The 121,896-nt window shown below is 41.3% G+C and overlaps 3 protein-coding genes across 9 annotated transcripts; 1 reads left to right on the forward strand and 2 right to left on the reverse strand.

Moving 5' to 3' along the window:
* Positions 1-43,213: 43,213 nt before the first annotated feature.
* SPPL2A (signal peptide peptidase like 2A) lies at positions 43,214-85,414 on the reverse strand. Of its 3 annotated transcripts, XM_075207939.1 has the most exons (16): positions 85,184-85,409; positions 81,263-81,379; positions 73,269-73,451; positions 72,712-72,801; positions 60,475-60,608; positions 59,504-59,655; positions 58,437-58,533; positions 58,244-58,345; positions 57,893-57,974; positions 57,379-57,453; positions 54,342-54,398; positions 52,968-53,021; positions 50,126-50,225; positions 48,846-48,923; positions 48,264-48,424; positions 43,214-45,447 (listed from the first exon to the last, which is right to left on the reverse strand). In XM_075207939.1, exons 1-16 carry the CDS (start codon positions 85,232-85,234, stop codon positions 45,376-45,378), a joined length of 1,605 nt encoding a protein of 534 aa, XP_075064040.1. In that variant the 5' UTR covers positions 85,235-85,409; the 3' UTR covers positions 43,214-45,375. The 3 variants fall into 3 exon arrangements, with proteins under 3 accessions (XP_075064040.1, XP_075064041.1, XP_075064042.1); XM_075207940.1 differs by lacking the exon at positions 52,968-53,021; XM_075207941.1 differs by lacking the exons at positions 43,214-45,447; positions 48,264-48,424; positions 48,846-48,923; positions 50,126-50,225; positions 52,968-53,021 and adding an exon at positions 50,346-52,002 and having other exon boundaries at positions 85,184-85,414.
* A 42-nt stretch (positions 85,415-85,456) lies between these two features.
* Positions 85,457-96,714, forward strand: LOC142151874 (uncharacterized). 2 transcript variants are annotated; one of them, XM_075207942.1, is made up of 2 exons: positions 85,457-85,697; positions 93,877-96,714. In XM_075207942.1, exon 2 carries the CDS (start codon positions 94,247-94,249, stop codon positions 95,654-95,656), a length of 1,410 nt encoding a protein of 469 aa, XP_075064043.1. In that variant the 5' UTR covers positions 85,457-85,697; positions 93,877-94,246; the 3' UTR covers positions 95,657-96,714. The 2 variants fall into 2 exon arrangements, 1 of the variants encoding a protein (XP_075064043.1); XR_012691260.1 differs by lacking the exon at positions 93,877-96,714 and adding an exon at positions 87,150-88,286 and having other exon boundaries at positions 85,481-85,697.
* A 12,274-nt stretch (positions 96,715-108,988) lies between these two features.
* LOC142151876 (CDC42 small effector protein 2-C) lies at positions 108,989-121,583 on the reverse strand. 4 transcript variants are annotated; one of them, XM_075207945.1, is made up of 5 exons: positions 121,481-121,583; positions 116,869-116,946; positions 116,180-116,278; positions 113,292-113,368; positions 108,989-109,674 (listed from the first exon to the last, which is right to left on the reverse strand). In XM_075207945.1, the coding sequence occupies exons 2-4, from the start codon at positions 116,920-116,922 to the stop codon at positions 113,297-113,299; spliced, it is 225 nt and encodes a 74-aa protein (XP_075064046.1). In that variant the 5' UTR covers positions 116,923-116,946; positions 121,481-121,583; the 3' UTR covers positions 108,989-109,674; positions 113,292-113,296. The 4 variants fall into 4 exon arrangements, with proteins under 4 accessions (XP_075064046.1, XP_075064044.1, XP_075064048.1 ...); XM_075207943.1 differs by having other exon boundaries at positions 116,869-117,010; positions 121,481-121,580; XM_075207947.1 differs by lacking the exon at positions 121,481-121,583 and adding an exon at positions 121,366-121,469.
* Positions 121,584-121,896: the final 313 nt, after the last annotated feature.

Genomic DNA, 121,896 nt, shown 5'->3' on the forward strand with positions numbered 1-121,896 from the left:
CCACTATAAGTGCATGGTTCACCAGGGTACAGTTTCACTATTGTCAGTGTTACCAACATTTGTAAATATTTTTGCTGGCTACTTGATTAAAATGTACTTACAGTTAGTACCTATTCACCGTCGCTAGCTGATAGGTGGAACAGTCCTGATTTCAGGGCTCTAATTCAATGTAAATGTGATATTGTAGTATAGTAGTGTGGGGAAGATGTCAGAGTTTTGCTGACCTTTCCATTTTTCTTGCTGATGAAACTCTCACTAGGTTTTGTCTGCAGAGGGTTTGGCAGCCTGGGACTCCCCACAGATGCCCCTGCTCTGTTCTATTGAGAGCAGAGTTGGAGTCCCACGAAGCTGGAATGGCATCTCTAGGTCACCTTTGCAATAAACGGTTTGTGAAATTTCATCCCTGCTGAATATTCCACGGTCAACTGTAAGTGATATTATTAGAAAGTTGAATCATTTAGGAACAACAGCAACTCACCCACGAAGCGGATGACCACGTAAAATCACAGAGCGGGTTCAACTACTGCGAAGGCGCATGGTGCATAAAAGTCGCCAACGTCCTGCTGATTCCATAACTGAAGAGTTCTGAACTTCCACTGATATTAATGTAAGCACAAAAACTGTGCAGCAGGAGCTTAATGGAATAGGTTTCCATGGTCGAGCAGCTGCATGCAAGCCTCACATCACCAACACCAATGCCAGGCATCGGATGGAGTGGTGTAAAGCACAACGACACTGGACTGTGGAGCAGTGGAAACATGTTCTGTGGAGTGACGAATCACGCTTCTCTGTTTGACAGTCAGAAGGGCAAGTCTGGGTTTGGCGAATGCCAGGAGAATGTTACATGCCTGGCTGCATCATGCCAACTGTGAAGTTTGGTGGGGAGGGATAATGGTATGGGGCTGTTTTTCAGGGTTTAGGCTAGGCCCCTTATCTCTAGTGAAGTGTAATCTTAATGATTCAACATACCAAGTCATTTTGGACAACTTTATGGCAGCAGTTTGGGGAAGGCCCTTTTCTATGCCAACATGACTGTGACCCAGTGTACAAATCAAGGACTAAAAAGACATGATGGATGACAAGACATTTGATGAGTTTGGTGTGGAAGAACTTGACTGGCCTGCACAGAGCCCTGACCTCAACCCCATCAAACTCCTTTGGGATGAATTGGAATGGAGATTGCGAGCCAGGCCTTCTCGTCCAATATCAGTGCCCGACCTCATAAATGCTCTACAGAATGAATGGGCACACATTTGCACAGAAACACTCCAACATCTTGTGGAAAGCCTTCCAAGAAGAGTGGAAGTTATAGCTGCAAAAGGGGGACCAACTCCATATTAAAGTATATGTATTTAAATACAATGTTATTACAGTCCCTGTTGGTGTAATGGTCAAGTGTCTGAATACTTTTGTCCATATAGTGTAGATGTGCTTTAGAACTACGAATGGAAGTTGCAAATAATATGTACTCACTCCTGCCATACCTAGCCCAGTTGCCCATTTCTATCATACCACCTTCAATGGTTGTACCATGCAATAGAAGCAACCTGTCACGGTTTGGTATTTTGGACTGTGGATCTGTTCATAGATGTCGTGGGAACAGATCCTCGGGGAGTAAGAATATGGTAATACACTGGTAAGTGGTAATGATAGCCTGAGGTTCAAATAGATGCCAGATGCAGGATAAAAGTACAATCAGAGGTTTAATGATAACTGGATGAATATACAGGAAAGTATTGATATATGTATATATATATATATATACACACACACTAGGAGCGTAGTACAAGGTGGGCAGAGCCTCCAGCAATATCATATGCAATATGAACAATCAGCATATAATTAGATATGGTTTTGAATGCCCAGTCCAGCAATATGGTGGAAAGAATAAGGCAGCAGGTATATGGTATCACAGTTGAGCAGCCCACATCAGAGGAGAAATTAACTGTCCAGGTAGCAGTATATGCACAATAGATGCGGCAGCAATCAGGAACCAAATAATGCCTTAATGCTTTCAATAATACATGAACAGTTCAGCCAGAGAAAAGAACAACAAGCAGCTTGATGATACGACCTGTGGAGTGTCATACAGCAGAGATAGTTGCAGCATGAGCTGAATAGTCTGTGGAATAGTACACAGCAGAGACAGTTGCAGTTTGATCTGTATGGTCTTTAACAGCAACACAAGCAGCTTGATGATACGACCTGTGGAGTGTCATACAGCAGAGATAGTTGCAGCATGAGCTGAATAGTCTGTGGAGTAGTACACAGCAGAGACAGTTGCAGTTTGATCTGTATGGTCTTTAACAGCAACACAGCAAGGCACTGACGATCCAGGTGAGAGCTCACAGAGTAGGTAGGAACCTAATCAGACTGGTAACATGATCAACAGGCCCAGAGGAAAGGAAGGAAGTGCCTTTTCAAGTCTGGAGCCAACGCAGGAACCAATAGGAATCTTAATTAGAAGTAGACAGGTAATCAGTCTGCACCTGTGCAGATCAGAACTTGGAGGTTTGAAGTCTGTTAATAAGACACCTGTGAGTGTCTCAGTCTTTGTCTGTGGAAGCCAAATGAGCAGCGTGTGACACAACCTTACCACCAGCAGTATTTGTCCCAAGAAACTGATACCATTTCATGTGCATATACATAGAAATGATGACATGTTGATATTAGCACAATATTTACTTTTATATTTCATGGGCTTTTTTTTCTTTTTCAGCCATTAGCAATTTTTTCTGTAGTTATTTTTTTAAACATATATTGTTTCAGTAATGTAGATTGAAATCTTTAATATCACATGAATTGTCTTGAGTGCATATGAAGTGTTTTCTTCTGAACATTTCTTGCAAACACATATACGCTGCGCTGATCATAAATCTGTTAGGAATCGCATGTATGTAAAATCTTAGGGTTCAAATTTATAAAAAAATTACCTGACATTAATTATTATTGGTTAGATAGACTCACATTTAGAGAGTTTCTAATGTCTCCTTTCCCCTTCAACGTTACATATGGTTTCCAGAAAATGCCATTAAAATGGTGGAAGAAATAGTATTTGTGGTCCACGCCCTCCCAACTGTATCATTCTATGGACATCAGTGGAATCAAACACCCAACCTAGAAATCTATTTGTCACAACCCACCCACAGACCAATCCTGCTTAGGCCCGTTGACAGGACCACATGTCCCACAAACAGGCTGGCAGCGGTCATCTTCTAAATGGATTTTTGGACATATTTCAAACGTCTCTTTCGGGTAATGCAGATTATTCTGGGGTCAAATATTCTGATATTAGGGCGGCGATTGCACTAATGTCAGCACCTGGTCCAGTGTGTGTGGTCTGATATCTCTGGCTATTTCTTTCGTTTATATAAAAAGGTATTGGTTTAAATTAAGTATTCTAAAATAAATTTGTATTAATGATCATTTCCCTTTAAGCATGGTGACTGTCATGATCCTGATTTCATTTCTGACACAAGCAGGTGTGTTTTAATATTAGCATTGTCCTGGAACTATGACATCATCAAGCATATTTAATGGTGATGTAATCTTTTTAATGTGCCTATAAATAATAATGTTTGCTAAGCCTTTATCATTAAAGTTACAAACGGAAGCAGACTTTTAATCCAATCCATCAATATGTCACCTTTACGTCAGTATACTATTTTCCAGCTAAAGACTAGGGATGTCATTCCTTCCTGTATCAGAAAAACAGTACAACTGGGCCAATAGGAAAATGTCTACACTTAGTAGCAATTATCTTGCCACATGTGTTTTTAGGATGTGCTCTATTTCAACCTTTTGGCTTCCTGATCTGTGACCCTTTTTTCAAGGACAGTGAAATCCAGCAGGATGTAACAGATATTAAACTTGAAAGTGAGGAAGTTCCAGTGAATGGGAAATTAAATGTCATTTAATAAAACAGCACAGCTAAAAAGGAAGTTTGATCGGAAAATCTGTTGTTGGACCTTATTAATATAATATTATAATATAAACTTTTTTATTAGCTAATCTACAATAATTTCCTCAGTTGGCTTCACTAATAGAATTCAAACCTCTGAATATTGACCTCATTAATTATGCCAGAATATGTCACCATTATTATTTTTAAATACAGTTTTAGATAGTGATAAAAACAATAAGCAGCAAAAATCAGTACATGGAATATATATATAACTTGTTATGTGACCGGTGTTTGAAAAGTAAAGCTAGACACAAATATAAAAATATGACAATTAAAGGTATTTATTTACTCATTCATGTTAAAAGCAACAATGTCTATGAAAGTGGTAATACCTAGCAATTACATAATTTCCGTATATGATAAAATCCAGTCTGTAGAAAATTAAACAAATTCATGATTTCCTGTTCTGGAAATTGTTGTGCTGGGTTGGGTATCTATTGTTGACATTCAGAATTTCGACAGTGGAAATGTGCACACCAAAATGTCACAGTATTAATGTCTACACAGTTAAATTGTCCACAATCTATAATGTTTACCTGTTCATAAGGTCGACACAGTTAAAATGTCGACATGTACAATGTCTACAGGGTTGTAAAGTCACCAGTCAAAATTCACTAGAAATGTTAACAAAAAAAAAGTCATGCCCTGCTTAACCATCCCTAGTGCTGCCAGCCTGCAGCATGGTTGGGGCTCTTCCATAACCTTTTTTGGGATTTTCATGATGAAGCTCATATTTGAAAATACATTAACTAGCTAAAAGCCTTATAGCCAAAACTGGACAGCCCTCCTCAATGACAGCCCTTAAAAACCTGGTCTGACATATAGCCTCTATGGAAAAAATTACATACTAATTCCATTGTAGAGGACATGCCTTTGGACACAATGGATGACATGTGGACGCCATTCAGAACGAAGGACAATCCTCCCTCCACCCTATTTTACTATGTGTACTCAATTTTATTATCATATTTTCTGCCTTATATTGTGTACCAAAAAAAAAGTCATGGTTGTATAACAATTATTTACTATGTACCTTTATTTGTAAATCTGTTTTTTTCCCATTAGTTTAAATAAAGCTTTATCTGGTCCTCAGGGACAGCTGACAGTTCAAGTGTGATGAAACGAGTTTGATAACACCTTACCCAGCCTGTCCCTCATTTCTCACAAAATGTATATTATAGCATATACTTTTTATAGCCCTTGCTTTTGTTCCCCAGCTGAACAGAGTACAACTGCAGTGTTTAATTACATGTGGATAAGTGGATATTGTAACCATGCCTAGATAAGAGACTTCTTCATTCCATGTTACCCATTGTAAAAACGTGTTTGTTGTTAATTTAGTGATGCTGTTATGCATTGTTCTCAAATTGAAGCCAGGTGGGTTATGGGTAAAGGTCAGGTGGTGTCCATGATACAGGTGAGGGGGTTGGAGCTGAATTCATTCTAACCCCTTCTTTCTCTACAGGAAGCATGGAACAGCTGGGGACCCTGTGACATCACAAAGTAGTGTAAGGGGTTGATTTCAGGAGGGGTTAACTGTTATATGATATTTGGAGGTGGGGAAGGCCAATTAGTACCCATTGTCCTCCACAGGACTGCCTGAGACATTCTGTCTGGGAAACTGCAGGGGAGCCAATGTGGAATAACAGCTCTTCTCAACTCCTCCTCCAGCCCCCTAGTCCAGCACTCACCAATGTTTAAGAAGGAGAGACCCAGGGGTTTGCCCGGGGAGGAAAACACTGTGGATATTTGACCCTAGATATAAGCAGCCACTCCAGGGGGGAGATATTGTCTATTCTGTGATTTGATTCATAGAAGGTGCAAGATCTGATGTTGAATTGCCGTTCTCTATCAGTGAAGTACATCGGGAGAGCCATGGGTCATCAAGTTAGAAAAGCCAAGTGACTGTAACTCCTTAAGCTAGTAGTGTAAGGGACAGATAATGTGGTACCCCGCCTGGCATTTATTTACTGTGTGTATATAATATTTTAGTGATTGTTTGTATTTCAATAAATGTATTGTTTTACTTTCTAACTGCATTTGCCAGAGTGACTATACAAACCGTAGACGGTACTCGAGTAGGCTTCCCTGGCATAGTAAGGCACCCTTGGGTGGCCAGCCAGCATGAAGTGGGTAGAATTGGGTCAGAAAACCCGGTATCTTCACAGCATGTTTTCCAGGTTTTTCCTCAGAATAAGTTTAACTTCCCTACCACACACACACATACTAGGGTCCATTTTCTCAGAAGCCAATTAACCTACCAGTATGTTTTTAATGGTGGCAGAAAACCAGAGAACCTGGAGGAAACCCACAATAATACAGGGAGAACATATAAACTCCACACAAATAGGGTGCTCATGACATCTTTAGTACCACCTATAGATCAGTAATTAATACACCTATGCTCCAGCTAGGAGATATGGAAAATATGCACTGTTAACGGTGGTTAACGATTAATTATGGGATATCTCACAGATGGGTGTATTTATTTTAAAATCCGCTCTTTTAAGAGCTATATCTGAGCAATAAACATCACTACTGCTAAAGATTTTGCTCTGTTTCTGTGAGACGTCTATCCTTGTTGGATTCCTGTGACCTACAGATAAAAACAATCATCCTTCCCTTGAATGTCCTGTGTTAAGCCCAGCTTCCAGAGTTAATGTACTGCCTACTACCCAGTAGTCCTGATCCAAAGTAAGAGGCCAGCAGGATCCAGAGTAACCTGAAAAAAAGTGCTGCAACAGCCACACACATCACCCAGAAGCAAGCTGTTGGTGCCGTGAAGGAGCCTGGGGGCAACACAATAGCGCTCAGATGACTTCTACAATGGACTAATGACTTGTTTGGTTAAGCCGTGGTAGGTGTAGTCAGTAACATCACTTTACTGTTGGTAAGCGAAACCCTAACCAGGTGGCAAACTTAGCCCATCTTGTCACATTATGTAATCAATTATCTTATATTTGTATTTGGAATTAATTGAGAAAAAGCTGTACAATTTTATCTATTTAACATGTAGTAAATTGACTTAGGTGAGAAAATTAAATGTGCAAAAAATGGCACATGTGGTAAATACTTTTTATACCCACGTTATGTGTCTGAAAGTAGCACACAGAATTTAAATAATCTTAAAAGCTTTTAAGGTAACAAACTTCTTTATTTATTTTTAATTAATTATCTGAGATACTGACACATCTTACATATACAGAGTAAGTAATTTCCAGTTTAACCGGCTTGGTACAAGACTGGAAGTTAATTGAAAACAATGCATTTATTTCATATGAGAATTATAAAAACCCAGGAACAAATACGTCAATCACCAGGTTTGTGCTGCAACAAATAAAAGTGTTTCCTCATTCCTGAGAGGGATGTTGAAATGTAATTGCAATAAACAATAGAATTAGTGATTAGTTACAATTTGTTCAGCTCATTCAAAGATTATTTTGTGACTTTATGTCAAAGATTGAAAAGTGTCTGATATTTCTCATCTAGAGGAGAAAGGGCTATAACCTGGAACTAACTTGTATATGCAGTGTTTTATTAGTAGTAGTATTTGTAATAGTAGTAATATTCATAGTAGTAGTAGTAGAAGTCGTATTCGTAGTAGTAGTAGTAGTAGTAGTATTCATAGTAGTAGTGGTATTCATAGTAGTAGAAGTCGTATTCGTAGAATTAGTAGTAGTGTTTGTAGTAGTAGTAGTATTACTATTATTATTAATATTAATGTTTATTTAGAGGGTGAAACAACATTCCACAACACTGGCTAGAGAGGAAACCGAGCAAATGTAAAACATAACAGAACAAAATATGGAGTAGATGGGGTTGGAAATGGACGAGAACATGGAGGGAAAGATGGCCCTGCTAGTAAGAGGGAGATGTAACAGCACAGTACTGTGCTGAGACAGAAGAGGGATGTCACAGAGTGTGAGAGGGAAAGGAGGAGGCTGGGCCAAGCAGAGAAGCAATGTGATTGAGGTGGAAGCAGCAGGTCTGGGAGAGACTGAATGTGGTGATTGAAGAAGAGGGCACAGAGAAGTGTGGCACATAGGCAGCAGTGTGGTGTTGTTATCAGTCATGGAGATGTGAGGAGGGAACTGATCTCTGGATGAAGACGAGATGATGAGCTCAGTTTTTGACATCCATGAGAAGATGGCAGAGAGACAGTTGGATACAAGGGATAGTAGAGAATGGCAGAAGTCAGAGAAGGAGGGGAATGTTTGAGTGTCATCAGCGTAGAGGTGGTAGTGGTGGACAAAGGAGTGGATCAGTTTTCCAGAGGTATATTTATTATACGTAAATGCAATTCATTTATTGCAGAGGCTGTCTGGAGGGATGGAAATAGGTTTATTAAATGGGAACAAACAAACAAAAATACCTTGGTGCTAAAAATATGACAGTGAACTGTTGATACCAATGTATGAGGTCTGCAGCCTCAAAAATATATATAAAAGAACAAAAAAGTTAACAATGGTATCACAATCACAATGAACTGGTGAAACACTGTGGAATTTCAACAAATATAATTTACAAGTTAACCCGTGCATGATACTCATGCATTCTAGTCAAATCAAGCTACTTAAGGTGTTAAAAAGGTTCTTGTCATGCATTTGGGCCTAGCCCAGGCCTCCTCAGGGTAGGAGCGTTACTTCCCGACGCAAGCGCCCTTTTTTAACGTGGTTTTGTCCACATGTCACCACCTCATCATTTTTCTCCATCACCTCATCCTTCATCTTCATCGCCACATCCTTCATCAAGCTACTTAAGGTGTGAAAAACTCCCCACTGTCACTCCCGGCAACCACCAACCACTCCCAACTGTCACTTCTCCTTCAAGAAATATATAGGTCAGTGTATAACTCTGCCCAGCAGGTGGCGCTGCAGCTTTTTTTTTTTTCACACACGCCACTAGGCATTTATATAGTAGATTAGCATATGAATAAAAAAATATAAAACATAACCAGTGGTAGCGCCACTTAATATCAAACAAATTGACTACAATAGCTGTTGATTAAAACATCAAATATATAGGTGCACCTATAATAACATATGTAAATGTATATTGGCCAAGAGTCAATAATATAACGGCAAAATCAGAGAGTAATAATACTCAATCCATTTGGATAGGTGGATAGGCAGCAGTGGGACTAATGAGTATGTAAAGTGCCAATGACCAAGTGAAACCTTGGATAAAGCTGATGATTCCACGGAGTGCAGTGACCAAATGCTTATAGCAAGGTCAGTGAAACAATAAACGGGCTTCAACATCTAGAGAAACAATCTCTTACCAGATTCTTTAGTAGTGTGGCTGTCACTCACCGGACTGTTAGTGCCTCTAGGTTGGGACATGGGTCTCTCTCGCTCCTGCCGGCGCCTCTCCTGAGCCGCGGCCGTCCACCATCTTGACTAAGATTGCGCATGTGCAGAAACCCTGAACTGTTAATACCTCGCCTCTAGTCTCATTGGTTAATTAATCACCTCTCAGTACTTAAGGCACCTGTTGCCCTATTACCTTTGCCTGTTCTTTGTTCTCATTCCTTGAGACTCTGAGGTGTTTCCTGTTTCTGCTCGTGTTATCCGTTTGCTTCTGGACAAGTCTTCTCTCCACATCAGTAGTACAACTTGCTTATTGCAGACCACTCACTTTGCTCCGTTACATGCCTGCACCTGGACAAGTCTTCCCTTCACATCAGTGGTACAACTTGCCTATTGCAGACCACTCACGTTGCTCCGTTACATGCCTGCACCTGGACAAGTCTTCCCTTCACATCAGTGGTACAACTTGCCTATTGCAGACCACTCGCGTTACTCCGTTCCACGCCAGCACCTGGACAAGCCTTCCCTTCAAATCAGTGGTACAACTTGCCTATTGCAGACCACTTACGTTGCTCCGTTACATGCCTGCACCTGGACAAGTCTTCCCTTCACATCAGTGGTACAACTTGCCTATTGCAGACCACTCACGTTACTCCGTTCCACGCCTGCACCTGGAAAAGTCTTCCCTTCACATCAGTGGTACAACTTGCCAATTGCAGACCACTCACGTTACTCCGTTCCATGCCAGCACCTGGACAAGCCTTCCCTTCAAATCAGTGGTACAACTTGCTTATTACAGACCACTCACTTTGCTCCGTTACATGCCTGCACCTGGACAAGTCTACTTAAGGTGTGAAAAACTCCCCACTGTCACCCCCGGCAACCACCAACCACTCCCAACTGTCACTTCTCCTTCAAGAAATATATAGGTCAGTGTATAACTCTGCCCAGCAGGTGGCGCTGCAGCTTTTTTTTTTCACACACGCCACTAGGCATTTATATAGTAGATTAGCATATGAATAAAAAAATATAAAACATAACCAGTGGTAGCGCCACTTAATATCAAACAAATTGACTACAATAGCTGTTGATTAAAACATCAAATATATAGGTGCACCTATAATAACATATGTAAATGTATATTGGCCAAGAGTCAATAATATAACGGCAAAATCAGAGAGTAATAATACTCAATCCATTTGGATAGGTGGATAGGCAGCAGTGGGACTAATGAGTATGTAAAGTGCCAATGACCAAGTGAAACCTTGGATAAAGCTGATGATTCCACGGAGTGCAGTGACCAAATGCTTATAGCAAGGTCAGTGAAACAATAAACGGGCTTCAACATCTAGAGAAACAATCTCTTACCAGATTCTTTAGTAGTGTGGCTGTCACTCACCGGACTGTTAGTGCCTCTAGGTTGGGACATGGGTCTCTCTCGCTCCTGCCGGCGCCTCTCCTGAGCCGCGGCCGTCCACCATCTTGACTAAGATTGCGCATGTGCAGAAACCCTGAACTGTTAATACCTCGCCTCTAGTCTCATTGGTTAATTAATCACCTCTCAGTACTTAAGGCACCTGTTGCCCTATTACCTTTGCCTGTTCTTTGTTCTCATTCCTTGAGACTCTGAGGTGTTTCCTGTTTCTGCTCGTGTTATCCGTTTGCTTCTGGACAAGTCTTCTCTCCACATCAGTAGTACAACTTGCTTATTGCAGACCACTCACTTTGCTCCGTTACATGCCTGCACCTGGACAAGTCTTCCCTTCACATCAGTGGTACAACTTGCCTATTGCAGACCACTCACGTTGCTCCGTTACATGCCTGCACCTGGACAAGTCTTCCCTTCACATCAGTGGTACAACTTGCCTATTGCAGACCACTCGCGTTACTCCGTTCCACGCCAGCACCTGGACAAGCCTTCCCTTCAAATCAGTGGTACAACTTGCCTATTGCAGACCACTTACGTTGCTCCGTTACATGCCTGCACCTGGACAAGTCTTCCCTTCACATCAGTGGTACAACTTGCCTATTGCAGACCACTCACGTTACTCCGTTCCACGCCTGCACCTGGAAAAGTCTTCCCTTCACATCAGTGGTACAACTTGCCTATTGCAGACCACTTACATTGCTCCGTTACATGCCTGCACCTGGACAAGTCTTCCCTTCACATCAGTGGTACAACTTGCCTATTGCAGACCACTCACGTTGCTCCGTTACATGCCTGCACCTGGACAAGTCTTCCCTTCACATCAGTGGTACAACTTGCCTATTGCAGACCACCCACGTTACTCCGTTCCACGCCTGCACCTGGACAAGTCTTCCCGTCACATCAGTGGTACAACTTGCCAATTGCAGACCACTCACGCTATTCCGTTACACACCTGCGCTGGACAAGTCTTCTCTACATATCCATGGTGAAACTTACCAGCAGTAGACCATTCATGTTTCCTTGTGATATAGCTACTACTCTGTATGGTACCTATTAGCTGGACTAAAGTCTACAAGTGCCTCTGTATTGTAGCTGCAAGTCGCTGACTCTTCTACTATATTGTTGATTGGTCTTTGCCTAACGTTATCCAGTTATCCAAGTACTGGCCTGCTATATGCTACCTGCGTGCTAAGGCACTTGGACTCTTTCCTCATTTTATCCTGTTTACTAAACTGCTGTACCATCACAGTTCCACGGTGCCAAGACTCAGCATTTATACTATTGACATTCCTTTCCTCTATTCTACTGTATGGTTCCACTGATTCACCACACTACCCAGATGTCCGCACTTCTAGGAAGTGTAGCTACACCTGGTGAATTCTGGGTAAAACTCCTAGTGCCCGTGACAGTGGCTTACTGTTTAACAGCAAATGGTGTCCCGCAGTGATGAATGGTTCTAGCGGATCCCGCTTCTGGTTAGGTGACGAGTACTGTATTAGCCCAAAAGCTCTGTGCAAATACAAACGTTGCACCCGTTTTGGATGATTGGTGCAGCAACTCTCAGATATACCTTTAGGTGGATAGTGATGTTAAATCCTCCTTCTGACGGTGAGGCAGTTGCTAAAGATCTTTATAGCTTCCATCAGAAAGGCAGCGCCTCACCTGCCACAAATCCGTATTCATTTCACTGACCTTGCTATAAGCATTTGGCCACTGCACTCCGTGGAATCATCAGCTTTATCCAAGGTTTCACTTGGTCATTGGCACTTTACATACTCATTAGTCCCACTGCTGCCTATCCAAATGGATTGAGTATTATTACTCTCTGATTTTGCCGTTATATTATTGACTCTTGGCCAATATACAGTTATATATGTTATTATAGGTGCATCTATATATTTGATGTTTTAATCAACAGCTATTGTAGTCAATTTGTTTGATATTAAGTGGCGCTACCACTGGTTATGTTTTATATTTTTTATTCATATGCTAATAAATTATATTTGTTGAAATTCCGCAGTGTTTCACCAGTTCATTGTGATTGTGATACCATTGTTATCTTTTTTGTGCTTTTATTAAATGGGAATACTATTACTTTAATGTTGGGGCTGGAGGAAGGCCTAAGTATTAATTGTGGGTCCTATTGATTTAACGCCGGGGCTGGTTTGACTTTTCTAAATGTACCCATTATTTTTTCCAAATAGGACCCCAACATTCCAGGATCCAGACAAACTGCAACTAAAGAAACCAGCAGCCACAGGTGGTAAAAGTGAAAAGAACAGGTAGGACAGTCTGTCAAATGTTCTGAGTCTAGTGCAGGCTTGTCTAACCTGTGACACGCTGTGTTGTGAAACTACAAGTCCCAGCACATCCTTCTAGCAATAAGCTGCTATATATTGGCAAAGCATGCTGGGGCTTGTAGTTTCACAACACCTGGAGTGCCACAGGTTAGCCAAGCCTGGTCTAGTGGTACAATCCCGATTTTTGGTGACTGTTCTGCCCAATCTAAGGGGCAGGTCAAGACTGTGTACTCTTTATATACTGTCACACTTCTGGTATTACAAACGGAACCCAATAGCCAGGTAGTACTGTAGTAAACAGGATTTATTTTGATACAGAAATAAATCTTAAATGTCCAGCAAGCAAGTCCAAAGTATCAACAGGATAACTATCCTGTAGAGGTACCAAGTAATTGTATTCCAAATCACAAGGGAGCAAGGTTCTGTGGAGCATCTGGTTCAGACACAAACACAATACTTGAGCAAAGGCTGCATAACAGGAAGTGCCTTTTCTAGACCCAAACAGGAAATGAGATCCAAGATGGAATCTTCCTGAGACAGTTCTGGCCATCTTGGATAAGGGCTATTGTAAGGGCAAGTTCATATCAGAGATCCAAGATGGAAACTTCATGAGGCAATCACGGCCATCTTGAATGAGGGCAAATCTAAGGGCAAGAACATAACAGGATGCCCCCTTCTCAACGACGTCCTCCGGAAGACATAGGACCAGGCTTCCCAGGATGCTGTTGATGAAATGCTTTTACCAAAAGTGGGGCATGAACATCCTTTGCACATTGCCAAGAGTCATCTTCTGGCCCATATCCCTGCCAACGTAGCAGATACTGTAATTGATTTCGGAACATACGAGAGTCCAGGATCTTTTCGACTATAAATTCCTCATGCTCATCAACTTGAATTGGCTCAGGAGGAGGCAAAGAGCAACCAGGAAATGGATTCTTCACTGAAGGTTTTAGTAATGATACATGAAAAACAGGATGTACCTTCATGGAATCAGGAAGATCCAATCGAAAAGCCACTGAACTAATCTGTGCAATGATCTTTTATGGACCAATAAACTTACTTCCCAACTTAGCAGATGGTACCTTCATTCTTAAATGTCTAGTTGACAACCATACTTCATTACCAATACCAAAAGTTGGAGCAGCCCTTCGTGATCTGTCAGCATCACGTTTATATCTTTCTTGAGCAGTTTTCAATGTCTCTTTTAATAATTCAAGATTACTTTGCATAATAATCAGTCTATCTTCCACAGCAGGAATTGGAGAGTCACAAGGTAGATTGGGACAAATATTTGGATGATATCCTAGATTAGCATAGAAAGGGCTAAGTCTTGTAGATGAATGTTGAGAATTATTGTATGCAAACTCAGCCATGGGGAGGATATCAACCCAATCATCCTGTAGGTGACAAATATAACATCTGAGGTATTGCTCAAGTGTTTGGTTTGTTCGCTCCATTTGTCCATTTGACTGTGGATGAAATGCAGTGGACAAGTTCACCACTATGCCAAGGGATTTACAAAACTGTTTCCAAAATCGTGATGTGAATTGAACGCCTCGGTCTGACACCACATCATTAGGAACGCCATGCAAACGAAAAACTTCTTTTATAAGTAAGTCGGCTGTTTCTTTTGCTGTAGGAGTACCCTGGCAGAGTATGAAGTGAGCCATCTTTGTCAGTCTGTCAATTACCACAAAGATAGTGGTCATATTCTTAGATCTCTGAAGTTCTACAATAAAGTCCATGGAAATGGAATCCCATGGACGTGTAGGTATTGGCAAAGGTTGTAGTAGTCCAAAAGGAGAAGCACGAGGAGTCTTAAATCTGGCACATGTTGTACAAGAGGATACATATTTTGCTACATCTTCCTTATAGTTGGGCCACCAGAATGAATGGCTTAACAGTTCTTGAGTTTTCTGAAGTCCTTTATGGCCTGCTAATTTAAGGTCATGGAATAGTTGCATGACCTTTAACCGTGCTTTTTCTGGAACGTATAGTTGATGTGCCATATGCCAGACTCTGTTGTCATAAGATAATTTAACATTTTTTGGAGGATTCATGAGGGTAGAATCCATATCATATCCATTCTTGATCTCTGTTAAAAACTCAGTTGTACAAATAACCCCCAAAAAATTTGAATCAGGAATTATTGTTTGAACAGGCTTTACCTTTTAAGGATTCTCCGCATAGGCTCTTGAGAGGGCATCAGCTTTTCCATTCTTCGATCCAGGTCTATAGGAAATTAGGTAATCAAAACGGCTTAAAAAGAGAGCCCATCGAGCTTGTCGGGGAGATAATCTTTTTACTGATTTAAGGAATTCCAAATTCCGGTGATCGGTGAGGACTATCACTTGATGCTTTGCACCTTCTAAAAGATGTCTCCATTCTGAAAAAGCAGCTATAATGGCAAGAAGTTCTTTATTTCCCACATCATAGTTTCTTTCAGGAGCAGTCATTTGCCTTGAATAAAAAGCACAGGGGTGAAGTAACATTTTTTCTCCTACTCTTTGTGAAATTACTGCTCCTATAGCTGAATCCGATGCATCAGTTTCCAAAACAAATGGGAGTGTAGGATCAGGATGAATTAATATAGGAGCTGACGTGAACTTTGTTTTCAAAATGGAAAAAGCTTTATCAGCTGCTGGTGACCACTGAAAGGAGGAAACCTTTTTTGTGAGCTGAGTAATGGGGGCAGCAATTCCAGAAAAGTCCTTTATAAAACATCAATAGAAAGTAGCAAAGCCCATAAATCGTTGCACATCTTTGACGTTTTTAGGTATGGGCCAATCTACCACAACATGCACTTTACAGGGATCCATACACAGTCCTTGAGGGGATATAATGTAACCCAAAAATTTTATTTGAGTACGATGGAATTCGCATTTCTCCAACTTGATGTATAATTGGTTTATCCGTAGCCGTTGTAAAATAATTTGAACATGTTCTTGATGTTCTGGTAAAGAATTAGAAAAGATAAGAATATCAAGATATACAACAATGAACAGATCAGGCAAATCTCGAAATACATCATTTATAAAATGTTGGAAAGTAGCAGGGGAATTACATAACCCGTACGGCATCACGAGGTACTCATAATGTCCATATTTTGTTCGAAAAGCCGTTTTCCATTCATCACCTGGTCGAATGCGTATTAGGTTGTACGCTCCTCTTAAATCGAGCTTTGTGAAAATACTTGCTGTCTGCAGTCTTTCCAATAATTCTGGGATGAGAGGAAGTGGATGTCTGTTCTTTATAATAACTTTATTTAATGCTCTATAATCAATGCATGGCCGCAAAGATCCATCTTTATTTTTTACAAAAAAAATAGGAGCTCCTGCTGGAGATTTTGAAGAACGTCTAAAACCTTTAGTTTCATTTTCTTCCAGGCAAGTCTTTAGCGTCTTTAATTCAGGATCAGCTAATGAATAAATCCGACCAAAAGGAATAGCAGCCCCAGGTAATAGATCAATGGGACAATCATATGGTCGATGGGGTGGTAATTTGTCAGCATTTTGTTTGTTACAGATATCTGCAAAATCCCGATATTGAACAGGCAATTGTTCCACCCCAGAAGAGGGGGACACTGAGATCTGATTCTCTTCTTGTGCAAGCGGGACCACACTGATAGGATCTTGAAACGTTAGGGTTTGAGACTCCCAGTTAATGGCTGGGTTATTGTTAGTGAACCAAGGGAGACCCAAAATTCTGGGAAAATTTGGAGAAGAGATGAGAAAAAAAGTGAGTTCCTCCTTATGATTGGGTTCTATCATCAGGGACATAAGTTCTGTCTCATGTGTGATGGGACCAGAATTCAGAGGGGACCCATCAACTGTCTCCATCAATACAGGAGTCTTTCTTTCTTGAAATACTATATGATTTTGTTTAGCAAAATCTATATCCATGAAATTACCATTGGCTCCTGAATCCAGCATTGCCATGGTTGAAATAAGTTGAGAGTTTATCTCAAGTTGTATTGGTATTGAAAAATGATTCTTTATTCTTCTGTTCTCTCTCTCAAATGTAGACAGTGAAGAGATTTGAGGAATAATAGCATTCAGCTGATGTGAGCAGCATGAAATAATAGATTCCTGGTCAGAGTCTTTAGGTTCCATCAATGTAGCAACTGTCTTGCGAGGTCGTTGAGAACAATTAGATACATAATGTCCAGATTTACCACAATACAAACAGAGATTTTCTTGTCGTCGTTGATCTCTTCTTTCAATAGAAATCTGTTTGCGAATGGTATCTATTTGCATTGGCTCAGACTCCTCAATTTGTTGTGTTGCAGGAGTTCCAGAGTAATTTGATATTGCTGGTTCTTGATAATTAGGACAAGTCCACATGGAACCCCATCTATCTTGTTTCCTCTCCATTTGACGAGCATCAATACGAATACAATGTTTAACAAAGGCTTCAAATTCAGTGGGTGCGTCAGCTCTAGATAATTCATCTTTAATGAACTCAGATAACCCCTTTCGATAAACAGACAGCTTAGCTGCCGAATTCCAATCTGTGTCCAAGATCCATCTTCTGAAATCAGAGGTGTATTCAGCCACTGAACGTCTTCCCTGACACATCTTTAATAAAACTGACTCAGCAGTAGCACTTCGATTTGGATCATCAAATATTTGGTTCATTGCATCCATAAAATTAGAAAGATCTTGTAATATGGGACTTTTTGCTTCTATCAAAGGAGAAGCCCATGCCAAGGCATCATCTTTCAACAATAAAAGAATACAACATACTTTCTGTACATCAGTCAAAAAATAAGTAGGATGTAAATTAAAATGCATATTACATTGATTAATAAAACCTCTGTATTTTTTACGATCACCTGAGAATTGAGCCGGAGGTAGTGGGAGTGTGGGCTGATGTACTGCTGCTGAAGGTGCTACAGCATTAACTTCTTGAAGCCGCACCTGTAGTTCTGTAATAACTCCATTTTGTAGCGCTATTTGATCTTTGAGTTCATGAACATTTATTTGCAACATCACTAGAAGAAACATTGGTAACATTACCTGTGGATTGGTGAACATCTCAAGATCTGCGGTGTGAGGGACTGTAATTCAATAAGGCTGTCTTCAGACCATGCTCAATAGAGTGAAGTTGGAAATAAAAGACCCAATGGACTGGGATTCAATGTACACAGATAATGAGATGGACTGATCAGAACAGGGATGATTTTTGCCAGTAGACATAGTGCAGTAAATGAAAATAAAATTTGTGCTGTAAACACAGACGTGTCCTGCCAGCTCTCCATTGGAGCCCAGTCTGGAACCTCTCTAGGCCCCAAATCTCAACACGGAGATGCCTGCCTCTTCCACTGAGCGGTGCTGCTGATGGCTGGGGTACTTTGCCTCGCTGCCTCCGGGTACCTTCTACCTGCAGCCCGACCTCCAACCTGATGCCTGGCCCGCCTGCCGCCTTCACGCTGCCGTCTCCTGCCGCAGCCCGACCTCCAACCTGATGTCTGACCCGCCTGCCGCCTTCACGCTGCCGTCTCCTGCCGCTCCTCCTCCCGCTCCAGTCGCCTGTTCACAGCCTGCTTCCAGTGCTGCTTCCTGCCTCCACGTGGGCCAGCTTTGAAAGTGCTGGACGTGCCGAGCGATACACCGCCGCCGTCTGAGCCCCATGACTGCTACTTACCGCCTCCACGTCGCTGACCCAAGCTGCTGCTGCTGAATCCATGTGTCTCCTGTTCCTGGATCTCCTGATTCCCTCCAGCGGCACGCGCCCATGTGTCCCGCTGCTCCATCTCCGGTGATCTTCGTCCCGCTGCTCCATCTCCGGTGATCTTCGTCCCGCTGCTTCATCTCCGGTGATCTTCGTCAGCAACAAACGGTGAGCCTGCTCTCCCCTCCCCTGCATTCACCTGATCACAGGCCGCGGATTCGGCCTGCTCCACCGGACACCCCGCCTGCTGCGGACACTTAGTTAACCCCTTGTGTCCCTCTCCGCCGGCTGCCTCTGCACTTGGGTCCCTGCTCCCCTGAAGTCTCCGTGGCTCCTTTGGCCTCAACCTCCTCATTTCTAGGATCCTACCCCCACTCTGGGCTGCCTCTCATGCCCCTGCCCCAGCACTTGGTTGATTTTATATAAAAATAAATAAATAAATAAAATAAGAAAAAAAAATAAAAAATCAGGATCATCCACCATTAATTGGTCAATTAATCACCAACACAGGGCCTGTTTATATCCATTATCCTCCCACCCCGCCTCTCCTCAAGACCCCACCTGGTCCCACCGGGCTCCCCGTAACTCCTGACCCCTTGGACCCTCCGACTCTCGTACTTCTCCGGGTCTGAACTCTGCACTGAACTGGTTATCATGACCCTCCGGAACTCTGATCCATCCTGATCACTCAACCCCCCCAGGACTTTTCTGATCCTGCGCCTACCTCCTGATTGCTGGATCCCTGGACTACTCCGACTCCTGCAACCACCGGGATCCTCCGTGGACTCCCCCGTTCCTGAATTATCCCTCCAGCTTCCCTGTATGGGCTCTCGGTAGCCCTTTACTGCTGTTCTTGTGTTTATCTGTTCTAACCATCAATTTTTATCCTTATCTCTACCTTAATATGCTTATTTTAATTTTAATCAAATTAATTTGTTCCACCTTTATTTTATTGTTCTCTACCATACATTGTCTTCATCATTTAGGTTGTTTTGTTTAGATTGTTATTTATTCTCCTCCACTACACATTGTCCCATTGATTGTCCCATTGTCCCATTGATTTACCGCTGCTCTTCCCCACTTTGCTTTGTCTTCATTGTATTGCTACTGCCCTTCTGTTTCACTCCGCTCCTTAATCCTCTACTCTCCTACGGGCTGCCTTTCTTTGCCCCGTCAGTCTCTACTTGACCTAGCCTAATTCTCCTCCAGCCTCTGCTGCCCTTTTTACCTAGCTCAATTTTCTCCTCCGGCCTCTGCTGCCTCGTCTCTCTCACTCCCGTCCCCCATATCTCAATATGCCGCCCCGCTCCTTTCCTATACCTATCCTCTCCCCGGGCCACCGCCACCTGTCCCTCTCGCACAATCCCATCCCCCCCCCTCACTCCTTCAACCTCTCTCCCAGCCCCCTTTACCGGTCCGACTCACACCCATCCCCTCGCTCCAGCAACCCCGACAATCTTATCCACATCTCCCCTCATCCTTCCCTCCCTTTCTCCTGTGCCCTCTGGAACTCAAGGTCCATCCGTAACAAACTGACCTCCATCCACGACCTCTTCGTCTCCAACTCTCTTAACCTTCTCGCCATCACTGAAACCTGGCTCACTCCCTCTGACACCACCTCACCCGCCGCCCTCTCCTATGGTGGCCTCTCCTTCACCCACTCTACCAGACCGGACGAACGTCCTGGTGGCGGAGTAGGACTTCTCCTATCCCCCTGCTGTACTTTTCGGGTCATTCCCACTGTACCTTCCCTCTCTTTCTCCTCCTTTGAAGTTCACTCCATTCGTCTTTTCTCCCCCATCTATCTCCGGGTCTCCGTCATCTACCGCCCCCCTGGCCCTACCTCCCTGTTCCTAGATAACTTCGCCACCTGGCTCCCCCACTACCTTTCCTCTGACCTTCCCTCCGTCATATTCGGGGACTTCAACATCCCCATCGACAACTGCTCAGACCCTGCCACTATCAGACTTCTCTCCCTCTCCTCCTCCCTTGGTCTCACCCAGTGGACCTCCTCCCCCACCCACCATCTTGGTCACTCCCTCCACCTTGTCTTCTCGCATCTCTGCGATCTCTCAGACTTCTTCATCTCTCCCTACCCACTCTCCGACCACCATCTCCTCTCTTTCACTCTGTCCTCCTCCCCTGCTCCCCCCACGCCTAAAGCCACCCTCACCAGACGCAACCTTGATGCAATCGACCCCATCTCCTTCTCCTCCACTCTTGATTCTCTCCTCTCTCCCCTTCCCTCCCTGACATGCCCTGACCAGGCATCCTGTCTCTACAACCACTCCCTCACTACTGCCCTTGACGCTGTCGCCCCTGCCTCTCCCATCCGCCGACGCTGTCTCATCCCCCAACCATGGCACTCCAAACTCACCCGCTTCCTTAAAAAGTGCTCTCGCACTGCAGAACGCCTCTGGAGGAAATCTCGCTCCCTGGCTGACTTCCTTCACTTTAAATTTATCCTCTCCTCATTCTGCTCTGCCCTCTCCCTGGCTAAACAAACCTTCTTTAAATCCCTCATTTCCTTTCAGTCCTCTAATCCCCGTTGTCTCTTCGCCACTTTTAACTCCCTCCTTTCTCCCCCCCCCCCTCCGGTCCCTCTCTCCCTCTCAGCTGATGACTTTGCCACTTTTTTCTCCTCCAAAATTGAAGCCATCAGACTCAACATCTCCTCCTCCAACCCCTCTCCCGCTGCCATTACTGCTTCACCTCCCTCTAACAAACAACTCTGGAGCTCCTTCAGCCCCACAACAGGTGATGAAGTTCGCTCCCTCATTCTTTCCTCTCCTCCCTCCACTTGTCCTCTTGATCCTATCCCCTCTAACCTCCTTCGCTCTCTCTCTCCCACTGCCTGCTCCTACCTGGCACACCTCTTCAACCTATCACTCTCCTCTGGTGTTATACCCTCCTCATTCAAACACGCTCTCATCCCTCCTATCCTCAAAAAACCCAACCTCGACCCCTCCTTGCCAATTATCGTCCTATCTCTCTTCTCCCCTATGCCTCCAAACTTCTTGAGCGGTTAGTCTGCTGTCGTCTCACCAGATACCTCTCAGACAACTCCCTCCTCGACCCTCTCCAATCTGGTTACCGCCCCCTCCACTCCACTGAAACTGCCCTGGCTAAAGTCACCAATGACCTCCTATCAGCCAAATCCAGGGGTCATTTCTCCTTACTTATCCTCCTCGACCTCTCCGCAGCCTTTGACACCGTGGACCATCCCCTCCTTCTGCAAACTCTTCTCTCTCTAGGCCTCTCTGGTTCTGTGCATGCCTGGTTCTGCTCTTACCTTGCTAACCGCACCTTCTCTGTCTCCACGTCCGGCTCTTCCACCGCCCCCACGCCCCTCCCAGGGCTCTGTTCTCGGCCCCCTTATCTTTTCGCTCTACACTTCCTCCCTTGGTGCGCTCATCTCCTCCTTTGGTCTTCAGTATCACCTTTATGCTGACCACATTCAACTCTACATCTCCTCTCCTGATCTCTCGTCCACCCTCCTCTCTCGTGTATCTGACTGCCTCTCTGCCATCTCCTCCTGGATGTCCTCACGCTTTCTCAAAATTAACATCTCCAAAATGGAACTCATAGTCTTTCCTCCTTCCAGACTCCCCTCTCACCACAACCTCTCAATCGTTGTTAATAACACTACCATCTCATCTGTCACCCAACTCCGTTGCCTGGGTGTCCCTTGACTCCTCTCTCTCTTTTGCCCCCCACGCCCAATCCCTTGCTCAAGCCTGTCGCTTCCAACTGCGCAACATCGCCCGCATCCGACCCTTCCTCTCACAAGACGCCACCAAAACCATCATCCATGCACTCATCATCTCCATCCTGGACTACTGCAACCTCCTCCTCACTGGCCTCCCTCTCTCCCATCTCGCCCCGCTCCGATCTGTGCTCAATGCAGCTGCCAGACTTATCTTTCTCTCACGTCGCTCCTCCTCTGCCTCCCCTCTCTACCAGGCCTTACACTGGCTCCCTTTCTCTTACAGAATCCTCTTTAAACTCCTTACTACCACTTACAAAGCTCTCTCCCAGTCTACTGCCCCCTACATCTCTAACCTCCTTACCATTCATACTCCCGCTCGCTCCCTGCACTCAGCAAACGACCGTCGCCTCTCCTCCACTCTCATTACCTCTTCCCACTCCCGAGTCCAAGACTTTTCCCGAGCTGCCCCCCTGCACTGGAATGACCTCCCTCGCTCCATCCGTCTCGCTCCCAATCTGTGCTCCTTCAAACGGGCACTCAAAACTCACCTGTTCCTGAAAGCCTACCAACCATCCACTTAACCCCTCATCCACTCTGCTTGTTCTCCCTCCTCTCCCCTGGTCCCTTTTTCTCCATTGCATCACTGCCTCCCTTCGTGCCTGTTTTGTCCTCCCTCCCTTAGGATGTAAGCTCGTATGAGCAGGGCCCCTCTCCCCTCCTGTCCTCATACCGACTCTTCTGCTCCGCCCTCACTCCATATGTCTGCCCGGAGTTTCCGAAGCATTGGTACTTAGTGTTTATTGTTCTGTGATGTTTACCCTGTATGGTCTACTGTTCGTATTATGTAAGGCGCTGAGAAAACCCTGTGGCGCCCAACAAATAAATGATAATAATAATAATAATAATAACTCAGTTACGTGTTGATTTTGCAGTTGAAAATTATTTGTACACTGGGTCTCCAGTTCTTGAAATTTTGCATGAAATTCCTGTAGTTGTCTTGAAGCAGAATGCATGTGGAAACTCAGATCTGAAAGTCGCTGTAAAGCAGATGGTTCTGACCCGGCGGGCTCCGTCATTTTGGGCTCGAGTATCCTGTCACACTTCTGGTATTACAAACGGAACCCAATAGCCAGGTAGTACTGTAGTAAACAGGATTTATTTTGATACAGAAATAAATCTTAAACGTCCAGCAAGCAAGTCCAAAGTATCAACAGGATAACTATCCTGTAGAGGTACCAAGTAATTGTATTCCAAATCACAAGGGAGCAAGGTTCTGTGGAGCATCTGGTTCAGACACAAACACAATACTCGTGCAAAGGCTGCATAATAGGAAGTGCCTTTTCTAGGCCCAAACAGGAAATGAGATCCAAGATGGAATCTTCCTGAGACAGTTCTGGCCATCTTGGATAAGGGCTATTGTAAGGGCAAGTTCATATCAGAGATCCAAGATGGAAACTTCATGAGGCAATCACGGCCATCTTGAATGAGGGCAAATCTAAGGGCAAGAACATAACATATACACACTGTATTCTTTATATAATACACTATGGTGCTAGCTGTCCTTTGTGGCTGACCACTCCCACTCTAGTGTCTGGTCTCCCATTTATGATGGCTGGCCACACCTCCTCTGGTGGGCTCTTAGCATTGCAGTCACCTGGTGGGCCCTTCATACCCCAGTCCGACACTGACTGTATTATAGTTACATTATGTAAGGATTTATGTGTACTGTCAACCAATCACACATAAGAGACTGCTCCTAACCAAAGAAGGTTTTCTGGTCTTAGTTTGTTAATTCTCTTATGTAAGCAAATTTTTAAAGTTAAATAATTGGATGAAGGTGGTAATCAATAATTTCTGTACGCAAATATCGGTTGTGATGCGATCAATACACACCCAAATCATTATCTTAGCAACATGTAAATAAGTGTAATCTATTTCTTTCAGTTAATATAAAATATGATGTGGTGAAGAAGGTAACTAATATTTCCAACATGTTAATTACATCGAGTTTGTGTTTCTGTTCGCAATCGCATGAGAACATTTCCGGGAGTTTTTAATGAAGCGTTTGCACATTGTGAATGCTAGGCATAACTAATATTACTTCATACACCAAATAGCAACTCCAGAGTGTCACGAGTTTGCTTGGACTGAAGTCTACTTGTTGGCATTGATGCAGTTAAGCTAGGAGGCGCAGTGTCTAACGTGCCTCTGGTCTTCACCAGGGACCCCCGCAAGGGAGTGTGAAGTTTGCTGCAGGAGATGCGCAGGTCACGGCCCTCCAAGTTAGTAACCAGCGAAGCAGCGGGTGAAGAAACAAAGTCATACAATCCGAAGTCAAGGCAGAGTGGGATGCGAGGTACCAAAGAATGAAGCAAAGCATATTCAGAAAGCCAGAGGTTAAACCAAGAGATCCAAAACAGCCCAAATGAGAATCCAGGTGCAGGGTCGGGTAAAGCTGGGTCAAAAGCCAGGAGGTCAGTCAGAAGGCAGATACACAAACTGGAGCGCTGGAGCGTAAGGGGACCTTGATTCTCTTGCACCCTTATGGTGCCCGAGCCCCCCTTATATAGAGTGAAAAGGCACCTGATTGGTGGGCAGTGGAATTGGGAGTCAGGAATTGAGTGTCCTGTTGCCTAGCAATACAGATGCGGGTGTATAGTGCATGTGCCGACCAGACACTGAGCCAGAAGTGGAAGAAGCATCCCAGTGCTAGGCAACGGGACGGGGCTGTGCAGAGAGAGAAGGCGGCCATCCCTGGCGCCTAATGAAAGAAAAGAGACGACACCTGACAGAACCCCCCTCTTTCTCCCAGAAGAAGGATCTTTTGAGGATTGTCTCTCAAGGAAGCCGGCCAAGAGACGGGGAGCATGGAGATCTTCTTCATTTATCCACGGCCTCTCCTCGGGACCGAAGCCTTTCCAATGGACCACGTATTGAGAGCACCCATGAAGGCGGTGAATGTCCAGGATGTGGCTAATCTCATTCACTGCCGGGCCACAGTCAGAGTGGGAGATGGGTGGGAGGATATGGGAGAGAACTTATTGAGCACCAGAGGTTTAAGCAAAGATATGTGAAAAAGAAGGGCAGAGACGAAGCCTGTAAGTCACAGAATTGATGACTTGGATCACCGTAAAGGGCCCAATAAAGCGTGGAGCTACATTCATGGAAGGGAACCGGAGCCTGAGAATCTGCATGGAAAGCCATACCTTATACCCAGGATAGAGAATAGGAACTGCTTTTTGGTGACAGTCTGCAGAACGTTTGTACAGTTGAGAGGATTTCAATAATCTTTCCTTGATCAAGGTCAAAATGCGGACAAAATCGTGAACCAGAGAGTGAACAGCTGGAACAATAGGAGCAAGAGAATAAGAAAAGTCAGGCAAAGTGGGATGGGTACCAGAAAACGTAAAGAAGGGGGAGGTGCCAGAGGAGTCGTGGATATGGTTATTATGGACGAATTTGGCCCAAGAGACTAAATTGCTCCAGTCTGATTGATTACCAGAAGAAAAAACTGAATAATTCAAGATCTTGATTAATTTGTTCGTTTGACCGTTGGTCTAAGGGTGATAGCCAGAGGAGAATTTCAGACCAGTCCTCAACTCCTTACAGAAGGCTCTCCAGAACCAAGATGCAAATTGAACACAATGATCGGACATGATCTCTTATGGAAATCCATGGAGGCAAAAGATTTCCTTAATGAAGACTTGAGCAAGCTTGGAGCCAGAGGGAAGTCCCTTCAAGGGGACGAAATGGGCCATTTTGGAAATATGTGTCCAAGACCACCCAAACAGTATTAAAGCCTAGGGTATGGTCGGGATGACATCAGCGGATATGACTCGGCTGGTGAGACTCGTAACAGTACCCCCCCTTGAGTCGGTGTTTAAGGAACCCCAAAAACCTGGTTTCCCAGGAAACTTCCTAAAAATCTCCTTGATAAGCTTGTCAGCATGTAGGCATCTCCATGGAACCCAAGATCGTTTCTCTAGGCCGTAGCCTTCCAACGTACTAAGAAATGGGTTTAGCCTTGGAACTGCTTGGAATCAAGATCTCCTCCACAACAAATTTGTGGCGTCCCTTCACATTAACTGGCCTTGGTCTTTGTGGTCTAAGAGAATTGAATTTGTTGGGTGAAATAACCGGTTTTAGGAGAGAACAATGGAATGCATTTGGCAGTTTCATAACAGATGCAGATAAGTGGATAACAGAACCACCAAAGTAGATACAAAGTGACATGATAACACAATCAAATACATGTTATAATAGGAGAAGAAGGAAGAGAGAAAGGGAAGAAGAGAGAGAAAAAGGGGGGGCGGAACCACCTGGGCACCCGCAGAGAAAGGAGGAAAAGAGGATAAAAGAGCGGTAGGGAAGGGGGATGTTGTTTCCTGGTACAGATAGTGTACATAAACAGCTCAAGTCACAGCGAGGAGAGACGATGAGGGAGCTGGTTTGTTCAAATGAATAAACATTCCAGAGTCTTGGAATTTGAGCCATGGGCACCAAATGGAGTAATATTGAGTAAATTTATCAGCAGATGAGAGCTCATCCATAACTCTATAAAACTCCAATCTCTGGAACCACTCCCGGATGGTTGAGGGATTAGAAGATTTCCAATGGGTTGGAATCACTGCTTTTGCAGCCGAGACAAGATATCGTAAAATGGATTTTTAAAACTAGAAATTGGGACATCGATCTTGTTGAGGAGCCACAAGGCAGGACTATCAGGAGCCACATCTCCTAATATTTCAGCAGGGACCAGAAAGGTCGAAGTGCTGCACAGTTCCACCAGATATGTATAGGTGTGGTAGGGGCATTCTGGCATCTCCAGCAGGATCAGAAACACCCCGATAAAATTTTGCTAGTTGGGCTGGACACCTATACCATCATGATAGAACCTTGTAGTGGGTTTCTAACACAGAGACACTAGCGGAACAAGCATGGGTGGTTTTAAAAATGGCTGACCTGCTCTCCCAGATCTTGTTGCCAAGCAGTGGTAAATTTGGGTAAGGAGGTGAAAAGATTTTTCTATATGGAGTTTGTAGATATTGGAGATCAGGTGGGGAGGACAACCGTCAGCTAGACACAACGATTCAAATGCTGTGAGGGCTCAAGTTATGTCATTGCACGGTAAACCTGAGGTCAGGAGGTGCTTAATTTGGAGGTATCTCCATATTTCCAAACCCGGAAGTTTCCACTTAGCCTGGTTTTTTGCAAAGGAGGACACACCTCTGGAGTTTATCAGCTGGCCGACAAGTGTGATTCCAGCATGCACACATGTCTTGAAATGGCCAGTTTGTAAGCTCGGGGGGAAAATTGGATTATTAAATATGGGGGTCAGTGGTGAGATAATAGAGGAGAGGTTGAGAAGGATATGAAATCTGGACCAGATTAAGATGGTAGAGCCAATGATGGGGTGTCTAATGAGAGGTAGTTTTCTTAACCATGGAGTAGACAGAGGTGAGGAAGGTAGGTATGATCTCTCAATAACAATCCACTGCTTCTTACTAGTAGCGTTTGACCACTCCAGGATCCTTCCCAACATCACAGCATCATAGTATGAGGGGAAGTGCGGAAGTTGGAGTTCCCCAGAGTGTCTATGTCGAAACAAGACGTCATACCTCCTTCCCCCCCCCACACAAAGTCTCTCAGCAATTTCTGTAGGTCATGAAACCAATTATTTGGTATGTGGATTGGAAGTGTCTGGATAAGGTAAAGGACACGTGGTAGGATATTTATTTTGATAACATTGATACGTCCTATCCAGGAAAATGTCTTGTTCTGCCACTCTCTCAGATCCTTGCAGAGCTTAGCTATGAGAGGACCAAAATTAAGTCAAACAGTTGTGTCAGATCTTTACAGATAAGTACACCCAGGTATTTAATGTGAGTTGGATTCCATTGGAATGCAAATGCCCGCTGGAGCCCCTCAACCACATGAGGAGATAAAGATGAGTTCAAAGCCACCGATTTTGAATAATTGATTCTAAAATTGAATAGAGAGCCAAAGCGCTGGAATTCTTTAACCAGATTGGGAATTGAGATGATTGAGTTGGTAACCATGACTAGGAGGTCGTCTGCAAAAAGAGCTAATTTATACTTCGCCTTACCTACTACCACTCCTGAGATGTCAGAGTTGGCTCTAATGGCCCTGGCCAGGGCTTCCATACAAAGCACAAAGATTAATGGGGAGAGGAGGCACCCTTTTCTGGTGCCGTTTCCTATCAAGACTAGATCTGAGAGGGTCCCATTAATTTTTATACGAGCAGTAGGGGTACGGTAAAGGACTAAAATCCGATGAAAGGCAAGTGGCCCTAGACCCATATGGGATAACATGCAATGCAGAAATGACCATCCGTGATTAACAACATGGAGGGGTAATTAGAGCTCAATGTCGAATGGACCAGGTCGATAACCTTTGTTGTGTTATCCCTTGCCCTAATGACCTGGGATGAATCCAACTTGGTCAGAGTGGATTATTCCCAGCAAGATGAGTTTCAATCAGTTAGCTTTAAGTTTTGCATATAGTTTAATGTCCACATTAAGTAGGGATATCGTCCAGTAACTCTGGCACAGAGATGGATCCTTGCCATCTTTAGGTATTACTGCGATGTGGGCTTCTAGGGATTCCATGGAGAAAGGGGTGTCCTCTGAAACAGCATTGAAGGCTGGCACCATCAAGGGTAGTAGCTTATGTTTGAAAGTCTTGTACTAAGATATTGAGAAACTATCAGGGCCTGGGCTTTTACCCGAGGGGCTAAATTTGATTGCATCAGCCAATTCATCGTGGGTGAAGGGCTGTTCCAGTAAGGTTATATCAACTCCTGAGAGAGTGGGAAAAGCAACCTCATGTAAATAAGATCGAGGGACACCTATTGGGTAAGTCTGCCCATGGCGTCTTACCTGATATGTTGTAAAGTTGGGAGTAGTAGGAGTGGAAAGCTGCTGCTATGTCTGATGTAAGTTGGCATTCTTTGCCTTTGTCATTCTTAACCATAGCTATTAATGTTTTCATAGCTGAGTGCGTAAGACCCTTGCTAACATTGAGTCTGGTTTGTTAACCCATTGGAAATACCAATTGCAACATTTTTGGAAATCTATTTTTATTCTATCGTAAAGGAGTATTTTTAAGGCAGTCCTAGCTTCAGTCAATTCCTCAAGTACCTCGGTGGACAAAGCAGCTTTGTGTCTGGCCTCTAAAGTTATCATTTTTTGAGAAGCTGGTGGTCTTCCAAAGCTTCTTTTTGTTTTTTCATAGATGAGCCTAGTTGGATCATTTTACGACAAAGGACGCACTTATGCGCCTCCCAGACTGACACTGTCAAGTTCCCAAGGTATTATTGAATTCAGTGTAGTCGTCAAGGGCCTGTTCGATTTGTGCTTTACAGTAGGAGTCTTGCAGAATGAACTCGTTAAGTCTCCACGAACAACCCTTAACCCTAGGTTGAGCTAAGTGTGGGGGCTAAGAAGTAGGCGCGTGATTTGACCAAGTCGCCTGGCCTATAGTTGTTGAATGAACAAGGGAGAGATGTCTGTGTGAGAGAGAAACAAGTAGTTAATGCGGGAGTAGATTCCGTGTGGGTGGGAGAAAAAGGTATAGTCTCTAACCGATGGGTGCTGCAGCCTCCACGTGTCGACCAGCTGAGAACTACATAAAGCGCGCCTTACCTTCCCATGCAGGGATCCACGATACCTGGGCGCTTTATTGGATGTGTTGAGATCAGGATGCAGGGACCAGTTGAGATCGCCTTCCACCACCAAGACACCTTTTGCCAACTCAGCTACATTTCCCAAAACCTTTTCCAGGAACGCAGGTTGACCCTGGTTTGGAGCATATAAATTAACAAAGGTAGAAGTAGTATCTTGGAGTTTACATTTTATCATGAGGGGCCTCCCATCTACAAGTCTAATTTTCTGTAGGATCTTAAATGAGTGTCTTGTGGAAAATAGAATGGCCACGCCAAGAGTTTTACCTGCACTGTTGTTGCTGAAGTACGGATTAGATTAATAACGGTCCTGGAAGACCAGTGAGAACCCTTGTTTAAAATGTGTCTCCTGCACAAAAGCAACATCAGCGCCTTCATTATGAAACTCACGCAATTCGCGTGAATGTTTCTCTGGTACATTTAGGCCTTTGGCATTCACCGAGACTATTTTAAGGACATCAGTCATGGGCTAGAACTAGACTTAAGAAACACATTATTGAAGACATTATTGAAGGCTGGACCAAATGAGAGACAGCTCCAGGAAATAAAGGAAGGGAGTTGGGAGGGTAAAGAATAGAAAGGGAGAAAAGTTAGGAAAAAAGTAGGAAACGTATAGTGTAGAACTTACAAAAAGTAACCAAAGAACATTAAGAATACCGCTCCAGTAAGATAAGGGGAGAAAAACCACTCCCATCTTCTGGAATAAACTGTACTGTGGTGGGGGTCAATGGAGGATAGGAACCAATGTAACCACTAGTACTCCAAAAGTCGGTAAAATAACTAGGGAAGACTGGCTTCCGAACTTTAGAGGACTTTATAAAGATTTACAAAATATGATGACATAGACATAAAGAAATATATATATATATATATATGAGGGGGGCTACGGCACTGGGGACAGCTGTGGACACCTGGGAAGCAGAAAATAGGTGAGATGTTGGTTGCTAGTAATTCGGAATTTTTAAGAAAGTAGAAAGTTTAAGCCTAAATTCAACGGGATTGATTTTTTTTGATAATAGTAAAAGGTCCAAAGAACCTGTGTCCCAGTATCCAACAGGGCTGCCTAAGCTTGATGTTCCGGGTAGAGAGCCAAACTTCATCACTGACTTTAAAGAAGCAAGATCAGAGATGATGTCTTCAGGAAAAAAAAGTTATATTGGACGAAAAAGGAAGCCAGAGTTTGTGCACTAGGTAACTTAGGTAACGGTACAAAGTGAGCCATCTTACTGAAGTGATCCACTACCAGCCAGATTGTATTATGGCCAGTTGACCATGGTAGATCTATAATGAAATCCATCAAGAGTTCTGTGACCAACTTCACACGCTCATGGTATGCCTTTAGCATGTACACACGGTAGGTCTGCTGCCGCCTACCATCCCTATCAAATGACACAACCTAGGTGATGTCACTTAGGTGTTTTGAGACGTGTACAGTCCAGCCCAGGCAGCCTGGAACTTGTTCTGGCACGTGGGCATCAGGACAAGGACCTACTGCTCTTCCTCAAACGCTCTGGCGCGTACGCCCTTGTCATACCAAGTCTTCTGTTTGGTCTGCACTGGTCTATTGCTTGGTCTGCGCTTGGCTTCTAGGTAAGAGCCCATGAGATTCTCCAACCGATCTCCACCACAGAGACATCTTGGGTGGGTAGCTCCCCTTCCCAAGGCTCCCGGAACAGGTCAAGAGGTCCACGGACTCTACACCATATAGTAGTTCAAAGAGGGAGAAACGGGTAGGCTCCTGCGGAACTTCCCGATAAGCAAACAGGAGGTGTGACAAGTTCCCAGTCCTTGCCCTCCGAAGTTACAAATGCCCGTAGCATGTGCTTCAGTGTGCCATTGTACTGCTCGCTGTGTCCGTTTGTCTGGGGATGATAGAGGGCAGTACGGAGTTGCCTCACTCTTCACTTTGCCCAGAGACATTGGACCAGTTCACTCAGGAACTATGTCCCTTGATTGGTTAGGATCTCACAAGGGAACCCTACTCTACTAAATAATCCTAACAGTGCATCCACTACCTATTCCGAAGTGATGGCTGACAGAGCCACAACCTCTGGATACCGGGTAGCGTAGTCCACCATGATAAGGATGTACCTCTACCCCAATCTACTGGGCACAGGCAGGAGACCTACTATGTCCACAGCCAGTCGCTGGAAAGGTTCCCCAACTATTGGCAAGGACCTGAGGGGAGAACGAGCACTGGGGCGCCGAAGCCGCTGACACACATCACAGGACTTACAGTATGCCTGGACATCATCCGACATTCCAGGCCAGAAAAAGTTCTGTCAGGTGCTTCAGTGTTCAGTCTCTTCCCTGGTGTCCCGCCATAGGGATTTCTTGGATAACTGACATCAGTTGCACACGAAAACTTGTTTCCGGACTGGTCTATCTACCTTCCTAGCTACACAATACAACAACCCTTTACGCCAGGTCACACTCCCCACCTCCATTCCTGGAAGGCCACTGCCAGCCTGGCGCCTCATGCCTTCCAGTGAGGGATCAGAGAGCTGAGCTGCCCTGAACTCTTCCCTGCAGCCCTCACAATCGTCTAAGTCAGGACACTCTGCAGGGGGGTCTATGTTGGGGTTACTAGGGTCAGTAAAATTTGGGTCAGTCAAAGGAAGGTCACTGTGGTCAGCTATACTCACCACTGGAATTGGCATACTGCTAGGTACAGGAGCATCACCATTCATCCCCACAAGATCAGGATAGCAAGAGACATCATCTTCAGCATTGCTAGGGGACCTAGTCTTTCCAGAGGCAAAGGGCTGGCTGAAGCTGTGGTTGCTGGCGATGGATGTGGTCTAGCAGCTGTGGTCTTTTGCTCTGGGTTGTACAGGTGTAGATTCTGAAGACTGTAGTCTGGCAGCTTGGCTCTGGGTAATAGAGGTGAGAAATGCAGTCACAATTCCACCCCCAACATTGTTACCCAAGATCACATCATCATCACCATTTATTTATATAGCGCCACTAATTACGCAGCGCTGTACAGAGAACTCACTCACATCAGTCCCTGCCCCATTGGAGCTTACAAACTAAATTTCCTAGCACACACACACACACAGACTATGGTAAATTTTTTGCTAGCCAATTAACTTACCAGTATGTTTTTAGAGTGTGGGAGGAAACCGGAGCACCCGGAGGAGACCCACGCAAACACGGGGAGAACATACAAACTCCACACAGATAAAGCCATGGTCGGGAATTGAACTCATGACCCCAGTGCTGTGAGGCAGAAGTGCTAACCACTGAGCCACCGTGGGAGGTCATCAATAATGGCAGCATCTCGCAACTCCTGGCCACGTCCCCAGTCCAGATACAGCCTTGCTACAGGCACTTCCTTCTCCAGTCCATCTGTCACTGTAACTTTGGCAGTGCGACCCTGCAATACTACAGCAGGTTCATTAAGATCGGGACTCACAACAGTAATTGAGGCCCCTGAATCTCTCAGTCCTTCTCCCTGCAGGGGTCCCTCTTGGACCATCTAAAGGTTTCTTCACATGTTTTTGGGGGGTCTTTTGGACACGCAAGTGACTCTTTTTGACAAATCACATTCAATTACGCCACACTCCGTTGGGCTGGCAGTGGAGAAAACAGTCTCTAATTGCTCACCTTCACCAGTTAAGCAAGTCAGCTGGGCCCTAGGACTCGCATTAGGGACACGAGTCTGGGGTGGTGGGGCATTGGGACAGTCCATCCTTAGGTGACCGGTTTTCCCATAGCTGTAGCACTTCCTCTCTAGTCTGGGCTACGATGGTCTCTGATAACTCTTAGGGACAAGGTGGGGCAATGTATGGTGAGTGGTACCCGAAGGGTTCGGTACTTGCGTATGAGAGTGAGTAGACGAGTGGTGTTCCCTGATTGTACAGTTCTTTGAGGTTGGCTGTTAACCTGGTGCTTCTGCCAGTGTGGCCTGACAGACACATACTGATCCGCCAACTGGGGTGCTTTTTCCAGGGTTGCTGGGCTACTATCCAATACCCACTCCTTCGCCTCCAGTGCTAACTGGTGGTGAAACTGTTCTCTACAAATTATATCCACTAATTCTTCCCAGGACTTGGCGTCAGATTCATTAATCCATCTTATGGCCAACTGCCCCAACTGGTTGGCAAATTCCTCATGGCTGATGTGGGTGCTTTTAGCCAAGTCCCAAAACTTCTGCCGGTAGGTCTCCCAGGTAATAACATAGCGCTAAAGGTGGGCCCTTGTTACCACGTCGTAGTCTGCACAGTCCTCTGGGGCCACTGCGCAATAGACTTCCACTGCACGACCTTGTAGCATTGGTAACCAAATACTTTATGCACTCCTGTTTTGGCAAGTCATGGAGGCTACAGGACATTTCGAACACCTGCAAATGTCTATCAATTTCTACAATATTGTCATCGAATTTGGTAAAGTGGAGAGAGCCTAATCTGGGCGCAGCAGATGACTGTTCACGGGTCGCTGTAGAAAGTGGTGGCCACCGGTTGCCCCACAACTTGATAATAACCAACCGCTCCGCCTCAGTTATTTTGTCTCCCAGGGACCCCAGCTGCTGCATTAGTACAGAAAACTAACCCTCATCACGATGTTGAATTTGGTTCACACTGCGGAAACAGTTGTTGTGTTCTGGGATGTTACTGCAGGTAACTCTAGGTTTGGCGTTAACGTCTCCTCCTGGTCACTGTCGCAGTCAGTCTTCTCATCTGCTGACCTGTGCTGCTCACTCCAGGTCATCAGTGACCTTTTCCTTTCGCTACTTGTCACTGTATAAGGACAATACAGGTCCCAGCATGGCTTTGCAGCCATGGAATATGTTTGTGCTTTTAGTAATACTGCTACTTAATTAACTAATGGCTGCCTGACCATCCTGGAACCTGCAGTGCACCCGGGACAAATTACTTTCATGTATTATTAGTATTATAATTCTCCCACACACCGGTCAGGGAAGGCTATTGTGCTTTCATCAAAGGTGTGGGTACCCCTAGGGAATGCAGCCCAGTGCAGAGAACTCTGGGCTGTATTACCCAGGGGTACCCACCCCTTTAACAGCCTAGTGCTGTTAATATTGAATTTGTGGTCAACCCACATTGTTTGGCACAACATGTTTTGCTAAATCATTTCTAGGCTGCCAGCACTACAGTTGTTTAAGCTGTTCAGGGTAGAGGTGGAGGTTGTTTTTTTACTTTGTCTGTAAAAATGTAATGCTTTATGGCAATATTGTAATTGGATGACATATGATGTTAATGACCTAATGGTTTTGTGTCCAATGTGTGTGTACAGACGATTACCTCATTCATTACAGTCATAAGGCGATGATGTTAATGTTTTTGCATACCTGCTACCCTCATCACAAACTTGTAAGGCAGTTAATATCTAATAGTAAGGGAACAATATTAGTAAAATATTCATGTTCAAAATGTACCTTCATTATTATGAAATTTTATATGAAGACCATTTTTGTTTTAAAATTATAAGATACACACACATTGAACATTTTTTTTTAATAAACAAGCAAAAGATAAAACAAACATGACCATAAAAAAAATACTTATAATATTTGGCCAAAATGTCAAAAGTTTTTGCTTATATTTCTCCCAAAACATGAAACATAAATGTTTTGCCTCCACACAAAGATAATGAAAATATGCTGATCTGTTTGAAGGGGTGAGGGAGAAAATAAGAAAAAATATATATATGTAACATGGATAAGTGACAAGAGACACATAAGAAGCGTCTTACAAACAATAGTTTTAAAAACATAAAAAAAATTAAAATATAAAGAGATACACAGGTAACCCACAACCCCCCAGCCCCCCCCCCCCTCCAAAAAACCCCCAATGAAGCACATGAGAAGCTATTCAACAGGATCATTACATTGACAATAGAGAAGGATTGTTAGTGTGGCACATAAATTACAAAATACTGTTTAGACAACATAAACCCAACAAAGTTTGCAGTGCTTAAGACAAAAATTAAAGTACACTATAAAACACAAACTATAGACTACAACTAAACTCCACTAGGCTCCCACAATTAAAAGTGCGCCAGTCTTTTATAATGGTTTGTAATGAGAGAAGTGTATGCAGGTGTATGGTCCGCTGTATCATCAGACGACGAGAACATCAGCTGTGTCTAGGCAGCGCTGTCAACATTGGCTGGGACTTAGACATGACCCCGAGCTGGGACAAGTGTCACGCATGGTATTACTTATATTGCTGCATTCAGCAGAGTATGAATCATTCGTATCCTGATGTAAATGCCTACTTTGAGTAGTTCACATTGATGTTAGCCCATCGCACACCCCTTTTTACTGTAAGTGGTCTTTGCGCTCATTTTCTGAAGTTATCTGCCTTCCTATTCATCCATATCACAATGCTTTTCGTGCGTAGCTCCCGGTTCTGGACATGCGCAGTGTGGCTTTTCTAACAGTACGCGCAAAATCTGCCAATATGTCCGCTTATGAATCAGGCCCTCTCTCTTTACTCACTCAATGCTAGACAGACCCTGAATACAAGTTGTTCTTCATTTAGTCCGTCCAGTGGTCTAGTGAGCAAAGACAATGGGGCTGATGCAGAGTGGGATGTATCCCAGTTTGCATAGTGTATCTTGCGTCATACCACTCTGTGCATGCCTAGAAGGTGGGCGCACACATATGCGGTTATGCAGAATTGAGTAATTCTACTTACTCCACCTGCACCTGGTGAGACGGGAAAGGGGAAGAAGGGGCGTCTAACATTGGCTGAGCACAATAAGTGCAAGCAGATGCAGACATGAACGTAGATGCAGATACATCTTTTACAGCTGTGTTATATGCACCTTGGGGCTGGTGCAAATACATGCTGAGGATGATGACGATCGTCAGCACTACTTAACTGCTTCTTATTGGCAGATTGCAGTTTTACTTCTGAAGCTACTGGGTGCTCTCATCATTCATTGTGTATATTTTATAGGATTTTGTGTGTGTGGTTTATTTTCTTCTAAATGTTTCATTTGTATAAGGTAGGGAAGGTTGTATCTGCTGTATTATAGGAAGCCTAATAGCAAATGCATTTTTCCCTATGAAAACAAAGGTTTACAAAAATTTATTGCGCCTACTACCTGGTTGTGTGTATGTGTATGTGAGTGTAAATACGCTTGCTGTAAACCTTATGCATATGGCTAAAATAAGCTTTTTTTGAGTGCACATCTTTGGACTGTAAGTCACGTCTAAGTTGCGTTCAGCTCTCCATTAGGCCCACTGGGTCACCCATCTATGATCAATAAATCACTATTTTGACGTCCACGTAAATGTCGCCTCCTGGTGCGTGCGGTAATGGGCGCCTGAGTACAAGTGATCTCCAAGTTTCACTGGTTGACTGAGGTTATTTGTTGCTGGATGCTCTATAGCTGCAATAAAACACAAATGAGTTGGGGATTTGCTGATTGTCCATGAAAACCAGGAAGAGGCTTGAGGATACCTAAAGTAGTTACAGGTCCCTTTTAATACCAGCAACCTGAAAAGTATAAGAGGCAGGTGGAGGTTGTATTAGAAGATATGTTAATGAGGTTATGGAGAATTACATACTAAAATATTAGTAAAAGTGATGTCAGCCTTTTATATTCCACATCAAATTTAAAGACAGGACTCACAAAACTGGAAGAATTTTTATTTGCTGCTGTTTGAAATAAGATGTGCTCATCAAGTCCAAGTTCATAATTATTTTATATCACAATCAGCAAATAAGTTGGAATGGCTGGCATTTAGAACAATGTGACATTTATGCACTGGCAGTAGGATGGTATTAGCAAACAGTGCATTAAACAAATAGGAAGTTCCCAGTCTATTATATTATACATGGAATGAGTCAGGTAAGTAAACACAATGTAGCATTGTAGGCAATGCTGACTTACGTAAAAGGGAAGTAGATCTCCTATGCACATTGCACCAGGAGAAATAGTATGCAGGGCACAATTCCAGAGGAGTTGTGACCAGCCCATTGAAGGGTGTCGTCTTTCAGCAGTGGGCATGATTAGACCTTAACAAGCATTAATCTGTTTCCAGTTTTCTCCAATCTCCCTTGTAATGCCATGCCACTGCCACTGTTGTTAGGTGCAAATTAACCTTCATGCTGCTCTGCATTGCAGAACAACATCAATGGGGACATACCCCCGACTGTCCCCACAGTTGGGTAAAAGTCCTGACTACACACGACAAATGTCTAAGTCACAAACTCTCCTGCACTCTGTTCTTAATTTCTCCCCTTCAATTAAATGCAATGTATTTATCCCCCTTTCTCTGCCACCATGTAATTCATTATACCTTTCTCTCCCGGACAAGACATTCCAGCCTGAAGCAGAGAACTCGTAGAAGTGATTGCAGAGAGAGTGTCACAGACACATCATTGTGTTGGAAACACAAGAGAAAAGGGATCTGATTCAAATCCCTTGCTCTTAGGAAAATAATTTATAATTTACCTTGAACATCATTTACTTACAGAAAATAATACAGCTACATCATCATCCACCAGCTATGAGCAGTCACGGGACCACAACTTTTGCTTTTAGGATTTAAATGGCTGTGTAGGAAATAACCCACTCACAGTATGGTTATTACTTACTAAGGTGAATCCACCAAATGATTACAAAGAAATATATTCTTGCAATAGACTCCCAGCAGTTGTAGTATGGACTAAACTTCATACTGTAAATAATTCAAGAATACATGGGACAAACCTATAGCTAATGGATCTAAAATATCTAAACATAAATAAATTGACTAAGTGCATTATTTTATTCAAATGGAATCCTCTGTACCTTGTCATTGGAAATCAATGCTATATATTTTTTAACTTTATAAACTTCTTCTGTTATAAAGTACATATGCTATACATATTTTTTGTTTTGTTTAATACAATAAGTTGGGTATCACCATGTTTATGGTTTATGGTGTCTTGATTGCCACTGTAGCTCTCTAGATTTATTTTCTTTATCTTGAAATCAGGTGAATTATGCATTCCTGGGTGCCGATACAAGTTTCTACAGCTGTGGAGTAGTAGTTTTTTTAAAAAAAAAACATTTTTGTACTTACTTGTCCAGCAAGAGGTCTATTATTGCCCCTAAGGTAGTGATGGCCAACCCGGGCATGTATGGACCTTCAACTACCAAAAAGGCTGCACATTACCCTTAATTTTAACTTCTGCACCTCACCATCATTCATCCCAAAAAGCACCCACAAGCCCACCAACCCCAAAAGTCCACCACATGCCCCCAGATGCCATTCAGATACCACCCCCCTCAATGAGGAAGTCTGAGTGACATGTGCCCACAGAGTAAGGAGGGAGAGGATGCAGTCCAGAATGCACTGCATTAACTCCTCAGGATTTAAAATCCATTGTTGAAACTTGAATTAATCCACAAAGAGCTAGAATATAGGTATAATATTTGTGCTGATTTTTGTTAATTGCCTGGGATATATTGGGATTTTATTAATTGTGTATTTTTGAGGTTATTTACTCCGAAACAGATCTGTTTAGCTTGATTATTGGTTTTAATTTAATGTTTAACAAATATATAATCAATTATCTGTATACAGTCTCCTTTTTTGATTGGCTGTGCTGTGTGACCTTCTTGCAGTGTGGAGAGGTCACACGAAGAAGAAGCCAGCTGCTCCCATTCACTTTTATTCTCTGCTCGCATAGAATAGGTGAGATCGGGAGCATAGGATGGGGGGCATCTGTTGCCCACCACAGCCCTAAGGGGATCAAAAGGAGAAACAGATTGGACAGACTGACACCATTGCTTGATAAAGGTTCCAGTATTTATTGATTAAATTGGACATCCTGAATTTTTATTCAGTTGCAAGTATTCCATGATTCTAGCACGGATAGCTTCTGGGACATTTGCTTACATGATTTGCTGTTATCCGTTTCTATAGCTTCCCTTTTTTCATGCTATATTGACACCATTTGATAAAACCCACATTTACCTAGTAGGGTATTAGGGGCAAATTCAATCCTTAGTGATATGACGTGGAGTGCCTGTGAAATGGCTGCGAAGGCACTCCACGACGATGCGCTATAGAGGTGCGCAGGAAGATTCATGACGTTAAGGTACTGTAGTACCCAGAAACGTTTGCAGTCAGACATCACGGTGATGACCGGAGTCCATTGGTTAACAACTGAATTGGCCCCTTAATGCTAAACAATATCTATCCTTAAAAATTGGAGGGTCCTACTTCTAGTATTTTTCCTGTCTATATCCCATCCATCCCTCTGGTGCACTACTGTGGACGATTGCAGAGAAATGGGACTGAAGGTACAAATTCAACCATTTCACACCAAGTGCTTGTCGAAGTCAAATAATTGGATGGAGACGTTTAAATCATAAATAATCGGTTGTTATAGTTTCCTGTGTAATTGCGATAAGAACGCAACAGAGTACTATGATTAATTACGCAATTGCATAAGAAAATACAGTAAATACACTTATATTCACACTAAGGGGGGAATTCAATTGGCCGAGTAACGCGTCCGGCGCATTATTACCATTATTACGGTAGTGTAAACGTCGGGTTTTTGCTCGCAGCTCCGAGCAGAAATCTGGCTTAAAACTACCGTAATAACGGTAATAGTTTTAACGCCGCGCAAATTCGGGGGGAATTAAATTCCCCCCCATTACACTTGTAAATAGTTCACTTGAAATAAACTTTTCAACTGACTTTCTTTTATTAATAATATAAAGCGCTTAGGAGATTTATCATAATATGGTAAACATATATTAAAGATATTTAGGGGCGTATTCAATTGTGAGCGTTAACGCTGAAAAACGAGCGCTCGAAAAATATTACCGTTTATACGGTAATATTGCGCGCGAAAAGCGTTAATACGGTAGTTTACTCACGGAATTTCAGCTCGCAGCTCAGGGAGCAGCGAGCTGAAATTCCGCGAGTAATTACCGTATTAACGCTAAGATTTTTTGAGCGTTCGTTTGTTAGCGTTAGCGCTAACAATTGAATACACCCTATAGAGTTCAGGACATAAGAAATGTATTGTGTTTGGTCTTGTATTAATCCACAGTGCACCAGCAGGATCTGCGGAGAAGCGATCACATATTGCGATCGCTAGTTATGACTAGTAGGAGATTGATACTCAATAATACTCTGTGCAGCATATGTTAATAGGTTAGTTTAAGATGGATTTTCAGTGGTTCCGAGGTAAAGCACGTACTACAGCTGTTGGAGTGAGTTGCATCTTTGGAGAAGCATCATTTGAACTGACCTATGGCCTGCATTGTACTGAACTATCCTGAACCTTTAACCAATGAAGAATGATCTTAGTGTTATCTTTGTGTACCTTGTGACATCATAACTTTTTTTTCCAATTTAAAACTGTATAAAACAGGCAATTGGACACAGTATCTAGCTATCTTCAGAGGCTAATGACTGTTACTGGATTCAGTGCGCAGAGTATGTATCTGTTATATTTTGTTATATTGGTAATTAAATATCTCTGTGCTTTGGAACCACATTAATCGCAGTAGACAATCTTTTATTTAAAAAACTAAAATGATTCTACATGCTTACACATTTTTTTGTTTTTAGATCATCAAATGTGATTACTACATTCTGCATAAACCACCTCCACCTTGTTGCTTCTGCTTTCCACAAACTCGCCCACCTTTACATTCTCACTTCACTCTTGCCCTTGTCTGTTCACTGCTCTCCTGCCTCTAATACCCCCTCCCAGTATTTTCCCATTGCCTCTGTATTTACTGCTCTTAACTATACCAATGCATTGCATTTGTCTTTGTACTATTTTACCTAAACCTTGCTTTGCCATAGTGTTGCCTTGCCGTTGTTTTACCACAGATTACATGGCCCTTTTTATCTTCTGGATGTCTACACTACCTAGGCCCATACACCATCATGGCCTCAGTATCTTGCAGACCTTTGCACAATAGTTAACCCCACTTTGCTTATTGTTCCCATTTGCGACTTGTCTCTAATTTTCCCCTCCCTTTAGATTGTAAACTCTCACGGGCAGGACACTCTACCTCATGTCTGTACTCTGTCTTATGTCTGCCTGCTCTCAGTCCTCCTTGAAGTCTCACTTTTAGTCTTATGCTGATTTTTTGGGGTATGCCATGTGCTTTGATCTGTTAATTGCATCCATACATTTATTAATTGCTGCTTATATGTACACATTGTTCTTATCTGTATGTAATTTTATTATTTGTTCCAACGCCCTTTGTACGGCGCTGTGCAAACCTTGTGGCGCCTTATAAATAAAATAAATTTATATTTTAGAAAATAGAGCTGTATATATATCTGTTGTTTATTTGAAGGAGTAGTGTTCATTTTTGTTCACAGTGGTTTTCTTTTGACAATTCATAATCAAAATATATTCAGCACCAATGGAGGATATTTCAATCCAAAACCATAATGGTTTTACTGTCAAAATACTGTGCAGCTCCAAGTTGAAACTGTCATGGATAAAATGGTAGAATATTTTGTCATCAATATGACTTTTGAACTAAGCATATGTTATCACGATATAGTAATGAAGATCTAGTTTCACTTACTCAGACAAAACCTAACAAAAACATTTTAAACAAAGACATTTTTCCCATACAATAGGACTTCAACTAGCAAAGCAGTTGCTTTTAAAGGGGAAAAGCAGTCTCAAGGGAAGAGCCATCCAGCAGATTATCTAAATACCACTACTACCCTGAATGGGTGAATAGCTAGTGGTCTGTTGGATATCCTACCTTAAAGGGGCATATTCAATTGTGTCGTTTCCTCGCTGCGTAAAAACTACTACCGTTATTACAGTAGTAGTTAGCTGGATTTCAGCTCGCGGCTCAGGGAGCTGCGAGCTGAAATCCAGCGAGAAAATTACCGTAATAACGTTTTTTCCGCGCACTATTACCGTAATAATGGTAATAGTGCGCGGACCGCGGGATTTTCGGTGTTCCCGCCGACAATTGAATACCCCCCAAGTGTCCTAGTCTTCTTGTTGATTATTACAGAATGTTTTAATGGCATACGATTTATTGAGAAGCCGGCCTATGGATTATCATACTTTGTCTGCAATTACACTGAAAACCCACTTAGATTATGGTTTGATTCTCTACAAATACATACTTAAAATGCAATAATAGTGACACAAAACTATATGTAAATTATTTATTTATTAAATCACAAAAACATTTTTTAGTCCAAAACATTAAAAATTCCAGTAAAGTCTGGCTGGTTAGTGCTCAAAAAGTTAGAAACTTACAGTTGTAAAACTGAAAGCAATAAATCAGACCACATCTCAATAGTAACAAAATCGCTTTATAAATCCAATATCTGTACCAAAAGTTATAAAAGTGTACTACAAAATGGGTTCTTCACAGCCTGATGGAGTTTTGCATTTACACCATATAGTGCTAAGGCGAACATAACTGCAGAATAGATAGGATTGCAAATAAAATATTTTGTTAATACCAAATGATGCTCGATAATTAAAATAGTCTGTTGTACTCCTGCACTATACAACAGAGGATGGAAGATTGCTGAGCATTATATGCAAATATATAACTGCTTGTGCCAAAAATATTTTTATTTTCCTACAAAAAAAGTCACCTGTAATTCACCCTGTATTATCTCCCTACATACACCATTGTTTTATTTTTCTCCATACAGGTAGCAAACAGGGTCTTGGTAGCAATTCAGCCTCACACAATGTGTCAGTGAGCAGAAATTAATCTTAGGGCTAGATTTACTAAGCTGCGGGTTTGCAAAAGTGGGGATGTTGCCTATAGCAACCAATCAGATTCTAGCTTTCATTTATTTAGTGCTTTCTACAAAATGACAGCTACAATCTGATTGGTTGCTATAGGCAACATCCTCACTTTTGCAAACCCGCAGCTTAGTAAATCTAGCCCTTAAACTGGTTCAGGCAGTTGTAGACAATATGATTATCTGCATGTGGGAGAATAAGAATCATGCATGAGGCCAGAGCGAGTTTCTTCCAGTTTCATCCAGGTTCTTAGGTTATCAGTGGCTCAATCATCTAACCAAAGCACGTTAATAGGCGCTGACATTTTACTAATGTATAGAAAATCTTACACTTCAGCCAATTAATGTAAACATTTTGGTAGAACTTTGTTTGTTAAATCTAATAATGCATTAGCACTAGAGTTGGGTAGGTTGTCATCAGTATGTAGACATAAATGTCTAGGATAATGTTGGAAAAGGGAACCAAGTAAACCAAATTCTAACAAAACCTTTTTAGTAAAACATACCAGACATGTAAAAAGTGCTTACTAAGCTGCCACGTCTGACTGCCAGTCTGAAATCTGCCAACTTTTGTATAAATACATCTTGTACTTTTCATGTTCAGGTGTTGGACATATAAGTGTGAAGTACTCATCTTTATGTATCAAACCAACTGGACACTGAATATAATTACAGCAACTACCATGTCAAGAAGAGAATGTATGTTGTACAGAAAGGAATATAACATGGCACAAGTATGGCTGTACAAATACATACAGTACAATATAGGGCGGCTTTAGGTAACCGGCGGCTCTCCAGCTAAATAAATAGCAGGAATTAACAGTGCATAACTCCCTACTGTTGACGGTTACTCAAAGTTACGGATATTTTGCCTCATCAAAAAAAGGTGTGACATACCCATAGTGTTACATGGTAACCATTTTTCTTGCAGGGCCTTCCAGATTTCCAAAATGATTTTGCACATTCCTTCAAAACATAATGGTTGGAACACTCTTATAATAGCTAAAATCAATCGACTTTATTAGTTGATGAATCACCCTATAGGCATGAAACAGCTGCACCCCCGGAAACTCACTTCTACATGTGCGAGTATAGTTTTATTATACTTGTGCTTGTAATATTACAACAGTGGACACAAAGATGGATTTTAGCTATCATAACAAAAAGTCACCTAGCCATTATCTTTTGAAAGGGCTGTAGCTTTCCAGCAATTGTGGAACTACAAGTCACAGTATGCCCTGACAGCCTCTGAAGTTGCAGAACAGTTGGAGAGGCACAGGTTGCCATCCTCTGCTATAGTGCATATATCAGTAAGACCTTTTCTATTTGAAATAAGGCACAATTTAATGGAAAATCTCCTAATATTACAATGCCCCCATAGATTTACACTGAAGAAGGAAAAAAAAAATCTAGAAAATATTTTCAGATTACATTTTTGAATAAGGAAAATGTGCCATATGATTTCTAAAAACCTAGTAAACATATCTGATTTTAACAAGAAAAAAAACAACAGAACACCCCCATAGAGAGTGCAAATCTTTAGCCATTGCATTATTGTGCTTCTTGTGCTTCATTTGTTCTAATATTTTCTTCCCCAACCGTATTGTCGGTTTGCTCCATTATCTAATTGGGTAGGAACAGAGAAGAAATAGTTACTCAATTGCATCTCAGACTAGCAAAAGGAGTGAGATTAGAGAAATGATACAAAACAACCATATTTCTGAAAACATCTGCAGTTTATCTTAGCAGTGGTAAAGAGCCTGCCATGGACCTCACCCCCATCATTCACAATTTTTAATTGCAAAGGACATGGGTGGACCTGCACCACAAACATGACAGCTAGAATCTGGATGGTTGCAATGAGTGATGCCAGCTTGGTCCTTTGCAGCAGACCTAGTTTATACAAGCTAAGCAGACAACCAGGACTGCCAGCAGGCTTAGGAACTAAAAGATACCAGTGAAATTACACTGTTCTAGTAAAACAACAAAAATATATAGAAAAGTAATTAATGGGGCAATAACATCCTGATGAGTGGATAACAAAGGTACAAATATCTAGGGTATTAGTAATGTTACTGGAAACGATTACCTTCTTTCATGTAAGGTATAGATCTGCAGGGAAAAGCTCTGAAATTAGATTCCAAAAGTGTCTATTTGCATCCTAAATGAATAACTAATGCATCTCCTCCTTCTTCAATCACTGCCCTCCAATTTCAAAGACAAAATTGACACCATTCCACCAAATTTTTCCTCATGCCAAATTCCACTCACTCAACTCACTCTACCCACCTTTACCTACACTCCCCAATCTACCCTTAAATCATTCTCTCCAGTAACTGAAGACAAAGTCTCTGCGCTCATCTTATCTTACAAGCTGTCCACTCAACCCTATTCCCTCCAAACTTCTCCACTCCCTCTCCTCCACTGCATGCCCACCTCTACACCGGCACATTTCCATCCTCCTTTAAACGTGCGCTCATCTCACCTATTCTAAAGAAACCATCTCTCGATCCAACCTGTCTCTCCAACTACCGCCCTATTTCTCTCCTCCCCTTTGCTCCAAACTACTTGAACGATTAGTGTACAAATGGCTGTCTCACTTTCTCTCCTCTCCATTCTCGACTCTCTGCAATCAGGTTTACGCCGCCAACTTTCTACTGAAACTGCTCTCACAAAAGTGACCAATGATCTACTTACTGCAAAATCTATGGGTAATTTCCCCATACTCATTCTCCTGGACCTCCCTGCTGCTTTTGATACTGTCGATCACCCTCTTTTCCTACACACCCTTCACTCGATTGGCTTTCGCGACATAGTTTTTTCCTGGTTCACTTCCTGCCTATCGAACTGCTCCTTTAGTGTTTCTACCTCTGGCATATCTTCCCCTCCACTCCCACTATCTGTTGGGGTCCCACAAGGTTCTGTTCTTGGCCCTTTACTTTTTTCATTGTACATTGTTTTTCATCTCTTGGGGTACCAATTCGCTCAAATCTCCCTCACTGTCAAAAACAATTAGTCTCCCAAGTCCACTGCCTTGGTGTCACACTTGACTCTGCCCTATGCTTTGTTCCTCACATCCAGATTCTCTGCCAGTCCTGTAGACTCCACCTTAAAAACATTGCCAGAATACTACCTTTTCTTACTCAACATGCTATCAAAACTCTTATCCATTCTCTCATTATCTCCTGTTTTAACTATTGCAACCTGCTATCTGGCACTCCTGACACCCATATATCCACACTTCAATCCATCCTAAATGCTGCTTCAAGACTGGTCTTCCTCTCTCACCGCTCCACATCTGCTGCACCACTTTACAAATCCCTGCACTGGCTCCCCTGTGTCCTCCAGAATCAAATTCAAATTACTCACCCTTACCTACAAAGCTCTCAACAAGACTACCTTTGCATACATCTCAATTCTCATATCAAAATACTCTACCTCCCACCCTCTTCTACTTCTGGCCTGCACCTTGTCTCGTCTCTGGTAACCACCACTCACTCCCGCCAAAAAGACTTCTCCCGTGCTGCTCCCCACTTATGGAATTTCCTACCATGCTTAATCAAACTTTCCCACAGCCTTCAAATCTTTAGATGCTCTTTGAAAACCCATCTCTTTTTTTAGAGGTGTCCTTATCCTCGATAACACTATTCACACTAATGCACCCTCATAACTATCCCAATCTCCACTCTGAAACATATTTACTCCTCTTGTTTCAGCTGTGCCCTCTTCCACTTAGAATGTAAGCTCTCTAGTGAGCAGGGTCCTTCATACCCTTTGTTTTCATGTCTTTTTTTGTCTACCTTGTATGTCCCTGTTTTATGTATGTACTGGTTTTCCCTACTGTACGGCGCTGTGGAGTACTGTGGCGCCTTACAAATCGACAATAATAATAACAGCACCCACAATGTGTGTAACAAAAAGACTTATCTGAAAGATTGCAACTGTACATGTGAAAACATGAGTGTTTTTCTCCTTGAACATTGGTGTTTGGGAGGTATATTTTTAAAATATGTAAAATGAGATAAGAAAAAAATATAAGGGAACAAATGGAAATAAATCCACAATGCTCAGTTGCTATTTGAAAAACAAATGATATCTATCATTTTACTGTACAATGTTTTGCCATTTAATGGCTGCAGATGAGCGCACTGGTATTTACACTTACATTTAATAGACATTTGTAAGGGTTAAAGAGACCATAATGGGTGATAAATGTGACTTAACTGCCATCTGACTGACTTAGAGATTTTTGAAATAGGATTCTCCTAATGATATAAAAAAAATCTGGAAACGATTATGAAGTGCAGTAAGCAGGTTGTGCCACAGATTTCACACTCAGTAGTATTGGCAAACCGCATCAATACATCATATATATGAATAATGCGCTGCTAACTTCCCAACAACACTGAATGTTAGTGTCAATAGTTATATCACTATACCTCATAGCAGCCGCCATTCCAGAACTTTTTCATTTCCTTTCTACTCCACGCAATGACGGAACTGGTGAAAAGGGTGCAGGGTACTAGATACAGGAGAGCTGGCTGTCCCATTTTCATTACCATCAGGATAACAAAAGTCAAAACCATCCCCACAGCATAAGCTAGAAGAGAATAATCAGACAACAAGCACAATACAGTTTACCCATATGCAGCTTAAGTTGGAAAATTAACAGATGAAATGAAACAAAAAGAATAGTAAATATCCACTTTAAAGAATAGTGTGAAGGGTGGAATGTATCATAAAATACAGAATCTGTGCCTATGAAATCAAGAACAATACAAAGCTATGATGACATACTGGCAACTACAACCTTTCCTTACTCCATCTCTGTCAACTGTCTCATCCTCATACTTACCTCTCATTCTTTAAACAATTATTTATGTATATGCCTTAGTATAAAGTCAATACTTATGGTCATTTATTGTTAACCAGCTTCATTACTTTCCAACAAAATTGGATACTAGACAAACTGTTCTTTTACAGATTGGTCATTTTGTTTAAAATACTATAAACAAACTTACCTAAGGTGCAGAATACATAATATATACTGGAAGAGGATGTTCGAACATCAAATCTTCGGCAATATGCTACCAATAGGCCTACAACACAAACAGCAGTTTAACAAGAGTGTACATGCCATGCCACATTACTCCACTTCACTACCCTAAACAATGATATAAAGATTTATGTAGATTTGTGTGTTAAAAAAAAATGTTTTACAATTCGAGTGCAAGGAATCTGGTGTAACTACAGGCTCATGTCTCTGCCTAATACTTATTAAAAAAAAAAAAAAAAAAAAAAATAATCACACAATACTGGCCCGCTGTCTATATGCGCAGGATGGATGCATTTATAGATCAGGTCAGGTTTGTTCCTGCCAGAGGTAACACTGACAACACTATCAAAAATCTGTTTTTCAAGAACCAGGAAACTGGACAAACTATACAAGTCTTCAACTGCATGCACTGGTCATTTCTCAAAATGCTCTTTGTCATTTGGGCTTGGGACCATATCGCCTTCAAAGCATTATTGTTCTGTCTTCCTTCATATCCAGGCAATTTAGAACTGAACAAGGGAGAGCTGCTTGTTTGCACCACTAATATTTAATTGACTGCAAGAACCTATACTAAATACTATACAAAAAAGTGAGGGAAAGGAAGGTAACGGATAGGTGAGGCAAGGAAGGGATCCGTGGCATTGTATTGGTGGCTGGTCCCTGAGAGGGGTCAGCCACCGTGAAGCAGAGCCCCTTTAGGACAGGGCCAACCATGATTATTCCTCTAATGCAGATACACCACTAGGCAACCTATGCCCCCTGCCTACAGGTGGCCTAGGTCCTGGTACAGAGAAGATTTAAAAAACATAGATATATTTTACAAAGTGGTAACTCTAAGGATGTGGTTTGGCCTGACAAGGGATGTAACAGGAGAAGTTAATGTTCATGGAGATTGTCGGCCGATTTGTCTTTCTATTTATCATGGGGATTAATGCATGCAATGTGCCAGACAAGATATGTAATAGCAGATATTGAGGGAGGCTCTAGTTGTTCTGGTTGCACAATTTTTAGCAATGAAGGACTTTGCGCCCTCTACTATATGAGAGAATAATTCTTTGGTTTGGTTGTTTACATCCTGTGGTGGGCAGGAATGTACCAGAGTCCATGGGTCTTTAGGTACTGTTTGTTCAGTCATTGAAATAATAATGAAGTGCACACCATCCCAAAAGGGAAGCATAAGTGGGCAGGTCTATCATATGAGATAAAGTGTTCCCCTGTGGCCTCAGTTCTATTTTATTTACTCACCAGGTACAATGATATCGCCAAAGCCCAACAATGAAAAGGACATTCCACACAATGTCATAGCAGAATATTCCAGCCTAGGTACCCTAATCACTACAGGTAACTGGAAGACAAGAAGCATTAAAGGCACACTTACAAGCGCAACATTAACAAAGAAATTCTGATATTAAGAAATTCAGACACAGTGAGAGATTTTTTTTTAAAAAAATAAAAAAATTAAATAAATAAAAAAAAGTCACAGACACTTTATAAAATGAACAGAAAGAACATCACAGACATTCTTCATTTCTGAAAGTGCAACCTTTGCCGCAAACAGCAATGTAGTTCCACTTAATGAGGAAGATACCTGTGTATGTAACAAATCTAATTTTATGTCTACAGGATGGGATGGGGAAATGATCAGTGTATTATTAGTTGTACAAAGTCACATGGTAACAACTGGGGGTTGCTTTGGATGGACAATGTTTATTCCCTTGCATTAAATGACCACTGCTAGTAAACACAAGCTCATTTAATATAAGATTTTGTACCACTCACAAAGGTACCGTATATCTACGGACTCCTGGAATGTAATGGACTATAAAAGTAGTATTGTAACTGCAAGCATGTGGATCATTGTGCATAAGAGATAGTGGAATCAATGTAAAACTATCCAAATAGTTACAAGTGGGGACAGTTTTCAGATAAACTGGTTGGTAAATTGTGCTTTTGTTCTGTCAGAGGTCAGATCTGTCACTGATCTTACTACTCCTATAGAGACAAATGTTGGACGCTGCACACTGAGGTATAGAATATTATATACAAGCCACTGATTTCTGTCATCAGACATCCCAAACACCAAAATGGTCACTGCATGATCCTTCCAGAAACTTACTGACAGGAAGTCTAAAATGCATGTTAAATATACTACCATCTCATAGTAAAATGACTAGTTCAATTAGTGCTAGTTCTGTTAAGCTGCCTTTTTTTTTTTTTTTTATTTAATTTTTTTTAACATATATACTTGTGAATTTGAATAATCTTATTTAAATCAACTTGTATTTAGATTTAGGGGTAAATGTATCAAGCTGAGAGTTTTCCGGCGGGTTTGAAAAGTGGAGATGTTGCCTATAGCAACCAATCAGATTCTAGCTATCATTTTGTAGAATGTACTAAATAAATGATAGATAGAATCTGATTGGTTTTTCAAACCCGCCGAAAAACTCTCAGCTTGATAAATTTACCCCTTAGTGTTCCTTTAAAAATAAATTTTAGGTGTTATCTATGCATCTTCCATTTCTCCATTAAAAAACGTATTGCATAACAGTTACATTATTTGGAGCAGAGTGGCACTAGTGTCTATATCTATGCATCACACTAGATTTATTTTTATCCCGACAGGTTAAGCAATATTTGCTTAAGATTCTCATTGCACATTGACCTAGGGCCATACATTTTACACTGACCCCAAAGCAAGGTTACATTTTAAACAGGTTATGTCTCTAGACAACAAACTCTAGAAACAAGCAATAAAATCGGGATGACATAAAAAATAAAAAAAGCAGCAAACCATATACACTCAGCAGCCACTTTATTAGGTACGCCTGCTCTTTAATGCAAATATCTAATCAGCCAATCACGTGACAGCAACTCAATGCACATAAGCATGCAAACGTGGTCAAAAGGTTCAGATGTTGTTCAGACCAAACACCAGAATGGGGAAGAAATGTGATCCAAGTGACTGACTGTGTACTGTTAGTTGGTGCCAGATGGGGTGGTTTGAGTAGTTCTGAAACTGCTGATCTCCTGAGATTTTCATGCACATAGTCTATAGAGTTTACAGAGAAGGGTGCGCAATACAAAAAACATCCCGTGAGCATCAAGTCTGTGGGTGAAAATGCCTAGTTAATGAGAAAGATCAGAGGAGAATGGTCAGACTGTTACAAGCGGACAGGAAGGCAACAGAATATCAAATAACCGTACGTTACAACAGTGATATTAAAAAGAGCATCACTGACCGCACAGCGCATCGAACATTGAGGTGAATGGCACTGGGTTCCACTCCTGTCAGCTAAGAACAGAGAACTGAGAACATTCTCATTCTACAGTGGACATTCTCATCAAAACTGGATAGTTAAAGATTGGTATAACATAGGCTGGTGTTACAAATCTCGATATCTGATGTGACATGCAGATAGTAGAGCCAGAATGTGGAGTAAACAACATGAATCCATGGAACAATACCAATGGCTACTTCCAGCAGGATAACCCACCATGCTGGTTCCACAAACATGACAATGAGTTCAGTGTACTCCAATGGCCTCCACACCAGATCTCAAACCAAAAGAGCAAGTTTGGGATGTGGTGGATCAGGAGGGATTCACAGCATGAATATGCAGCTGACAAATCTGCCGAACTTGCCTTATGTTATCGTGCTGTCATGGACCAGAATCTCTAAGCAATGTTTCCAGAACTTGAATCCATTCCACAAAAATTAAGCCTGTTCTGGGGGCAAAGAGGATGTACCTAACAAAGTGGCCACTGAGTGTATATCATCAATTTAAAAACAAACAAACCAATGGATAAAGAAAAGTTTCTTGTTTTTTTCTTGCTTTTTTCCCCCATACATGAAAATGGCAACAATGAAAGAAAAGCTACCAATTATAAGAAAAAAATAGATAGATGTTAAAAGGTAAAATCATGTGTAAAGGTCATCCCTGATTAGATTGAGTGACTATACATTAACAATGATCACTGAAAAAACAAGAACACACCAACACATGTGATTAGATATGATTGAAGTCAAATGTACACTCCAGACCATGAAATAAGAATCCATTGAAAGTATCTGAAATACAATCCTTACTTTCTCGTAGGTGACTTGAGATTCAGCAGGGACTTCCACATAGCTCTCACCACTCTAGGATCAAATCCAAGTCACAGACATTTAATATCCCAAATGGATCAGCTAATGGATCAGCTAAAAGCAGGCCAGAATGTGATATATGTAGTGTGTGTATATGTGTCTCAAATCAGAAATGTTCAATACTTATGACATACAGGCCTATGAATCCTTTCGTTTTAGTTTATATCATTTCAATTATAGAATAATTCAATCAATCAAATCAAATAAAAAAAGATGTATCATAAATACCTAAGTGTCTCCAGCATCAGTCTTAGGATGGAAGACTGATGCTGGAGACACTTGTATTCCTCTCTAATAGGAAAAGCCTTGTTTCCCTCCTGCAGATCTTAATGTAAAGTGATCTCTTTCTAAAATTATTTTGGGGTCTGGTCAGATCTTCTGGCCAATGCAGAAAATGCCTAAACGCTGCCAGCATGTACTGGTACAGGACGCTAGTTCACATGATGATTTACATCCGTGTGGTGTCCATTTCACTGTGTGAGCAGGGTTCAACACCACAGCTAACTATACAGGGGAGATTGGGATTATTAACTCCTTATTCACACAGCTAACTGGAAACAGACAACTGTATTCCAATGTTCATTACTTCTTCTATTGTTATTATGGAGTCACACTGCAATCAAAGTCCTATGGTGCAATACACCTTGTGAAACATCCTTGAATAACGACTAATAGCGCAACATTGTATTGCCCACTAGCAACACACATGACACATCAAGATCATGTACTCAAGTGGCCCCAACAGGCCAAGTATCTAACCAAGTGACGGGCCAGTAATTAGCATAGTGACTTATGATCACTTCATCATCAGTCGTATTCATTGTAAAGAAAAGGTTTAAATGACAAAAACATAAGAATAATAAAGCAAATATTTATGCACCAGAATAAGACTGAAATGACTTCTACTGAACCAACAACTATGTAATCCAGAAATGATCACCAGAATGTCATACATTGTTACAGAAATCAGAGCTGTGTTTTAGGTCTAGTCTAAGCAAAATAAACAAACTGATTATAGTTTTGCAGAAGGCTAATGCTCAACTTGACAAAAAAGTCTACAGTGTAAAAGGAACTGCAGGTCATTTAGGAATTGCTTTTTATCATATTTCTTATGATTTAGCTGATACAATGACTACTCCAATACTTATTGGAGCAACTGAAACATAATCCCAGAAAATATTAAATCACCCTTCACTGTAATGTAATTTGCTAGACTGGAATTAAACCACACAAAGACTAAAGGTTCACCTACACAATATCATATAAATACTGGTGAATTAATGTAGTACAGATTTGAATGGTTTATATACGTACCTTTTCTACATTTCCCGAGGGGCCAGCTGCCACTTCCACCATGATGCTTTCACCATTCTGAAAATGCACATTATAACAGCTGAACGATATACGTCTAGACAAAGATAAGAGGTCTTTCAACGCATAGTTACCAACTGCTTAACTCTCAGGGTTACCCCTGTTTTTTAAGCTGTACCTTTGTACTGTAACAGTGACCATCTTCACGGGTGGTGGGCCACAGGCATTAGCTCCTTCCTGCTTCTTTTCTCTGCTTTAAGCCCCGTTGACCCTAGATCTTTTCCTCTGCTTAATATCCTACGGAGACTCCCCCATGGCTCCTGCTCATATTAATTAGGTGAATGGGGAGGCTGAAGGGTGTTTTAGGGTTAATGTGAGGTGTGAAATGCACTGTGAGTTAAATGTTTTTTCACTAAAGAACATATAGGAGTGGAGTGTTCTGGGTGAGTAGGCATTGTGGGGTGTATGTGCGATCTATTCTAAGTACATGTGGGGGTAAATGTATCAAGCTGAGAGTTTTCCGGCGGGTTTGAAAAGTGGAGATGTTGCCTATAGCAACCAATCAGATTGTAGATGTCATTTTGTAGAATGTACTAAATAAATGATAGCTAAAATGTATTGATTTAACTTATTGCTGGGTAACGTGCAGCTAGAAGGCTAGATGACCATACATGTGGCCCTTGAAGAAGTGTATCAGCTTGCCCATCACTAATCTACACAGTCCCACTTTTGTTTTGTGCCATGGAATAAATTCTCATTATTAGGGGGGAATTCAATTAGGCCAAAATTAGTGTGGTGTTAAAGTTATTACCGTTATTACGGTTGAAACTACCGTAATAACGGTAATTAAGCACGTTATTACCGTAATAACGGTAATAATGCGCGGGCGCATTACTTTTACCCGTAACGCGACCAACTGAATTCCCCCAGTGCCAGTGGTTCTCAACCTCTCATGTTGTGACACAACGCTTATTATTCATTTTTGTGATACAGCGGTGTTTAAATATTGTGATAATATTGGAAAAATAAAAGGAGTACATGAAAAAATTAAGGCAACCTGTACTATTTATTTTAATTTGTAACCACAATATATTCCATACCATATTCCTATTGAATATTGTTAACCTCTATTTTGTTATGAAGAATGTTTATCTATCACATATACATTTTTGCATTTTACATATCTAGCCTTGTATTGCAAGCTGACAAACTGGTTGGGAATCAATGTGAAATGTTATATAAGAGTCTGGGAAAGGGAGGATGTAAAATAAAATGGTGATACCTAGTGGTCCTGGCATTTTGGGGGTAAGTATGGAAGTATAACACCAGTGAAATATACAGTTACACCAAAACACAGCCAAGTGGAACTGGAAAAGTATAAAATAATGATATAATATATTGTAGCACATCTTTATAGCTACTAGAGTAGTTTTTAAATAATTAACAGGCACTGGAGAACATTTGCTAATTACCATTATATTTTGATTGGCAAACAGTGTAATTACATGAACCTTATCTAGACACATTTGATAGAAAATAGATTCTCTGGATGGACTCGAGCCCAAGGAAAAAAAATGTGTAGAAAATGTAATTTTCAGATATAAATCAATGACTTAATCTTATCTGATGACAATGGTGAACACAGACACCACTGACGGGTTAAGCTCTAACCACCGGTAGCAGGGTGATTAAACAACTAAACACAGTCCTTCTGCCTTTCACTTAACCCCTCCTTCTTTTACAGGAGGGTTCATTTACAAATAGCAACATCTGAATAACGGAGACACTAAAATAACTTGCCCCTCAGAGGACATACCCGGCAGGGCTGGGTTTGTGTCTCCATTTGGCATTGGAGAAAACTATTTAATAGGAAGTGTAAAAGATCTCTTTTCATTATTCAGCCTAGGACAACAAAGACATCACTGATGTGGGCAGCACAGATATATAAAGAAGGCAGTAAAGCAATAGACTCAAGAGAGACCCATACCTTAAAAACTTTCCTCCCAACATACATACACAGTGGAAAGATGTTCATCCTTTAAAGTATTACATTAACCCAATGGTAAGTTATGCAACTGCAGGAAACAGGACAATCAAGAAGACCCTGCGGCCAAATAAAAAAATGTGTGTGTGTGTGTATATATATATATATATATGTATATATATATATATATATATATATATATATATATATATATATATATATATGAGACTGTAATCTGAGTGTTAACAGTTTACTAGGAACCAGTACTTCATGAAAATAAATCAAGCCTTGTGATTGGATGCATAAGGTGCAGCACCCTTGGATGCAGCCACCCTAAGCAGGTGATTGGCCCACTTTAAAAAAACATGAAAACAACCTGTGCAGAGGGAGGGATTGAACTACATGGTGTAAACTGTGCACATTTCCAGTCTCCTCTTAGTGGAGTTTAACAAGTGATGTCTGTATTCCCCCTAGGCTGAAGGAGAAATTAAATATGGAATTCAACTTTGAAATTCATTTTAATTTTTTTTAGTTTACTTCAAAATAGTGATAAAACCATCACAAGAAATGTGCCTAAATAGATTTCTTGGGAAATAAATCTACTTTTAAGGTGTGGGTAGAGCCACTTTCACTTTGGCATCCTCTTTTTACCAGCAATATTATTACAGGACTACATTTGCCACCACTTTACATTGTGGATAAACGTTAAAGACAATGTTCCGGATTAATTTTGTTGCTAACATTTTATAGATTCTGTTTGCTATTTGTTTTTAATATTACAAATAATACCACCATGTTTAAATCTATTTCTACATGTTTCCGATTAAATCTGAACCAAACTGAGGACAGAAATCTACTTATGGATTGCACAGAAACTGAAAAAAAGACTCAAATGCACTGAAAACGTACATCACAGGGAACAGAAACAAACTTTCACCCAGAGAAACTAAGGGGAACTAAAAATTGAAGGATGTGGAAATTCCACATAAGCATGGGACACAAATCTATGTTATTTGTCATTAGTGTTTCTACTTGAAGAGTGCAGCGTTTCCATACCTTTGTGAAGAACGGAGTTATAAAGACAAAAAACACATCGTATAGAAGCAGGAGCCCCAGAAGAATGACACAAGCCTGTAAGAACAACATAACATATCACGCCTTGTAAATAAGGATCCATTTAAAAATCATTGTCAATATTATTGTGTAATGTATTCCAAGACATAGGTCATTATCTTACAATTTTATAAAATTAAAGTAAAATGATTTTCCTATTTAGAACAAAAACAGATCAAAACTTGGAATTCACTGTAAGAGTAAAGACAAAGAGAATGACAAATATAATTGAAGTAAGAAACAAGTTACCGCATGTTGAGCAAGGATTGAAGCAGATTAAGATCTAACACACAAGGTGAAGGTAATGCTAAATGTTTTAATGTCCCAATTAGATGAGTTTTACATTCACCCTCCCCTTGACTAGCAGGACAGAAGGGTTCAAGGTTCCTAATGGAAAATAATCTACATCTGGAGTCACCCAAAAGGTTTAGGTTTGTAAACAAGAACATTATCTCACCTTGAAATTTGGCATTCTCAAAGTTTTAATAAAGTTGAGGCAAAATGCAATTCCCAGAATATCTTGCAGAATCCAAATCCACCTAAATACGAAATAACACTATTAGCCAGAAAACAAACAAACCTGCTTGGTGTTTTATGTTAACTATAACACATTCAACAGTTATACAAAGCCTCACGTATGATCTCACAATGCACATGGTGTGCCCATTTCTAACACCAGAACGATGCTTATACATATGCATGGGACCTTGGCAGGTAAATAGTCAGTTGAAACAGGCTATTTATAGCACCGTTCAAAAGGAGTCACGAGTTTAAAGTGTTGTTCTGTTCCCGTCATCACATACAGTACCTATCTTCATTCCGGAATACCACCCAAGTCACCGATACAGCTATACAAAAAGCAGCCAGGAAGAGAAGCCTCACTTCAATACTTTTATTGCAACACAAAACTCTGTTTAAAGTAAACGAGAAACACAAGTCAAGATACCGGTAGAACCTGAGCTGAACAATACAGTTATATTTTTACTGTGCAGAAGTCATACCTGCATCTTCCAATTGGGATGTGTTGGCTCAACGCAGATAGGCAGTTGAACATACTCATTGCAGATGCCAAGCAAAACACACCGATGATAACATACACTAGAGAGAAAGAGAAACAGCTGTAAACAATTATAGGTGCAAATCGACTTTGTGTGAATTACTCAGAGTGTTAGCATTATTCGGGACTGTGTGTGTGTAACATTAGTGCCTGTAAATATTGACCCATGATTGCAGCAATGTGACATTACATCTTGTACAATAAAGAGAACAGGACACAGGGTTTGTATAGCCTATGATGACCAGGACATGATAGACAGATAGATTTGATTGATATCTCATGCATCATAAATGTATTTTGAAAGCTGCAATAATGTTACAGCCTAAACTATCACGTTGACAAATCACTCTCACGAATACCTCCCATATTGAAGACAAGGAACAACGCTTTCCCATCATTATAGCCTTAACTATATATTTATGCCTAGCAATTTCCCCAAAATGGTGTGCACATATCTTTAAATGTTAGCCATGTCAAGCACACATAAGAGCTTGCATTTTATGGCAATGCAAGCAGTTATTAGTATACAATTAAACTGCATATGACTAAGCGCACACTAAGAGCCAGCACAACTATGTGCCATTGCATGCAATTAGTCAAAGCTTGTTTTGTGTAAAATCCAATTATGTTTCTATCATGCAACTTAAGTCGATTTCCATTATGCGATCACATTAAAGTGCAGAACACTGCAACTGTGTCAATCACACTACATTGTGACTAATGACAAAAATATTATTCAACAATGAGGTGTATTTTATATGGCTAAACACATTACTCATGCAATAAAAAATATTGAAAAACAAAGTGACATGTAATAAAGACATTCCCTATGTCCTCTTTCTTTGATTAATTTAAGTACCTAAACTAAAGTTGTATAAGTTAGAATTAATGGAGAGGGTGGACCCAAAGTGAAAGTGAGATGAACCCCAAGAAGAAGACTATATTCACATTTCAACAACCAAAATACAAGAAAACAAGTTTGTTTCTAAACTAACAATACACAATCCTTACCCAACCACTTATAGAAGAAGTAGAGAAGGAGCAGCATGACACAACATATGATGACAAACAGGATAACGGTCAATGGAGTGAAGGTCACATTTTCATCTTTCTTTTTCCCTCCTTCATGTTCATCTAAACTTGAAGAGGGTCTCAAATCCTCCCTGTAATATCAAGATAACACAAGTTAATTTTTACATGTATGTATCTCTTGATCTACATTCCTCTGCAAAGCACTTATACATTAGGCAATAATATTCTGCAACTAGTCTGAATGCAATAAGTGTTTCCCCACACACTGCTGGCGTAATTTTCTGCTAAATCCTGTCTGTACGGTGTCTCCTGCTCATCTCCTTCCAGGGGAATAAGTTTGGTAATACATGTTCATATTATGCCCTACCTGTACCAGCTATTTGTCTTTGTGATTAGTCTTCCGCTTCTCCATGTACAAAATGTATTCTCCAACCCCTTTCCACATTGATTTCTAGAACCTTTCACAACATCTGGAGGCAATAGATGCTTTATAAGCTCTTAGATACAGTCTTGTATCTTATCTATTTTTCCTTTTTACAGATGGGGCAGATTCAAATAGCCTTGAGATGCCACCGGAAATAGCCTCAATGTCTGTCTGCGCACCTTGCCATCTAATGCGATACAGAAAGCTCTGCTCATTTTCCCCTCGCATCTCTATGATACACAAGGGAGCTTCTAGTAAAAACTCAGACCCGCTGACTCTTCCGGAGACAAATCGCGTCACCTTGCGGCTAATTGTATTTGCCCCATAGAGTATGTTTACTTTAGTCATCTATAAGGCACTTTTTATTTGCGTAGCCACGACAAACCCATAATAAAAGGCAAATGTGATCAATGATTGAAAAACAAATCTGAAAATGTTGTTTAAACAAAAATAGAAACAAAATATGCTCTTCTCAAACTAATATAAATAAATAACTTCAAAATAAGATACATTTTCTCATACTTACAGCTCTGACAATCCGCTCCAGTAACCACCAAGTGCTACAGTGAACACAGAAATAAGAAAAATGACCAGCATGCTGTAATCAAACAGTGGCAGTGATGGAGAGTACAGAGCCACCTCTATATTTCTTCCAAGGGCCTAAGAAAAAAATAAAATAAAAGGGGTGACTCTTCATATATCTTATTAAACAGGAGTTTGAATCTTTGTTAAATGCACTAAACTATACCATGACAAAAGTCCAAGGGCTAGATTTACTAAGCTGCGGGTTTGAAAAAGTGGGGATGTTGCCTATAGCAACCAATCAGATTCTATCTGTAATTTTGTAGAAAGTACTAAATAAATGAAAGCTAGAATCTGATTGGTTGCTATAGGCAACATCCCCACTTTTCCAAACCCGCAGCTTAGTAAATCTAGCCCCAAGTCTTTTTAACAAGTTAAAAAGAGAACTTCCATCCCATCACAATCCATCTAATAGTATCTTTAAAGCTGTGAATAAAGAAATGATTGAATGTACTTTATTTTACATTTCTTTGTGACAGAGTGATGCATTACTGCTTCTACTACCACTCAGAGGGATTGTCACTGCATTTGAATCACTATGATTGGAAGGACTCTCACTCATGCCGAATAACTGACTGTGGTGTCATGCACAAGCATGGTGAGTCAGAGGAAGGGTTCTATACACCGCTATTGCTTACATTTTTTATATGCATCAATAATTTTTTTCCCTCTGTCCTCGTTTAACTAAAGTTTCTTTCTGAATTAACAATAGTATTTAAAATCCATAAAGGACATTTACAGACAACAAAAAGTGTGGGCTTGCAACTCTTTAAGTGCACAAGTGTGGCCATAATCCACTTTGTGCATTTTAAAGTGCACATCCACTTTTTGCTATTTGGAAATATCCCAGTAAAATCAACCCGCCTTTAACTTTGTGGGTTTGCATAGAAATCTGTAAAGGACCATTGTGGATACAGTATAAAAAGTCACATCAAAATTCAACTTACTCCCACGTTAGGATCACCCCCCCCCCATCCCCCACATTGCTTTCAACTTTTACATTTTTTTTTTAATTTGCATTTCATTTCCATTTTGTGCTAAAATACTGATAGATTTTAATCAGTCCTTGACAAAGCTTAGCGAAATGCGCGTCGGTGGTTATAGAATGCTCACCCCAATCCTGAAAGCTTGAAAACAGACTACTTTTAAATCAGTCCAGCCTCTTGCTAGCTCCTATATAGATATTATACTATTGCAATACAAAGATTATAATCATTGTAATTATCAAATTACAAAGTCGCTGTTATTATCATAGAAAGAATTTTTTATTTAGACTAGTCTAGCTCAGTAGATCTAGGCAGAAGTATTATCGAGGATCAATTATAGACATAGAAGATCCCTGTGGGTATATAGCGTGAATACTTGCTTAACCATTTATTAGTGTTCAATACCATATTCAATTATTATATAAAGATTATCTCCAAGGGGAAATATTTATTTTTGATTCAACTGGATAATATTATCATCCTATTCAGGCTCTTGATAGCCACTATACTATTATACTATATGGTTATGATGAAAAACACGCTGAATATTAATTCATTTTGACTTATACATCCTTATACAGTGCTCATTTTTGTGCATTAAACCAATTATGGTCATTTAATCAGGATAATTACCTACCAGCCTGTACACTGTATGGATATTAGCGAGTTCTAATCACAGGAATTACTTACCAATGTTCTCCTCGTGTAATATTAGGTAAGTAGAACGGGTGAGCTTCCTAGTTTTAATTTTCACTTTTATATTTCGCTAATTTTATAATATTTATTTTGAATAAAAGTTATGTTTTATTGTATTTTCGTCCATTGTGAAGATATTGAATATGGAAAATACTGTGCAGCTTCCAGTCTTTCCTCTATAGATTTTAATAAAGGTAAGCAATGGGGAACAAAAAAAAAAAAAAAAAAAGAGGACAAGTAAGGGATAGAACAAGAGAGGAAGGGTTATTCAAAAGTGAGGACACACTTCAAATATGTACAATAAGAAGAACAGGCCAAGAGAAAAAAAAGAACATATAACTTAGCACTAAACAATGACCTAGTCGCACAGTCAGGGTATGAATAACGTTAAAAATTTAGAGCTGAGGAGGTTCTATCAAATTAAATAGTGGGGGGATCAGGAACGGAGTCAGCTCCTTCTGTAATATATTCGAGACAGCTAAACCAAAACAAGAGGGGCAGAAGCAGAGGAGGAACAAGGCAAATCTATAGTCTCCATATCAAAACTGAATTGGACTGGGGGGTATGGTCTGTACACCATCTTTGTCAGACGTGCAGGACTTTAGGTACCGAGACCCCTAAAACTATAATTTTAGTGGCCAGTACACATCTGTAATCTGCCCTCACTGCTCCACCAGCTACTCCAGCTTCTGAGGAGCTGTTACTTGGAGAGGTCCGACCTGCCGCTGGTCTCCCTTGCATTAGCTCCTGTCTGCTGCCGCCGAATGAGTTCAGAGTCCCTTTGCACCTCCCCCCAGACTTACCTCAACGGGACCTCTAGGCATCCCCTCGGGTCCAGACTTCCCTCTCGCCGGCTGTGGATTCATCTTGCCACTGCTTCGGTCCAGCGTGAAGATCGCGGGCGACCACTTCCAGTTGGAGCTCGGGAAACCGGAAGTTCGGGCCTCAGTCTAACCACATCGCTCCCTCAACTGTGGCAACATGATAGACTGCCGACTCGGCTACACTCTACCTCCGGTATGGGTAGTCTGATTTTGATGGGTGACTCTTAGTGTTGACCCCCTGAGTTGAAAAAAACCTACCCCCCTACCACTACAGCACCCCCTGATTCCAGTGTCCTCTCTCTTTCAATTTGTAAATTAATTGCAGAGTATGATCTATATGATGCCTGGTGGGTGTTCGCACCAGGGTAAAGATTTCAGATATACAATACTTACTCTAGAATAGACATGATACTTACAGACAAATGGTCCCTCCAACACTCAAAGTCTGTATCTATACTCCTAATCACGTGGTCTGATCATGCTCATCTCTTGTGGTCCTGGTCCCCCTCTTCCCTCATGTGTCTTCCTAAACCGTGGAGATTGTGTGTTTCCCTCCTCACCTTGAAGGTAAGATGGTTTCAGGAGTCCCAATTCAGCTACTGATACATCTATTTTTATGCACTGGTGTGCCCTTAAGGCGGTGTTGAGGGGATCGGCAATACAAACAGGTGCCAGACTTAAAATAGCGGACCTTGCATGCAACAAAACTTAGAATCTAAAATTATAGTGTTAGAAGCGGGCAATAAAAGGGCCCCTTCTACCACAACTAAAAATTAACTGATTCAACTTAGACAGCAGCTCCAACAGCTCCTTTTAGCTCGTACCCAGGCAGCACTCTCCAGTGTTCATTACAAATTTTAAACCACAGGCAGGTTGCATGCTAGCGAGCAAACTTCGAGGCCAACAAGCTAGAAATCGCAAAAGATGCGACAGATTGAAATTATAGGCCAATGCCCTCCTGAATACAGATCAGACCATTTATACTAAAATGATTGCTCGCAGGATCAGTCTGCTTCTCCCCTCTCTCATTCACCCTGATCAAGTGGACTTTGTCCTGGGACGCCAGGCATCGGACAACGCGAGGAGAGTCCTAAACATCCCTAAATATGCCTTAACATATGGTGCTGAGCTGCCAATACTTTCTCTGGACGCGGAGAAAGCTTGCACTGGGACAAACCTCAATCAAGTTTGGATTCTGGGGTACCAGAATGCGTGCGATTATGACACTGTACCATGGTCCCTTGACTAAAGATTTTAGCAATGGATTTTCCTCTACAACATTTCCTATTTCAAAAGGAACATGCCAGGGATGTCTGCTTTACACTCATTAATAATTTGGTGTGTTTGGAGAGGTCAACCCTCCAGGTTCTCCTGTACCCGCATGACTCTACCTAAGAAAGTAGGAGGCCTAGCATTATCTGATCTCTCAAAGTACCAGGAAGCATGCATTATTTAACAAATTAGAGATTGGTCCCTCCCCGCCTTGCAATACCCTTGGGTAATCATGCAGAGAACCCTATACACTGGATCTTTCCTACCCAATTTGATTTGGCGAACAAATCCACTCATCTATCCAACCCACTGACCTCTGCTATTGATACACTCAGGGTTTGGCACAAAACCATAGGTGCATCTCCAGACTTTACCACTCCGACCAACAATATTGCTCTCCTTACCATCTCTGCCCTACTCCCAGATTTTGACATTTCCAGTTGGGTTCAGTATGGACTCCCCTCCCTTGCACTCTTGTTTTATCCCGTGGGCCTCTGCTCCTTTGTGCAGTTGCAGGACATCTATGGCGTTTCACACAAAAATTTCTATAAAATGCCTGTGACTGCGGCATTGGATCGGAGACTGACAACATCAGAACTATACGAGTGTCCCAACCCCGGCTCTACTTTTCACCAAAGTAACTAAAGGGAATAATAAAGATGGCATCACATTTTGGTACCAGTTTCTCCTTGGGTTGCCAGAAGTCTCTAAACATGTCTTCCAAACTAGGTGGGAGGCGGACCTCAACATCTCTCTCCCAGGCTCAATGGGAAATTATTTACAGTAATTTATCTACAGTATCAAATTGTACTAATAATGTAGAAAAGCTGCTGAAGCTTCTATATCGTATCTATCTTACCCAAGCTCACTGTCAAAATATTTGGCCTGAGCATTCCAAATTTTGTTGTCAAGGATGTGGTGATGTGGGAGACTTACTACATATACACTGGTCATGCCCTGTTATCCAACCTCTCTGGCAAGACCTTTTCGAACTAGCCCGGAAGGTGACCTCCATATCATTACCCCCAAGTCCTCTTGTGGCACTTCTACACCTCTACCCTCACCAGTTGCCTAAGCATCATAAGTAAGTATGGGACCACATCTTAATAGCCACAAGAGCAGCTATAGCGCAACTTTGGAAACAGCCGTTGCCTCCTATGCGCCACAAGGCGATTGCGAAAATCCATTTTAGCTTTCGCATAGAGACACTAGATGCCTCATACTCTATGTCACTGTCTTCCCCCATTGTTAAGTGGATGTCATGGCATGTATTTGTGACAGATGCAGAGTGTTCAAGTTATATCCACCCCATTAATTCACCTAGCTCTACTGACCCAGCATTAGCATACCCTCCATCGAATCTCAGCCAGGATTTCCCTGCCGCAATAACCTCTAATCCTGTGACTAGCTAGATTTGAAAGACATGTACTTTATTTAATGCTATGTGGTTAGTTATATAATGTTATGTCTGCGTCCCACTCTATACCCCATTGTTCCCTTTTTTTATTTCTGTATCCTCCCCCATGAAACACTAAAAACCTAATAAAACTATTGATGTAAAAAAAACAAAAAACCTGAATTAAATTTTAGAGAGAATTTTGGCCAAAGTGGGAGGAGAGTAATTCTTTAAATTTTGAGCTACTGCAGTTCTAGTCGCTATTAGAATATGTCCTAAGACATATCTATCCAGTTTCAGGACAGACACAGGGTAAATATGTAGAAGAGCCAATGTGGAGTATGGAGCGATGGTGTCTCCAAGCACAGTAGGTATTAAACTAAAAACTTCCCTCCATAGCGGGTTGAATGAGTGGGCAGTTCCAAAAAATATGCATAATGTCAACCACCTGGGTACACATCTCCAACAAAATTTCAATGTGGAAGACCAGATAGTATGCAGTTTAACTGGGGTGAAATATAAATTAAGGAATTCAACCTGCATTTCTGTATGGTTAATGCATTTGGACATACAATATGAGGCAAGATAGACACTCTCCCATTGTTGTGAGGAGATGATCATATGTAGGTCCGTTTCTTAATGCAACTGTGAAGGAGCCTTAGGGGAACAGTCCAACAGTCCATAGAATGTAAATACGGACATCAAAATGTTACTCCTCCCCTGCCAGTACCCCATGACAACCTATCCAATAATTGGGTGTATGGGGCTAAGCGTAGAAAATGTGGGATCTTAGGGGTATCCGCCACTCGATGGATACATTTGTAAACTTCTTTAGTCGCTACACCAAATCACCATGTCAAAAGATTGAAGGATAGAGGGAGGTCTTGGAAAAATAGATAATTTAATCAGGACAGCCCCAAGTTATACCAGTTGGTCAGGTTCAGATCAGAAATCAGATTTGTCAAAGCTCGGAGTATAGATTTTTGGTAGGCATCACTAGATCTTTGTTAAGCACAGCTAGTCTATCCTAGACTTGTAAAACAAATCCGAGATAGAAAGGAGCCTGCAGTTAGACAAACATCATGCCTTTAGGTGACGAGAGAAGATCCGCCAAAGGGTACCCAGGATATGAAACTTTTTATAGATCAACTCATGGTTTGGAAGAGGGGGGGCAGTCCTTAAGATGCACCAAAATACAGGATTCCTGGTACTGTAACAAATTAGGGAGCATTAAGCTGCCTCTATGTTTAGGTAGGATGATACGCTTGTAAGCCAAAAGAGGACACTTTTCTTCCAAATGTAGGCAATCATAATGTTGTAAAACCGATCCATATACCTCTTGGGAAGAACGTATGATAGTATGTGGAAAATATACATTAAACTTAGGCTATAACATCATCTTGAAAGCCGCTAATCGGCCCAGCCAGGAGACCTTGTAGGTAATCCAATTCTGGGCGAGGCGAGGGTTGTAAGAAGAACGGTATAAGATTTGTCTCAAAAATATCAGTAAGGGTAGAGGGTATGCGGATACCAAGATAAGGGAAGGAATCCTGCACCCACATATAGGGAAATGTCTTTTGCAATCTGGACAGGGAGGGTTGGGAGACAATGATGAAAAGTGCCTCCGATTTGGTAGCATTCAATGTGTAAAAAAGAATCTGCACTATAGCGATTCAGAATGTCAAGTAGGGCTAACAATGAGGTGTCCGGGCTGGTCACAAACAAAAATATGTCATCTGCGAATAGGCACAGTTTGCGTGGAGCATAATTAAAAGGTGATACCAGGAAAGCAAGGTGACGATCTAATTGTTTGGGCAAAGGGTTCAATAGCTAAAACAAACATGAGAGGGGAGAGCAGACAGACCTGTCTCGTACCATTAGAAAGAGGGGGTGAGAGAGAAAGCCAAAGACCTTATCCAAGGGTCCCTGGTAAAGTGCTAAAATATCCCCCTGTAGGCCAAATTTAACTAGGACTTTCTGCATAGATTGCAAATGACTCCTATCTGCGTCTAAAGAAAGCAGAAGGAGTAAATCCTGGGTTTCACCAATGAGATCAACAATCTCCACCATACAGTGCGTGTTATCAGACGCCTGATGTCCTGGTATAAATCCTACCTGGTCTGGATGAATCAATTTTGGAAGGTGTGGATTGAAACGATTTGCAATCAAAAAATTTTATTTCAGTATTGAGTAATGTGATATGTCTGTAATTCATACAATCAGATTTGTCTTTGCCAGACATAGAAATCGTAATTAGTTGAGCTTCCAGCATTTCTTGCGGAAAGCCACCTCCACTCGTAATTTCATTATATAACTTAGTTAAGATAGGAGATAATTCAGCTTTAAAAAGTACTCCAGTGAAGGGAGATGCAGATGATTAAGAAAAGCGGCAATGGAGACTGCAATTGGTTGGGGTATATCTTCATCGTAACGGGCATAATAGTTTGCAAAAAGGTTGGCGATATGTGCAGGATTATAGGACTTAATGCTTTGGGGATCAAGAAGTACATTTATCCTATTCCTGACTTGTCGACCCCCAATTTTTCGGGCTAGTTGTCTGCTGGCTCTGTTGCCTGTAGAGTAGAACTTTTGATGCAGTCAAATTAAAGCGGCATTTAAGCGAAATAGAAAAGGATCATTTAGGTGTGTTCTAACAAAATGTAACTTCCTTTGAAGGGATTTGGAGGGCCTCTGGTGTTGGGTTTCCAAACGTGCTAACTGGGATTCAAGCTCTAATGGCGTTTGTAGGTCAATTGGGTTGGAACTAACTTTGATAGCTTAACATCCATAGATGGCCTTTAAGGCACACTAATAAGTAAAGATGGAGGTGTCTTCTGGGTGATTTGTTTGGGTATAGAGCGTTACAAGGTTCCAAAAGAGCCATTTTAGACTCCAGTGAGGAAGAAGGTAAGCCACCATTCTGTATGGTCTGGGGGGGGCGGTGGGGACATTTGTCTGGTGAAGGTTCCACAACCTTACTAAAAGAGCATGATCGGACCACGTGATGGGCAGGGCATTCCCAATGCCTGTTGCAGAGTCCATTTTGTCTAACAATATGAGGTTAATTCTTGAATATTATTATTATCATCATTTATTTGTTAGGCGCCACAAGGTATCCGCAGCGCCGCACACAGTACTAACAGTAGACTATACAGGGTGAAACCATACAGAACAATGAAGTACCAATACTTCAGAAACTCCGGCCAGTCATATGCAGTAAAGACGGAGCGGAAGAACAGGTATGGAGACAGGAGGGGAGGGGGCCCTGCTCATACGAGCTTACATCCTAAGGGAGGGTAAACAGACCAGGCACAAGAGGAGCCAGTTGAGGCAAGAGGAGAGAAGGGAGGACAAACTAAAGGGAGGAGATGGGGGTTAAGCAGATGGTTGGTAGGCTTTGAGGAAGAGGTGAGTTTTGAGTGCACGTTTGAAGGAGCACAGAGTAGGAGAGAGACGGATGGAACGAGGGAGGTCGTTCCAGAGAAGGGGATAAGAATTATGAACCACTGAATATGTACTCTCTTGCACCAGGGGAGTAAACGCGCCATATGCCAAATAGATCATGTTTCACTAGCAATTTATGAAATGTAATAGAGGACCCTAGATTGCAAACATATCCGCCTGAAAAGGGAATATGTGACTTATCTAGTTTGGGGTCAAATTCAAATTATAATCACCCAAGATAATGAGGTGAATTTATCTAGAATTAGGTGTAGCAGTGTAACATATAGGAAATCTAGTATCATGGAAAGGAGGGGGGGGGGGGGTGAGGAGAGGAAAAGTGTCTTTCCTGCAAGGCAATAATATCCGCTCTACGTTTAAGAAAGAAAAGTGGTGAGAGCCAACTGATGTTTGTTTGGGGAATTAAGGCCCTTGACATTCAGAGAAAAATTTAACCATTGACGTGTCAAAGGGGAGAGGTTTTTTATTCAAAAAATATCTTTAATTTTTTTAAAGGTACAAAAAACATACAATACATTACATTCAAGTGTACACAGTGAAACATAATCATTCATACTTTTAGCACAATAAAAGACATAAGGTACAAGATATGACATCCTACACTATACATCAAGTACTGCAATAACCATGCAAACTTAAACAACATAACAGATTCAAATAAGCAATGGATGTGAGGGGATGGCAGGTGAAAGGGAAAAGGCGGAAATCACAAGCCTGAAGCTGTATTGAGAGACAGACACAAATATGGGGAAGGGTGCACACATTAAGGCAAGACAATCAACAAAACTTCAAAACAGCGATGTGAGAATGGGTTGGAGGGGGTAAGGGAGGGGGGAAAGACAAGCCAAAAACTTTATTGAATAAACAGACACATGGGGGGGGAAGGAGAAGAGGGAGATACAAAGGGGAGAGATAGTGCAGCTGTAGTGCACTGTGAAAAGGGTAATAAGGTTAATGAGGGCAGCCACAGAAGTCACGACAGTAAAATGTGTCCCTAGAGTAACTAAGAAAGAGAGGGAGGAGAAGAGAACTAGACTGAGAAACAGGGCTAAGCCACAGAGGGAAGAATGTGGCAAAATCTTTAACATGTGGGGGGGGGGGTGGTGAAGGAGGAGGGCTCCACCCACGCAACACAGTAAACAAGGAAATTAAACAATATACTGTACTATAAATCATAGAAACAACCCTATGTTGAACATACCATCAACAAGAGACCAGATAGGCCCTCTGTAGTGCACTGTATGAAAGACAGACTAGTCAAACTAGTTTGCTGACCAAAGAGCAGGAGAAAAAGCCACTTGTAGGTGAGCAAACTACAATGGAACAAAAGCGGAATGTACCATCACACACACACACACACACACACACACACACACACACACAAGGAGCAGTGTGGGGCAGCACAAAAAACGTGTAGCAAGCATTCAAGTTGTGGCGAGGGTAGTTCCCGTAAACAAGAGGTATACACATGGAACAACATACTGTAGGCACAGGGCCTACAGGAGTTGGGACTGGAGAGGGGGGGGGAGTCGGGACTAAAGAAGGGGAGGAGTCTGACCTGGAGAAGGGAGGGGCTGAGATTGTAGAGGGGGAGGGGGAGGGGGAGGGGATAATCTCTAAACCGCCACCCCTAAAAGAAAAGTCTAGATCCGTCCCTGTGATTGGATGCATTATACGTCTCTTGTTAACTGTAGACAAGGAGAGATCGGAGTAGAGTTGTAGGTCTCCAAAGGCATCTGCATTATCAAAATTTCTGAGAGCCCATAGGATGTTCTCTTTAATTCGGAAGAAGTGAATCTAGAGGAGTGTGTCCCTAGGATAATTTCGTGATGCTGTATGTGATCTGGGCAAGCGATCTATGCAGTCAATGAGTAAATCTTTGTTATCTGTGGAAAGCATTAACTTGGGGAAAAAAGATAAAGCATACTTCTGTAGATGAGAGTTATTAACAGATTCAGGTAGTCCTCAATTTTGATATTATTTCTTCAAGAATGGTCCTTCGCACTGGAGATGATCGTGAAAAGAGAGAAGATAGTTATATGAGGCAACAGGCTCCTCCATCTTGGTCTCCAAATGATCTGTGTAACCTCCCAATTCTGAAATTTTGGATTTATGTTAGTCCTCAAGGCCGTCAACACCTGGTGCAATGTGCATACAGTTAGAGGAGCATCTAGGTTGAGGCCCAAGTCAAAGTGATGGCCTTAAGGCGGCAGTGGAGGCCATAGCAGATTGTGTTTTGTTCCTTTTGCTATGGGAAAGTCCATTGCTGCTCAGGATTTGCGGCAGAAAACATATTGGGGAGCTCGAATTTTGCTTTTTGAAGGCATAATATGAAAAGGTATACGTTGATAAGTAGAAAATCTGTTATTGCAGGAGGTACAGAGAGGTCTCAGAGAGGAGATAAACTACAATAAGTTTCGCATGGGTGGAGGGCCCAGAGTAATTATTCACAGATCCATCTAGGGCGCCATGGTACCAATGAGCGGGTGCGATCCATGCCCAGAAAAACAGGAGTCAGTCCAGACTTGAAAAGCTCACAGCACCAACTGTATATAGAACAAGGTAATATACATATATTGAGGGGAGATCTCCAAAGAGGCTCTCCACATGCATGTCTTTGGACACAGTGAGCACTAAGGGTCTAGCTCATACATACAGATTGTACTACTGTAAACAGGACAGGTAAGGTACTCAAGCTGAATAAACAAGACAGGAGTTTAAACACCCTTTACAGATAAGGACCCAAGAGACCAGAGTGTTCGTGCACTGTACCCTCCAGGCATGGGCAATAGAAGAGACCCGGCTTATCAGAGGGCTGTACTCACAGTGCTTGTGGTAGACTGGAGACAGAGAGTGGAGGAGCCCCACGTGAATCACATTAACATTGAAGCTACGGGCCCTTATGCTTAACTGCATTACCATGCCCGCAGTGCTGGGCTTCGATGTATCTGGTGGGGAGGTTCCTGTGCCCCAACAGCGAGTCTATTGTGCAGCCACACATGCAGTTGGTGGACAGAGCCATGTGCAGCAGGGTGACCTTTCACACTGACCAGGTAAGCGAGAAGGAGCTATGTGAGGATCTCACCGAGCCATTATGACAGGCCTGCAATGACATCCAGCAGGAGTAGGCCCGAACAGGGTGTCAGGCATACTACAGAATAAGGGGTAAATATAAGAAGCTCTGATTTCTGCAAGTCGCCGGAAATTGGCGACTTTTCAGGGTAAATTTAAAGTGACAATGGCTTGTAAAGGCAAACTTGCTTTACAGATAAAATATTTATACTTTTTCTAAACAATGTTCAGGCATGCGTTATTCTGAATATTTTACCCATTAACGGTGTCCATTTAACAGTGGCTAAAGAATGGAATGGAGAGGTGCCTCTAGTTGCCAAACTACCATGAACAAAATGGGGATATTTCAATATTTATAATGCCCTGGTAAATTCACTGTAAATATATAACTCAGGGAGCAGTTACAATATCACATTCATATTACATTATCACAACAGATGAAATTAGGTGATGAAACCATAAGAGGTACCTACCTGTTCCATACCAGAGATGTCTCCATATTTCACAAAAGCAATAGGTATTGTCAGGTCTTGGTAGCCGCTCCTGTTCTCTGATGGACGAGGCTGTAAAGAATGTTAATTCGTATCAAAATTATTTTAGTCTTCCAATCAAGATAATTACATTAATAGCATTATGCAAGTTGCTATACTGTATTTATCTACAGTGTAGGGCACGATTTATATTGAGCTCCACAGAAGAATGCAAACCTCTCTCACATAGCTCTCCAATGCACCATTTCAATCTCAATTGCAGGGGGCGAAATAAAGCAATCCACATAGAGGCAAGGCAACAAATGTATCTAAATGCAACTAAGTTTTATTTTAGATGGACTAAACTTTACAGTCGCATTCAAATACATTAGTCTCTCCATTTCTATATGGATTGCCTAATTTAAATTCTATTTAAATGGGCTATGTAATATTTTCTGCACGTGGCCACTAAAACATAACACAGCTTAAAATAAAAAAAAATTCAATGCAATTGAAGTGTATGTAACAACCAATGGAGTCCATGTAATCCTGCTACCTACCAGGCCTTCTTTACTAGCAATGAGCAGCATTTTAGCGTTGCTTTCCTGAGCAATAAGAGCTTTGTCCAAAATTGAGCACTTGCCAGCCATCACTACGACAGCCTTATCCTTTAAACCTGTGCTAGGAACATCTGAACGGCTGCACAGCCAGATGGAGATTAAATTTTCCATTTTGTAGTAAGTCTAAAAAAAAAAAAAGCACCATAAAATAAAATAAAATAATACAATGTCAACCAAACATGAAAACAGTTTATCTGTTATGATTTGTTTATGCAACAACCAAATAATCCATGTATCCCAAGCCCTAGAAAAAGCCAAATCCACTTTTGTAACAAAAAAAACAAACAACTTTCATAGGGTGTAATATGTAAAACAGACACAAGGGTCTGCTTTGCAAATATAACCCCTATTTGAACAGTTACCATTCTACTCGCTCATTGGGGCGTATTCAAATGTGAGTGTTAACGCTGAAAAACAAGCGCTCGAAAAATATTACCGTTTATACAGTAATATTGCGTGCGAAAAGCGTTAATACGGTAGTTTACTCGCGGAATTTAAGCTCGCAGCTCAGGGAGCAGCGAGCTGAAATTCCGCGAGTAATTACCGTATTAACACTAAGATTTTTTGAGCGCTCGTTTGTTAGTGTTAACGCTAACAATTGAATACGCCCCATTAAGTGTATTTAGCACTTATCTCTCCTGTGGCTTCTAACATATTTAGTGGTCTAACTGTACAAAGTCCTCTGTCTACAATGCTTACCCTTCCCTGGTCACAAACCCAATGTTATCAGGCTTGAGTAGACTAGAAAAAACAGCTCTCTGTACTACTCAGTTCAAAGCCAATGATGTAAGCAAGATGATGCAGCAGTGGGAGGGGTTAGTATTAGATAAAAGCCTTCAGACAGCAGGAGAAGTATTAAAAACACTCTAATAGAGAGTGTATACCTAGAAAAAGCTTATAGATTGTACATGGATTATATATGCAAGAGGCATAGGGAGTAAATCAAAACTAAATTAGAGCACTGAAACCTAAATCCGTAGGTCACATATGCAACGAGTATAGATATTTTTATATACAGATTTTATCGTCACATAAAACAAACATTAAAAGCAGACATTATAAAAACAACTCATTAGTAGCTGACTGCATATCTAAAGTACCAAAGAAATATATTATTTTGTGAAAATAGAAAAACACCTGCAGCACTACACCCTGTAATCCTGGTGAGAGGCGAATCTAGTCTGTACCATATCACAGTGACTTACAAATGACCATGTTCTCTCTGAACATAGGAGAACTGTTTTATTTGGGAAAATCTTCCTACATCAAGTCCCTGGAGGGAATTGTTTAATACGTAATCGCTGGGCTAATCAATTTGGACTATTTATGTAAATTAGAAGGCCCAGGCAATAAAATAATTCTCTGCACATCAGACCAATGCTGGCATGTGGTGTGATTTTATTGGCAAGATATTCAGCACACCAATGCACAGACACTACAAGAGGACAGCTCTGGAGTATTAAACATGGGTTGAGAACTTTATTTACATAGGGGTCATTCCACATCAGATCACCCAAAAAACATGAAATGTCCACCACCCATCTCAGATTTTTTTGAAATTTTTTTAGTTAAGAGAGTATGTCAAAACAACAGTTTCTGCCAAATATCTCGACTGTCTCACAATTAGTTGATTAAATATGGATTTTTCAATTTCTTAAATAATTTACTAATCGCGGCTTCTTTAACCAGTTTATTTGAAGTACCGCGGTTGTTTATTAAGGAATCACCACAAAATTTGGACCCCCAAGGTAACTCTTCCTCCAGAATCCAAACCAAATTACTGTATCTGCCTCATGTTTTGCGTTACAGCAAAAACGCACGTTTTTGGAATAGCATTAAAAAAACTAGGTTCAACTGACATTAGGGATCCCGTTTTTTTTGGGGGGGTGTTTAAAAAAGGTATACATTACTACCACAAAAAAAAATCAGCCGGGTGTTTCATAGTGGAGAAAAAAAATAATGAAGTTGATGTTCGATTACTGTTGTACCACATACATAATTAACACAAGAAACCATGTAATTTAAAACCTTTAACATAACTTAAGTCCTTAACTGAAGTTGAGTCAACAATCTCATTATTTTTCCCGTGTTTGGAATTTGTTGTAAGGGTCTGTAATTTTCCTTAAAGTGTCAGCAGAAAGTGTATACTGGCTTCCAGTACTTCCTTGGATAGTAGGCACTTCCGTTACATAGAGGACGTGAATAAAAGGAACAAAACACTTATCTCTTGAAGGCCAGGACAGCACATTTGTTGATTGGTTTCGTTTCATGAAGTGTATCAGCTCATCTTGTTCCTCCGCATTACATTAGATGATATACCCAAGGTACCAGATGTTATCATACACTGCTGCTATGTATGTTCCAGGTTGCAGATCACTTTTGTCCACATTTTTTGTGACTGTGGTCATAGTGACACTAACTTTGGTTCCTCTTGTCTTTATGTCGTCTGATGACAATCGATATATGTGTAGCTCATCATTACTAATAGGCCGAAATATGTGATGACAACGTGTTTCTGCCACAGTGTTTGCTGTTTCTAGACAGCTATGCAGCTTGGTTTTGTAGTCTTGTATTTTGTTTTGTGACGAGTAAAAAAAACCTTTATGCCATGTACATTTTCATGGTGTCAAGATGCTATGGGTTTCCATTGCTTGCAGACTGATTCGTGTGGCTAGACGTTTAACTGTCCCTCCAATGCCATCACATGGGCTCTTACCATGAGATGTGGCAAAAAGTTTCATTCTGCTTGAATATTGAAGTCATCCTTATGGAAGCATAAGTTCAAGTTTTTGCAGTTCTTGTATTGTGCACTAACACCATCAGTAGTAGTAGTAAACAGGGCCGGTGCAAGGTTGCTCGGCACCCTAGGCAAAGCTTAAGCTTGTGCCCCCCCTCCCTCAAATAATAAAAATAAAAAAATATTTCACAGCCCCTAACACACTTGACATTTCTAAAATAAAAATAATAACTCTTACCACCTCTTGGCTGTACAGGATGCAGTCCAGATGTCTGACACAGCACTGATGTCTGGTGCAGGATGCTGTCCAGGCTTCACTGCTGCCCAGGAGCAAACACATGATATCTAGAGGGGAGGCTCCAAATGTTAGATTTCAGAACAAAAAAGAAAAAAAAAAAGAGAACTTTACATCACTCACCTGTTACAGACTGACATGTGCCCCCAGCCCGCCAACTTCTCTCACACATGCCCATCTGCCCACTAGCTGTTCTCACATATGCCCTTGCATAGCTCCAATTTGTCACGGCACTACCATAGTCTCTAACTTAAGGACATTTATAAGTGTAATCCCCGGTCTCCCCATTTTCTCCAGCCTCCTCCCCCTGCCCAATTTTCTGCACCATCCGTTCTCCCCCCACACACACATTTTATGTAGCATCCATTCTCCCCCCACACACACATTTTATGTAGCATCCATTCTCCCCCCACACACACATTTTATGTAGCATCCATTCTCCCCCCATTCTCTGTAGCATCCATCCTCCCATCTTCTGTAGCATCCATTCTCCCCACACACACACACTTTCTGTAGCATCCATTCTCCCCCCCCACACACACATTTTATGTAGCATCCATTCTCCCCCCCACACACACATTTTATGTAGCATCCATTCTCCCCACACACACACACACACACACACATTTTATGTAGCATCCATTCTCCCCCCATACACACATTTTATGTAGCATCCATTCTCCCCACACACACACTTTATGTAGCATCCATTCTCCCCCCACCACATACACACTTTATGTAGCATCCATTCTCCCCCCCCCCACACACACACATTATGCAGCATCCATTCTCCCCCCACCACACACACATTATGTAGCATCCATTCTCCCCCCACCACACACACACACACATTATGTAGCATCCATTCTCCCCCCACACACACATTATGTAGCATCCATTCTCCCCCCACACACACATTATGTAGCATCCATTCTCCCCCCCAAACACATTATGTAGCATTCATTCTCCCCCCCCACACACATTATGTAGCATCCATTCCCCCCCCCCCACACACATAATGTAGCATCCATTCCCCCCCCCCACACACATACTTTATGTAGCATCCATTCTCCCCCCACCACACACATACATTATGTAGCATCCATTCTCCCCCCACACACACATTATGTAGCATCCATTCTCCCCCCCACACACACACATTATGTAGAATCTATTCTCCCCCATCACACACACACATTATGTAGAATCTATTCTCCCCCATCACACACATACATTATGTAGCATCCATTCTCCCCCCCACACACTTTATGTAGCATCCAATCTCCCCCCACCACACACTTTATGTAGCATCCATTCTCCCCCCCACACACTTTATGTAGCATCCAATCTCCCCCCACCACACACATTTTATGTAGCATCCATTCTCCCCCCACACACACATTTTATGTAGCATCCATTCTCCCCCCACACACACATTTTATGTAGCATCCATTCTCCCCCCATTCTCTGTAGCATCCATCCTCCCATCTTCTGTAGCATCCATTCTCCCCACACACACACACTTTCTGTAGCATCCATTCTCCCCCCCCACACACACATTTTATGTAGCATCCATTCTCCCCCCCACACACACATTTTATGTAGCATCCATTCTCCCCCCCACACACACATTTTATGTAGCATCCATTCTCCCCCCCACACACACATTTTATGTAGCATCCATTCTCCCCCCCACACACACATTTTATGTAGCATCCATTCTCCCCCCCACACACACATTTTATGTAGCATCCATTCTCCCCCCCACACACACATTTTATGTAGCATCCATTCTCCCCCCCACACACACATTTTATGTAGCATCCATTCTCCCCCCCACACACACATTTTCTGTAGCATCCATTCTCCCCCCCACACACACACACACATTTTCTGTAGCATCCATTCTCCCCACACACACACACACATTTTCTGTAGCATCCATTCTCCCCACACACACATTTTCTGTAGCATCCATTCTCCCCACACACACACACATTTTATGTAGCATCCATTCTCCCCACACACACACACACATTTTATGTAGCATCCATTCTCCCCACACACACACATTTTATGTAGCATCCATTCTCCCCACACACACACACACATTTTCTGTAGCATCCATTCTCCCCACACACACACACACATTTTATGTAGCATCCATTCTCCCCCCATACACACATTTTATGTAGCATCCATTCTCCCCCCATTCTCTGTAGCATCCATCCTCCCATCTTCTGTAGCATCCATTCTCCCCACACACACACTTTATGTAGCATCCATTCTCCCCCCACCACATACACACTTTATGTAGCATCCATTCTCCCCCCCCCCCACACACATTATGTAGCATCCATTCTCCCCCCACCACACACACATTATGTAGCATCCATTCTCCCCCCACCACACACACACACATTATGTAGCATCCATTCTCCCCCCACACACACATTATGTAGCATCCATTCTCCCCCCACACACACATTATGTAGCATCCATTCTCCCCCCACACACACATTATGTAGCATCCATTCTCCCCCCCACACACACATTATGTAGCATCCATTCTCCCCCCCACACACATTATGTAGCATCCATTCTCCCCCCCACACACATTATGTAGCATCCATTCCCCCCCCCACACACATAATGTAGCATCCATTCCCCCCCCCACACACATACTTTATGTAGAATCTATTCTCCCCCATCACACACATACATTATGTAGCATCCAATCTCCCCCCACCACACACTTTATGTAGCATCCATTCTCCCCCCCACACACTTTATGTAGCATCCAATCTCCCCCCACCACACACATTATGTAGCATCCATTCTCCCCCCCACACACTTTATGTAGCATCCATTCTCCCCCCCACACACTTTATGTAGCATCCATTCTCCCTCTTCCCCCTTTTACTGTAGCATCCATTCTCCCTCTTCCCTCTTTTACTGTAGCATCCACTCCTCCCCCCCCCCCACCTCGGTTCTCTGCAGCATACCTCTCTCACCCTCGCCTCCGTTTCTCTGTTGCATACTTTCACTACCCCTCCCCCCTTTCTGTACTCACCTTTACTTTTCTTTCATTCTCTTCTCTGCCTCTTGTTTCTTTCCTCTGTATTTACTTCTGTCAGACTCCTGTCGGCTCTCTACACTGGCAGCGTCGTGACGTCACGACGCTGCCAGGCACATTTGAAAATGCGGTGCTGCTACAGTGCAGCACCGCTTAGGTCTGTAGGACCACTATATTGTGGGCGGACGATCCGCCCTGGGCGATCGCGCCGCCCGCTTAAACTTAATTGACCATTAATTGTTTTATTAATAGTCTCCTCGACCGCAGTGCCGCCCCCCAGTGGCCGGCGCCCTAGGCAGCTGCCTAAGGCTGCCTAATGGTGGCGCCGGCCCTGGTAGTAAACATACTCCAATAGTTTCGCTAAGTGTTTCTTAACTACCGTAATGAAGGCATGCACAGTTATAGCTACATGCTAATGGGTATCGCTAATAACGCACAGTCTCACACAGTTTGAAGTGTCACAATCATCTTGCCTAAAACATACAACAAGCTGACAGTCACCATGTCCTTTGGTCCACTCCAGTGACATAACTTTTAAGCATTTTTCTGGCTCCTTTTTTGAGAGACAAGAAAGGATTACATTATGTTTTCTGAAATTCTTCATATCATCGCAGCATAAGCTTTTCATGATGGTAGCAGACTGAGGTTTCAGAATCATTGGTTACTGCATTTGAAACTTCAGTTCTCAATCAAAAGTTATTTTTCTTCTTCTGTAAAGTGGTCCCAGCTATGTACTTCAATGGTTTTTGAGTGTATAGTAATATGGCAGTCCGTATGTAAAAGACTACCAAATGAGCAGCTGCCATGATTGACTCTTTCTGTGTCTCCCTCTCTCTTTCTCTGGAAAGTTTCAGTTTTGGTCTCTTTAAAGGGAATCCCCTTCCCATCAGTTTCTGTTTGTTTCATTTCCTTGTATGGGAGTTTTATCCAATTGCTCAGTTTAGTTCACTTTTTTGGTATGGTTTTTAACAATGTGTAAATTATGTATGCAGTACAAAGGTAATCGAACATCAACTTCATTATTTTTTTTCTCCACTATGAAACAGAGTACCCGGTTGATTTTTTTTTGTGGTAGTAATGTAAACCTTTTTTAAACACCTCCAAAAAAATGGGATCCCTAATGTCAATTGAACCTAGCTTTTTTAATTTAATTTAATCTTCCCACGAAGATCTTTATTTGTAGCATCGCTTCTAGTCCACCGAAATGCTTTACTTATTGGGGTTTTAAAGATGTACATCATAAATACATGAAATCAAACTACATATAATACATACATTCTGATCCTCTCTGCTAAACTGGTGATCCCAAGGTCCTGCACTGATTGGATGTTTCATACCTAGCTGTACTTCAATAACACTCCTCTGCACTGTCTAACACAACCACTTTGATTACTAAAGCACATATTCCCTAGGTACGATTGACTTCTGAAATTATGTGAGTGATGCTTACTAAAAACATAACATCTAGACTATCTATAAATAATAATAATAGACCTTAAAGAAAAAACACTTGGGTAGAAAGACCCTGAACAAAATCAGGAATCTAGACATATAGATAATGAAATAAATTTTTAAGAGAAATGTGAAACAAATATTTTCAACCAGATCCAATTTTGAAAATGTATATATATATATATATATATATATATATATATATATATATATATATATATATATATATATATATATATTATATATATATAAAACATATAGGACACCAGCAGATTTCAAATTTATGTAAGATATATGTAAAAGCCTATAAGACTTAATAACTTGTGTGAGACCAGAAATTCCATAGTTTTTGCTTCATAAAAAAGGCAACTCACAGCATTAAGATAGGTTGTTGGAAGTGTTGTCCATGTAGAGTTGTATGTAATACAATAATCCTTTGCAGAAGTAAAATCATCATCAACTGCATGCAGTATTCCTTCACTTGCACGAATCTGCAAAATAGATACAGCTTTGAGTTCACACTAAGCAAATATACAGCCAGATTTACTATTGATCTTTTATTTTCCATTCCATGTTCAAATAAAGACACATTTGTCTTGAGAAGTCATCTGAACATAATGTAAGAAAAAAGATGCAAGGGAAGCGAAGATAGCAAACACATAACACGTCTTTAGAAGTGAAGTTTAAAAGTACAGGGAATATAATTCCTAACAAGTGAGAATTCCAGATACTATATTAATCATCCCACAAAAATGTTTTGCATTACAAGCCTTGTTTAAACAGGCTGTAGACATCCTAACTCAAGTCTACCAAAGTTTTTTTTTTTTTTATCTATTTCTAATACAGAAAATATAAAATATATAAGCCTGTGAATTATAAGAATTTACTTTGGATTTCCATAACCCATATAAAACCACTCAGGCTGTGAATGTGTCTCAGTTTTAGCTATGGAACTCAATTTACACTTAAAATTTGTATAATTTACAATAGGGTGACATTATCCTACAAAAAAATGTTGTCTATCTGATCATAATTCTATTACAGCTCCTCATAAAAAGTATTTGCCATACTTACCAACTTTATGAAAACATGTTCCGGGAGCCTGCCGGGGAAAGTGGACGTGAGGGGGGCGGGGCGCCAAATTTGCGGCTTTTTAGCCACACCCCCTGCGCCGTGATGACGCAACCACGTCATTTTACACCAGGAGCGGGGCCAAATGCCGCGATTCACGGAGATTTGTGGCATTTTGGACCAAATTCTCCCAAATTCTGCCCACTTTCTAGTGAAGTGGGCAGAATTCGGGAGATTGCCATACTCTCCCGGGAGTCCGTGAGACTCTCCCAAAATGCAGGAGACTCCCGGACATTCCGAGAGAGTTGGCAAGTATGGACTATTTGCTCAAGTGCATGTTTTTACGTTTACGAATGTATCTACTGAGCTGAAGTAGTAGGGACTAGTCTGGACAAGATAAACACTGTGGCTGGGGCATACATACACCATAAGGGGTTATTGTGGAGTTTGGTTCTGCTGAGTTACCCTGCTGAGGGTTGTAAAGCTATATGGTGGCTGGAGCCACCTGTGTTCCACAATGAGAGGTTTGGACTTCCTTTCATACAACTAATCTGTGACCAGGAAAAACTCCAGCTGGTAAGAAAAAGGAAATTTCTTGTAATAACCTCTAACTAAAAACTCTGAAAAGTCAATGATTACTTGATAAGCTAATGACAGATCAAGTTCATTGCTAGATCTTTACCACTCCTTATTGTCTTACATTTCCACTGAAAGGTTAATGTTACATTAAACATTACATACATACATACATTTCACGTGAAAAAGTGCATTCTTTCAAATCCCTGTATTACATATCAGGACAAAATTAATTATCATCTAATCCTCACCAAGTCCAAAAAAAACTTTACTTTGTCATTATTTTGTCAATCAGAAATAATATTATTACACACAAATACACATATTCAGTACATGGCTGAAAATCAAGTCAAGAGTGTAAGGTACAATATACTAAAGGTCATCTAAGAGGTGAGAAGCCTCTTTCAAAATAGGACTATAATTTTACACTTCTATGAAATCACTTTAAAGAATATTTCCTAATGACAATGCATGTGCATTTCAAAGCATAAGCAACTGTATATCAGTAACCAAAATATATCTTGTGCTAATTAAATATGCTTAGCGGCCATATTTCAAATATTCAGCATACAATTTTTGTTCTAACACTACTCTTAATACCCATGTCCTTCAAGAATTAGGAGAAAACCAGAGATCTTTATCTCAACACTCCCATACCCAAGTGCTGGCTTATAAAATTAAACAGGAAGCAAATGTAAAAACAATAAACAAAATCCTTGGCTTGTGATACTCATTCTATCTTAATTTGAACACTGCTTAATTTAAATGCACTTCTTTCCACTGGTTTGTTGCTAAGACAAAAGCTTCTTAAATGTAATAGACATGGTGCACTTGTAATAACCCTGTTTAGATAATCCAGATGATCTGCCAATATAGCTCACTAATCACTGCATTTCAGCATATTTCTACATGTTTGCCTTTAAAAAAAGGGTAACATTGACTGGTAATGGACATATGAAACTACCACAATAATAATTTGCTGCCAAAAAATAAATCGATACAGTGTTCTATTGAGCATCATATGATCTACTTATTGTATCTGGTAAATTCACTCAAAATGAAAGTGTAACTCATTTTGAGGAAGATGATGTTAAAAATATTGTTGACTGCTGTTGTTAGTGAGTCATTGAATAGCAGGACTGGGAATCTACTTACGTGTAAATAAAAAGCAAGTAAAGTACACCTACAACAGTGTATTTTTTAAGCAGCACAAAACAAATGTCAAAGTGTCCTTATGTACAGATTTGTAGTTGTTTTGTAAACTATTTTAGAGTTGTTATATAGGGTATCTAGATTGTTGGTAATAATTTAGGCAACTGTAACTGGTCTTCTCTACACAAATCCAAACATAGATGAGCTTATAACACTGATGATCCCAAATCTTTTGCAAATGTGCAGTCATCAGCATGTAGTGTTTACTGTACAGACAAACTGTAATTTACTGTTATGTACATATATTTCATCTACTGGCTATTAGAGGGGGCGAGCAAGGTGGTTAGTGCATGTCTACCAAGTGCACCCATATTGAACCAAACTCTCCTGTCAATGGTCCCTCTTTTAAACTCTTCTATTGGGTTCTACAATTATCCCAAGGAACATGTGCAGGGATTGTCAACTTCTATAGAGGATTCATTATCCATCCTCTCCCCTATCTACCTCCTATGTAGTGGAAGAGGGTAAATATCGGATCCACACAACACACCAGAATCCACACTAAATTTACAAAAAAACAAAAACTGATCTATACTAACATCACACAAAAATCAAGATTCACACAAATAGCCGGATCCACACTAAATTTAGTGTGGATGTGGCTTTGTGTCTGAATTTAGTTTGGATGCAGCTTTCTGTCTGAATTTAGTGTGGATGCGGCTTTAACTAAGTAGCAGATCTGCCATCTTGTTACCTTCTTACCCACTGGCATATTGGACGCAGGTTTTAACACTAGTAAAACACATATCAGACGCAAATGCGCTCAATGCGCTTTTACCAGCTTTTGTTTATATTCCAATGTGTTAAAACGTGTAAAAATGTTATAAGTGGCATTGGGAAAAAAGCTAATGGAAAGCATAACAACTGAACATAAGAAAAGGAACAAATGGTCTAGGAATAATGATTTCTATCTTCAGATCCGCATATTTACTTTTTTTAAACTTTAAAAACACACCAAAATAAAAACAAAAAGAAAAAAACAACATTGTATATAAAAAAAAATAGAAATAAAATGGCAAATATGCTGCATGGGACCTAGATGTCCACAGATCTCAGGATGTATGGTCCTAAAAGTATGTCCAATCTCAATCAACATCTGACACTTATCCTTGACACAGACTGTGTGCACAATTGGTAAACAGTCGGTCATGACTAATGCCTATAGATCTGTGTATGGTGATGACAGAACAGTATATGCGCACCATTGGCAGTATATAGCTCTGTGACAAGTAGAGCTATAAGCCCAATCATAAACTGCCCCAGACAGATTCCCTAAACCTGTTCTTTTAATAAGGGCTTTCAACAGTGGATCACTTGTAAACCAGATAGACAAGTTGTGCTACACAACATGATTAACCAGTGCTGGTAGATAGTGTCTCTCTGTTATGAATATCTGTGCAGTATACCCCCTGCCTGTGGCTGTCCTGGCACATTACCTGAGGCAGATGCAGCAGTAATAAGAGGCTCAGCAGGCTGATAGAGCCCATTCCTCAGCTGTCAGTCAGGAACACCAGCAGCCGGGCCAGGATTTATTGTATACAAAGCCGCACACAGGTACCAGGAACGGGAACCGCTTCTTTCCGGGTTTTCACTTCCTGTCCGTCCCTTATTCCCAATAGGCAAGCTGAGCAGGAGTGGGCCGGCTCCGTGACCGCCTTATTTCATAAGAGAGCCTGGGACAGGGGCAGCGCTATGACCGTACGTGGTGCCTGTGTGCTCAGATGCGGCTTCTTTCTGTCTAGCTCTGCATAGCAACAAGTGACAATACAAGACTGATAGGGCCCTGTCCGCGCCTGCGCACATCAGGTTTTCTAAAGCATTGGGGGCGCACGCACTATTGCTCTGACTTTCCCTCACAGCGCATTCACAAATGACAGTCTGATTGCCGTCTTGACTTGGACATGTTACTTATACCTGATCGGAAGGAACAGCCTCAGCCTTTTGATATGGGTTAGTTACATTGAGAATATTTTTTTTCAATTTGCATTAGTATGGAGGAAATTTGGAATAAAGATATTTAAATGTTTTCAATAATAAAAACACTTCTAAATGATCTGTATTTTGATATGCGTTCTAGTCACACGCAAACGTGTGAACTACTCTGACTATTAGAACACACTTGATTTAGGGCTATTGCCCACTGATGTCTAAATGCAATCAGTATCTAGCATAAAACCCATTCTATTTCTGTGTTTATACTTTAGTTTCGTGCCATTGAAAAACTCTATTGGTCTCTTTGGGATAGCACTGTATATGCACCCATAAAGTGTTAACACAGTGTTGTTCTGTATTTCTTTCATTCAAGTCAATTGACCATTAATTCCTATAAGCCATATATTTCAATGGGGTTGTGCACTGCATGTAGAAACCCCATTAACTTGAATTGGCCTTAAAAATAAATGTGTCATAGATATTAATAATTACTAGAAGGGTCACCCGGCGTTGTACGGGTCCAATTTGTAATGTGTAGCAGGTTTTATATATTACCAAATTATTTGGTAAATAGACCAAAAATGCTATTTAGTAAATAAGATTTGTTGCATTGTCGCATTGTTGTTGTGTTGTGGTGAGGTTTCCTTCCAGCAGTCAAACAAATGTTTACAAACCAAAAATGTTTTCAATATTTTTTGCTTTGTCGCCATGTGCTGTAATAGGTTACTTTTTCGATACTAAATAACTATGTAAGATTTGGTAGCTTTACTTTGAGAGCTGTGGAAGATATCACTAACAAACAAACACAAACTTCTTCGATATATAGATATATATATATATATATATATATATGGTATATATATATATATATATATATATATATATATATATATATATATAAGGTATGGCTATTAAATAACGAGACTGATTCCCCTTCAATATACTCCCCATTTGCACTAATACATCGCTGTAGTCTTGTTTTCCACTGGTCGAAGGCATGGAGCAGATCAATTTCTGGTTCTTGTTTCAACACATCTGTCGTTTTCTTCTTTACAGCATCAACTGACTCAAAATGTGTTCCTTTAAGCACTGATTTAACTTTTGGGAAAATATAAAAATCGCAAGATGCTAAATCGGACGAATATGGAGGATATTCAAGTGTAGTAATGTGTTTGTCGGTCAAAAACTGCTTAGCAGAAAGTGTTGTGTGAGCAGACGCATTGTCCTGGTGAAGAAAGAAACCATTTTTCCACAGTTGCGGCTGTTCCTTTCTGAATCTTTCTCTCAGCTTTTGCAAAACTTCCTTATAATAATGCTGATTAACTGTTGTGCCTTCTGGAACCCATTCTTTCAAAATTACCACCCTTGATATCGAAAAAAACAAAGAGCATTGCTTTCAATTTTGACTTGCTTTTTTCATTCTTGGTGATGACGGTGTTTTCCAGTGCATTGACTGTCATTTGGTTTCAGGATCGTACTGAAAGATCCAGGTCTCATCACAAGTGATTACTTTATGAAACAGGTTTTGATCTGTGTCAAGTTGCTGCAGAATGTCAACACAACATTCCTTGTGACGTTCCTTTTGCTCTGGTGTGAGAACCCTTGGGGCCATCTTTGCACAAACTTTCGTCATGTTAAGTTCCTCACGCAAAATTTTCCATACGGGGTCTTGTCAATGTTCACAGATTCAGCTATCATTCGAACACTGAGTCGGCGGTCTTTTCGAACAATCTTACTAATTTTTTTCTACATTTTCTTTGGTTCTTGAAGTGCAAGGTCGTCCAGAGCATTCATCATCTTCAACATTCTCACGTCCCTCGCTAAATCTTTTGTGCCACCACTCAAACACTCGCGCACGAGACAGGGAGTCATTCCCATAGGCCGTAGTAAACATTTGAAAACATTCTGTTGGTGTTTTGTGCAATTTTACTAAAAATTTCAAATTGACACATTGTTCAACTTTTAAACTTAGCATTGTTTGGCACTCTACAGAAAACACAACCAAACTAAATGGCGACTCACAATCAACTCATAGGGGCACATTCAATTGACGGCGGGATCGCTGAAAATCGCCCGTTCGAAAAATATTACCGTTAATACGGTAATATCTCGCTGAATTTCAGCTCGCAGCTCAGGGATCCAGCGAGTAAATTACAGTATTAACGGTTTTCCCGCACAGGATTACCGTAATAACGGTAATATTTTTCGAGCACGGGATTTTTGGCGAATCCGCCGTCAATTGAATACCTCCCATAGAGTGTTGCAGCTTGTCATGCAGGTTCAGACCTGTTCAAGGTTACTACGTATGCAGTTATAACCGGTTCTCACTGCTTTGTTTACTAGGTGGAATCACAGTCTCGTTATTTAATAGACATACCTCGTATATATAGATTAAATAGGGAAAGTTTATCTTTGCATGGGGCAATTACATGTACAAAGAGGATATATTTGTGCAAAAGGGGAGTTTTTTTGTGCTTATAGGGACCTGTTTGTGCAATGCAGCTTCTATTGTCTAGAATATATTATACCCTCTGTCGAAGTCAGCATATTGGATAAAGTCATTTTAATTAAAATCGAGCAAACTTGGTTGTCTTTGTCTGAAAAGATGCGAACGGCACGCTACGGCGTAAAAGGGCACGCTACGGCGTAAAAGCGCGTACGCAGCTGCAACACGTGGCAACAACAGTATTTAGTCTTTTACATACATTCGCACACACACACACTTGTAAAATAGTACACATTAATGGTAGTTGCAACACATAGTCATTTATGTCGAAATATAGTAGTATTTATGTGTAATATCATAAGTTATATGCATATCAGTAAAACATATGGTACAGGTTGAAGGAATCATATCATGTGTGGTATCATAATACTCCTCTTAACATTTGCAACTGTCTGGGCCACTCTACGAAGGAATCACAGAGTGCATACGCAAGTTATGAATGATAGGGAATTATGAACTATTTAAGACTAAGGAATCTTGGCGGGAAGATCGGAGCATACCCCCTGAGGAGATGACCCCCTCCTTTGGATTCTTTAGGTTGAACTAGCCAATGATTGACAACCCCTTGGACCTTCCTGAAACCTGGACCAATAGAAGCAAGCTATACCATTCTGCATTGTTTTACTGTATTTCTGTGTGCATATAAACAGCAGCTCCTCATCTAGTGTGCAGACTTCTCGTCCCGACTTCAGGATTGAATGACTGTACACTGGATCCAGAGCGCCTGCGATAAGTAACGGCTGTACTTATTATAATTTTCACTTGAATATCTACTGCTACTTTTTGAGAATAAATCTTTGTGCGTTGGAAACAAATCGAGATTCGACAATCGTTATTGGTTAGCAACAATATGCACTTAATTTGGGGGCTCGTGAGTTTTGGAGGTTTCGTTGCTGGACGATACACAAGACCAACGGATTTTGGTTCCGCAACAAAGGGTGGAGACGCGTCATATACGGGTAAAAACGCAATGTGTTCAAAACCTGAATTTTACTCTGTTTTGAAACCGAATGTCCGTTTTGCATTGTCTAGGGCACACTAACTGGAACCTAGGGACAAAAGAGAAAACTGCTTCTTTATATTGTCATTGTGCGTTTTAACTGTATTGCATTGCTTAGCGTATGTGTATTTCCTGCTGTGCGTACGTGGACTTCCGGTAGATTTGCCACGTGGTTAAACAATCGTTTTGATAGTTATTATATGTGTATAGTATAATTACTTGTGAAAGCCTTTGAGACATTATTACTATTGTTGGGAACTTTTGATTTTCTGCGCAGAAAAGGTGTATAGTGTGTGATGTTTTAACGTAGATACACTGTTTTATTGCGGATTGTGCTCAGTTGCTGTCTGACGAGGCAGGTTGCCCAACTGAAGGCCGGTATACAGGGCAGGTATACCGAGTGCGAAAACCTGGTTTTCGCGAATCGCCACCAATAGATCGCAAGGCATACTGATAATTATTATTAGTAGGCGGTGCGATCTAACCGCACGGTAAACACAACCGCGAGGGTAAAATTGGAAGTGCGTGGAGGAATTATATTGGAAAGGCTGGTTGATTGTATCGACTTGGTGCTACCAGTTATAATAAAGTCAACAGAAATTTGAGATAGCCGGGCTATCGAGGAACTATTTCTGTGTTAGGGATTCTTGTTTGGAACAAGAGTAAGCGAGTGGACGCGACTATTTGGAAATACGTCCACCGGGGCATTAGAGATCTCTAGCGGGGATTGTAGCAACAGGGTTGAAATTGTTGGGTGGAAAGAACAGAGCATTGCGGTGTGTCTGTGTTCCGTGTAGAAGGTATTGTTCAACATGGGTGCTAAGCATACGCTAGAGATGGCCAGTGTACTGCCTAAGGAAGGGCCTATTGGTTCAGCGAGGTTTCTCATGTGTAAGAAATATGGTGCATACGCAACTGTATATTGTGACACGTGGGTCAAGATGACCAAAGATTGTGATAGGCCTTTCCCAACAATAGGAAGTTTTAATGCAGAGGTACTAAATACTGTTAAAGATAAAGTATGGTTGATTAAGTCAACGAAAGTGAGGAATAAACATAATGATTGTTTAAAATTGTGGCAGAGCAGCGAATGCACAGCGGAAGTAGGCGTGGCGAAAAGTGCGCACACGGCGGAAGTAGCCGTTGAGAAGCGTGGAGAACCCAGCGCAAGCACGCCTCCGCCACCTTATGTGGCGGGAGGGGTAAGTACAGCCGTTATTAAAACTGAAAAAAGAGAAATTGCTAAGTTATATCCTGTCTTAAGCCAGTTTAAAACCAGTGTTACAGAAGATGAAGATGAACCCACTGTGATTTCAGCCATTGCTCATGCTGTTTATATGCTACAGGTTTAGCGTAAGTATGGGAAAGGAGCAATGGCTGAGATAGGCGACAGTAGTGTGATCACTAGGAGTGATAGCAGTCTAAATCTTGAAACAGCAAATCCTGTAGTGTCTTCTGAAGACAGTGAACCAGTGGGTGCGTATCCAGTCCGCACAATATCAGTTCCCAATGGGAAGGCGGACAAGGATGGTGTAGTTCCTTAAAGGATTTTACAATGCATTGTCCCTGGACTAGATCAGAATTACGTTCCATTATGACTGAATTCCCAGATCCTAGAAAAGAGTTGGCAAAGTGTCAGAAATTTGTTAAAGACTTAGGAAATGCACACGAACCAACCAATAAGGATTGGCGGGTAGTGTTGAGGGCGTGTCTTCCTCCCAATACTGACATACAAAAATGTATTAAAGATTGTTTGTTGGATGAAGATGACACCTTGACTGATGAGATTAACCAAGAGAATATAGAACAAATTGTCAAACATTTAGCCATCTATTTTCCAGTAGTGGTAAATTGGAGTAAGATTTTCATCATAAAACAAAAGGATAGTGAAACAGCCTCAGATTACTTTGCTAGAGTTATAGCAGCGATAACACGGTTCACTGGGATATCCAACATAGGTGAGGACCCACATCACAGAGAGGTAGCTGTAGGAGTGTTAATGGATGGCCTTAGAGAAAATTTAAAGACAAGAGTACAGAACACATAACCTAATTAGAGAGGCATCACAGTAGATTCTCATAGGGAGTCTGCTGTGGAGCATGACAAAAACCTCTTTAGAAAAAAGGAAGAGAAAAGTGATAGGTTAATGACGGTAAGTATACAGGCTTTAGATGGAGTGCATACACGACCACCAGCATACAACCAACATAATAAGAAATATAGAATAATCAGGTGTTTCAAGTGTAATGAAGAAGGCCATTTCGCAAGAGATTGTAAAAAAAAAAAAAAGACAGTATACACATACGGGTGGGTCACGTAGATATCCTCCAAAGGGGATTTTTCATAGATTAGAAGACTCCCATCTACCCGCGTATATTATAGCAGCAAATGCTGCGCGGGAAAAAGATAGTCAGCGCTAGGGGTCAGGTCATACCTGTAGTCTACAGCCAGTGAGGTTAACTGAGAGTCAGATAGAAGAACCAACAATGATAGTTTACATAGCTGGTAGGAAGCAAACTATTCTTGTAGATACAGGGGCGGCCCGATCTGTGATAACCTCTCCTTTCAATCTACAGGTGACCAGTAAAACTGTTCCAGCTATGGGGTAACGGGAAGAGTGTTGCATTATCCACTAACTAAACCTGCTGAAGTTACTATCGGGCCCCTGCATACCAAGCATTCATTTCTCTTGGCTGCGGCGGCTCCTACTAACTTGCTGGGAAGAGACTTGTTATGTAAAATGGGATGTGTCATATACTGTACTCCAGATGGTGTGTTCTTAGATATACCGGAGAAAGTCGCACATGAGGTACAGGATATATTGGACACCCCTCAAAGGTTAATGTTACACTCTCCTGTTATAGAACAAAGTCCATCTCAAGTAAAGGGGATGTTGCTGGAAATACCAGGTTCACTATGGACCAGAGATGGACAGGACACTGGACTGATGGCAAACGTAGCCCCTGTCATGGTCAATCTAAAAAGTGGTAGGATAGCTCCAAAAATCCCACAGTATCTATTAAAATGATGTAGCACCTTAAATCCAGCTACATACCTTCCATATGTGTCTCTAGAGACACAAAGGGTGGGAGGTGAGGAGACCCTGGTCGATGATGAGTTAGGCAAGAGTACTGACACGCATGACTGTATGGAACACCTGAATCAGACCTTTACTGCAAGGCCCGACATACGTGACACCCCCTTAGAAAATGTAGATTTTACGTTTTATACAGACGGGAGTTGTCATAGACAGACAGAGACGGGAGAGCTATGTACTGGTTACGCTGTTGTAGACAATCAGGATGTGGTAGAAGCTGAACCCCTTGGCCCACCTCACTCAGCCCAGGTGGTGGAACTAGTAGCATTAAGGAGAGCGTGTGAATTGGCAGAGGGTAAATCAGCCAATATATATACTGACTCTAAGTACGCCTTCGGGGTAGTGCACGATTTTGGGGCCCTTTGGCGTCTTAGAAACTTTACGACAGCAGCAGGTACGCCAGTGGCACACTCACAACACATAAAAGAACTTCTGACAGCGATACAGTTACCCAGAACAGTAGCCGTCATAAAGTGCAAAGCCCATACCTTTGATGAAGACCCAGTGTCACTGGGCAATAACAGGGCGGACGAAGCTGCTAAATGGGCAGCAGGGCAACCTATGACTGTATCGACCGAGACTATGATGGTTTTTCAGACATTAGACATGCAGAAATTAATTGAAATGCAAGATTTGTGTTCCCTGCAGGAAAAGGCGGTCTGGAAGGCGAAGGGATGTGGTCAAGAGTCCTCAGGACTCTGGAAGGATGGACAAGGTAAGCCTGTAGCTCCCCGAACTTACTATCCAAGCCTGGCTGAAGCAGCACATGATCTGACTCACCTGGGTAAAGAAGGTATGTGCAAACTGGTGAGAGCATACTGGTGTGCTCCCGGATTTTCCTCTCAGGCTGGTAAGAAGGCAATGTCATGTCTTACTTGTTTGAGGAAAAATGGTGGGAAAACTATTCCAACTGAGCCATCCCACATCCCTCCTACAGACGGACCTTTTCAGGTAATATAAATTGACTATATCCAATTACCACCGTGCAGGAATCTAAAGTATGTGCTAGTGTGTATTGATGTGTTTTCCGGTTGGGTAGAAGCATATCCGGCAGCCACTAATACTGCTGTGTTCACTGCAAAGAAAATTGTACAAGACTTTGTATGTAGGTTCGGTATCCCTAGAATCATTGAAAGTGATAGGGGTACCCACTTTACTGGTGATATCTTCCAAAATATGTGTAAACTCATGGGAATCGGTAGCAGACTTCACACCCCTTACCGACCACAAGCCAGTGGTAAGGTGGAGAGAGTAAATGGTACTATAAAGAACAAGCTTGGTAAGGTAATGGCTGAAACTGGGTTGGCATGGCCTGAGGCTTTGCCGTTGGTCCTCTATAGCATTCGAACCACTCCTAGACCTCCTCTTAATCTGTCCCCCTTCGAGATACTGTTCGGATGACAACCTCATTTGATCGTGAGTCCGCAAGACGACTTAAAGTGTAATAATGAAGTGACTGTGCAATATCTTATAAAAATGAGCAGACAGCTGAAACAACAAAAACTCAAAATGCTGTCACCTGGTATGCCAGAAACGAATTGTCATGATGTTGAACCTGGGGACTATGTTATGATCCGCAATTTCTTACGTTCAGGTTGTTTAACAGACTGTTGGGAAGGCCCGTACCAACTGCTGCTGACCAGTACTACATCACTGAAGGTTGCAGAGAGAGACACTTGGGTCCATTCCACCCACTGCAGGAGAGTCAATAACCCGGAGAAAGTGCGAGATAAAACTGAGACCGACGACACAGATCTGTCACTCGTAAATCTGTTCCGGGAGACCTAAGGCCCGCAGCCAAGACACCTGAGCCAGAGACGTTGCATCAGAACTATCTTTCCAGCTATGGAGTGGCGGTTTTTGTTTTTCTTTTGTTCCAGGATTTTCCTTGTTTTTACTTTTTCTAGGACATTCTATTTTTGTGAAGGAGGATAGAGGAAGGCTCTGGCAGTGATACGGATGAAATGGAGGTTGAGGAAAAGTTATTAGAATACCCAGAGCAGTCCATCATCAAGCTTGGTCCAGGGGTTATGAAAAGGTCTGCTAGTTCGGGAACTCGGAGGCAGTGTGAGGGGCTATTGTCTGATGAGTATTGTATCTGCAAGTTCTGTGACTCCCTAGTTGAAGAGAGATGCATCCAGCGATGTCAGTCCACCGGTAATCTGAATGTGGGCGGGCATCCTTTGGAGGATTATCACTCCCTTGTGGGTAAGGTGCTAAACCAAACCGAGTGCTGGGTGTGCTCTCATGTGCCGCAGTGGCAGCATAACATAGGACTAGTGCCATTCCCATTAAACATCTCCGAAGTACTCGAATTGAGGGGTGGGAGGCCCATAGAGGGGAGGTACAACAACACTAGGTCCCCTAGTCTGACGCTTCGACAATACTCTGTAGACAGATCTTTGCTGTGTCTAAATATCTCTCATGCAAAGCGTCTGGAGAATTGGGAAGCTGACCTATCAGATCAGACAATGGCTCGCCACGCTCATTTTGGAGAGAGACTGAGGCCACCAATAAGCAGGAATGTTGACGGAAGTCACAAATTAGGGCGTGTAACCAAACATAAGAAAGTATCCATTGGAAAAGTCTCTATAGATAATTGTAAAAATGTCATCCATGCTGACACGTGTCTTGAGCAAATGGAGACACTAGGGATGGGTAGTTTTATCGAAACTCTGTGTGATGTAATTAATGGACATACTGTTCCTTATGTTCTCCCCGATGATGTGTACTTTGTTTGTGGGAAAAAAACTTATTCCTGGGTGACTCCGAGTTCCAAGGGCTTGTGTTTCTTAGCTAAACTGGTTCCTGAAATCATGACTATTACTCATGAAGAAATGGTTGGTATTCACAAGACTACATCACCACCATACATACACACACAGTATGAACACCGTGCCAAGAGAAATATGATTCCTGGTGAGGATCCCATAGCTACAAAATTGATTAGTGAAACCGCTGGGTTTCAAGTTATGGTTGCTCTAGATCTCACCAGGACCGCTCGGGGAACATTAAACTTTAAATATATCCAAGACCTAGCTAAATTAATAGATAATATCATCGAGATGTATGATGACACTTTCAGGTATACTGGAAGGGAGCTACAAGCGTACAAGAAGGAGTTGGTGCAACATAGACTGGTACTAAATTATCTCACCTCTATTACTGGTGGGTACTGTGTAACACTGGCCACCCAGTTCGGTGTCAAATGTTACATGTACATCATCAATAATACAGATGACCCTAAGGAGGTTATAGACCGGAAGATGGATGAAATTCTGCAACTGAAATGGGAATTTCGAAGGAACCATAATTCTTCGTTATATGGTTATATGAGGTCGGGGAAAAGGTGGCAGGTTGGTTCTCGTGGTTGAACCCTGTGAAATGGTTCTCCGGTCTGGGGGAGTGGGTACAGGAAATGGTTGCTAGTGTAGGTAAGCTCCTTCTCCTTATACTGGGTGTCATCTTAGCGATTGGTTTATGTGTCAAATGTGTTCCTACTGTGTTGAAGTGTGGAAAATGGTCTAGGAGAAACACTGAGATTGAAACTGAAAGGGTGGTACCAGATACCGAGATCATGGTCTGTGAAGAAGTGTTGTATAACCCTGAACTTGAAATGGTGATTAGGTGATAGTTTATTACACTATCAAAGGGTGGAGCTGTCGAAGTCAGCATATTGGATAAAGTCATTTCAATTAAAATTGAGCAAACTTGGTTGTCTTTGTCTGAAAAGATGCGTAGGGCACGCTACGGCGTAAAAGGGCGTACGCAGCTGCAACACGTGGAAACAACAGTATTTAGTCTTTTACATACATTCGCACACACACGCACACTTGTAAAATAGTACACATTAATGGTAGTTGCAACACAGTCATTTATGTCGAAATATAGTAGTATTTATGTGTAATATCATAAGTTATATGCATATCAGTAAAACATATGGTACAGGTTGAAGGAATCATATCATGTGTGGTATCATAATACTCCTCTTAACATTTGCAACTGTCCGGGCCACTCTGCGAAGGAATCACAGAGTGCATACGCAAGTTATGAATGATAGGGAATTATGAACTATTTAAGACTAAGGAATCTTGGCGGGAAGATCGGAGCATACCCCCCTGAGGAGATGACCCCCTCCTTTGGATTCTTTAGGTTGAACTAGCCAATGATTGACAACCCCTTGGACCTTCCTGAAACCTGGACCAATAGAAGCAAGCTATACCATTCTGCATTGTTTAACTGTATTTCTGTGTGCATATAAACAGCAGCTCCTCATCTAGTGTGCAGACATCTCATCCCCAGACTTCAGGTTCGAATGACTGTACACTGGATCCAGAGCGCCTGCGATAAGTAATGGCTGTACTTATTATAGTTTTCGCTTGAATATCTACTGCTACTTTGAGAATAAATCTTTGTGCGTTGGAAACACAAATCGAGATTCGACAATCGTTATTGGTTAGCGACAATATGCACTTAACACCTCAGACTAAGTCTACATTATATAATGGGAAATAGAGACGGTGGCATGGCCTGAGTGAGGACAGGCTGCATGTGAAAGGGCAGTGGCATGTTATAGGAAGGGGAAATGGAGGCAAGCAGAAAGTACCAGACTGATAGATAATAGTGAAAGGAGCAGGGCCCCCAATAACACAAAGTAACGGGGAGGGCTGGCAAATTTTAGCCTGGGGGCAAAACACAACACAGCAGTCTATTTTAAAGGAAAAAAATGCAGATGGCCCAGTGATCCAGCCCAAGGTAGTCTATTATTGGACCAGCCTGGGGGGGGCAAATGCCCCCCATGCGCCCCAGGCCAGCCTTCCACTGCAAAGCAGTAATGTCTGGCTTCTATGAAACTGATGTGATGTCAAGTGCACCTCTATATAAGAGAAAGTTCATGCATCCAACTTGTTGCTCAATTGAATAGACATAATGCACAAAAACACATCACCCTTTCAAGTACACATTTATGTATAACTACATATGTCTGTATAATACAACAAATAAAACAATGGAAGTGTACATTCGATATGTAATTCAGAGAGTGGATGATTTTGTATTGAATGTAGACACAAGGCTTTCTATATGGAGGAGGTTATTCATACAGTTCTATAGATCAATGGGGGACAATTGTTAAGGAGATAGGAAGAGGTGATTTGGACAAAAATATGTACAGATAGGGATGTTCCTATGCCCACTGAGCACACCTACACACAACCCTCTCTGAGACTTGCTTCAACTCTTCACTTAATCATTGTAGGAGGACACAAACAGTGAACCTTATTATCAGGCACTTCCATCTTCAGTCGACATTTGGAATATACCAGTGACGACACAAGATGTATAGGCAGAAGGGACATATTCCTTCTTCTGCAGTTCCTGGGTTCCAGCTGTCACTGGCATAGTGACAGTCTCTGCAGTGATAAGTATGTAAATCCTGCAGCGACTCTTTTGTATGAGGAATGGTGGCACTGGGGGACAAGGTAGAGATACTGCAGTCCAGGTGAGAGGTGAGTGAAACCAATATTTGCAGCAATATCACAGCTTTTGAGGCCAGCATTAAAGGCTAATTCTGTCTAAATCTGAAAATTTAGTTTTGGTTGTAATTAGAGAAGATAAACGTGAATATATATTACTACTTACCCTTGTTGCCACTGTCCACCCAGTACGGGAGGTCTTACAGGGCCGACCACAATCGAGGGAAGATGTCTTTGCTTCTGATTGCAGGTATTTTGGTTGTTGTTTTTTTAAATACAAGCAATGTGTTTTCCCAACAAAAATACTGCTGGCAGGAGTGAGGACAGCGTCCCATAACCACTCCTGTTTAATTCCACACAAAACCTAAAACTCAGTTTTGGATCAAATAATCATTTCAGTGTCCTGGTAGGTAGATGAGAGTGGTATGCTCGATTAAGTTTCCAGAAACCTATTTGTGATATTAATGTTTATTTGAAGAAGCAAAGCTGAAGGTTTGACTTGTGTCAATTATATCTGAAGATAGTATCTGTTAAGACAACTAAGCCAAAATTAGTACCAAGTGAAAGGCGTTATCTTTATAAATGATCAAAAATTTGTGAAGAATTCAGTGGGAGCTGACCTGCATGGAGTCATAATCCAAACATTTTCAAGCACACTAGGGGGTAAATGTATCATACCCCGGTTTTTTCAACTCGCCGGGAATCAGCTAGTTGACAGCTAAAATTTAAAGCGGCGCTGGCTTGTAAGGGCAAGTGCTGCCTTTACAAGCAAGCGCCGCTTTAAATTTTAGCTGTCAACTCGCCGATTCCCAGCGAGTTGAAAAAACTGGGGTATGATACATTTACCCTAATTGTATCAAGGTGAGAGTTTTCCGGCGGGTTTGAAAAGTGGAGATGTTGCCTATAGCAACCAATCAGATTTTAGCTATCATTTTGTAGAATGTACTAAATAAATGATAGCTAGAATCTGATTGGTTTTTTCAAACCCGCCGGAAAAATCTCAGCTTGATACATTTACCCCTAGGTGTTAAAATTATCTACGGGCTTTCAACTGACCACTACCTTAACACATGCAAATCATAAGAGCAAGCCAGAAATGCAAATCTTTAAATTCTTTCTACAACACTTGGAGAAGCAGCAGGAGGACCAAGATGGCGGCCGCACAGGTATACAACTGGGAAAAGCCAACCCAAGCACACTGAGCTTTAGCTTGACAGCCCTCATTTTATTTACCAGTCATCCGCAACACCATGCAAGCCTTATAAAGAGAGGATATTTACTATGATTTCAAGGACTCAATTAAAGAAATAAGGACCGTTGTAGCAGAGCTGTAAAGAAGAATTTGCAGACTTTGTGGAATCACAAAACACCCATGAAGATAAAGAAAGGCTCATATCTAAAATGGAAGATAAAATTGTGGGCAGTGCTGACAGGTCTTGCAGAAACAACATTAGAATAACAGGCCTGCCTGAAACAAACCTCACAACCAGGGCCAGATTAAGAAATTATAGGCCCTGGGCTACAGGTACTGTGAGGGCCCCATCTGATATTACTGGTCCCCCTCCACATATTACACATGCACACCCTCCTAATTAAGACATGCCCTCAGCCCCCCAATGTATCAACTCTGTACTTTGCTCCCCCTCCCCCCCTGATATATAGAAAAACAGCACTTACCTACTTGCTGTGTTCTGGTCCTCTGCTCTTCACTGCAGCAGGCTCCAGGCGGCACCTCTTCTTCTTGCCCTGTCAGTGTGGGCATGGTGCGCTGCTTAGTTAGGAGGTCTCGTGAGACTATGACATAGTATCATGAGACCTCCTCACTAAGCAGCTCACTGCGCAACACGCCTGCACTATCAGGGACATCAGATTTGCTGTTAGCTGTCTAAAGGGAATGGCCGCATACAGTGACAGTCAGGACTGGGGGCAGAAAAGCCGACATTCTGAAAAAAAAATAGAGAGTGCATGAAAATTTTTCTTAGGGACCCCCAGCTGTCCAAGGACCCTGGGCTGTAGCCCAGAAAGCCCATTGAGTTAATCTAGCTCTGCTCACAACTAGTGGAAGGTCACTTGGCCACACTATTCCTCAGAAATCCCCACCATACTTGGATGGAATGCAAGGAATGGTGCTTTCAGTGCTACTGCCAGCAGCAAATTGAGGCAGCAGCAGCAGCAGCATAACTACATAGTTAAAGTAGCTACAGATTATGTAGCAGTGGCAGCTGGTTGTCATAGCTGCTTGCCTACTCAGGAGGTTGGATTTTGCCTCGCTAGGAGTGATGCTGGCTGTGCCATTGCCTAAACTGGGTTTGGACAAGTAATTGACAAACTGAGCAGCTTCTGCAAGGATTGTCTAAAGTTACAATGAACAGGTTTAACTTTTCCAGCCAGCTGCATCCTCCAGCTGCCTATTTCAAGTAATCATGCTGATTTGTTTCGAGCTGGTCCTTTCAATTGATCAGATCAACCAGCTACCACAACTTAAGGCTCTATCTTTCCTAATGGTCACATGGATGTTCTACACATACATATTAAAGGGTGCCCTTTTCAGACACTACTGTTATATGCGAACCTCTTTAGAGCTACAATTAATAGAGGAAAGTTTGTAATCATTATGAAAACACTATGGGATCTGCAGTTACCCTATCATTGGGGATATCGAGTTAATAGTTCCAAGAAATATCTGTCTACATGTAGTCACCGGACCAGTCCAAGGCCTGCTGAAATAAAACTAAAGCTTTCATATAATGCCAGTTCCCCAAATATTTTTCCACATCAGTTAGCTGAAGAATGTAGCACAGTTCACCGAATATCTGCCTCAAAACATTGAAGGAACTTCACCAAAGAGCGAGCAGTGGCCATCCCTACAAACTACCACTCTATATTGTAATGAAGACAGCCGTGTTGTGGCAGAGACGAACTGGGTGTTTGTTTATTACAAGTGTGCGTATTAAGATTTATATAACCAAACTCAGAGTTATGCAGGAGGTGGAGAGGAATACACTACATGGGAACAATGCTACAGGAGGACAACTCCCAACACTCTGCTGTGAAATCCTGTTACCCTCCACCTCATTCACCTGCTTTGTGTACTGCCTAGACACTTCCTATAGATATGTTGGCAAACTATGCTTCCTAAAACTGCTTTATCACAATGTTTTGTAACTTTTGTATTCGTGACCTTACCGTCAACCGATACTAGCTACTTAACCTTGCACAGCGCCCTCATGTGCTCATTTTCTGTAATTTACCATGGTTTAATAATAACCTTTACACTTTATCATGTATGATTTCAATTGCCACTTATATCATACTGTATTTCTTCTTTTTTCTCCCCACACTTCTATACACACATTGCTCCACTCTGTTCTCACTTACCTCCACCACCCCTCCCTTCTATACTTCCTGTCTCAGATTCTCAGTTCCATACACTCTTGTCACTGCCTGTTCACATTCCTTATTCCATTACAAAAATTCCCACTAATATGTAACTCTTTTCCATCTCTCCACTTTTCTTTCACTTCCTTTCCTGTGAGCTCTGAAACGCTAGATATGTTTTCAACAAACTTGCATTAATTTACAAACTTTTCCATTCTCACTTCCTTCATTTTCTGTTCTATGAATAAAACCTGTCTCCCTGTTTTTCACACTGCTTCCCCTGCAGCTCTCTCCTTCCTTCTCCCACACTCTTCAAACAGGTGACTGACACAGTATTGGAATAGTCCTCGGACTGTTGTCATCTATCACCCCCAGGTCCGGTTTCCCAACTCCTTGTCAATTTGGGCTGGCTTTTTTTAGTTTTCCACTAACCTACCTAGTCTTATTCTAGGTGATTTCACCATCCCCATTGACAATCCTACTGGCACTCATCTAATCTACATGCTTACTTCCTCCTCCCAGTGCACATCACCCCCCACCCATAGCTATTCTACGATGTGCTCCCCTATCTCTGCAACATTTCCAGCTTCTCAAACTCTGCTTTTCCACCTCTGACCACAACCTTGTTTCATTCAAGCTCACCTTGCCTCCTTTATCAACACCTGTACACAAATCTGTGCACACACAGAGAAACCTAAAACAACCTTGACCCAGTACTCTTATCATCACTTGAACAACTCCTCTCTCCTATTTTTAACCTTTCTTGCCCTAATGCTGCAGTCTCTTTCTACATTATATTCACACCACATATCATCTCGGGTAATCCAAAATCAAACCATGGCACTCCACACAATACCACCACCTGAAAAAGTGCTTTTGTACAATTGAGCACTAAGGGAGAAAATCTTGCTTTAATGCAGACTTTGTACATTATAAGTTTATCCTATACTCTTACTATACCCTCTCGCCAAGCAAACCTACTATAGATCCCCAATATCCACCCAGTCCACCAACCCCTTTTGCCTCTTTGCCACTGTCAAGTCACCACCCTCCCCTGCTTTTTTCATGGCTCATCAAAATTGACACGATCAGTCACAAAATTTCCTATTACCAGTTCCATCACCCTTCACCCACTTTCAACCTACCTACCCAATATATGTCTCCTGCCTTGAAGGCAAGGGCTTTACATTTTCTGTTCCCTTCACCACCTCCTTCAGAACTCCCTCCCCCACCTCACACACACACACACACACAAAATGCTTGCCAGTACATTGCTCACCTATTCATTCTGTACCTCTCCACTAACACTTTCCCTTCCATCTTCAAACATTTACTAACTTCTCCTATCCTCAAGAAACCGTCTCTGGACATTACCTCTTTCTCCAGCTACCGCACCATTTTTCTTCTCACTTTGCTTCCACACTACTTGGGTGGATTGGGTACACAGCCTTACACACTTTCTCTCATCTTGCTCTCTTCTTGACCATCTGCAGTTGGGCTTCCACCCTCGTTTCTCCACCGAGACTGCCCTTATTAAAGTGACCAATGTCCTATTTCTACTTATAGACAAGTCAAAGGGTCACTTTAGCCTACTCATCCTCCTTGACCGCTCTGCCACTTCCACGTTTGATACAATTGATCACCCTCTTCTCTCCTCATTCACCTATGTCATAATACCAGGACATTAGGGTAGGAACCCGGAGAGAAGAACTGGTATCTAGGGATTCATGGTTACACAGTCAAAGAAAGAAGATGGATACAATAGTATCTTTGTTACAAAAGAACATCTAATGCAAACAATAGCCACTAAAAATATATATACTTTAAATCAACACCCCAAGTGCTCACCACACCCCAAACAACACTCCTTAAATTCCCCAGTGCTTTAAAGTCCAAAGATAAAGATGAATAGTCTTCACTTTAGTAGACCCAGTGTTGTTATGCTGTTCCCGGGAAAAGTTTTCCAGTTGGGGGTGCTAAAGATGTTGCTGGAACAGATGTTGCCAGAATCCCTCCCCTGTAGGGGTTATCCACAGATCAGCGATGCTGGGATTGGCTGGGAGTTGTTCTGTAGGATGTCCTTTTGCTTTTCCGTGTAGCTTGGTGAGGTTGGAGGATGGGGTTTCTGTGGTAGATGCGTTACCAGGTCCTCTCGGGTTGTAAGGGTGCTTGGTACTACATTGGGTTGACATGTGATGAAGACACTTGTTTTTCTCCTGCATAGGGTTAGGAGAAGCTCTTATTTTCATCAACTCCACACAGGGAAAAAAGGGATGTCACACAGGATCCACCATAGGTCCTTCTATTCCAAACACAATGCAGAGAACTGCCAATAAGCAGACCTTATAGGGATGTTCGATGAGGTTGGGAATTCTGATTAAGTTTCCTCCTCCACTGCACCATTAACATATTTCCTTACAAAAAAGCAACTCCACCTTGGGACTCTTGGGGGTAAATGTATCAAACTGAGAGTTTTCCGGCAGGTTTGAAAAACCAATCAGATTCTAGCTATTATTTCTTTAGTACATTCTACAAAATGCTAGCTAGAATCTGATTGGCTGCTATAGGCAACATCCCCACTTTTCAAACCCGCCCGAAAACTCTCAGTTTGATACATTTACCCCTTGGACTGGTTCCTCCTTCTCAATATCCAGTAACCCCCCTCCCCAAACAACCATCAAAATTTAGCTCATGTGTAATAGTATTCTCGTGTTTTGGGGATTACCAATATAATTCTTCATCCCCCCCCCCAAGGCCATACTTTGTCACTCATCTGGTCTTCGTCACACTTGCCATGTCCGTCGGTGTTATTTCATGGCCATCCAGGCCTCTCATGGACGCCTGCGGCATTCCTGAGCACTGTATCATCATTTGTAAACAAACACTTTCTGCAACCTGTTTCCCAGAAAGAATTCTGCATTTTTCAGCAGGCTCCAGAAGACATTACCATCTTCTTCACGGATCTTCATCCTTTCTGCCAAACACCTATGGGTTTCCTACAGCACTTCCATTCTGCAGTATCCTGGTGTTCTGCAAGTATCATCGGTCTTGTAGCTGGGTTTAGTACTGAGTCACAAAGTGTTCATTTCCAGGTCTGTAGCCAGCTCGCAGTCCTAAGTTCTCCACTCCTGGTTTTGCTTCTAGTTTTAGTCTGTTCTGAGTTTCCATGGGTTGCATGTGTCCGAGTTCTCAGTAGTGGGTTCCAGCTCCATGTGCCTGGTTACAGGTGCCGGGGTTGAGCTCTCCACAAACATCCAGATTCTTACAGCTGCAGATTCCAGTTCCATAGTCTATCACAGACCCGATCCTAGGTCATCTTCTTCCTGCTAGTGCTACTCAGAATTCTGACAGACTACAAAATACTTTGGCATTCCTTAGATGAGCAGATGTTTTATCGAGTCCCCCAGTTTCACCTATACGCCTGTCTCCTCTAGGCCCAAGGGTCCTGATACAGATCAACAAAAATAGAGGACTGTGACACTTTCCAGCACAAAAATACCGTCTGTTGGGTACTTCACTTCCTTCATCTCTGGAGCATCAGGGCATTGAGCCTCTTCCCCCTCCCCCACTTCAATAAGTGAAAGCTGTTTTCAGTTCAGATTGAGGCTCCAAGATGTACAATGAAGATGTTGGGTCTGTAATAGTATCCTTGTTATCCCAGGTACCTTCAGAAATCTCCTGTATTGGGTCTTTGAAGTCCTTTTTCACTATAGGGTTGCACAAAGTTAAGCCCTGACTGTACAGCTAAATTAACTTGTAACAGCTGTGGTCTGTTCTTTTTCCTGCTCCCTTTCTGTTTTCTAGACAAAGGACATATGTGAGGTCCAGGTTGGTTTGTTCAAGAATCACCTAAGCAAAGTGTTGCAACCAAACTGTGGTTTATTCAACAGATGGCAAAACAGGAAGAGCAATTCCCTAGAAGTACAGCGAAGGCACGTGACTGAAGCGCAGTTCCTAGTCACCACACAAGATATAGTTACAGACCCCAAAAACAGTTTACAACACATTGCTTATTCCCATGGTCCTGGAGCTAATGGGAGTGTATCAGAGCGGTAACTCTCTAGTGATTGGTGGTTATGTGACCAGCTAACTCCAAAGTGTCTTCTCTCTCCCCCCCTTCCCCCCGCTGACTGGTGACCTTTGGTCCCTTTTCGCCATACCTCATCCTCTGCTTCTACAAAACTCTGTTGCAGACATTGCATTTGTTCCGAAAGCGGTATGTGGGTACCCAGAGTAAGCATCCATTTGCGAAAAACACTAAAGGCATGGATGGGTTTGCCTAATCTTGAAAGACGATGAAGAAAATACCGGTGAATGCAGTGCAGGTACACTACACCCCGAATCTGGCATTCCACTATCAACTCCTCCAGAATCATTGAGCTGTGGTCCATTCTACTTCTTCTGGGACCCACACCCCCTTCATTTTCAGGGACCACTTCACTGTGGACTTTCCTTCTTGAGACACGGCTCCATCTTCCACTCTCTGCTAGTGGGGTGTGCCTCCCCTTATCAAATTGGCAGCATCTTTCCTCACCTTTTACCTCTAACATTCGAAGTAACTTGTTGCTAACTGGCATTTTAGCAGCTGGATAGTAAACTTTGTATAGCTTGGGTGTATCACACTACAACCCCCTGCACTGTACCTGTTCTTCAGGACTGTGTAATTCCCACTGCTAACCATTATATGTGATGATACCAGGATAGTAAGGTAGTAACCCAGAGAGAAGCCCTGGTATCTAAGGGTTCATGGTCACACAGTCAGAGAGAAGATAGCTAAAATAATATATTTATTACAAAAGATAAACATTTAATGCAAACAATAGCTTCTAAAAAATATACTTTAAATCATCACCCCAAGTGCTCACCACACTTCTTAAATTCCCCAGTGCTTTAAAGTCACAAAAACACATACTACAGATAAATAGTCTTTATTTACACAGACCCAGTGGTATTATGCTGTTCCCGAGAAAAGTTGCAGTCCAGTAGGGGGTGCTGAAGATGTTGCCAGAGCAACAGATACTTTCAGATCGACCATATCCTTCCAATAACACACTCCTGGTCCAACCCTTATGGCGATCCTATTTAATGGTCTCGACCACTTGGCTAAAAGCTCTCTAGGTAGGGATCTGAACCCTGGTTCCCTGCACCAGCAGGCAAACAGACCCACAAACAAATCCGAAAGAGCAAAGGCTCTTTGCAGTCAGGCAGGTAGAAATACTGCAGAGGCGTCTAAATCGCAGGACTTGGAGCATGAATCATGACAGATACCTGGTGAGAGACAGGACTCTACATGAAGCTAAAAATAATCCTAGAACACCCAGAAGCCTCTTCTGCAAGCCTTCTTAAAGGTGACCTGCCTTTAGCGTCTCTCCGCACATCCAATCACTTGCAGTCTTGTCACCCTCTTCAAAACACTCCCTTTTTCCCTCAGAACATTGCAACACTTAAATCCCCCCCCCTCTCCCCACCTGGCAAGACTCTCAAACCCCACCTCTTCAGGAGACTGCATATCTAATCCTAACCCAGCTGTTTCTATTCACTCTGAGGCCCATGGCCACTTAAAGTCCCACTCAGTAGCAGATCCAAGGGTATTTGTGTTTTAAATACAATCAGAGCGGCCTGTCAGTATACTCTGCCTGTCTGTGCTCACAGTGACACTGACCGGCATAGAGTGTGCAGCTGCAGGGAGCTCACCCGTAGAAGTTTAAGAGGGGCGGGGCCTAAATTCCTATTCCCCTACAAATATAATCTAGATCCGCCCCTGGTCCCACTAGCTCCTATTGTCTAAGCATTGCCCTCTCCTGATAGACTACAGGCTCTCATGAGCATGGCTCTCTCTACACTTCGCTTTATGTGCAGTTGTAATTGTATCCGACAGCCACTGAGGAGTTTTGTGATGCCTTATAAACTTATGTATTGGACATCGTTCTTGATTCCCATTTAGATAGATTGTCCTCTTCTTAATTCAAAAAGACAAATAGCCACAAAAATACACACAATCATCGGTGTACCATCATTTCATAGCCCAAGGCAATCATTGTACAAATATAAAATCATTGTTTTTATGTGTGGTCTTAAAAACAGATTGCAGAAATCTATTTTTATTATATTTACCTTACTTAAAATTATGGCATATTTTTCAAATTAACTAGAATTACATTTTAGGAAGGCCACCAAACACCACACAGTTCTTACTAACAAAAACAAAACAAAACCAGACAGACAGACATACTATCACAAATACAGGCACTGGAGAAATCTAGTAAATGTTTCCAAACAAGAGCAAGTGTAAAGCCCTAATTAAATATAGTAATGTTCCATATTAATAGATCTATCACTACTATGAAGCAGAAATACTACACTAGAGGCAATAAAGCTGTCACAGTCCTTGCCAAGAAGCCACAACCTATTCAGGCCAGATCAAAAATCGCTGCTGTATACAATAAAATCAGGAGGTAAATAAACTAATCTCACTAAACAGCAGATGTTTCTGCACACAAGACTTGTCTTTCCCATCATCATTTCCAAAATAAACACCCAAAAACTCTTACCCGGGAAGCCCTTCACACGCATACAAACTAAAAGCTTGAGAACCTTGTGCTAATCTTTGATGAGATGTTGCTCCTTATCATTTTGCTGAGGTAGAAGTGGGTGAGGTGTGTGCACACTCGGCTTTATAAATAAGGACCATCCCAGCTGAGATTATGAATAGGGGAGGTTGTGTTTGTACCCATCATTTGCAATAAAAATTCTCCTATGCAAGTTCTTGATCTCCCATGAACTTGACATGGCATTGGTGGATTCCTCTGGTCATTGTTCCTTGAGATTCCCAGGTGTCCTATCCTCACTCTCGCCGGTATAAACTTTTTTTTTATGGTCCCTGTGAACTGGCTATTTTAGTATATGAAAATGATATTTATAATTAACATTCACAAGATGTGAATGTTACATAAACACTGGAAACGTTCTCATGCCATTGCGAACAGAATGAGACCAAACTCAATTTAATTAATATGTTGGAAACATTAGCTTTTTCATCACATTATATTTTATATTAACTAAAATAAATGGATTCACCTTGCATGTTGTTATTTGCCCAAACAATTATTTGATTCCGTACTAATCGCATTGCAACCAATTAGTGTACAGAAACTATTGATTACCACTGTCATCCAATTATTAAACTTCATCTGGGATCAGGAAGTCTAGGTATGCTACTGTTTGTTCCTTTAATTCCCCTAAAACTAAGTTAGAATTAATCTTGGCACCAACTTTTTATTGTGGTTTACCTGCAATACCAATATAAAAACTATGCAGGGGAAAGAATACCTACTTTGGCATGTAGCACAAACACAGCCTTTTTCGGACAAACAAAAAACTGCAATTTAGAATTCAGCTATGATGCCCCCCTCCCCCCAATGCTAAATATGTTTGCACATTTTAAGTCCCACTCTCATCCCTGCAGAGCAATGTAATTTTTCCAAGGTGAACACCTGGGAGTTGGATTTACTCCCAACGCTGAACCAGGCACACAATGACCAAAATACATTTTCATAGATTATGGCTACTTAACACAAGGCTTTCATTTGTTCCTTCTTTCCATTAAAAGGAAAGCAGGGGAATGCAAAAACTCACATGGCTCATTAAGGTAGCATACGTGATCGGTTACATGGGCTGAAATTGAAAAACTTTATGGACCAAAATGGTTAGAGATGTTAAAGCTCATTTCTTCAGTTTCAAAATCAATATATTTATGTTGCCTGTATTTGTGCGAGTACACTACTAACAGACAAACATTCTATATTTGTTAAAGTGCAAACATGATTTTTGGCAATACAACACAATAGACAGGAATAGTAAAATAATCTTTATTAGTCAAGAATATATACATTGCATTCAAAGCAAACCTCTTAATCCAAGATGAAACAAATACACTAGAGACTATTATATTGTGTATGAGATAGACCCCAATTTATAGAATCCAAGCCAAATTACTGAGGTTTTTTCCCCCATTCTGAAACCTGATGAGCCCTGTAAAAGTGTAATGACCCCCAGCTAAATGTGGACAAATGTTTTCATTCAGTATTAAAATTACACGCAAACAAAAAAAAGTAACTTCAGTATTCCAAAACTATAGTTTTAATCTGTGAAAATTTAAAAAAAAAAAAAAACCACAAAAAGCTGTTTGAGTTCACATATAAGTTACATTGTGACATATTAGCACATTGATCTTTCAAAGCATAAACTGTGACCTTACATAGAATGAGGCAGTAGGAAAGAATAGTGCACATTAAACATTCTCCACAACATAGAAATCGACATTCGTGCCATGCATTTGCAGTCAGTTGTACCATAACTATTAAAAAGCAAAAAAAGAGCTGAACTGGATGGGACATGACTCATTCTCAGTAGCACATTTTCCAGCTGTCTGTGGTAGATTCATATAGTTCTCATTTCATACCAAAGCACGGTCTTCATTTTTACATCAGATTATTCTTTGATGGAGAACATTTGTGCAATACATTCATGTTATGTCAGCCCTGAAATAAATCAGATATAAATATACTCAGTATGAATAGATAGATTAAAAAGTATTATTGGTGGTGTGAATTTACAGATACAAATTACATCGAAAATACTGTGGAGGATGAAGATAATGACTATGGAATATTTCTGTACAATGGTGTTTGCTAATAATTTGATGAGCCACACTAACCTGAAGACAGCTACTGCTTTATATAAATGCCAAAGAAGTTTAAGCATTCTGTTGATAACGAGCGTGCGCAGTATGTAAATAAAGCCGGCCACACAGGGTGGTATTAGCAATATCGTGCAATTTTAAAATAAGGCCGAGCACCTGCCTGTGTACACAGTTATCTTCTGCCTGCAGGAAGAGGCTGCTCAACCAGAGACGTAGAAGGATAAACAGAACCATAATCAAACCACACAACTTTTGGCTGAAGGTCGGCCTGTGCTTGACTTATTTATGCACATTTATGTTGCAAGTTGTGGCCTATGAATACTTAGATCAACTAGAAGTGCTAGTTATCCATAAAAAAAACATTTTATATGCAGGCTGTCTTTCAGAAGTAGTCACACTTAATTTGTGAAAATGTGAACTTATTAATGAATGGGGTAACATGACAGCTAGCAATAACAAGTACCATCTGGTAAAGGTGGGAGACTGTGCGCTCTTTGCAGCCGATGTTGCTCTCCAATTTGGAAAGTCATTTTATGTAATCATATACAAGGCTAGCCTCTACTGATCTTAAACCATTAATAAGCACAAATGTCAGAGGACATGGGCCAGGTTGTCTGCAATAAACATTTGTCTTTTACAAAAAGTACTGCAAACAAATGCTTGTAACTAGGAGATTCAGCATTGGACCAAAATGGCTTATTCAGGGTTCTTCTAATGGTTGTGGAAATAATGGATTTAAAAAAAAAAAAAAAGGTACAACTGCTTTATTTAATCAGACCCGTGTATAGAGTATTCACACACTCAACAGAGTGTGGCTGTTGACAAAGCCTTACATAGAGACTTATTTGACTATTTGAATGCCATTGGACATGATCCTTAAAATAGTAGCATATACCTTAGACATTACCGCTAGTAACTACTTGGAATTTGAAATTCTGCTTTCATTTCATCCTTTGGAAAGTCCATTTTCTGGTCTCTGTGCTGAATAGAAGCAGTTTATAAACTACATAGTCTAGGCTTGTGTCATCAAGTCCCGACACTGCAAGTGAGGAGCAGTGCAGAGAGGAGACGGGACACAGAAGAGAAGAGGAAGACAAGACAGAAAACAAAAAGGTCATAGAAAGTCAAGTAGAGAACGGAGGAGGCAGCGTGATAAAGTGAAAACCATGTGATGAGGCGGCACAGTGTGTGTTCACTAGTGAGAGGCAATGGTAGGAGCTGGAACAGGGATAAAGAGAGTGTAGCAAGGAGTAAGGGAGGAGCGAGAGAATCGGGATGTGAGGCACAGGGGAGAGAACAGGGAAAGAGGGGGATACCTGCAATGAAGATAGGGGCACATAGTAACAAAGAAAGGAAACAGACCAGGAAAGATAAATGGTAACATGGAAGATATAAGGGAGAGATTGTGGAAAGTTTTATTATATTATGGAGGTATGACAGAAAAAGTAAACAAAGGAGACACGAGGGAGAGGTGAAGGGACACAGAGGAAAGGTAATTGGACACAGGAGGAGAAGGACACAGGGTAGATGGCCTTAGATAATTTAATAGATTTTATATTGTACTATATAGTGTTAAAATGCATCTAAAAGTAAATTTCACTATCAAAATCCCTAAACCGTTGGGGTTGAGGGGCCCTATGCAGCCACCCGCCGTTCATTTCAAAGTGGAAGCTCCATACCAGCACTTCTAAATGTACACTTCAATTACTGAAGCAGGGACCATTGTTTCAAATAGACAAAGGAGGTGGGAAATAAGAGAAGTTGCAGTAAATGTATCAGTTCTGTTATAAAGAGACTACAGAATATTATATGTTGCAAGAGAATGATGTAGTTGCATATAGCAGACTTGGCCGTATAACAGTATCTGGCCAGTGACTAGAGAAGGATACACAATGTTTAGGAAGGTAAACCTGTCCAAGACCTTCACAGCCTGTTGTAAGCCACATAGAATAAATGACTGTGGCATTTAAATGTCTGTACAAAGTGAAAAAGAAAAACAAAATGTGGTTTTCTGTGACAATTTTTATCCATTTAAAAAGACAACTATATTTCACAAGTGGTAGAAGAACCAGCCAAGAATGAAAGTCATTATATCCAATGTACCAGTGAGGGGGTATTTAGGGAATAGAGATCAAAACATGGTAACATTGTACTTTACTTTCCATGACTACAAATGTTGTGAGAAAGCTACAAGCACCAAATGAAAAAAAAAAAAAACCAAAAAAACACAACACACCTATAGAAGAACAAAGTTTATGCACTAGGAAACTGGTCTTATAAAACAGACCATTTCACTTTTTTTTTCCCCCCCTTCAACATACAGTCGAACGTACATGCCGTATGGTAACACCATTTCTAGTAATAAAAAGGCAATTAGTGTGTTAAATATGGAAAACGCATGGTTTAAATTGTTGAACCTAGAGGACTGCATTGTTTATGTAAAAAAAAACAAAAAAACAACAATGTAGCAAGGTTCATAGATAAAAATCAGGAGAGAAAGCTTGAAGCTGAAAAACAGGTTGTTAAAGACAGAAGGTCTAATCCTAAAGTACATAAAACAGCAAGTAGAGAAGACTGATAATATTGTGCCTCTAAATAACAAGCTAGGAAAAATAAATTGTAGAATATATAGATAGCGAGTCTTTAAACCCCTCAGCTACAGAGGCTTCTCTATCGAAGCCTATTTTGACTTTTTTTTGGGCCGGTCATACTTCATCAATATCAATCATTTGTTCATACAGCCAAACAAATTATACATGGTTTGGTCTTTCACAAGTATGAAATTTAGAAAACATTTGCTTATACATATCACAGCAATGAAAATAGATCATAAATTATATATATCGTATAAATGAAAAAGTATAAATATGGGTAGAGGACTGGTTCAACAGAAGACAAAGGGTAGATATATAAAAGTACCAACTGGCAGTTTGATGGACAAATCTGGGCTTGGAGGATTCCAGAACGCTTCCCACCAGAATGTGTACTATTTTCTTTACTCTAAATTCAGTGGAAGGCTAAACTCTATGAACCTGTGTTCAATAATCTTACTAACAATATCTGTAACGTACAGCCTAACTGGGCTCATCCAGACAAATATTCAGATCTTATGGAGTCCAATTACTGCTTCTCAAATACTGGCCGATTGAGGCAACAGCCTGAATGCATACATTTCATCATTCCTAATCGGATGTGGAAAATACTTGCCGGGTATTTTGGTCGCAAACCCACACCAATTTGTTGTCCAAGTCTGTGCCTATGAGAAACTTTAAACCCTAGTCTACTACAGACACTTGCCTTTAAAGTATGTGCATGTTTTTTCTTGAATAGCTCATTATGACTGAATCACTTGCACAGGATTGTATGCATTCCCTTTTAAAGAGAATAGAGTATTGAGATAGTTAAAAACAAGAATATTAAAGTGTGTATAGAAATGTAGAAATTTGATTTACTTACAGCTGCTAAAGTGCCACTTCGGAGATGTCAGGTGAATAGCCGCCTTTTGATTTCATATGATCCTGGAAAGACCCACCCTAAGACAAGAAATGTTATAAAACTACAATAATACATACATATTTGAACCTTGAAGTGGGTGGCTACAGCAGCAAACACATAGTTTCCACTCCTGTCAGAAAAGAACAGGAAACTGACACTAAAGAGTGCATAGGCTCAGCAAAACTGCACAGCTGAAGATTGGAAAAAACAGTCTGGTGTGACAAATCTAGATTTCTGCTGGGGCATACATATTGTAAGGTCAGAATTTGGCATGAAGAAACAGGAATCCATGGGGCAGGCTGCTGGTGGTGAAAGGAATATCTTTTTAGCACACATTAGGCCCCTTAATACCAATTGAGCATTTGTTAAATGTCATAGCCCAAGTATTGTTGCTGACCACAGTCTACTCATTTTCCAGCAGCTACTTCTAGCAGGATAATGCACAATTTCACAAAGCGCGTCAGGCCGGTCCCTAGTCTGTACTTGGTGGCTGCAGGATCCTAACGATCCATCCCCCCTCCCTCCCATTGTGCGATATGCTTTCTATTGCTGTCACATGGGACCCGCACCACATGACAGGTGCCGTGCCATGTGTGAAGAGACTACACTCTGCGTGCTGGTGGATCAAGCTAGGTAACTAGTAAAGAGTCTGTGTGTATGTCTCTCCGCGTGTGCGCGGGCCACTAAGTGAATGTAGTGTGCGCGAGGGGGTCTTAATTTAACCACGAAGTGCAGGTGGGGGGATAATTATTGTGCCGTTTTATTTGTGGGGTGATGGTGGGGCAATTTAATTTAATAGTGGGGCCTATGAATTTATAATGGAGTAATTGGACATTTAATTTAATGCTGGGGTGGTTTGGGAGCTATTTATTGATTGTGGGCTGTTTGTGGAAAGCGAGGTCTGTTTATTAAATGTGATTATGTATTATGTAATGCCTGCGATTGTTGTGGGAAAGGTAATATTTGTTAAATATAGATGCGATTTAAATTATTACTGGGGCTGTTTGGAGGAAGGGAAATAGGTTTATATATTAAATGTGTTTGCTATCTAATGTCAGGGTTGGTTGGAGGGAAATATCTATTTAGCAAATGTGAATACTAGTATTTTAATGTTGTGGCTGGAGGGAGGCCCAATTATAAAATGTGGGTGCTATTGATTTAACACTGGTACTGGTTGGAGTCTTCTAAATTTTATGTGCCCATTTTTTTTTCCCCCCAAATAGGGCCTCCAATATTCCAGGATCCAGACAATCCGCAAATGAGCTAAAGTAACCATCAGCCACAAGTGACAACAGGTAGGAGAGAGCAGGAAAGTCTGCCGACTGTCTTGAATCTGGTGGGACGCTTCACGGTGTACTGCTCGTGAAGGCAGAACTGTGTACACCTTACAGTAGTGCACACAGTATTGCCTGTGTATTTGTCTAAAATGATAACCATGCTACATCATAGGGGGTTACCCTGTCCAAAGTGCCCAGGACCCCCAGAGTCTTAATCCAGCTCTGGCCCTGGGCATAAAAATATATATATGGATTAAGCAACACAGTGCTGTGTGCTTGTTCCCCAGGCTAAAGTCTGCCAGCCCTCCCCCGAATGTGGAGTAGACGAAACTGCAACAACTGTGTGATGCCATCATGGACCAGAATCTCTAAGAAATGTTTCCAGCACATATAATATTTTCTATATATCACAGCAAGTCCCCTTTCTACAACTAGGTGGAATTCAAGGATTCACCTTCAATAACCTTGCTACTCCCTGTGCACTACCACCCTCCAGGGCACCTCTTGTACCCCTTCAGTACGAAGTCATATGTCAGGACAGAGAAGTCTTCAGTGTGTCAGGGAAGCAGAGTGGACAAGCCTTGCTTGCTTGTGGGATTCATGTTACTAATTGATGAAGTATGGGTGGTTTAAATAATTAATGAGCCCACGGTCAAAGTTATTTTGTTTTGTGGCCACCACTCCCTCCTTAGAAATATGGCACTGGTAGAATATGGCAAGCTCTTCCATAGTTCACCAATTCCACTGGAAACAATTACAGAGCTGAAGAGGAGCCATTTTCGGCACAGGAGAATTTCACCACAGCAACAGTTCAGTAAACCTATATATTTTACCTTTCAGCAATCTCTTTGCAACAATTCCCCTTGCCCCAATTCTCCCAGCAGTGCAAGTTTTCTCTTCAAAAAGCCTGTCACATCTGAGCTCAAGTAGAGATCAGGATTTGGAATTTCACTCCTTTTAGAATGTCTTACTTTCATAACCAAGGAATGATCTTGGGTACCTGCATTGTGGCTGCTACATCTCTAAATAGCTGGAGGGAGGTGGTTTGTGGCCAACGGGAGAACATTTATTTTTTATTTAAAAAAAAAAACAACAACACATTCTCAGTATGTCAGTTTACTGGTCCTTTAAAGCAAAGAAAGTTAGAGTGCCTTCAATAATATGGTAAGTATAATGTTTGCTATATCAATATGGATTTAAATAATGAAGTAATTTGTTAAATTTGTTTGTTTCCCCTCATTGTAAAGAAAAGACAGATTGCTTTACTGCTTGTAGGCATAATGAATTAGTTAACAGCACGGGATGTTCTGAATAAGATTTTACCAATGAATGGAGAGGATTTTTCGGAGATTACCACTGGGCCATTTAATATAGGTGCAGTAAATACAATCAGTTTAAGGTACATACTTGAGTTTGAAGCTCTCCCTACTGCAAGTGGTCAGTGCAGCAGGAACCAAGTACATTGGCTATATTGGGGTTGATGGGTTAAGCACCAATTTTCTTAAAGCAGATGTGAATTAATAAACACATAAAAGGGCACAACAATGCTATCTATTGTAATATTTTGCTTACCATTGAAAAACCTGAATTGGCTTCCCCAGATCCTACATGAGCAGTATGGATGAAATTCATCGGTTCTCCAATCATACTTCTGTCAATACGTCTCCGTCTCTTGAAAATATGAACATTACATTAAAGCAGTGCACTCAACGTCATACATTTGTGAGCTATACTTCCTGGAAATCTCAGCTAAAACAATGGCATAATGTTGATTTTATTAATGTAAAATGTATTTAAAGTAAATTAGGCCACTTTTCTTCCTCGCCTCAGATAATTCTACTAGTAGTGCTTTACATACTGACCACAACACTTCAGACTAGAATGTGAATTGCAAACCTAAAAATATATTTCAAACAGGAGTTGTATTGTGCAAGAAAAAAAAAGGTTGTTTGGATTTACTGATAGGCAAGAATTACCATACCACCCACCCGCCTACATTTTGGGCAATAGAATATTTATCTTCATGTCCTGTTATGAAGAATCAGCCAATCAAAGTAATACAGCTGAATATTCAAATCCTGAATAGTTGCAACGCACACGACAGCATTGAGTGTACGGTAAAGTGCATCAGACCAGGTGTGCTATGCCAAACCTGTCTATTTCTAGTTCCATACAGACCCATTTTATCACAGCTGAAACTGTACACTAGTCAGAACACATTTCAACCACAATACAAGGAAAAGGAAAAACTATGAACTTACCGGCTGGGGCTGCTCTCCGATGCAGCAGCTGAAGCAGAACAGAAATTCAGTCATCGTGTTAAGGGTTAAAGGATGTAGCTTCCGTTCAAGAATAAAAAAAAAAAAGTTTTTCTTTCTGCCAACCACTTATCCGGTTGAGACACTACAGCAAGCACAATCAATGAAAATACTTGTCACTCACAAAGTAAAACTACAAACCTAAAAAAACACTAGTATACCTTCAACAATGGAAACTGATGTACAAAATATTTTCTCTATAGAAAATAACAAAACTACTAACAACCCAGCAGCTGGCAGTGTGTGTGTGTGTGTGTGTGTGTATAGACTAACTGAAATTAAACATCTGACTGGTTGCAATGGGCAATATATTGTTGCAATTACTTGTGGAAGAGTTTTTATACACTTCTCTATTTATTTAATTTTTTAAGTTTTCCCCTCTGACAGCAAAGTAAAGCAGGAATACCAAGAACAAAGGGGTATGCTTTTTAACATAAATCACCATTTCAGTATTTAAGAACAATTCTGGTAATTACCATTTCCTCAATGTGTTTCTTCAGACTGATATTACGTATATATAAATATGTATAGTGTCATGGCAACCACAGTTACATGGCACATGATGTAGCAAGCAGAGAGCTTTTAGAACACCCCTCTGAGCTCTATCTGCTCTGTGTACTGTAAAATCCTCCCCCTCAACCTTCACACATGACATGCTCAGAGCTGTGAGACTAATTGGCAGCCATATTTTGCAAGCTCCAGAGAGGTTGTGAAAAGGAGATAATGATTTGTAGAACAGCGAAGAAAAAGGATTATAGGATGCATGCTTAAAAAAAAAAAAAAAAAAGTGTACTTCACTTGCTATTTAAAAGAAATCAATAATCCTATGTGGGATTACTGCTGTAAGAATCATGACAAACTAGATTACTAAATATTAATGGTATTATATGCAGATTATTGAGCAACCAAGAGTCATCACATAAGCACAAGGAAAGCATGACAGATACTATGTCACATCTGTTAAAAGAACAAATAGAAAAAGAGGAAACAATATGTTGCCACTTCACTAGCTTTTGCAACATCAGCCAAGTGCGGACAGCAGATATAGCCTATGTTATGGCCACATTACAGCCTTTTGCAGAAAAGAAGCGTGTGCCGTACCCAACCTATACAGAGACTGTATTGCTTCTCCAGTCTTATGGTGTCAATTTATAGTGAAAGCAACTTTCAACTCTTGTGGAAAGGCCCCAACAGCACTGGCCTAGGGGTGAAGAGGCGGCACTTGCACCACTGCAATCATGTATTCAGTTGCTTAATATGGCTGTATCATTTTCATTTATTCAACAACAATGGGATGCACTTGGATTAGACAATGGATGGCTGTGGTTGAGTTGTAGTATGAGACAGTACAGAAATTAAGTCTTGGTGTATGTTCTATATAGTTAATTATTAAAAGTTGGCGGGGACACAAGTAGCAATGCAATAATAATTGGGACAATTAGCAGCCAGTAAGTACATGGTATGTGGTCCTTCCAGATTCCAGGCACTAAAGTGGAACATTATAATCAAATTTAAATTACAGATAACAATCAGTTACAGAATGGAATGAGAACATGGGAAGGTTACAACACTAGTTACTTTGAAGGACAATCCAAGTGGTGTTGTTCTGTAAAGGATACAATGTTCGTATAAGAAGAAAACATTCCAACCATTACACTTTGCATTATGGTCAACAGGACCGCCATAAAGAGGGTACAGTACAGACCCATGTAAAGGGTTTGAGAAGTCTTGGTAGCACCCGGCCCCTCTTCCTCTACTATCTGTCTAGCCACTTGTTGCTTGTAGGGGAGAACAGCTGGAAACAATCACTAGCAACAAGTTTATAGCTCTTTGTAGCTCTTCCCTAAGAGTAACAAGCAAGCCCAGCAGATAAAGACACTGGGGAGAGACCCAACAAACACTAGCCACTAGTTGGGTGTCTGCTGTAAACTCTAGCCATCAGCAAGGACTAGGTCAGTGTTGGCTAACCTGTGACACTCCAGGTGTTGTGAAACTACAAGTCCCAGCATACCAGTAATAAGCTGCTATATATTGGCAAAGCATGCTGGAAATTGTAGTTTCACAACACCTGGAGGGTCACCGGTTAGTCAATACTGGACTAGATCATAGTCACTGGAAAGGAGACATCGGGGTTCCGCTTAGCAAGTTGTTGGGGCACCTAAATCTCATGATGGCAGCCCTGGTTAACAACGGTTAATGGATTACACATTTCTGAAAATAACATTGGCGTGTTTTAGCCAATAGGATTTCCTTCAGGAATGCATCTATTCTCCAAGTCTTTCATGACAAGGGTTGTGATAACGTGCACTCATTACCTACTCAGAGTGAAGGCAGCCATATGGTGGTCTTAAATTCAGACTTTCATGAGAATGCTGGCTACCAATTTATTAAAAACTAAGGACATCAAAGAGGCACAAAGTTTAAAATTGTAGTAGCAAAAAAACACCTCATAATAAGTGGGAAAAAATGCTGTACATGTGCATGAGAGATATAGAATATAGATATATATATATATATATATATACACACACACAGTTTCAGTAACATGCCATAGGTTGATAACCACAGCATTTTACAACAGTATGAGTGAGTAGCAGCTTGCTGACATTTAATCAGATTGCACACATTTGCTTAAACAGGAGATATATTTGTTGTATGTTTTTAAAGGTTTTGAATGCAATGTGCATGTTGTCAAAATGACAAAATAATGAATATAAAAATCTCTAGTGTAGAACCGGGGGGCTGAATCCAACTGACTTTCCAATTAATCTCACATCCAGAAATTCTTAAGAGCACCTGTTGTGTACACAAGAGAAGAATGGCCACTATGCTCGTGGGGCAGTTAATGGGAAATGAATAATGAAGTTCAAAGGAACTATGCAACAACCTCTTGTCAGGAACTGCAAATCTAATTTTAAAAAATTGAGTCATCACAACTAAAGCCTGAAAAATTAGATAAAAGGTTATTTCCTCTTCAAATGAGTCTAATAAGTGGTTTGGGTTTGTGTTACACCTTATGAGATGAACATCTGACTCCACAGGTAAAAATGTACACATATAATATCCCATTTCACTCTCCTAGTAGCATGCACTCCCCTTACACCTTGAATTTACACAGGTATTTTGGTAAACATCCATTAAATGGGAAATATTTTCTACATATTCATTAATGGAAAAATCATTTCATTTGGTCTGCCAGCAACAAGACAGTACAGTTTAGGAATCCATTATAAGTTAATATTGAACCAGCAGCATCCCATGACATTAACCAAACATCCAGAGAACCCAGTTACTCTAAAGTCAAGTACACACCACAGTTTTTTCACCCGATTATCATACTAATCACAAGTTAAACGACCATTAGGTCCGATTTTGCTCCCACGATCAGGTTTAAAAATCTCTATAAATGCTCTCAGGCAAATTATGAAGTGTGTATGCACTCACACTCTCACAGCCATCAATGTAGGCAGATCTCCATCTCCACGGTTTTTTATCCGATGGTTATGACAGATGAAGAGCGCAGGTCAGAAGGTAAGTCGTGTAAGTGTGCACATATCAATCTGCATGTTCTTCAGGACTTTCAGTCATTGATAAAATGATTGAGGACTTTGCATTGGGAGAAATGTTTTGCAGTGTGTACCTAGCTTAAGGATTAGGTGACCAGGCCAGTTATTGAACACCATAAAATACACTTTCTGCAATTAAATCAGTTCAAAATCATGATTACACAGCAAAAGATGCAAATCATCCATGTCCGTTTTAACAGCAATGCAACCAGCTAGTATATGTATTTTGTGTGTCTAGTTTAAATTAATGACCTATGAGCAACCATTTAATTTGAAACCATATTGTTTCTTAATGATCACAATTTGTTATTAAATTTGCAAGATTAAATGGAAGTCCTGAAGTTCTAAGCGGCCGAGTATAGGATGTATAGGATGGGGGGGAGGGGGCATATATTACCACACTAATGCAAAAGCCTGCACAGAGTGGTAACTTAGAAAGAAAAATGCAGCCCCCTAGCCCTCCATTTTAACCAAATGGGCCTAAAATATTCATAAACTGAGCCCCCCACCCTCAGCATTGCACCCTTGGCCATCACCCCTATCGCACAGCCCTAGTTACTGCCTACACATGATGTTAATATCCTCTATTAGATGATGCCAGCAGTGTGTGACAATCACTAACATTTAACATATCAGACCAAACACTATACATTCCTTATACTTGTGAGAACGAGGTACCCAGAGGTCCCATGTACTGCACAAGAACGCCATCAAGGAGAAAATGTTTGTAGGTGTTAATGTGCCGCAAGAATTATTCATTCATCTCGGATTAAAGTGCGGCCGGCTGGATTTACTAAAGCCACATAAAAGTTTTATAGCGTTACAACGTAAACGAAACATCCCCTTGGGACTGTAAATCAGTTATATAACCTACCTGATATCCACGTGCCCGGAACAACTGATGGGAGCAGGATTAGACTAAAATCTCCATTTAAAAAACTAAATCCAGCAGTTTTTAATTAAACCGGACACACATATGAAACACTTACCACAGGGGTGCACTCAGCTCATCAGCACACTGCAGACCTGCTAGAGGAACTTCTGCAGCGATCACCATAAAGCACGCCCCCGGGCCGAGCTAGCACAGTATGTCATCATATACTGGCTGCAAGTAGCCCGATCACAATCATTTAGCAGGTGCATTAAATCGTAGTCTATAGTACTGAGGGGAACACATAAATAATAGTCATTCCAGGTTTAATTTTCATTATATGCGATAACCTGCATGACCTTTGATATACGTTTACTGAACCATGACTGAATCAGGCTTTCTTAAACCTTGTGAGCAAGGACCCACGTTTATAAATTAGCTCTGATATTATTCCGTTTTCCATTAATATCCTTTAACTAATTGTAGTATTTTTAGTTTTTTTTACAAATTAAATATATTATTGTTAATAAATAT

The sequence above is a fragment of the Mixophyes fleayi genome, chromosome 4 (genome assembly GCF_038048845.1).
Source record: "Mixophyes fleayi isolate aMixFle1 chromosome 4, aMixFle1.hap1, whole genome shotgun sequence".
Classification (NCBI taxonomy): domain Eukaryota; kingdom Metazoa; phylum Chordata; class Amphibia; order Anura; family Limnodynastidae; genus Mixophyes; species Mixophyes fleayi.

Coding starts and splice junctions, on each gene's coding strand:
- SPPL2A (XM_075207939.1), bottom strand. CDS start 85,234: ATGGGCTCTATCAGCCTGCTGAGCCTCTTATTACTGCTGCATCTGCCT. Junction 72,802..73,268: donor TTGCTAGTAAAGAAGGCCTG/GTAGGTAGCAGG, acceptor CATTCTTTACAG/CCTCGTCCATCAGAGAACAG. Junction 58,346..58,436: donor ATCCCAATTGGAAGATGCAG/GTATGACTTCTG, acceptor TACTTTAAACAG/AGTTTTGTGTTGCAATAAAA.
- LOC142151876 (XM_075207945.1), bottom strand. CDS start 116,922: ATGACTGAATTTCTGTTCTGCTTCAGCTGCTGCATCGGAGAGCAGCCC. Junction 116,279..116,868: donor TCGGAGAGCAGCCCCAGCCG/GTAAGTTCATAG, acceptor CATATTTTCAAG/AGACGGAGACGTATTGACAG. Junction 113,369..116,179: donor CCAATTCAGGTTTTTCAATG/GTAAGCAAAATA, acceptor TTCTTGTCTTAG/GGTGGGTCTTTCCAGGATCA.
- LOC142151874 (XM_075207942.1), top strand. CDS start 94,247: ATGGAGGTTGAGGAAAAGTTATTAGAATACCCAGAGCAGTCCATCATC.